Below are 119,770 nucleotides of genomic sequence, written 5' to 3' on the forward strand. Positions count from 1 at the left end.
TGGAGCAGCCTTTCCATGCATGGTATCGTGGCCAAGAGTAGCATTACAGGGGGCTCTCCCCCCACTCCAGAACTGCCTTCCAGGCTCCATCGTCATCCCAGCCATTCCAGAACAGACTTCCTACTTGCCGCCCCCTCTGCTCTAGAACCGCTGTCCGGAGCGCAGTGCTGCCGCTCGAGAACCGCCACCTGCTCACTGCGCTTTGCCCATGGCCACCGCCCATCAGTCTGTGGGAAAGCTTTGGCTAGACATCCCTGGTGTGCTGCAGGCGGCTAATGGGTCCAGATCCTCTAACCAACCTGGGCAGCCCCTGCCAGTCACATGGGGCCGATCAGCGTGGGAACACGGAGCCTGCACGCTCAGCCATGCTCTCGGGGGGGGGGGGGGGAGAACAGCTTTAAACAAGCAAACTCTGCAGGTGGCATCAAGGGCCTGGGTTTTCCAGGCTGGATCATTCCCAGCTGAACTTGGTGACTGAGCCCAAAGAGGTCACCTGGCAGGGAACAGAACCCAGCCCTTCTGAGTGTCACTCCAGGGTCTAGCCGCTGGGCCGCGCTGCCTCTCAGTTCCTATGGTTTTACAGCGTTCTAGAACAGGAAGAAATAGTCACAGAGCAGGAAGGAAGCGTGGTGCAGTGGGCAGAGACCCCACTCTCTGGTCCTGCCACTGGCTCCCTGTGTGATCTCGGGTAAGACTCAGCCTCTCTGTGCCTTGGTTTCCCATCTGTACCCTCCCAGGCCCGTTGTGAGGATAAATACATTAGCGACTGTGAGAGGCTCCGACACTACAGCAATGGAGGGACACACAAGCCCCTTAGAGCGTGTGTGGGATAATGACGCTGCGGGCGAACGAGAGGGGCTGAGCTCTGGAATAAACCGAGATGATGAAGCAGAGAGAGGGACAGGCATGGCAGGAGACGGTGATCTTGTGTGAGGGAGAGCAGGTCAGCAGCCATATGCAGAGGTGCGGCCTGTGGCGGGTGCGCGTCACACACCAAGAAGTGGGACTGGTCGCTGGCCACACATCGCCCGATGCCCTGGCAAGAGCGAGGAGGACGGGGATTGAGACTTGCTTCCACCCACCACAGAGGATACTTAGCTCTTAAGGTCACTCCTGCTGGAACAAAGCCGACAGAGCAACTATCCGTGATCACGCAGGAAGCAGCAAAAACCAGCTGGGTAACAGAGCTTGTCTTTGAATGGAGGTGGAGGGGACTGGGCCAGATTCATCCCTGGCGCAACGCCACTGACTTCAGTGGCGTCACGCCAGCGATGAGTTGGGCCCCCAGTCTCTAAACACAGAAGGCTGCCCAGTCAGGGTTTGGCTGGACTGTAAACCAGCACTGACGAAACACATCAGGCTCTGCAATACCAGGTGCAGGGAGCCGGCGAGTCGTGCACACTTGTGCCTTATGGGTCAGTCTTTCGAGGACTCAGTGCACCCACAGTGAGGGGGCTGCATTTCCCAAAGAGGCCAGCACAGCGGGTGCATGCTGGATGCTGGGCTCTTAAAACTTGAGTCCTTGTTGCCTAAATGGGAGTTGATCTCGCTGGAAAAGGGGGGTGCTACACCCCTCTGACAGTGCCATTTACACCCCCTTTACGTGCAAATGAGAATCACGCCCACTGCAGCCTAGTGATCACGGCTGGGTTTGCAGTGATTTCTGCTGAATCCTATCGTCATTTCTACTCCTGGCTCTGTGACTCACTCACTTTGACACCTTGGTCAAGGCAGCGTGCCGCCGCCTGCCTCAGTTTCCCCACCTGCAAGGTGAAGCTTGTGATATTGACCAACTGGACCTCCCATGGAGGGCTGTGCTTTGCAAGGCTAATTGTGTCTGTAGAATACAGCTGGTCAGGAATTTTGCAACAAGTTGTTTTCTTATCAATAGAAAAAGGGTCACCATCAAAACAAAATGTTTTGATATGATCAAAATGTTCTGATTGACTCAAACCGGGGGATAAGGAGGGTCCGTTTTTTGGTTCACAAATATTTTTGCGATTTCGACTTTTCATCCCAGTGTGAGACAGGGAAAAATGTCAAACTCTGGAATATATTCATGGGACAGGAAAACTGTTTCCCACCCAGCTCTAATGTAGAGCACTTTGGGATCCAGCAATGAGAGGCTCTCTATTAGTGGGTGCTAATTAGCGATCGATTATCCAGCCCTAATCCTCCTCTGTGGCCCATCGAGCGCAGGCAGCTTGACACACTGGCAGTAACAAAAGGGGCGACCTGATTATTTTTGTTTTAATAACCAAGCAGACTCGGTGCCGCTTTCTCATGGCCCCTGTTGACGTTCTGCGTCGGATGCTCTTGGGAAATGGAGTGTTGTCGCCAGCTGCCGCTGGGACTGGATTCCCCCCAGTCAGGAGCAACTCTGGGCTGACTCAGCAGCAGTGGAGCTTGTCAGAGAGTGAGCAGGGCTGGCCGTGAAGGGGAGACGTGGGAAATGTCTCCTGCTGGGATTCTCACCCTGCGGAGCCCCTCGGGGCTTTGGGGCATCTTAAGTCATAGCACATAATCCCTGTTGAGGAAACTTTGTGTTTCCCGCTTCGCTCTGCCAGCTGGAACATCCGCTCAGGCCAACGGTTGCTGCCACCTGACGCCTGCTTGGGAACCTGTGGGGAATGAGTTGGTGGGTTCTCAGTGCAGACCCCCAGTGGAACAGTCACCTCCTGCCCCTTGTCAGCAGTGTCAGCAGAGAGCGGACGAATGGAACAGACGATGGTGACCGACCTGCCCCTTCACCATTAGCGGGCGCCCCTCCAGGTCAGGGTTTTACAAAGGGCAGGGCGTGGGATGGAGGGGGCACCGGGACAGCACAAAGGAAGCCTGCGCCCGACCATGACAATTCACCAACGCTGGACTTGCTTAGGGCAGAGTCCTGAAGTCCTGGCTGAGGCAAACTCCCAGAGACTTCAGCAAGTGTGTGCCGGAGTCAGGACCTCAGGGTCTGGCCCTTCCGTTCTTTTATTTAATTATTGTCCCTGGAGACAAGCTGAAGGTATCTGCAGGGTGGGAGGGGCTCCAGCAACCACGAATGCCATGTGACAACGCTGAAGCACCACAAAATGAGTCACTTTCTGCCAACACTGAACAAGGAACTTTATTAGAATAAGGAAAACAGGCACAGTGGTTTGAGCATTGGCCTGCTAAACCCAGGGTTGAGAGTTCAATCCTTGAGGGAGCCACTTACAGATCTGGGGCAAAATCAGTACTTGGTCCTGCTAGTGAAGGCAGGGGGCTGGACTCAATGACCTTTTGGGGTCCCTTCCAGTGCTATGAGCTAGGTAAATCTCCACATATTTATTATCCCTTAAGCTGCTCTGCCTCTCCGCTTCACTGAAGAGTTTCTGCCTAGAATCTTTCCCACCACCCCCGGTTTCCTGCTACAGATTTAAAGAAACAGTACCCGATCGTCGCAACGAACAACCTCCACACACACACAGGGTCTGTCCAACTCTGCATTCTGCTAACCGTCGCCCCATGCTGGCGTGTCACTCGGAGGACATGATCTGCCCTGCCGCAGTGAAATCTACACCTGCCATTTGCTCTGACAGGACTAAGGCGACTTTCGGCAGTATATTTGTGAGGGGCAGTGGTACCTCTCGGCACGGCAGAGATAAAGATTTCCTCCCTCCCCTCACTGCATTCTCTTCTCCCAGGCCACTCAGCCTGGGCCTGGAGCAACCTCTGAGCGGTTCTTTGGAAAGCCAAAATGCTTCCTGTAGGACTCGCAAGCCAGGCACCGGGCCCCTCTGAAGCATATGGTTCCCATTACAAGCACTGCGCGGAGTGTTTACTGGTCGGATCATCGTGCCTTCGCGTCAGACTTTCCCAAGGGTAAAGCGCAGGGCAGGAAGGCTCCCTCGCGCTGCAGGTCCATGAGAAACAGCACCATGTGAAGGGCGCCTGGCCTCATTTGCTAACGTCCTTTGAGTGAATTTCCGGCCGGTGAAAGGTGCCAGGTATCCAAATCAACACGTGCTCTGCCAGAACAGGGGGATGATTTGCACTCAGTACCTTAGACACGGCTCTTCCCTCTGCACCAGGGAAGCATCTGTGAAAGAGCCCAGCCTGACGGCCCTTGGGGTTGATTCTCCTGGCTTAGCCATCGTGTGCAAGCAGTGACAGCGCACATTTCACGCACACATAGTCACTAGTGTGCCTCCGTCCACCTTCAGTTTCCATGGCCCATTCAGCCCTTGCCCTCTCTGCCAGCCAGGGCATCAGTTGGCACTAACTGAATTTTTTTGACATGTGGAGCTAATCTGAGACCCACCAAACTCACTGCACCGGGCAGAGGTGCCCCCGTTTCTATAGCAACAGTTTTGGGGCCTTGACCGGCCTGGGCTAGATCGGCAGCAGGCTTTCCACCCTGATCCCCGCAGGGCTGGGAGGCTGCACGAGCGCGAGCATCCACTTTGCTGGGTCCAGACGGGCTCACAGAGGGTGGGGGAAACACATCGGGGACCTAACTGAGTATCCGCAGGAGGGAGGTTTTCCTTCCGGCCCCGCCCATTAGTGCAAGCTAGGAGAGAGCCTGGGGCTGAGCACGCTCAGGGCTCACGTGCGAGCTCTCACTGGAAGCTTGGAGGGGCGGGCGGGCGGATAAGAGCAGCTGGAGCAGGTCACGGGAGGGCGGGGTTAGTCTGTGGCAGACTAGGAGCGCCCCCTAGCGCGCTCTGATCTGTACTGCATGTGAGACACTGGGAAACATATGGACCAGGAATGAATAGCACATGGGTGATTGTCCTCTAGAGCCAAGGCGGGGAGACAAAGGATGGCCCAGTGGTGCAGGCCCTTGCCAGGGACTGCAGAGGTGCAAGTGCAAGTTCAAGTCCCTGTGCTACCAGCTTTCCTGTGTGACCTTGGGCAAGTCACTTAGCCTTGCTATGCCCTGGCTCTGCATCTATAACATAGGAATATTAGCACTGCCCTACTTCACAGGGTGCTCAGATACTACAGTAATGGGGGCAGGTAAGTACCTTCCCTAGATGCTAACCCAGCAGCTACCATTGACTTCAGTTGGAGTTGCTCAGTGCCTTGCAGGATTGGGAGCAGCTGGGTGCAGATACAGAGCACCAAGCTCACAATTCTATCCCTTTTCCAGCCACATCTTGCTGCCGAGTTGCCTCTTGAAAGATTGCCCGTGGGAAGGAAATCTGCAGAGGAGCTGCTGAAGGATGCTGAAGAGAAATAAGTTTCTAGGAGAAACAGGGCTGCCTTTGTCAGGGGCACGAACCACTTTGGAACGGAGAGGAAAAAACCCTCCCACTCACCCCCAGAATTATCCTTGGAAGCAAAATGGGAGAGGCTGGAGCAGGTGTCTTTGGAAGGACACCAGGCAGATGGGAATGTTGAGATCCATAGCAACTGCCTTTCAACAGCGGGATCTCAAAGCACTGTACAAGCCCCTCAGCTCCCTGTCAGATGGGGTGGGAGGTGCTGAGTCTCCCCTACTTTATGGCCAGGGGAAACAGGCACAGCAGAGAGGTCAATTAGAAAACAAACGATTGTTATGATTTGTATTGCATTAGTGCCTCAGGTGCTGAGAAACGGGTAGGCAGAAGACAGTCCCCAGAGAGATCTGACAAGACAGTAGAAAAACTGGGGCAGGAAGAGGGCAGATGCGCTAGCACTAAAAGTGAACGTTTCCCAGAAGTCGTGTTGGGCTCCGCTCGCCCCGGGCCCAGCTGTGTTCAGTCGGCAGCATCCTGTGGGCACTGCAACAGAGGCGAGTCTTAAGGAGGCGTCTGGAGAAAGCGCTGCTGGCGGATTCCTGCAGTTGATGGGCGCAGAGTCAGCTGGACGCCAGTGGAATTGGAGGAGTGGTGCAGGGCAAAGGGTTCCCCTGCCTGACGCCGGAGAGCAGCAGCACCGTATCTGCCCTAACCCGTCAGGCCCAGCTCTCAGCAGAGCAAGCCCTGAGTTAGCACGCTGGCCATGATAGATGCCTCAAGAGCTGTGAGTTTGCACTGAATGCGAACGCCAGCCACCAGGAAAAGAGGTGCCCATAATCAGCACTGGAGGGATGGTTGGGACAGTCTGGTCACTGGTGGAAGCAGAGTTCCTTTGAGGAGATCTGGGACTTGCACATGAGACTGCAACGTGGTCATGACTGGGGCTAATTGACTCTCATGAAGAGAACAGTTAAGGGCCCTGTGGCTCGCTCCGTGCCATAAGGCCCAGATCCTCAAAGGTCTATAGGCTCTTAACGCCCATTGATTTCAGAGGGAGTTAGGCACGTAAATACCTAACTGGCTGGTAAAGGCGCTGGGCCACATCTGTTTATTGTTGTTACCGCTGGTCAGGTCGTGACTCTCCCTCCAATGTGGCAGAAGGATTTTCTACCCCCACGGCCAGGAATTTGGAGCAAAGAGGGGAACCCCTACTCCAGTTCCAGCCTTCTCGCCGGCAGGTCAGAGGTGCCGAGGGGTTTGGAGGCGAATCTTCTGCTGGAGTTGACACTTTCTGATGTCTGTCCGATAAGCATCTGGACTCTGGCATGTTCCTACCGGGGTGCCCCAGAGACAATCCCATAAACTCTAGACAGCTTTTGTCCCTTTTCACTCCTCCTTCCATCACCGTGTCTGGCCGAGGGGGGCTGCACACTGCTCCCTCTAGACCCACTGGCTCCCCAGAAAGTGGCCCAGGACTCCCTGTGCCCCTCAGGGGCTGAGGAGGCTGTCCATAATGGGCTCACTGGCTGATCCTGAGGGAGAAAGATTCCCCCCCGGAAGCAATCGCTTGCTAAAGCCTCCCAGCAGCCTTCAAGCGTCACTGCAGGGAAGCCATCTCCTTGGGAGGTTCCACACGCTATCAGAGCCGCGCTTGGGACCATTACCAGCCGGCTGCAGCCCGGCTGGGCCCAATCCTGAAAGCTGACACTGAAGTGAGTGGGAGTCGGGGGTGCTTTGCTCATCTCAGGATCAGGCCCTTGTTGTGTAGCTCAGCTAATTAGACACCAGCCAACCCATAGGAGCATTAGCTTTGCCATGCCGAAATACTGGTCCATTTGGTGTCCTGCTCCTGGCAACAGCCATTACCTGATGCTTCAGGGGTTGGAAAAAGCAATACACATAACGCAGCCAGACTGGCATACGTTGCTGTGTATGGGAGCACGGGATTCATTCCTGATCCCCACAGCTGCTCTCAGCTCATTCCCTGCCCCAGGCACTTTGAATACCACAGTGCTGCAAATTACACTGACCATAAAATCATTTCCCCCCCCCTTTTAGAATCTTCCAGTGGTTTCTGACTTCCAGTCATACTGGGGCGGAGAGTTCCACAGGTAGATGGTTAGAACTAGAGGGTCTGTAGGAGCTGGGTACAGGCAAATGGCTAAGACAGCAGGACAGACAAGGCATTGAGCGGTTAATTTGAGGCTCGTAGAGAGAACCATTCTGACATAGATCATAAAGTAGAATGTATTGGTTTTCTGGCATTGAAAAAAAAGCAGCTACCCCACTCTCCTAAGGTGCATTAGCAGAAGCCACTGGTCCATCCTGACAATGGTAACTAGATCTTAACAATGTTTTTGTCTGGGAATTTCCTTAGTTTTTTTGAATGTACCTAGAGATGCTCACATATGAACACACACTCAACACTTATGCTTTCTTCTGCTAGAAAGCCTATAAATAGACACAGGCTTGATTTGTCAGGCATGCTGAGCACCCACGAGTCCCATTAAAATCAATGGAATATCAGGGTGTTCAGCACATCAGAAAAAAAGCAAGATTTTCCATGGTGATTAGTGGTTTGGGATCCTTCATTTTTGGGGTGTCCAGCCTGAGACACCTTAAAGGGGCATAGTTTTCAGAACATGATAATCAAGCCTCTTCCTGGGTTTTGGGTTGGCCACACAAGCTAATGGCCCTTATAAAAACCATAACAAGGACCACGGTGGAGTTCTACTGCCTGAGAGTCCCCCTCCAAACACCAGGACTGGACATCTCTTTGGCTCCAGGCCACCTCTCCCTGCATTAGCCCTCTCAGAGTTCTTCAACTCCATCTCCAGGGTGGCTCAGTTCCATTCATCCAGGCTAGCGTGTCTCCCAAGAAATGCATGCAAGAACCCAGCCAGCCACTGATGGGAGTTCTTGGAGGGTCACAGTTTGCAGGGCTACGACTGTCGAACTGAGCCCTATCCCACACCTCGCCAGTACTGAATGGTACCAGTGCCGATGAGACCAAACACAAACCACTTGGGATTTCTGGATCAAGGTGATTTGGAGACTAAACATTAAAAAAAAAAGTAGGAGACATTAGAGGGTGTGGAAAGCCAGTCGTTCTGTCTTAATTAATCTGAAAACTGGCTTAATTCATCTGAAACTCCACTGTCCCCTTCAAATTTGCCGCTCTCTGCTTTTCTACTAAACTCTCTCTGCTTTGTGGTTCTCTCGCACTCTCAGCCAATGGGTCTGTGTTGCATCTACCAGTTGCATCCTGTCTAACATGCAGACGGAAGCACCCTCAGGGGCTGTCTTCTTGGTTTTTTGTTTGCATAGCAGCTAGCACAATGGGGACCCGATCCTTGATTGGGGTTAACAAGCCTACAAGTTTGGCCTACAAGTCACTTCCTGTCAGTTTCAACTGGACTAGGTTTTAAATGATCCATTCGAATCAAACGGGTCAGTGTGTCATCTCTCTGAGCTTCCGTTTCCCCCATCTGTAGCATGGGGACAATGATCCTGACCTCCTGGGAAAGCATTTTGAAATCTACAGATGCAAAGTGCTAGATAAGAGCAAGATTTTATTATTAAAACTCCTAGACCTGGAACAATCTCCCAAGGGAAGCCATGAAAGCCCCTCGCTCAAGAGGTTTAAAGCTGGACTGGATGAGACATTAGGAAATGCACTGTCAGGAATAATCCTGCATTAGCCAAGGGGGATAAACTAGCTGTGATCTAACAGCTCATCTTCCATCTCTGGTTTCTCTGATCACATTAAAAATGGACACACACCCCTCCAGCCCCTCCTTCGTGTGTATTGCAGCATGTGACAAAGAGCTGCTGAAGAGGTTACAGCCCAACCAAGGCTGGGAAATTCAAGGGAGGAAAAAACAACCATGCGGTGCAGACAGTGGGGGTGAGGAGGGCTGGCTGGAAAACAAGAAGTGGGGTGGTGGGGGAGAGCATGAGAAACACCTCAATAGCCCTGGGCTGTGGGAAAACCAGATTCAGTTCCCTGCTTCGAATTAGGGAGAGCAGGACCTTGAACTTGCATCTCCCCCGTCCCATAGGCATGTCCCTACCACGGAGCAGGGGACAGACCAGACAAGCCAGCCTGGACCCGCGGAACTGTCCATCACAACCGCTACATTGCCACCAAACGGTTCCATTTGACCCAAAAGGCATTTCTGAGGGACCACAAGTTAGAACCAAACTGTTCCCGCCGGCTTCAGGGCTGTGTCTTCAGCCCAGCATCGCCCCGGCCCGCTCGCTCTCGCTTCTGCTCATCTCCAGGCCAGCTCCTTGCCTGGCAAGGCTCGGAGAGGTGTCCCTCTCCCCAGAGGGCTACGGGTTCACGCCGCCTGGCCCCTGGCTGACCCCATGTCCTGGAGGGACCCCCCCGGCAGGGCTTAATGTGTAACGAAAGCGGTGCCCGGGCTCAAGCAATTGTTTTACTTTCATAACTGATGCGGCAAACCCAGAGGCGACCGGGCTCTGAACTGCCCCCCGGAGGCGACCGACGGGGCCCTGAACTGCCCGGCCCAGGGCTCAGCCCTGGCACAAATTAAGCTCTGGCCACTGGCCAAAAGCAGCCCCCCCCCCCAAGATGCTGGCCCCAATGGGGGAATCTAGCCCTCCTCCCACTGCCTCCTCGGAGAGCAAAAGTTGCAGGCGCCTCCCCCTGGCCTGTCTTATGACCCCCCCCTTCCCATAAATCGCGCTGGGCTGGAGCCCCCTCCCCCGCTGTGCAATGGTCCATGCGCCTCCTTCTCCCTGGCTCGTGTCTGCCTCTCTGTGCATCTCTCCATCCCTTCCCCCCACCGGGCATCCTTCTGCCCCTCCAGCCCGCTCCCGCGATGAGCAGCAGCCCCCATCACCCCCGCCCGCAGCCCGGTCTCCTCCGGCCGGCGGAGCTCGCGCGCCCGTTGCCTCCCGCAGCCCCGGGGACTCACCCTGTGCCCGGGCAGGGCTCCTCGCGGGGGCTGCAGAGCGGAGGGTCTGTGCGTCCCTCCGGCCCGGAACGGGGGCTTGGCTGGGTTTTTTCTGCCCAGACTCAGCCCTGGGAGCTGCTTCCTGCCAGCTCCCTCCAGCCGCCTCGCTGGTCCTTTTATCACAAGGCTGCAGCCTGTGATTGGCTCCTTGCTTTTCTCCTTTGTGTGAAGCAACCTATAACCCCCGCCTCCTCCGAGCCCCCTCGGTCTCCCTCCCGCCAGTCTCTCTCTGCCCCCAAATACAAATCCAAGTTGCTTTCCTGGCCTGTCCCAATGTGAGCAGATCTCTCCAGGGCACATGCCTCAGGTGCCTGCCTGCCCCTCTGGCAGTGCCAGGGCAAACCATCATTCCTCCTACGCTGCTGTCAAGCTGGGGCTGGTTCTCCAAACAGCCCCCATCCCACAAGACCCCCTTGCAAAGTTTTGGGGTTCGGGCTCAGCCATCCAGGGCCGGCTTTAAGCCGATGCCCCCGATTCCCCGGAATCGGGCCCTGTGCCTAAGAGGGCCCCGCTCCGGGGGTCTTCAGCAGCATTTTGGTGGCGGGGGGGGGGTCCTTTGGTGCCATGGAAAACCCAGAGCAGACCCTCCGCCGCCAAAGTGCTGCCAAAGCCCGGACCGCCGCCGGGTATTGGAATCGGGCACCGCAGGTCATAAAGCCGGACCTGCAGCCATCTATGGAGAGGGGGTCAGCAGTGTCCTTTGGCTAGAGACGCTCAGGCCCACTTAGCAACACTACAGTGGGGCAAGATTTTCTCTGCTCATGGCAGCCCCCCCACCCCCAGAGGTTCCCTCCTTCCCACAGCTCTGTTCCCAAGTTCCAGGGCTTGCTAAAATTGGGGGACTACAGGCTCAGCCGGGGGGTTGATGCATCCCTCCCCCTAAGGTTCACAGCTGACATGCTCCCTTCCTAAGAACCCGAGAAGGCATCCATCGAAGGTGCTTACTGCCGCCCACCTCTGCAGTGTCTGAGCACCTCACAGTCTTTACTTCATTCACCCTCACAACCTCCCTGTGAAGACAGGAAGCATTAATATCACCCCTCGACACTGAGAGACTAAGTGATTTGCCCAAAGACACCCAGAAAGTCTGTGACTACGCTGTGCTCAGCTCCAACAGCTCTTTTTAAATTCGCCCTTCGTTCACTTCTTTCCAGTGTCACACACCAACCTGTTGGGGAGTTTGCTCTGTAAATGTATTAAGAACCCCAGTAGCAAATTAGTGATAAAAACTAATCTGGTTTCACAGAATGGTCCCCAAAGGTGCCTACGTAGCAGTTACACTGATCGATCTCTACAAGGACACATACCTGTTAAGTACAGTTTGATGCCCTGCAGGAAGCCCTAGGTGTGTTTAGATGAAACATCCATCTGCAAATGCATCCAGGTGACCTAACAGGTGCAGAATTTGTCTACAGAACAAAATGCAAAAAACATTAATGAATTTCCAGAGGTGTTCAATGGGCTGGGATGTAAAAACAAAATAATACATCACACTGACACAGATACAGATCCCACCGTATGGCCTAAAAGACACGTATGACATAAAACCGCATCCTTTCCCCCCTGTGACTACAGGGGCATTAACAGGCCACTTCACCCTGTATGATCCCTCGAAATATGCATGAACAAGTTATGCTAAACAATCTGTTCCCCCTGTGAGTATGTTTCCCAGACCTGAAGATGAGCTCTGCATAAGCGCCTAAGTTTGTCTCTCTCGCCAACAGATGTTGGTCCAATAAAAGATATTACCTCATTCACCTTGTCTCTAGTCTCACCGAACAACACAGCAACAATAACACTGCGCACATAAAGTTCCATTATCACTGACACCGCTGAACTTGACTGGATGGTAAAATTAGATGTTGCTGAGCAAATACAGACACTAAATTACTTGGTTAAGAATATGATCACTATAATAAAGTCCCCACAGCCTAAGTTCAGAAATACTATGCATAATGCACAGTGCCCATCTGGGTAGTGAGACGTAAGAACAGAGTCGCAGATGCCCCATTATGTCATGAATGCTGCCATGAAAGAGAAGATATCAGAGTGTGAAATCTACAATGAACACAGGCAACACTGTGGAAAAGAACCACTGAAAGCACGTGAGATTCCTCGTTGCCCTTGGTCCAAAGCTGGTGCCGATCTATTGGAAAGAAACGGGAAAGATTCTCGTTAGGTCTCTTTCTAATGACTACTAGGCCCTTTTTTTAAAAAATGCAATTGAGCTGTTGCAAATCACACTGGGTAGCAATGTACCCTTTGCTCACCAGGGGATACTAGAAAATTCCCCACACTTCCCAAATGACTCAATTCAGCGATTCCCTTGGATAGACCAGTTCAGGTACAGCCGCACTGCACAGCCAAATGAGTTGGTGGGAAAGGGGGCTGAAATCCTGGCCTCATTGACGCCAATGGTAACACTCCTGTTGACTTTAATGGGGCCGGGATTTCATCCTTGAATTAAAAACCACCTCCAACCCTAGTGGATTCAAGGCATCTCTCTTTAGCATTGTTCAAATATCACAACACTCTCCATGATGTTTTATTGGGATCACAACTTCAGAAACTTATGGCCAGGACAAAACTCTTACTACCAACATCTAATATGCTTCTGGAGCCAAAGACAATCAGCCTGAAGTAGTTAGAAAAGAAACATATATATACCAGGAAACTAGAACAGAAGAAATACAACAATGCCAAGCCGAGTAAGTGAGAGAGGAGGTTGGATTTCAAACAGAAAAGTGTCTAGCAAGCCACAAAGGTCACAGCTATAGCATCCACCCACACCAAGGGATGTGTTAGATCTGCTGCTGAGGGAGAACCCTATAGGAAGAACCGAAAACACCTAAGCAAAACTCAGGAGACTGGCTCTATCCATGGTACTTAACTGACCCCTGTGACATTGCTACCCGAGCACCCCACAACCTTTAATATACCCGTGAGGTAGGGCAGTGCTGCTATCCCCACGGCACAGATGGGGAAGTGAGGCACAGAGAGTACGTCTACGCTGCATTGTAAACCTGGGTCTGTGGAACCTGGGCTTGTGGACTTGGTGTTTCTGAGCCCAGGCTTGAGCGTCCGCACTGCATTGTAAACCTGGGTCTCAAAGGCATGTAACACGCCCACACCGACATTCTGACTCAGGTCTGCAGCTTGACCTGCATCCACACTGCAAAATGACAGGGCTTGGATGTGTGTCCCAGGACCCATTCCCCCGGTGGGTCCTAGGACCCCGGTCCAGAGGGCTCGCTGAGCTAAGTCAGAAAGAGTTGTGTGTGGATGGTAGGGAAGGTTGGGGTCAAACCTGAGTCTGAGCCTTGGTTTACAAATGCAGTGTAGGCATACACGTGGTCACACAGATAGTCTATGACAGAGGGACCTGAATTAGATCTCCCAACCTGTCCCCCTGACCAAGGGGCCTTCCTTCCTCTCCTGGGTCTCTGGTTCTTGAGGACATCCAGAATGCCAGCAACTTTGCTCAGGTGCTTAGAGAGGGAGCACCCACACACCGGCTTCGAAAAACAGCCAAAGCAGCAAACACAGTCTCCAGGGCGTGGCCCCACCTCAGCGTGGGAACTGAGCGCAGCAGAAGGAACTGTTCTGAAGAGAAAGCAGCAGCTGTTTGATCGGAAAGCCACTGAGAGCCGTTACTGACAGACACCCAATACAAGGCAGAATAAGGAAGTTCCGGCACTGCCCTGTATCTTGTGCCATCGTTTGCACCAGAGCAAGGGAGGGTGTAAATTGTTACCCTTCTGTAGCATTTCGCACTCCCATTGTGCTGTGTAAGTGACAACACAAGGTGCAGGGCAATGAAGAATCAGGCCTCTTGGCTCCGGTACAGGAGACGTGTGTGTATTTGGTTGTGTTTTACTACTTGGCTAGGTCAATTTGTGGGCAGTGGTTTAGGTTTTGTGTTAGGAAGCTGGAAGAGTAGCCACTGGAGAGATACAGACCCCTGCCGTGTGCTAGGGGTGTACATCTTTGCACCTGGAGCCATCCTACATGACTGAGACATGGAAACAGATTAATCAATACAAATACCAGGCTCTTGTGCAGCATGTTTCATCAGATGATCTCAAAGCACTTTACAAAAGAGGCCAGGATCATCAGCACCATTTTACAGATGCACAGAGATGGGAAGGGACTTGCCCAAAGCCCCCTGGCAGGCCAAGGGCAGAGCGAGGACTAGAACCCAGATCTCCTGTATTACACTGCTAGGATCTCCTGTGTTACACTCCCACAAGGCTAGGAGCATTCCAAACAAGAGGACTCGCCTCTGCTCATTAATCTGATCTCTGGCTGAGTGACTGACTGCACAAAGGGCAGCATGGGTATGAGTTTATATCATCTGTTGGGGAAGGACCTTAACTAGAAAGTGGAGCAGCCCACCCCCTATGCTCTGCTCTGCTCCACACCTCTCTATGCCAGGACACCCTCCTTTTCCCACTGGTAAAGGAGTCGGACCAGAATAGCAGACGAAAGGCTCCAAATCAGGTGCATTGGCAGGAATTGGGGAGAAGGAGCCTTAGCTACCCAGCTAAGACAAAGGGGATTGAGTAGCCCTGCTGCATGTACAATAAAAGGCATTTGGCATCTCCCCCTCCTGTTACACGGGGCATCCTCTAGTGCTCGGTAACCTGGCATTTTTTCCCAGGCTGGATTCTCGTGCCCCATGGTAATTCATGGTTCCTGCCCTCCTCTTGCAGCCCCAGCCAGGCTCATTCTTCCAGCTCAGCCTCCACCACACCCAGCAAAGCTCCAGAATGATGCTCAGCTCTATTACTTGTTGCTATGGTGACGAGCAAGGCGCCAGCGCTGGTGCAGGCTGAACAGCAGAGCTAGGAGGAGGCTGGAGTGTGTGTGTGTGTGTGTGTGTGTGTAGGTGTAAATCACATCCCACGTTCACCTGCACACACTTCTGCCTTCCTGATACTGTCCTCCCCCAGCGACTTCCCCTCGCCAGCAGGCCGGACACCATAAACATCCACGCGATGGAAGTGGTACTGGTCAGAGAACTCTCCAGCCTGGTCAGAGCCAGCTCCATAGTCATCCTTCCGTATTGTGTGGCTTCCAGTAGAGACAAAGAACAGAGCCAGGACTCCTGGGTTCTAGTCCTGGCTCTACCACTGACTCCTTGGTGGGACCCTGTCATGTCTCTCTGTGCCTCAGTTTCAACATAAGAAAGGCCGTACCAGGTCAGACCAAAGGTCCATCTAGCCCAGTATCTGTCTACCGACAGTGGCCAATGCCAGGTGCCCCAGAGAGAGTGAACCTAACAGGCAATGATCAAGTGATCTCTCTCCTGCCATCCATCTCCATCCTCTGACGAACAGAGGCTAGGGACACCATTCTTATCCATCCTGGCTAATAGCCATTTATGGACTTAGCCACCATGAAAAACAGGAGTAGAACATAAAGGTAAATGAATGTTCATAAGGCCCTTGGGTGCAGAGGGTTACTACAGTTTGGATAGGCCTGGGCTGGATGGTACCATGTGCTTACGCTCTCATTGCTGTTATTGGCCAACAAGCATCCTGATCTCTACTCAAGCTGATGCAGCCACAGGGGAGGAGTGGGAACAAGGTAACCCAGGGGATGTGATCTTCTCTCTTGCTCCTTTGTACCAGTTTGTCCTATGACTGTCTCCTCCCCCTGTCCCCATCTGCTCGCCCCTGTGGCCATATTGGGGAAATCAGGCGGGCTTGGAGCAGCCACAGTTCCGCCCAGAGGTCAGAGAGAGATTTCATCAGGTTAACAGGTGTGTATGTAAACGGACCGGGGAGGGGGAGAGATTGTACAGGGGAGGCGGGAGAGTTGGATTGTGTCTCTCCCCTTTTTATTGTGGCCCCTTCAGAAGCTGGGTGGTGGGGTGAGCTTTTGAGGGGGTCGTACATACAGCTTCCAAGCAGAAATTACCAGCCCCTTGGCCACTCATTTTCATGTCCCCTCCTCTTCCCTGAGAGTTTGTGCTTGCGCATTTCTTTGCATGAATTTGTGTTGTTTAGTTTGGTGTATGAGTACGTGTGTGTGTATATTCACATACACACACCCACACACACACAAGAGTGAGAGAAGAAAATCTTGGCTGCCTAGCCCTGCTGTTTGCTTTCCCCAGCCCCACCGATGAGTCCTGTTGCTGCAGCACCCACGGAGGAAGCCATAGCTCAGGCAGGCTGCCAGCAGCAGGTGCAGCTCTCCTGGGAACAGCCATTATTAGAGGTTGCTTTTGGCAACCCCGTCCTTCAGACCCTCACTGAGACAATACGCACCCCCCACTCCCAAGCCAGGAGTGCCACAAACCAGAGCATCTGAGCAACATTGTCTGGTTTTGTTGCCCGTGGGGATTAATTATAGAACACGGACCTGCTTGATTATTACAGGAGGACAATAAAAGGAAGAATCAGGGAGTGACAGATGGTCCTGGGCAGCCCATTGTTTGATCAGAAACCTGCTCAATCCCTAAATAGCTAAAGCCTGTAACATCAGTTAGCAGGAACATGCTGCACCTTCTGAACCGTGACAAGGACAGATTCATACACATTTCATTACATCAAAACAAGGCCAGGAGGAAAGGATTCAATCTTGTTAAAAGAGAGGGGACTGAGACCAAGACTCAATGGGGAACCCAACAGAGTTTCCTAAAGAACCAAGTGTAAATCTGTCTGACAACAAAATGGAAAAGGATTCTGCGGTTCCTACAGAGATATGGGAGATGAGGTGATATCTTTTACTGGTCCAACCTCTGCGGGTGAAAGAGAAGCTTTCAGACTACACGGAGCTGTTCTTCAGGTCTGGGAAAGATACTCAAAGCGTCACAGCTAAATACAAAGTGGAACAGTTTGGCATAAGTCATGAACACATATTGTAAGAGACCATGCAAGATTCCTCTCTGTTATATATAAGTCCATGAACAGGGGTTACTCCAGAGGACGCCTGTGTAACTGACATTAGAATCTGGCCCTTTTTATAGCCCTTAGCGGGCATGATCCACATGACATGAGAAAAGTTCAGGAGGGTTCTGCTCAGATATTACCGTGGTGGGCCCGTATAAGTACCAGAGAGGGAGGTGCATCAGCTGAACTGAGTAAAAGCTCAGGACTGGAGTAGCCGAGGATGCTGTAGGTCAGAATGAGATGCCTGGGCAGAGGCCTGGGGACTGGAATAGCAATGGGTACTGCAGATAAGGACTGTGCCTTGGCAGAGCTGTGGTGGCTCTGGGACTAGAATAAGAGAGGTCGTTGCAGACCAGGATTGAGGTGCATTGGCAGAGCTGCATGAGGGCTGTTTATGGAGCACCTGACCACACACTGTCAAGCGAGTGTTTCCATTCTTTCCTGTACTGGGCACTAATATACCTTCAAACTAGGCATCCCCTCTAGGAATGAGAATCAACACGTCTAGGAATGAGAGATCCCACCTCTAGGAATGAGCTTCTGTCCTTTCTGCTGCCAACAGGACGTCTGGTACAATCTGGACATGTGTCTCATCTAGTGGCACTGAGACCACTTAGAGAGAAATTAATGCAACTGCTTTACAGCCTTAGCTAACAGGCAGCTGACTTTTAGCTCATGTGGCAGAGGCTCATGCACTAAGCTCCAGAGGTCCCAGGTTTGATCCTGCCCACCGCCGACGGGATCTGTCGACCTTACATCCACTCTTAGCAGAATGCACCACTTCATTTCACACAGGACACCAAAAAAAAAAGACTTTTGGTTACTCCTAGGGTGGCCAGATAGCACATGTGAAAAATCCAGATGTGGGGGAGTAATGGGGGGTGGGGTTGTAGGATCCTATATAAGATAAAGCCCCTAATATTGGGATGTTCCTGATAATATCAGGCGGTCTGGTCACCTTAGTTACTCCTGACCCAGAGACAAAGGGAACTCTAACCCACTCCTCTCCCAATTCCTTGAGCCAGCCAGGATCACCAATAAATCCCCTACCAAAGGCACTAAATCCTCTGTACTTGAGAATGGCACCCCATGCTGCCAGCCACCGCTCCTTGCTTGACCAATTCAAGAAGAGGAACCAAACAATTTGCATTGGTGAGGCTTTCCGCACACAGGAAGTGAGGCAAGGCACAGAGAAGAGCAGGGTGGGGGAGATGAGACACAGGTGCAGGGAGGAGGAATTAACCTCTCAGATGCTGCAGGCATAGAGATATACATGCCACCTCAGCATTCATTTGGCAGGCTGGAAAACAGCAGTGTTCTTAATATTCAGAAACAGCTGCCACTGACTCAGTGTAGCCTATAATAATCTCTTCTATTAGCACCTTTCGTCCAGGGATCGCAAAGAGCTTTACCAACAGACATGGAGATGGGAACGCAGGCACCTGTAGGCCGGGATGTGGCAGCTGTCTAACAGGACGCAGCAGGGGGCAGAATGTAATAGCCAGAGGTGGCACTTGGCCGGGACAGCCAGGCTAACACCCAGCACCGTACCTAGAAGTGCCTGGGATCTTTTGTGGCCACAAGTGGCCAGGAGCTCGGCTTTCCCCCATTCAGAAGAGAGCAGCCTTGGAACCGTGGAGGTGCTTTGCCTTCAGCACTGCCCCACAGGCAAGGAGGCCACCTCCTCATGGCACACACGGCTTGCACCAGCCACTCTCACCTGCGGGGGGGGGGGCATTTCCCAGCCTGGCCCCTTGGGCTAGTCTCATTAATGCCCCCAGGAGCCACAGTGCTACAGCCTGAATTAGAGCATCCATGGGGGGAGGGGGGGCTGCACCAGACCCACTCAGTGCTGGGAGGGGAAGTTGCCCCCTCTGGGGCAGCCCCTGGAAGGTGAAAGCTTCCTCTTTGGGGCCCCTGCTTTCCCCTCCCATCCTGGGGAGCTCCTGCCCCCTCCCCTCCCCGGGGCCCCTGCTGCCTCCTCCCATCCTGGGGAGCTCCCCGGGGCCCCTGCTTCCCCCTCCCATCCTGGGGAGCTCCTGCCCCCTCCCCTCCCTGGGGTCCCTGCTGCCCCCTCCCATCCTGGGGCCCCTGCTGCCCCCCCCATCCCGGGGAGCTCCCGGGGGCCCCTGCTTCCCCCTCCCATCCTGGGGAGCTCCTGCCCCCTCCCCTCACCGGGGCCCCTGCTTCCCCCTCCCATCCTGGGGAGCTCCTGCTTCCCTGCTTCCCCTCCCATCCCGGGAGCTCCCGGGCCCCTGCTGCCCTTCCCATCCTGGGGCTCCCGGGGCCCCTTCTTCCCCGTCCCATCCTGGGGAGCTCCTGGGGCGCTCCTGGGGCGCTCCTGCCCCCTCCCCTGGGCCCCTGCTGCCCCCTCCCTTCCCCTCCCCGGGACCCCTGCTGCCCCCCATCCTGGGGCGCTCCTGCCCCCCCCGGGGGGCCGCTCGCCCCCTCCCGGCCCTGCTCCCAGACACGGCGAGCGGGAGGTAGGGGTGCGATTCCTCCTCCCCGCCGCTAGGGGGCACCGCGCGGCGCCGCTGCCGGCCGCTCCCTTCCCTCCAGCCCGGCCCGTCTCGTTGGCGCCGGTGGGTCCCTCTCTCCGCTCCCCGGCCCGACCCGTCTCGTTGACGGCGGAAGATGGCGGAGGAGACCCCGGTCTGCAGCTTCCTGTTCAAGAAGCGGGGCCCGGCGGCCGGCAGGGGGCGGCGCAAACGCCCGGGCAGCGGCCAGGAGCAGGGTGAGGATGGGGGAGGGGGCTCGGCCCCGCTCCGGACCGTGCCATTGTCCGGCGCGCGGGGGGGTTTCCCGCTGTGCTATTATCACTGAGCGATTCCGGGCCATACCATTTATACCACGGGGGTGGGCGCCGGGCTGTCCCAATACCATGGGGGGGCGGGGTTGGTCTGTACCATTATCTTCGGGGAAGGTTTCTGGGCAGGCCCAATATAACGAGGGGAGGGGTTGTCCCATTAGCAGTGGGGAGGATTTCGGGACTGTTCCATTATCACTGGGGAAGGGGGTTGAGGGTTTCTGGGTGGTCCGAATATCATGGGGGGAGGGGTCTGGGCTGTGCCACTATCCTAGCGGGGGGGGGGAGGCCGGGCCGACTGGAGGGGTCTGGGGAGCCCCCGTGCTGGGCGTAACCCCAAGATGGGAGCTGAGGCAGCCTGACCCCGAGAGGGGCCCGGGTCCCCCTGCAGGCTGAGTGGCCCCCAAGAGCCCCGTGCCCAGGGCCTGGCCTGCGGGGAGTGCTCCTGGGGGTGAGGGAACGGGGCACCAGTGGGGCGGGGGGCTGAAGACCTGGCCTGGCTACGCCTGCCCCCCCACCCCCGGTTGATGGCCTCTTTTGCTCTGCAGGGAGCAGCAGCGATGAGGGGAGCACGGTGGTCAGGAAGGAGAGGCGGCGGGAAGCCCACAACCCCATGATCCAGAAGGTGACAGAGCCCCTTGCAGAGATGCCCAGCTCCACGCATTGTCCGGTCGCTGCATCCCACTCCACGTGTAACAGGCCTCTCCGTTGAGTGCGGGGCGGGATTGGTCCCACGTTCGGACCGAGGAAATCCGTGGGGGAGATCTGCAGAAGGCTCTGTGCACCGGCACCACGAGACTGCATCCTCGCCAAGCCGTGGCAGTGCCAGACACTCCTTTGGAGTGGATCCAGCCAGTTTATAAGATTGATCTGAGCCCGTGACAGATTCAGATTATGCAGAATTCAGATTCTCACTTAAAAAAAAAAACACCCTATGTTTCGAGCCCTTCTGGTTGTGGGAAAATCTTTTCAAACGTGAACAGACAGTAACTCATGCAGAATTGACTTCCGGAGTTTGCAGGCCTCTTTGGCCAATGCCCCACTTTGAGAGAGGTGAACTTTCCCTCTCCTCTCAAGGGCGTAATACCTTTTAAAGCCTAATGAGGACACCTAAAGGACCCAATTTTACAAATCTAGGTGTGCAAATGCATAGGTTAGGTAAATGCATATGAAAATGGCCAACAAGGGGCAGTAATTGGGGGATCTAAAAGTGCCCTGTGTGACTTTTACCCAGAGTGATGCAGTATGCCACAGTAACTTTAGTAACTGAAAATTTAGGCCAGGATGACACCAGTAGTCCTTTGCCAGTATAACTCTACTGGTTTACTATACCAGCAAAGGGCTTCTAGTTAGATGCAGTTTATATCAACACAGCTCGCTCTTTTACCAGTATAGCTTATTTCACCCCCACCCCAACTGAAAAAAGTTATACCAGCACCAATGCAGTTTGGTCTGTATATCAGCATCTACGCTAGGGCCCTCTGCCGGCACTGTTACAAGGGTCCGGGATCGCACCCTTGATTGACAGAAGCCTGGTGGCAGACGTCTGTAATGTACGTATAGCTTTAGTTATTGGCAATGGCTCGCTTGATCTTTCCTCCGACCTCCTATTGTTACCCATTGGAGATGTGCTGTAGATTGAGGGAAATGAATGGTTCTAATATTGCAGGCCCACAGATCCAAATTAAACCTCTTAACGCAAGAATTTAACTTTGTGGTGCCCCTCTCTTGGTCTAGGAGAAGCAAAGGTGTTTTGCTCCGCCCTCCTTCCAGCCCAGAGGTGGCTGCATTAACCCAGTGCTGTGTCTATATGGGCCCTGATTTCGACAGCTTCACTGGTTTGCCTTCCTGGGCTGCAGCACTAGCTCTTGCCAACATGTGCTGGGGAACGTGGCCGGGTGTTGTGCTCAGTTTGCTGGTGGTGGATCTTTCTCGGTTCTTCAGATATTTGCCCTCCCATCTTTCAGACCAGGAAAAGCGGTAAAGAGAAGACCGCGTATGGGGCAAGCAGCAGTGACGATGAGGAGAAGTCGCAAGGAATCGGGGTGGCTTACAAATCAACGAGATCAGCGGTAAGCACCGTGCAGCACGTGGCTTTAAAAGGGGCCAGAAGGGACAGTTAGATCACTTAGTCTGCACAACAGAGGCCAGAGAGCATGTTTGGTTGGTTTTATGATTGCGTCCCAGGATCAGGTTTTGTTTTTGAAACTCTTTCATGTCCATCTGGTGCTTTTCTCTCTCCCTAACGTCTCTCACCATAGTCTCTGAGTGCCTCCCAGTCTTTAATGGAGCTATGCTTACAACACTGCCATGAGGAAGAGCAGTGCTATTATCCCCATTGTACAGATGGACAGCTGAGGCACAAGGTGGCTAAGTGACTTGCCCATGGTCACACAGGAAGTCTGTGGTGGAGCAGGGAATTGAAGCCAGGTTTTCAATGTCCTAGGCCAGGGGTTGGCAACCTTTCAGAAGCGGTGTGCTGAGTCTTTATTTATTCACTCTAATTTAAGGTTTCGTGTGCCAGTAATACATTTTAACGTTTTTATAAGGGCTCTTTCTATAAGTCTATAGTATATAACTAAACTATTGTTGTATGTAAAGTAAATAAGGTTTTTAAAATGTTTAAGAAGCTTCATTTAAAATTAAATTAAAATGCAGAGCCCCCCGGACTGGTGGCCAGGACCAGGGTAATGCGAGTGCCACTGAAAACCAGCTCGTGTGCTGCCTTCGGCACCCGTGCCATAGGTTGCCTGCCCCTGTCCTAGGCTAACACCCCAACCAATGGAGCAAGGAACTCAAAGAACTTTACAAGGAGGTCATTAACTTTATCCCCATTCTGCTGATAGGGAAACTGAGGCACAGAGAGGCGGAATAACTTTCCTAGGGTCACACAGCAAGTCAGTGGCAGAGTGGGGAAACAGCACCCAGGAGTCCTGATGCTCAGTCCAATGCTCTAACCATGAAGTTACAAAAAGAGAGGTGTGTGTGTCTACAAATCCTTATTGGTGTAGAAATTTTGACTTGTCTTCCCAAATAAACATCACGAAAGGCCTTTTTGGTAGTAACATGTACTTTTCTGTGGTATTGGAAATCCGAACAGCATGGTTTAGTGCAGGAGAAGCAGCCACTGGCCTATCTAGTTTAACTGCCCTGAGCTGAACAAGAGTCTGAAAGGAACAGCCTGCACGTATGGGAAATCAATTGGATCTAGTTTAGCTAATGTGAGGAGGTGTTAGTAATGCAAACAGACTTTTTTCATGCTTGCCGTGTTGTGGTAGCTGCGTTGGTCCCAGGATATTAGAGAGACAAGGAGGGTGAGGTGAGAGCTTTCACTGGACCAGCTTCCATTGGTGAAAGTGACAGGCCTTCGAGCTACACAGAGCTCTTCTTCAGGGCAAGAAGCGGTCCAGATCTCGGCTTTGACATGCATTCCCGCCCACTCCCCCTCTCTGTGCCCCCATTTCCTCCTCTGTAAAACAGGCGTAGCGCTGAGCTGCCTCCCACAGGGGTTGCAAGGATCTATTAGTTCGTGTTTGTACAGGACCTTGTGACGAGCTCAGGGTTGCGATTATTATTCAGCACTTGGCTGTCAGGAAAAGGGCTGCTGCTGTCAGTTTCACACACACACACACCCCCCCATAGAAAGGAGGAGGTGCTGGAGAAGAATGTGGCTTTTCTGCTGGAAACTCCAGAGCTCAGTTTATTTGTAATCCGATGCCGTGACGCTCCCACCTGGATAGAATTGTACTTAAAGGGTTGATGAAGCCCAGTATTAAGAGAAATGTTTTCACAACATTTAAAAAAAACAATCTAAACCGAATAGATGTATTAACTAAATTAAATGGTAAACCTCCCACAGCTGGGTTAGAAACCCAGACACAACAGCCGTTGTAGGAAGCATGGTCTAGTGGTTAGGGCACTGAATTTAGAAACCTAGGTTGAATTCCTAGCTCTGCCATCGGCCTCCTTGGGCAACTTCCTGCAAAATAGGGGTAAATGCTTCCCTGTCATTGGGATTAAAATCCATGGATGAGTGCGAAGTGTGATAGAAGGACAGAGGTGTTAGAGAACCAGGAAGTGAAATGGGCAAAGTGACACCAACCTGGCTAGGTTCATTGTCAGGGTACCAGAGTGAAGTGCAACAAGCAACCAACTGGTATCAGCGGAAAGTGACTGTCCCCATTCCTCATTCATGCCTGCAGTGCCTGTCTGGTGATGTTGGTTGGCTGAGCCCCACCTTCTCCTTCTAATTTCTTCCTCTGCTGGGAGTTGATGGGTCCGGATGTTACTGATGGTGTCTGGCCAGGATCTGGAGAAATCCTTCTGAGGCAGCTATTAATGAAGGTCTGGAGTTCCATTCCTCCAGCGCTGTGCATTTATCCTGTGCTCCTGACTGCAGGATCTGAGCAGCTTTCTGCACCGTGGGAGTCGTCTCTTGATTGTGAATGGGGAAATGTGCTTCTTGCATTGCAGAAACCTGTAGGTCCGGAGGACATGGGAGCGACGGCCGTGTACGAGCTGGACACTGAGAAGGAGAGAGATGCCCAGGCCATCTTTGAGCGCAGCCAGAAAATCCAGGAGGTCAGTTGGCCGTGACCTGTAAAGCCAGAGCTCGGGGGGGCGGATGATATGTTTGTCTGTTTAGTCATGTGCTTTACCCCGTCTCCTTGTCCATCCCACCAGGAGGGTTTGCTGAGACCTGAGGGGCTGCTTCCTAGTTGAAATGTGTGGTGGGGGTGAGAGTAAAGGGTTAGTAGGGGAGAAGGGCCCGGGTTCGAATCGACCTGCTTAGTGCAAGCAGTCAGAAGCAGATTAGCCACGGATGCCTGGTCATTTACATGGGACCTGTGGTTGAGAGGTCTCAGCCTGGAACGAGGGATGCTGCAGATCAGGCCAAAGCAGCTTTGGCAGAACGGACTGGAATAACAGGGTTCTGCAGGTGTGCTGGCAGAGGGATGTGTGTGAACGTGTTGGTGGGGCAGGACTGAGATAGCACTGGGGGCTGCAGGTCGGGATTGAGGGGCACGGGCAGAGCTGGGTGTGGGGAGCCCAGATCTGGGATAGCAGGGGGCTGCAGTTTAGGATTGAGAGGCACAGGCAGAGCTGGGTGTGCGGAGCCCAGGGCTGGAATGGGGGTGGGGAGCTGCAGGTCTGGACTGAGGTGCATTGGCAGAGCTGTGGTGGGCAGCCAGTCCTGTTCCAGGCCTTTCTTCCAAGAGCACCAAATTCGCCCACTGATTTTGAAAAATGGAGGTGGGGGGAAGCTTTATTTTCCCTAAGTTTGACAAGCCAAATATAAATCCCTTTCCCTGGTTACAGTGGGCACCTTCTGGATTTTATGGCCATCCCTAGGGCTCTGGGAAGGGAGTGGAGGGGGGGGAGGATGGATAGCAGAGGAGGTTGGGGGCTGGCAGGGTCAGGAAGCAGATCTAGGGGACTGGGAGATGGAGCTTTCTTCCCGAACTGTTTTCTTGCTTTCCCTATGTAGGAGCTACGAGGGAAGGAGGATGATAAAATTTACCGGGGGATCAATAACTATCAGAAGTACGTGAAGCCCAAAGATATGTCGATGGGGAACGCCTCCTCAGGGATGGTCAGGTAGGTGCTGCTGAACCATGTTCTGTGACCCGATTTCTTTAGCTCGGTGAGCCATGGCTGTCTGGGCAGCGGGTGGAGAAGCTTGCAGCATGGGCAGCAGAAATGTGTCTGTTCTGGGCACAGAGCTTGAGTCTCCAGTGTTGCAGGCTGGCCCCTTTACCCTCCCTTGGAAGACTGATTCAAACCAGAACCTGCCTGTAGGCATCTCAGATGCACCCGTTCTAAGCATTCTTCCGCCCCTTTCAGGAAAGGCCCCATCCGAGCGCCGGAGCACCTGAGGGCCACCGTGCGGTGGGACTATCAGCCCGACATCTGTAAAGACTACAAGGAAACGGGCTTCTGCGGCTTTGGAGGTGAATGGCCCTTTCCCTTTCTGCAGCACCCATGTCCCATCCTGAGTTCCAAACTAACTAGCTGGCCCCAGGCACAAGTTCTCCAGACACTGTGCCAGAATCAACCCAGCCAAACGCTTGTAGAGGCCAACGGCAGCATTTAATGGCTAATGACCTGGACTTGCAGGTCCACGAGTAGAGGACCTCCCTGGATCTAAGCAGGACATTTCTGGAGGATGGCCACAGACTTCAGACCGCCTGACTCTGTTTATATAGTGCTGTAAATGCACAAGGTGCTGGGTCCAAGGCAATTGATTTCTATAACTTGAAATACAGTAATCACCTTGCTAGGTGGATCTCAGCCTGGTTCTAAGATAAAAGACATGCTGTAGAAAGAAGATGAACGTGTCCATTCAGTGGGTATTGTTGACCGGGGTGACTAAGGGAGCATGGGCGCGTGGTTACAGCTTTGGACTGGGAGTCGGAGATCTAGAGTCTACCACTCTACCAACTCTACCACTGAGTGTCCCTCTGTAACCTTGGGAAAGCCTCCCTCTGGCAGGGAAATAAGAGAGTATGTGAGGGGACGTGCTGCGCCCATTCCTTAGTGTTTGTGTGCCCCAAGACGGGGCGAGGGTTACATGTTGGATGTAACGCTCGGTGCTTGGGAGCTCCACTGATCAGATCGAGATGCAAGCTTGGTTCTGTCGTCTCCATGAGCCACGCCCCTGCATTAAACAGGAGTGGGGACTGCACTCTGGGGAGTTACCCCTCTTCTGGGCAAAGCATCCATGTATAAACCACGTGCGGAAGGCGGTAACTGAAGAGTGGGGGGAGGGAAGCTAACTCCTTGTCTGTTTGTCCTGCGGCAGACAGCTGTAAGTTCCTCCACGACCGCTCGGACTATAAACACGGCTGGCAGATTGAACGGGAACTGGACGAAGGACGCTACGGAGTCAACGGTACAATAGTCCTCTCCCTTCTCTCCCCCGATTCCGTTCTAATGAGGTCTTGCAGCATTGGTATTTTAGAATGGGCTAGTCTGAGGGCTCTCAGGTGATGAAGGGTAAAGGAGAAGTGACCAGTGGCTCCTTCCCTGTCTCAAATGACATGCTGAGTGGTGGGTCACAGGTAAGGACAGTTCTTCATTGCAGCGGGTCACAAAACAGCGGAACTCCCTGTTGCAGGATTGTAGAACCCAATCCTGCAGCTGGATTGCTATGTCCAGTAATTGCTGCTGTTGTGAGAACTAAGAAAGGACTGAACGACTCTGCTGCTTCAGGATGATGGCTGATCGCCACATGAATACTCCTTCCGTGAGCAGCATTGCGCAATGTGCCAGGTTCCTCTCCCGGGGGGTGGGGACAGAGGAATTAGGCTTGCTTTGAAGTATCAGGTATGCCCTAGTGCCAGAGGCAGACTGTGACCAAGAGGAATTAATGGCCTGATCTATGATAAATCCTGTGCTTTCTGAACACTTCACCCCAGGTAGTCTTACGCCTAAAAGGATATTGATCTGCTGTTGCTCATGGCCCAAGAGCGAGCGATCTCCCAGCTTGTGGAGTTGGGGTTGCTGTGACATCTCACTGCCTTCCAGCTGCACTTTCACATGTATTTCCCCATGGGAAACAGTGCTATTACTCGCCGCTACATAGCTCAGATGGTGGCAGTTGCTGCGTCTCACAGCCACAGGCTGGGTGGTGCTTGTGACCGGCCGCAGAAAATTCCAGGGGCCGTGTTACGTGTGAAGCGGTTGGGTTTGGTTCAGTGGCAGCTAGTCGGGGAGGAACACTAGGAAGGAGGCCTCGCTGGTGTCTGCTTATAGCAGTGAGTGGGCGAGGAAGAGGAACCTGCTCCTTGTGAGATGAGCAGCGAGCGTGTTCGCTCATTAGACCTAATTATATCTCATTCCCACGCCAGCTGCTGACATCAGAGACGCCTAGCTGCCAGAGCTGGGTTATTTCTGGCCACGGACCAAGCCCACCTGCTGTGTGCTTCCTGCGCTGGCGGTAGTTCGTGCTCCGGGCTGTGGCGGGCTGACCTGGATGCCCCCTTATCGCCTGACCATGGTTAATTGTTTTCTCTCCCGCAGACGAGGAAAACTATGAAGTGAGCAGCGGTGACGAGGACCTGCCCTTCAAGTGTTTCATCTGCAGAAGCTCCTTCAAGAACCCTGTGGTTACCAAGTAAGTAGCCGCCTCTGCTGCTGGGATGCGGACATGAGCATCTGGCTTTTGGATCAGTCTCACTGAGTCCATCCCTCACTCTCCATGGCCAGTGTTATTACCCACTTCACAGTGACGCTGCATCTGGGCCTTTCAGTTCCTAGCTGCCTGGACCCTTCCCTGGTGTTTTTCTAGCACCGTCCCTCCAAGGCTCCCAAAATGCATTCATTGTCCATTGTAAAGCATGGCTTTTATCACCAGCCTTGAGACTTTTCATCCCAATGCTTTACCGGTGCTTCATAAGCATCATTATCCCTACTGTACATATGGGGAAACTGAGGCAAAGGGACTCGCCCAAGGTCAAAGAGTGATTTGGTGGCAGAGCTGGAAATAGAATCCAAGCGTCGTGATGGGCATCCCACCCTACCATCCCGGCAGTGGTGAGCTGGGAGATCTTTGGGCCTGGATTGGGAGCCTCTCCTCTGATTTAACAACGTCCTGTTAGCATGGCCAGGGGTTTGGTCTCTGGAGCATCAGCCCGGCTTCCACGTAGGACTCCTGGGAACAGTTCAGTCATGCTCCCTGGCCTGGGATCTCTGCAGAAGCAGCGAACCCCGTTCCTGGGAGCAGGGGCAGCTTTCTTGGGTGTAGGGCCTTGCGCCTTGTTCTCATGCGGGAGGGCTGCAGCTGTTCCCAAGTCTCCGGGCTGTGGGATATTCCCTCTGCTGCATTTGTACTGTAACAACCCCACACAGGCCAGGCCTTGCCGTAATGCCCCTCGCAGGTGCCTGCTTGCTGCTATGGGGCAGGGAGAACGCTCGCTGCTCAGTTCCCCCACAGGTCTCAAGGGAGTGAGCAGAGCCAGAGCCCTCCTGTCTCCAGGTGCCTCCCAGAGATGGTGACTTTGGGTCTATCTCCTGTGGCCACAGTCCTTTGTGGGAGACTTAACCTGGCCCCCTTGTTCCCTCCTGGCAGGTGCAGACACTACTTCTGCGAGAGCTGCGCCCTGGAGCACTACCGCAAATCCAAGCGCTGCTACGTGTGCGACCAGCAAACCAGTGGTGTCTTCAACCCAGCCAAAGGTGCCTCACCCCTCCCACCCTCCTGGGATCACAGGCCTTTCTTTAGTGCCAGCCAGGGGTGGATGTTACTGCACTGGGTAGGGAGGGCCGTCTCCTCTCCAGGTGGCGTGGCTTGGCATAGCACAGCCTGGATCACTCACCTTGCTAAACAGATCGGAAAATACAGATGCCCTAGTGAGTTGGGCTAAAGCTCTGAGCTGGTCTCCAGCCTCCATCTCCTCGTAAGCGCCAAGAGCTGCACGTTTTTCCCCAGCGTGTAGCTGGCCAAGTGGGGCCAGACGGGGAGCTCAACAACAGAGAGGGCCTGGAAGATCTGATGGACCAGATCCAGTTTTCCTCTTCTGCCTTGGTGGGATGAACTGGGCGGGGGAGCAGCCAGGAAGTTAAGGGCAGGGCAGCAACCTGACAGGACACAGTAACCAAGAGCGTCCAGAGGGTCAGTGCAGCGCGTGCCTTTGGGTCCCATTGCGGCAGGAGGTGGTGGAACGTCCTAGAAATCAGGTTTCCCTCCGACTGCTGGGGATTAGCTCCCGCCTCTCGAGCCCTGCCTGAGCGATTGCAGCTGTCTGCCCAAGCCCTGCTCCCAGCTGGCATTGCGCTGGCTCATCCCGTGCCTGACACCTTACCGGATCCTTGCCTGAGTGCAGAGCTGCAGTTCCAGGGCTCATTTCAACCCAGCTGCACCAAACAGCCAACTCTACCCTCCATGGCTCCCTCTCGCTCTTAGCCGGCACTGAGAGCTGCTTACGGTCGTCCTGGGGAGCAGCAGCCCTGGTGAAGCACAGGGCCTGTTCAGAGCCTCACCCCTGCTCCTCTTTGTCTTTTTTGCAGAGCTAATGGCAAAGCTAGAAAAGCACAAGGGTGAGGAGTCGGATCCCTCGGAGCATGGAGATGAGCCACAGTAGCACAACTCTCTCCCCTGTTCTCCCTCCCACCCCCACCCCTAAGCTTTTGTAATATCCCAATAAACATTTATAGAAAAGACCTGTCCATTTTGGATTCTGCTTCTCGGAAACTGTCACAGGCAGGTGATTCGCCTGTTAACCCAACCAGCAAGGATCGCTAGGAAACCCCCTGCGCTGAGCTGCCAGACTAGCTCCTTTAGCTGTCAGCGCCCCAGCGGTTTCTAGCCTGTGAAAGTGGGAGACTAAGACGTGTCTCCCAGCCAGGCTAATGCACAACACAGCCTCCAGTCAGCTGCTAGAGAAAATGTGCCAGCAGAGCCCTTGCCGCAGTGCCAGGACGCAGGTGGCTCTTGAGAAGAATAACAGAGTGAGGCAACTTTCCTGTGCTAGGTGGTGGTGGTGGGCAGGCTGGGCTGTAGCATCCCCCCACCCTCCATGCCTGTAGGACCACAGTGAGGCTCCGTCACCTCCAGGCTGCAGCAAACAGCATTTTAAATCACACAAGGAGTCGTCCTAGTGAGACTCTCACTTTACAAGGAAGCCTTGGTTTGCCCAGTGAGCTTGAGCCACAGCTACGTTACTCGGGGGCTCTGCTCCCTGCCAAGCATGAACCCAGAGAAGCTTCTGCCCCAGCTGGTCCTAGTGAGGTTTATTTAAATGGTGATTCTGCTGGGGTGAGTGACAGCACAGGAGCTAGGAGTTCTTGAGCTATTTCAGAGCAGGGGGAGGAGGCTAAATATACCTAGTAGTGTAGGCTGAAGGATGGGAAGAATTTCACAACTGTGAAGGCGTTTCCCAGAGTTCACAATGAAACTTTCAAAAACCTCAACCCCTTGAAATGTCAGATGTTCCCCCCTTTCGGGCATCACCGTGAAGGATGGCTAAAGGATTTTACTTTGTCCATTTATCTTTCCCATCTTGCTTTTAAAAAAGGTGCCAGTCTCACATTTATTTAGTCACCCTGGTCTGCTTTGTGTGTAGCATTGATTGTGCCTGTTAGCAACCACCCCTCTGCTGTGTCATATCCTACAGGCTTTGCCCTGGGTGTACCTGTCTTTAAACCCTCCACAGCATGAGGGAGGGGATCAGTTTTCCACATCAACCTCACAACACTATGTGAAAACGTCCCAGCACTCCGCTCCTCATGTCCTAAGTGCCATGAAAAGGAGCTCAGGCTGGAGCCGCCTACTGAATTTTATGTGATTGCTTAGCTGTCTCCAGCCCCCTGTGCTACAATTTCTTTGAGCATTTAAAATCTAAACTAAATTACAAGAGTAAAAGGGCATCCGATCAATCTTCTTCAGCTAGACGGGCTGTCACCGCCACAACCCAACAGGAGAAACTTCAGCTCACAGCTCAGTTTGGGGAGCTTTATGCCTCTGAAAATAGGGGTTGGGGATCCTAAGGTTTTCACCTTGACCATGGCAGTGATGTGATATACAGTGAGGGAGGGTGAAGCAGGGTGGATTTGTCATGCACAAAGGATTATTTCTGGCATTTACTAAACTAAGCAGAGCAGTTTAATGGGTGTAATTTCCTGGAGCTCTTTTGTTTCCCTAGGTATCATCCCAGGCTGTTTCTACAGGTGGGTTGAAGAGCCCTTTCCCCCATCCTCCCTAAACCTGTTAAGAGTCTCAAGGCAGTGTCTTGATTTTCACTCTTCAAGACAGGCCCCCGATAATACAGTAACAAAGGTCCCACTGCTGGTCATTAGCTAGAAGATTTAGGTCTGCCTACTTCTGACAGCTACATCTGTACAAGGGCCATTCGCGTGGTGGGAAAACAGCCCTTTTAGTTTCACACGGCTTCCAATAAACCACTTCCCTTCCTACACTGTACTGTGACCCTGGCAGATGTCACAAGTTAAACTAGGCCAGTCCTTGAGGTTAGAGCTGCACTGATTTCCTCCGGTAGCAAGTGCTTCCAGGGACTCAGGCCACAGGCTGGTGTTAGAAAAGGAAGTGGCTGTGCTACTGAAGCGGCCTCGTTTCAGGCAACACTAAGCTGACATCTGGCCAAGGCTGTGGTCGGCCAGGTCCCACTGCACCCATTGCAGAAACGGGGGCTCTGGATTGTGTCCTGGGCCCGTTCCAATTCATGTAATGACATTCTGCCTCTAAACTCCCCGCCCCAGGGGGGTACTGTATGTGTTTCCTGTCCTTCACGCTGCTGTGGTGTTAAATGACTGCACTTCAGTGGTGGGCAAAGTTACCCTTTCCTCTTGATCCCGCAAAGGCGAGGGGTTTAGGATGTATAAAGCACCCAACAGAAGGTCCAAGCAAAAACGAGAATCTCGAGCTCTTTTGCAGCATTTCTCAGTACATCTCACAGCGCTTTGCAAAGGAAGGGCAGTGGCACAGGCCTCATTTTAACATTGTTGCCACGTACAGTGGCAATATCCGCCCACTGCATTTCATTACAAGTTGCTCCCTCAGACCAACACAATTCACAGATGAAGGCCAGAAGGGACCATTGTGATCATCTTGTGTGACGACCTGCATAACACAGGCCAAGTCAGGCTGGTCAAGGAGGAGAGGGACCCTTCACCATCTGCCAGAGCTAAGGAATTAAAAAGAACACTTCAGAAATACTTACATTTTTATTTGTTTTGGCAACAAAACTAGAGTAACAAACTTTATTCGGGTTCAAGTACAGCTTATAAACACAAAAAGGACCTGTTGCCAGCACCACTGTTCTCGGTCACCACCGGTACAGGACTGGATTCTCAGTGCTTCATTGAGAAGGAAGAGCTATGATGCTTAGAAAGGATGAACAAAAGGCCTTAAAATGCAGTCTGGAGAACCTGACCACCACAGGGAAGGGAGAGCTGCCACAGCAGCAGGGGGTCCGCCCATGGCAGGGCACAGAGTTGCACAGAAAGCAGCGCACAGAGAGAGCGAGCTCCAAACTTCCCTTCCCCCCCTCCCATGGTAGGTTCCCAGAAACAGAAGCTGGCCAGCATGTTTCATGCAGTGACATTAGCCTTGCTGCAGGATGGGACCAGCCAGATAAATGGGATTTGTTGTAAAATGTAGCATGGTGCAGTTTCAAAGACATTCAAAACTACATCTTACTTTTAAAAAATGCAGCTGGTGGCTGAGGTGGCTACATGAAGAGATAGGAGCGGCTGGTTAGTCCCAGAAGCCTGGGGTGCTCTGACCTGCACTTCAGGGCATTCAACACCACATGGCAAGAGTTTAAAAACCCCCACAAAGATCTACCCCGTCTCCTTGAAGAGACGAACGCAGCCTTGCAGAGGAATCTCCGAGCCTCTGAGCGCGGCTGGACTAGAAGGGGACACCTTTTTCCAGTGCTGTCTGGTCTTCCATTTTCCTCTCAATAAAGCAGCAGGCTAAATCTGTTATTGCCAAAAGAGTGAGAAGAAATGCCACAGTGGTAACCTGGCGGTCTAGAAGAGAATGTCCAAGTCTAAGAAGAGTTGCATTGCTTCTCCCCTCTCCTACGTTCGTCTCAAAGGCACCCTTGGAAAGGAACAAAACAAAGGGGCGATCTAAAGACACACAGAACCCTCTGAACTAGGGACATTAGAGAGCCAGTAACATGGGAAAAACGATGTGTATGAAGACCAACAAATTGGGACTGACTCAATTCTGGCGAGCAAAACTCCTAAGACAGCCTATAGCTGGTGCTCAACAGCAAGAGCTGGGAGGCTCCTGGCACCAAGCAGGAAACATTCGGCTTTTCCTACAAACAGATCCCTTTTTCCAGCTAGTTTGTGTCCAAGGGTGATTCCAGGCTCTACTCCTCAAGTAAACGACCAGGTGAAGTTCCTTACCCATAGTCATGTAAACTCTTCTGCATGTAACATTCATCGCGGCTTCATTTGAGAGGGGTCAATAAATTACTATGTCCAGAAAGCGCCTTCAAGGGCTTGAGAACCATATTATTTGCCACGTTGCTCTAGAATTCCCAGTCATCCACCTCTAGCTGTTCCAGACTGGATACCAGTCCAAAAATGCCACTGGGATCCTGTGGCCGCGTACCTTCGAAGTTGGTGATTGGTGTGACAGGGCGCAGTAGTTCTGGAAGTGCTTCGGACGCCCGACGTTTGATCTGGGGGCGGAGGGAGAGTTAGTTTTGGTTTGAGCTATTCTCACAGGCAAAGGTTTTGTGGCATTAGTACCATTCGCACCACGTGTATGACATCACAATACGGACTGGGCTAATAGCAGCAGCACAACATACCACCGGCCAGGGACGTCAGTCCGTCTAACCCAATCTTCTGTTGCCCGAGTTAGGAGCGCTGCAGGGTTTGGCACTGTGCCCTCTAAACTTGGTGATAAACCTCCTCAATCTTTTTCTAGTGACACCTCTCTGCCAATTCAGAAAGTGCTGATGGCACCACTAGGAGAGGCCGGGCAGAGTTTGGGGGAGGGCAAGATTTTTGGCACTGCTGCCAGAATACCCCCTCCTCCACTGACACCAGGACTTAATGAAATTGAAAAAAAAAATTAGGAGGGGGAGGGAGGAAAATTCAATGAGGTTTCTTTTGAGTTTGGATTATAACCGGAAAAAAAAGTTAAGATGATTTTGTGCAACTAGTAGGCTGTCCCCAAAGATACCCATGCAAGCCAAGCTCTTGGAAACTCAGCCCTCCCTGGCTATAGGCATTTAGCAAGAACCCCCAGTCTAAATGCTGCTTTCAGTGCTGAGCTATCCAGAGGGGAGTAGTTAACAGCAACATCCTCCCACCCCCATCCTCAGAACTCTGCTCCCCACAGCTGAGGAAAGGGCACAGGAAGGGGTTACCATGGGAAGGCCACAGCCCTCTACCGGAAGATTAAATGAACCACTTTACCTGCTTGAAAAAGGAATGATTCAGCAGGGTGCTTGCACTTGGCCTGTACAAAAGAGAATTAGAAGGGAACGAATCACCATACCAGAGTTGAGTGTGATTAGCGTAAAGGACACTGACCTAACAGCTCTCCTCTGGGTCTCTACAAGCTCTTTACAAACACTCACCCCCTGAGAGATATAGGTCAAGATGATTCTTATTTTACTGAGTGGGGAAACTGAGGCACAGACAGGGGATGAGACTTAACCAAGGTCACATAGCAAATGAGTGGTGAAGGTTGTAACAGAATCCTGGTCTCCCGACTCAGGGCTGTACCTCAGCCACGGGCTTCGCCCCTTTATACGCTGTAGCAACTTTTATCCTATAGGCATCCCCAGGGGGGTTGACAAAGGAAGGAGTTAAGCGCCTTTGCCATTAGAATCTGCTTCACAAGAGGCAAAGTTGTTGGCCAGTACGACCAGGTTATCCCCTAAAGATTTCTCAAACTGCCATGGGATCTGTAGCTCCTTTCTTAAGACAGCAGCATGATTGAAGATAGAGTAATCAATTAACTGAGAAGCCGTGTGATGCAGTTATCACAGGGACAATCACTGCCCTGTATACGCCTCTCCCCTGGACAGCGAAAGAAGCTGTACCCGAGGACACAGCAAAAACTTCTGATAGCCCAAATTATGAATAGTCTATTCCAGTTACAGAGAAGTTTACCACAGAGTGAGATGACACAGCACGGCCCTGGCTAACTAGAAAAGGAAATGCTGTTCTTGCTCTGTTCTCAGCTTTTATTCACTGAAGTCTCAAGATGAGCTCTCCTGGTTGGATAATGAAACTGTTTCTGGGACAACGTGGTCTAGTGAGAATGGGAGTTGCCAGTCCTGAGTTAGTTTCCCCAATATGTCACCGACTCAATGTGCAGCATTGGGCAAGACATTTAACTCCCTGCCTCAGTTTCTCCATCTGTAAAGTGAGGAAAACACCTCCCAAGAAGGTTGTGAGGCTTAATAACTGAACTTCTTTGGGTTCTCTGATGCAAGGTCCTATGAAAGTGCTACATATTCTTACCGCTTTCAGGCTATATATTTATAGGTATTCTGGACAGTGTTTTTGCAGTACATATGGGGCACCTCTTCACACAGCCATGCTTTTGATCGGAGATCACTGAACGAAACTCCAATACTGAGACCCAACTCAAAAGCCATGGTGAGGGATCAGGATTAAAACAATTTTTAAACCAGCCCCGAATGGTGTTTAGAGCAGATCCGTAACCAAGCATTCCCATCATGGCTGTACCTCAAGTCGGAGTTACGCTGCAGGCACTGCTCCACGAAGTGATGAAAGTGGGGTGAGAAAGTCCGATGGTAAGGGTGCAGCATTGCCTCCCCATTGGCTGCCCTCACGTTGCTAACTGCCATTCCTTCACCGATCCCGGAGTTAGCACACGAGCGGGAGGTTTTCATGGTCAGCTCCTCAGCAGGGATCGTGGTGGTGTCTAGCAGGCATGGAACAGTTCCGTTCAGCTTCTCCAACAGCATCTGAAATGGAAATGGATGAAAAGACGTCACATGCATGATACAGACTAGACACATTTAAGAGAGCAGGCAGGACTCACTACAACAAATGTATCTGAAGTTTAAATACTCTGCCGCAATCTTCAGTTGTGTCCTGCATGTGGTCCAGGGTCTGCCTGTGTTGTATTTTCATTCAGCACTGCTCTTGCTGCAGGACTTAGACACTAGTGTCCTCAGTTGCTGTTCTAACGTATATTGTATTACGTGAACTTCATGGGCCAAATTCCCGTCTCACACAGGGCCCGTTCGTGCACATTCCAGAGCGCTCTCGACTTGTCAGCAATTCACAGCATCAAGCCTGCTGCGTGGTTCCATGAAGTCAGAGCAGTCATACACACGTTACAATGCAGCATTTTGCCCCTTGCAGCGGTCATAATCGATGGCAAGTCTGTAGGTCTCCTAATCCAAGAGGCAGGCAAAGTTCTTAATTCTTTGTTATAACCTGGAATGATGCCACATCCAGTTTGTCAGGGCAAGGGCGGAGGTGGTTGTAGGGCACCTCTGCTTTCATATTAGATTCCCCTGGTTTGGGACAGTTGCTCTCCTGGAGCTCCTGTTGGATCCTGGTTCCCTCAGCAGCATTTAGTCTCCTTCATTCTTGCACCAAGGTTTCATGAAGTGGCTCAATGTGAAAGTTGATTTGGGTTAAAAAGCAGAAAGGGGAGAGTAGATCAGGAAGCAGCACGTCCAGGGCCCATTTACATAACAAACCTCCAATAACCCTACACTTATCTAGGAATGCACAGAACACTGCTTTCGGTTTGGGAGTGATTTTATAATCTGGACTGGACAGCAGAGCTCAGGAAGGGTGAATGCTCCAACTTGGCACAAGTGACACGTAGCAACCCATTTACCACTGCTCTCAGTAACCTGTGTGCAGAAGGTTGTTATAAAATGTTAATCAAGTTCTGTACCTGGACTTTTCAAGCAGTAGGATGGTACATTTCTAATCTGTCTTTCACGGTGTGCCTCAGAACCCTACTAGTGTTAAAATGTTTCCCTGGGAGAAAACAGAGGGTGACACCCAGATGCTCTGGTCAATCTGCAAACGAGCACTGACTTATTTTGAACTGAATGGACCTGCTCCTGCTTCCACTGAAACCAAGAAGAGATTTGATAGAGACCTCAATGGGAGCAGGATCTTGACTGGCATTGGAGGAGACTAACTGTAACCGTCTTCAATTCTCTGTCTACTGCACTGTTTGTAATATTAGATTCTCAGGTTTTATAGAAATCCATACAACGCGGAGAGAGGTATCCCTTCGAGTTATGGATTTGATTAAGATTAAAGGAATGGTTCTAGGAAAGCCCCAAGGAAAACAAGGAAGGTTTTATTACACATTAAAAAACTCCAAAAGGTGTCAAGTCAATCAATAATAATCTTACAACAGAGGCCTTCAGAAGAAACTCCATATTTTGGAACATTTAAAAGAAGACTGGAGACAGAGCACTAGAAAATTTACTGTAGGGAACAATTCTGCGCTGACGAGGAGATAACCTAATAGATCTTTTCCAGTGCTAATTTCTATGTATGCCTTTATGTACCTCTGAGATGCAGCCTCTGGTAGAGTGGAAGTCAGCAGTGGTTTAACAGGTAAGAAAGGAAAGAAGAGAGGCAAGGGGTATTAACAAAGAGCCATTAGAGATCATTCACGACCTCAAGAGGTCAGAATCTGTCACAGCTCATTACAAACACAGCTGCTGCCAGTAACTTGGTTCTTTGCATTTAGGTATTATTGACAGATACAGAATTCAATTTCCTAACTGCACAGCGTGCAGTTATAAGGTTGGGATGGAAGGAGAGCCCACGCAGCTTGTAAACCCTACCTGAGTAGCAGGCATGTCTTTGAACGGGACGTGTCCATTTGCCAGTTCACAGGCTGTTATCCCCACACTGTAAATGTCGGATTTTGCATCATAACCCTGGAGATTCTAGAACCAAAGAAGGGGATGGAGAGAATTAGCTATAAAGTCAGTGAAGTGTTACGCTTATCCTTGCGGGAATCTGATCAGGTACCTGAAGGGGAAGGACAAAGAAACTAAACAATTACACCAAAGTACCTCAGTGCCCACAACGGAGCATTTGTAGATGTTTCACACTACCAAGGCAACAAGGTTTGAGGTTGTCTGTTTTTAAAAGAAAATGTAGCTCTCTCAGTGTTGGTGATCAGTTTCTTTGGAAGGAGACTGCCCAGTGGTTAGGGCACTAGTCTGCAACTTGGGAGAGCCAAGTTTAGTTCCCTGCTCTTCCACTGACTTCCTGTGTGACCTTGGGCAAGTTACTTAATCTTTCAGTGCTTTAGCTCCCCATCTGTGAAATGGGGATAATAGAACTGCCCTACCTCACAAGGAGTTTGCAAAGACAATTAGACTGTGAGGTGCTTCGGCACTTGGTAATGGGGGCCGCATAAATACCCAAGATACATTCGTTTAGATACAGAAAGAGAATGACCGTTTCATGTAAACGGTAACTCAGAAACTATAATTTGGGGAGTGCTCCATCCAGTTCCCCTCCATTTCACACCACTACACAGACTCCCCTCTGGGCTCAGCCCCCGTACAGGCGCAAAACTCCATCACCTGCGCTCTAGTCCCGGCCTTTCTGAAGGCTTATTTTGCCCCCATTGATCACCCACTTCCCCCTTAGGCCGGGCTGATTACACTGCTGCTGTATTTACAGGAGAAAAGAGAGACAAGAACGAACGAAAATTCACCAGGAGGAAAAGTGATGCTAAAAGTCTCTATGGGTTTAACTTTTGGGAGCAACGCACAGCACAGCGGCTCTAAACAGTGCGCAGCCAGAAACCCAGAGAGCCATGGGAACAGACTGACACCACAAGGGAATGTGTATAACAAGATCAGAGACAAGCGTTATTATACTCATCAACATGCTACGGTGACAGCATGAGTGCTGTTAGCCAGGGCTCAGGGACAGACCTGGCATTCAAGATTCCACCCAGTTGAAAGGAGCCTGTTTTAGCAGCTCTCCTGCCACCCCAGGTGCCTAGCTGTGGGAGAGTAAACGGTCTTTCTCCCAGTTGCCATGGAGAGACCACTGAATACAATGTCCTGTGGCAGGGGTTCTCAACCTTTTTCTTTCTGAGGACCCCCCCAGCATGCTATAAAAACTCCACGGCCCACCTGTGCCACAACAGGCTTTCTGCATATAAAATCCAGAGCCGGCGTTCGGGGGTAGCAAGCAGGGCAACTTCCTGGGGACCCAAGGCACAGGGGCCCCCAAGTTAAGTTCGGGTTCCGCCTCGGGTGGCGGGACTCAGGACCCCAGACTTCAGCCCAACGTGGTGGGGCTCCGGCTTTCTTCCCTGGGCCACAGCGAGTCTAACACTAGCCCTGCTCGGCAGACCCCCTGAAACCTGCTCGGCAGACCCCCTGAAACCTGCTCATGGCCCCCTCCAGGGGGCCCCCGAGTCCTGGTTGAGAACCACTGCCCTACGGAATAAAAAGGTGCCTCTGTGGGCAACTCAGAAGGCTCCCGTTCAGTGTCATGGGGGCAGTACGGCTAACGGGCTGCGCTTGCCACCAGGATATGAAATGCCAAGTTGACATGAATGGGTGTCTGGAATGGGGGTCCAGAGCAGTATGACCCACTCAGGACAACAGGCAAGTTTTGCCATTAAAATGCCAAAGGCCCAATTCTCCTGCTTGCAGAATCAGAGTAGCTCCCATTGAAACCCATGGTGGGGGAGAATCAGGCTCCAATTCCAAGAACCACGATACAAGTTTTGTTACATGATCAGATGCTCTCCTCAGGCTACAAAATTAGCCTGAAAATAGTTCCTTGCTTCTTGGCAGGAAATCCCAGCAGCAGTGAAGGACATGGGGGGTCTCTGTCCACTAGTGAGAAAGTCAACAATGAGGAAGAAGAGGAGAGTGAGCCATGAAATGACAGTAGTTCTACACAATACCTGCTGCAAGACTTCAGGACTGAGCCATGGTAGGACCTTGATGCTATATTTGGGGAAGTCATGGACAACTCTGAGCCGCTGCCCGTGGTTGATCATGCTTAGGTTACTGCGCAGGCCTGAGAGGTACACCTTCCCATCCACAGAGATCAGGATGTGGCTGGCTTTCACACTCCTTAAAGCAAAGGGGACCAGAAGAAGGAAGTCAACACATGGTCAAGGATCATCTACCTTGTAAGGACATTAAATTCCTTACCAGCATCCATGTGAGAAGGTTATTCTATAGGGATTTAAGGAAGGCATATTCTGAAGCCTAGGCACATTGAGCATCCAGTGAAAACGTGTGACAGTGAGTTTCAATAGCCTAGAATAATCGGGTTTTGAAACTTACGTCCAAGTATGTGTGGCAGCCATGTTAGTGTTTATCAGGAAAAACATATATCTGATTAAAGGTCTGGAGGCACGGATTTAAGAGGAGAGATTAAAAGATAAATATCTGCTGCTTGGCGAGGTGATATTTGCATAAGCATAAATAAAGCCTCCTCTCTTAAAAAAAAAAAATGCAACTTTCTACCATTAATCTAAAAAACGCTAGGAGAGAGAACTAAAAGTGAAAGTACCTGGAAAGTATGAAACTGTAATTTATTGGCCATTCCACTGGATGAAGGAATAGGCTATCACCTCCCTAACATGACACTGGGACAGTACAGTGAACAATGACGGAAGAATGGGAATAATGCAACCTACTCATTCCCTTAGAGGCTGCGCTTGGATATTGTGTGATGTCATTACAACCACCATAAAATACAGATGGACCTGCTTCACTGAAGCCTCAACACGGAGGCGTAAACTACATCAGAAAGACCCCTCTGCACCCTAAGGATAGAAAAGAATATTCACCCACGGGAGGACAGATGGTTGCCTATCCACTGGAGGGGCAGCTTTAATTCTTATCTGGGGCTCCATGGAAGTTAGTATATCCCTTGAGTATGCCCTCTTCCCAGCTAGCCTTCCAACTTCCCTGGTAAAAAGGAAGATGCAGCTGTTTTCTGCCGTCACAACCTCCCTCCTCTCATCTTTCCACCTTGGGGACCTCGTGGAAGGGTTTACTTCAGCAAAAGCTTAATCTAGCTCCAAGTTACCAGTACACTTTGCCTCAGGAACACTCTGCAGTTTGCTTTTTTAAAGTACCACTTCTGTGGTAATGAGAAGTCCAGGGGAGTGCATGGACAATGAAGCTCTCTAGGGCAGCAGCAGGGAAAGCTCCCCTGCAAACCATATTCTTATTCCAAATCCCTTGAGATATCCAGATGGGACTAGGTGAATATTGTTTATAAGCATTTCCTACAGAAAGTGATAAAGAGAGCAATTTCCTTTTTACCTATGTACATAGCCCATATGGTGAATGTAGTCAAGAGCCTTCAGAACACCCTGGAGGATATAAGCAATAGCCAGTTCACTCATTCCATCCATGAAATGGGTACAGATCAAATCCTTCGCAGAACCTAAAGAGATGAAGAAACATGTTTTGACGGAGCAGGAAAAACAGAGGCCACTCACCTACATAAAGATGATTTCACAGAAGCTAAAGCAGCCTGGTCAGATACAAAAAACATTCTCCTCTCCACCTACCATAAGCCATGAAGGAGGTCACTACCCATAGCTCATTGTCCGCTATGAAGGTCGCTTTATATGGCACAATGTTGGGGTGGTTGAAGAGTTTGGACACATGAAGTTCACCCTAGAAGCAAAAGGATATTTTGAATCAATACAAAATAAATAAATACAAAACTCCAGATATGGTACAGAGGAAGGTTAAACTGGACAAAAGATAGCACTTTGAGGATTGTCTGCCAACACACTGACTTGAATCTTCTCTTCACCTGAGAAGTTCTTGTCTCTCCTTTTGCAGATAAAGAGGAAAGATATGACAGCTAAAATCCTCTCTCACCGGAGTTAGATTTTCCTGGCATGAAGTCTGTGCATAGGCAATAGTTGCTTAGCACTGAACTCAGGAGCTCCCATGTCTGGCAATCCCAACTTCCAGCATAAAGGAATAGTCATTTTACACAAATTCAAAGAACACACATACTAAACCCCCACCCCAAATATCTGTTCTGACAATCTCTGTGCAAGGGCTACTTGACTTGGTGTTTACATCATCATGTGTCAACATTAATACCTATTTGAATGAATTTACTGGAGAAGGATAAACAAATGATGGCATCAGAGTGCCTGTATTTGGAACTTGATATAATATTTCCTTGCACTAATCATCTTTTGAAACTGAGGAGCACATAGGAAGCAATTACAACAGTTTGATACAAAAAGATCATTTGGTTCTTCCTCTTCAAATGCAATGTATAATCCTGTAGAAGAGAATGGATTAGATACAAGTCTTGATTTTAACCAGAAGAACAATCCCCTTAGAACAGTGGTTCTCAGCCAGGGGTACGCAGAGGTCTTCCAGAGGGTACATCAACTCATCTAGATTTGCGTCTAGTTTTACAACAGGCTACATGAAAAGCACTAGCAAAGTCAGTACAAACTAAAATTTTATACAGACACTGACTTGTTTATACTGCTCGACATAGCATACTATATATATTCATTCCAACTGATTTATAATTATATGGTAAACATCAGAAGGTAAGAAATTGTTTAGTAACAGTGCACTGTGACACTTTTGTATTTTTAAGTCTGATTTTGTAAGCAAGTCGTTTCTAAGTCAGGTGAAACTTGGGGGCACGCAAGACAAATCAGACTCCTGAAAGAGGTAGAGTAGTCTGGATAGGTTGAAAGCCACTGCCTTAGAATAATACTCTGTTTTCATAGCAACTTCCACCTTGGATCTCAAAGTACTTTACAAACATGAATCACCTCACAACATGCTTGTGAGGTGGGCAAAGATCCCCATTTCACAGTTCAAAACACAGGCACAGAGAAGTGATTTGCTCATAACCAGACAGCAGCTGAGCTGATTCCAGAGAACCCAGAACACTAGAAACTCAGTCAAGTGTACTAATCCCTAGACACTCCACCATCAGCCAACTAACATTTACAAAACTATAACTCAGTCTGAAGGAGGATCTACTGCCAGCACCTTACAATGGTTTTTTAATTTGACCATTTCTTCATTAGGATAACTGGTCTTTGTGGGCCAGTATTGCAACTACTGTATTAAAATTGTACAGCATCCTAGATACTTAGCATTAAACAACCTGCAGCTGAGATCCTAGGAGTCATGGTCTTTCAATATATATGAAAGATGCTGTGCCCCATTCTAAAGATTGTAGCATCACCTGCAAGAATGTCACCATCTCATTGGTGCAGGCTTCCAGGTTAATCCTTCTGACTGTGACATACTCTCCTGATGGTTTATACCTGGCCAGGTTCACGGTCATGAGCTCCTCAAAGCCATGGCCTGAAAAGAGAGTGAAATTAACCCCATAAGCACGAATACAATTGACTGTGTGTTGTGGGAGAGCTTCCACCAACACTTCCTGCTTAGCAATTACCCTCATCCCATCTCTCACGTTAACTGTTGTGAATGGTCTTGTCTAATATAAACATTTGCCTGTTCTACATCACCTTCCAATTTAAAGCACTCTGCATACAAAACCAATTACTTAAAAACCTGCTGGGAGGTACCTCAGTAATATTCCTATTTTACAGATTTAGAAACTGAGGCACAGAGAGATGAAGTGACCTGCCAAGAGCCATACAGGGAGCTAATGGCAAAGCCAGGTATGAGACTCAGGAGTCCCAGCTGATACCCTCAACCTCAAAACCACGCCTCCTCTCATCTAGTATTTATCTTTTACTTTGATTGTAAGAGCTTCAGGACAAGAAACCCATCTTAATTTACATTTTTATACAACGATTTTACTACTACTAAAACAAAACAAGAAAGGATATTTTGCATTTTACATTTCAGAAAACCACCTCACAAGAAAAATTCAGTACCTTACAAAGGAAGAATTCACAAAGAATGAGAATTCGGTGTTTTTCTGGGAACATTACCTATTATGGTGAGCAACTCATAACAGCTGCTGTCTGGTAAAAAGCTGCTCATGGTGTCCCTTTTAGGGGAAGATGCTATCGACTCGGAGCTCGCATCATTGGTCTAGAAAAGCAAGATAAAAATCAGAAACGGATATTAATTACATCTAGTAGAGGGATCATCTGTTCCACATTATATTTTTGCACATGCTCATAATATCAGGACATATTTGAGTATAAAAGCTAGCTGTGTCTGCTGTAAATATCTTTAACACAAACTGAAACCCAGGAGATACCTCCTTCTGGAAAATCCAAACATCTGCTTTCTATGACATGTAAACAAACAAGGTAATTTACCACCTACTATAAACCAGAAGGTCTTTTTAAAAAAAAGATTTTAACAAAAACAATTACTGTTCCACATGACAACATTACTCCACCCCTTTGCAATAGCCAGCTTTCTCCCACTCTTTACAAACTTCTGCATCATAATCTGTTTGCTTGTGCAGGGGTGATAGACTTCAAGCCTGTCTATGGTGGGTGTTTTTGCACTCTGGCAAGCAGCTTTTCCTGGCTGAGGTTGCTACTTTTTATCCATTCATGCTCTTTCTGTGGCAAAGGCTGACAAAGTTGAACTTGTTTTGCTGCAGGGAGAAGAGATGAACCAACTAAGAAAAGCTCAAGATGCACAGATCAGACACACACGGAAAGACGCTCCAAACGGGAGCAAGAGTTTAGCCACAGCAAAGAGCTAGTACCAATTAACATAGGAGCAGCACTCCCATGTCTGCCAGCTTGCCTGAGAGAGGCTGCATCTTTTCACTACAACTAAGAGAGAGCTCCCTACTGTATCTACATGCACAAGCTGAAAAGACAAATGTTCTCTGTTCATGCTGACTCATGCTTACAAATGATTAAAAGCAAGCTGTGCAATTCAATACACAGGCATTACAGTCCAAGTTGCATTACAGGAGCCTGTCACAAAAACTGACAGATGATTTGATATGTGCAAAAAGAGGCCGCAATCTCAAGCAGCATTAGAAGCACAGTTGCATTTTAATTCTCCTCAGTCGAGGGTTTCAGAGGAGCAAGAAAAGTCTATATACAGTGTTCAGGCATGTTCTATTATTGCAGTGTATTTTGTCCTTCAGTTACGCTTATAGTTAGATGAGTGACACAGGGAGGCTCCAGATTTTTCTCTCTGCAGACAGACCGACCAAATCTGTTCATTTTATGTCAAGTTTGACTTCGCTGAATTTTTCCTAAACTGCCAGAAACACTAACTCCACCTGGGAGCTGGAAACCCAGGTGTGTCACAGATCACCAGCCATAAATATTCTACAATCAGACTTTCCTGACAATTCTGCTATTGATGCACACAGCAGGGGGGAACAAAACACACAACTCACTCTCCTGTAGCTGCAATGGAAGTGGAAACACACACTTTTTTCTGTCACTGAAAGGAGGTATAATGCAATGACAAAGAGCCATTAAGTGACAAGAGGCTATTCTAACCATGCCCACAGTATGGCTTGGTCTACACTACAAAGTGCTGCTGGCATAATTATGTCAGCTAGGAGTGTGAAAAAAAAAAATCATCTCACACCCTAGTCAATACAGCCATGCCGGCAAAACCCCTGCTGTAGATGCAATTACACTGGCTCAAGCATACTTTTGGTCAGCATAGCTAATTTCCTTTGGGGAAATGGTGCAGCTATGCTGGCAGAACTCCTTTGGCTGCTATATGCTGCATCTCCATTAGGAGGCTTTTGCCAGCATACTGTAGCTATTCTGACAAAAAGCTCCGTAATGTAGACAAGGCCTGTTTCTCCAACTGGGGTTTGTGGACCCCTTGGGGTCTGCACGGGTACTCCGGGGGTCCGCGGGCTCTGCTGATCAATTCCTCCCCACCCTCCCAGCACCTCCTGCACACCAGGAACAGCTGTTCAGGGTGTGCAGGAGGTGCTGGGTTGGAGCATGCTTGGGGGACGGGGGCGGAATCACATCCGGGGCCACAAGCCCCACTAATCAAATCCTCCCCATCTTTCCCAGTGCCTCCTGCACACCAGGGAACAGCTGTTCTGTGGAGTGCAGGAAGCGCTGGGAGGGAGGGGGAGGAGCAGAGACGGGGCGTGTTAAGGGGAGAGGGCGGAAAGAGGCAGGGAAGAGGAGGAGCAGGGGTGGAGCGGGAGTGAGAAGGAGTGGTGTGGGGGCAGGGCCTGGGGATGAGCGGGGGCCTTGGGGGTCTGCAAAAAAATTTAAATCAAAATGGGGGTCCTTGGGTTGCTAAAGTTTGAGAACCGCTGCTAAAATATATTCTGAACTCTTAAGTTCTAACTTATTTAAAACAAAAAACTTACTCCATCTCTAATTATTGTTTTTAAAGCATTCTCGATGCAAATATTAACTACTTGCTTCTTTAAGCAACAGCTGATAAGGACACTACCGAGACTATATGATGGGGGTTGGACTAGATGATGGGGGTTGGACTAGATGACCTCCTGAGGTCCCTTCCAACCCTGAGATTCTATGAAGTAACAAGGTCCTAGAAGCATCCTGAATCCACTGGTTCGAAGGACTGAAGGAAGGTTTTTTCAGCACCCCAACATTAAAAGCTGACACCACTTATGCATTAGAAAATGGAGTTCTCTTTAAAATGTTATGCATGAATTTGGCAAATGATTTTAATGTTATGAAACTGGATACGTAAACTTCCCAATTCCATCAACATACCTTACTTCTAACCTGCTGTGCCCTCTGTTATTCCAGTCCTGGCCCCACTTCCCACAGCTCTACGAGGCCTCATTACTGAGTGCAGCATTCTCTAATATTACAGTCCTGGACGCTGGTAATGCACCTCCATCCTGAGCCGCAGCTCCATCACCTGGAGACTCCCCCGCTCACAATTCTCATGTTCCAATGGGGGGGCTCTCTCCTAAGCAGATAGCTAGAACCTGTGGCAAACTGACTGAAGCTTTGGCAATATGGATAAATGTCCACTAGGAATTAGGTTTAGACCAAACTTATCTTCACTTGTAGCTTAACCCAGTTTTAGACTTGGGTCTTAAGCAGTCTTAAGAGAATCCGATTTGGCATAAAACTTGGCAGGGACAAACTAGAGACTAAGTGACAGCTTCTGAAACAATTATGCTGGCTAGCAAGGCAGAATCCCTAGAAAGTTGCAGGCAACAACACAGCTTTTGGCAAACTTCAACATTCTTTCTTTGATGATTATGTTAGTTACATGAACATATGATCCCAATTTTTCTACCACAATTAAAGTACTGGGAGCCAAGGAAACCAGCAGTTTACTCTTAAGCGGGAAGAGACAGTTTAGCAAAGGGTAAAAGTTTGCCAGAACTCTCCAGAGGCACTGAAGAGACATGAAAAAGAATGCATCTACTATGGACTCACTCATCTGTGTTTTGGCCACATGGCAATTCAATACATTTATATGGAAATGCACTCTTATTAGAGAAATGCTAAGGGCTCCAATTCTAATTTTAAGAACATGGGTGAACAGGCTGTATCTTATAAAACCTGCTGCAATGCATTCACAAGATGTAGGCTGATTGTACAGGTTATAAACCCTGTGTGAGATCAGACTCTGGGCCACTAGGTCAATATGAGATTATACTTCCAGCTGCTGATAATCTAACTGTTAAGAGGGGAAGCCACATAACAGGCAATTTCACACCTGCCATTCTAACAGGAAAAAAAAAAAATTGGGACTAAAATGTTTCAAAGGTTAAAGTCGTGTTTAAACCAAACCAGAACCAAACAGATTTGACACTTCAAATTAGAGTAAAGAGATCAGTGGTGGAAGTTTTCTTGATATCAGGAATCAGACGAAGAAAGAAAAAAGAAAAAAAAAAGAGAGAGAGAGAGAGAGATGGTAGTACGGTATTCAAGCTCTGCTCAAAATTCCAGAATGGCTGGTTGTTTCTGCTAAAATGATCCACAGTGAAACAGTCATATTAACAATGGCATTACTGGATATCAGAGTCAACACTCAACTTGAGAGGAAGGGGAGAGTATAAACCTCAGAGAGCTATTGTTTCAGTCAACCTACATACTCAAGACAACATTGTATCAAAAGGTCTGGAAGCTTAGTTTAAATTAAAAAAAAGCTTAAATGCTGAAGAAACTAATGGGACCACCAGAAAAATACTGGCACCACCTAATACTAGCTCGATCCATCACTTGCTTGGAACTTAAAACTGCACATCAATGAACAGGTCAAGAGTGACTGTCACTAACAGCAATTGAGGAATCTGAGTTGTTCAAATTATCTGCACGTTTTAAAATGTAAGCTACCTAGAGTTATCAAAATACAAGTTATTATTAGGGGCATTTAACCCTTAGATCATTTTAACCTTGAAAAATTAAAAGGGTATTCTTAAAATCTCTTATCCTCAGTATCCAGGGCAATCGGTGCTGAATTAATGCATCAAAATGATGGAAGATTTGCCCTATGTCAGGAATTGTAGAATCACAAAAGTTGGAGATGGGAAAGACCCATCAGATCAGTAAGTCCACTATCCTCGGCCATTGAAAGTTTGTTTCCTACCATAAATTAGCCTCAGTTCAGATAAAGCATCCAGTTTTCTATAAGTTTTCTACTTTTCTCCTGTATGGAACTGGGAGTCAATACTCCTGGGTTCTAATCCAAGCCTCTGTAATACAGATACACTATACCTCCCTTTTCCCATCTGTAAAATGGGGATAATGCCTACCCCAATGAGGGAGAGGACAAAGTTTAATTTTTGTAATAACCTCAGTGAAAGGCACTATATTTCAGCTCACGCAACTGAAGTACAAAGACATAAAAGCTAATCTTTGGTTCAGCCATGACTGGAATCTGGAATCCCAACAGTTCCAAATCTTTTGCTCTGGCCACTATGTCACACAACACTATCATTTGGCTGTGAATTGAAGGCTGCTACTCATTATTATTTCTAGAGTTCCATTAAATATTCCTACCAATTCTGACTTTAATGCCCAGTTCATTACATTTTCCATCATCTCCACTCACCCCTGTCAATGGCAGGACTGAAAGGAAAGAAACAGAGGCAGATGGAGGCCTGTGAAGCAGAAAGGCACCACCAAGGAGCTGAAAATTATTCTGCAGCAATGACAGCTGCTCTGAAACTGTGCATTACATAGGTGGTTTGCTTTAATACAATGCACTCGAAATTTAGCAGAAGCCAACAAAACAGATGCGAAATAAATCTAATACGTTATTTTTTATCTATGGTGCAGGCTGTTTCAACCAAAACAGAACACATCATCTGCTCCCCTTTAGAAATAATTCAGTACATTAGAGACCTTGATTCACCTCTCTGCAGATAAAAATTAAGTTTGAAAACTCTATGACTAATCACAGTATGCAGAAGAGGCTCTACTCAAAAGTTAAACACTATATGAGATTGAAAAACTAAAAAAAAGTTAAACTGAAATGTTATTTATGAAATATTGCAAAAAAGCTCCGAGAGTTTCACACAGGATAACTTTTGGTGTGCAGTTAAAAATCATGAAAGCTGTAAAATGAAGAAACGTGTGACTAGCTGCATGAAGTATGACATTCGTTAAGGGCTAGCATTTCAGGCCTTTTGGTTAGGTTTTAAATTGGACGTATGTTTAAGGAAATTAGTTTTTGAAAGATAATTGGACTGTCAATGCCATTAGGAAACCAGAGCTATGCAATGCCAGAAATGATTTGCATTTGCCAAATCAAACTCTGGTGGATTAGATTTTGGATTCAATGTCGGGTGGAAGATAGAAGGTTTTGTTTTGTTTTTTACTTCCCAAGTTTCTCTTGCTCACTTTTGACTCAAACTACGAGCATTTCCTTTCCCTGATTAAGTAACTATTGCCTTGTTTCTACAACCATCTAGGGGAATAAGATTTGTTTTAAATGAAAGAAAGTCAGCATCAATACTGCAAAGATGTCTAAAAGCCCAGGATAGCCTCCAATTTAGGCTATGTCTACCCTGTACACCACTAGTGCTTTAATCAGGACCATAAATATGACATGGATTACATGGATTCAAACTGTCCTGTTCTGGACTACACTATGTATTTTAGATGGGCATTCCATAGCTCTCTAGGGAATTAGTCCTCAAGCAGAAAATATTTCTCTAAGCAGATAGCAGCACCTGTTGAAGGCTCAAGACTGTTACCGCGGGCTCTGAAAAGAGTCAAACAGCTATGCCAATGGGTTTTCAGCAGGTGATGTCCCATTTGAAATTAAAGATTATCTAATTCTCAGTTTGATGCTAGGGTCTCTTTTGCAGCTGTGGCATAGGGAAGAGAAAGGAAATAAAATTATTCAAAAAAACTGGGCACTGGTTTTGAATGCCCAACCTGAGAATTTGGGCCCTGTTTTCAGAACCACTTTTGAAAACGTGAGCCTAAGGAATTAAATCTCAGATTTACAGCTAAAACGTCACATGCAACAGCTTCAAAACCACACACCAAAATCTCCTTCCCAGGGTGAAACTTGTTTTCACACATGTAAAGCTAAATATACAGATGAAGTATAAATAAGGTAGAAAGAAAATCAAACTTCCACAAGGAATATTCTCCATGCAATGGACCACAGCACCACAACCTGCAAAAATCACTTACTTTTCTCCGAGAGTCACCCGGAGGCTGCTCTGGAGTAAAGAAATTAATTGTTCACCATGTTTTCTTCAACAAACAAATACCCATTCAAAACATAGTTTGACTATATTTATGAAAAATAAATAAATTATATGCCCCCAAAGCATAGTTTAGGTACTGGACAAGTATAAGCATATATTCCCAGGCAAAATCTTTAACTTACAGTTAACATCACAACAGTAAGTAACAGACATTGGAAAACATATCAAGAAACCTAATTCTAAAAGTAAGAAGTTACACAGATTCAATTAGCCTTACCGTTCATACATTTACCAAGACAAACATAGGTTTGGGAGATTTGTTTTGTTTTTAGATTGTAAACTTAAACCCATTGTTTAAAAAGAAATAGATTAATACAGTTGATGGATTTAAATATTTGGAATAAACTGTTTTGGAAGTTTAATGAGGAATGCAACCCGTGTAGAAAGTGGCAGTTAAATTCTACATAATTCCAAGTTTCCCGAGGTAATATAAATCCACATTTCGACAAGGACACTTATAACAAGGTTTATGTGTAGCTAGAGGTTTAGATAAAATGGTCCATATTCAGCCCTGGTATAAGCAAGTACAATTCACATTGAAAATGAAACAGTGCTCTTAATATTGGGTTGAAGTTTGGTTTAACATCTTCACTTCAGAGCAAAGTTTCTAATCAGATTTGTACACTAAAACATGACAGATATTTTTAAATGTATTTTCTTCCTAGAAGTGCAGTTAAGTCAGAAGAGTCACTGCAAAAAGCACCACCCACATCAGGAGCAAAGAGATACAGCTACAGCTAGGTTTGAAAATGGTTCTGGTAGACCCATGCTTAAAACATGGAAACTGAAAACTGCTGCAGCTAAACTGTTTTCAGTGACTGGTTGTAGATCGGGATTAATTTAAAAAAACAGTGCTAGCCAAAATCATGCATAGTTTCTAAACATGGTAATAGTTTGTAACCATGGTGAGAATGGACATAGTGTAAAAAAGGTTTGATAGAAACCACATCTGAAATGGGGTTCAACATGACTACAAAGCCCAATGCGGAAGGGAAAATCTGCAGAATTTACAAATCAAATGGAAGATTTTGCTAACTACTAACTCCACCTGGGATCTAATCATCTAGCTAGCTTCCTTTACATCATCTGTCACAAAGATTCTGCCATCAGAATTTAGCTGACAATTTTGCTAATGATGAATGCAGCAGATTAAAATCCAGTTTACACTGTTGTCTCTACCCTGGAAAACTGAAGTGTTACTGTTTTACAACTTTTTTGCCAGTGAACTCAGTAGGCCCGAATCAAAGATACTCAAGGAGCAGATCTATTGTGTAAAGTGGCACCATATTTACATAGTTACTTTACTGACCACAGTTACACTTAAAGGCTTCTCTTCTATCAGCTTCAATACTGACTCAGCAACAAACATTTGGAAAATTTGCAGTTTCTGTAATTATCCTTTTCAAGTTCAAAATCTGTACTGAACAGAGAAAAAACTGGTTATTCAGGAAAGACCAGACTGCACTAATTTATTGCATTACAACGTTCTGAAGTTTGTACTACTACTGACTTTAAAATGAACTGCTGTACAAAATCTAAGTTTTTCCTTCTGAGTTTACTTTTGTTGGCCAATTTGAAGACAGTGTTATAAACCGATTTGTTCATTCATGTAGCACATTTACTTATACCAAACTGATGGGTGCTTTCAAGTTTAAAGTAAAAGATTTCTACTGAAGCGTCTAAAGAACAGAGTACTTACCTCCAAACAGTTCAAATTCTCTCAAGCCTTCTACAATGAACTTTTCGGACACCCACCGCTAGAGAAGAAAGTCCAAAGCCAATTAGTTATTTCCTCTAGATATATTCCACAGCTCATCCATTTTTATTTTATGTCAACCAAAACAGAATCATATAGATCACTCTGACCATTCTAACATGTATCTATCTCCTTTGCAATGAGGGGAAATGAACTAAAATTCATTCAGCAGCTGTAAATATTAACATTTAAACAGTAACAGACATACTGATAAACTGTTTTCTTTCATGTTCTGAAAGAAACTAAGTCAAACAAACAACGTTTAAAACTCAGAGCAGCCATAAAGGCTGCTAGTGACAGGATCACTATCCACTCAGTTCAACTTTTGATTCATATCAAGATAGATTAGATATTAGAAATAAACTAAAATCCTGGGGGCATGGACTATGTCATCGTAAGCTTGTGTAGTACTGAATACACTGTTAACACTCAGTAAACATTAGTGATTTTACTATTCATTTATTGGAAAAATCATGGTCAGCTTGCTGAAGCAATCAACAAGTTTACTTACATTTATGTTAATCTACCTCTATTTGAAGCAGGCTGGTATGAGAAAGAGTCCACATTTAATTGAAAAGAAGCCTGATTTCATTGTATCAGTATTTAGCACAATGTGAATGATGTTAAAATTTCAAAAGGGTCATTTTTACACCATTCACAGTGATCATGTCAGAGATTCTCTTCTGTCACACACACACTTTGCTGCTGTTTTTTGAGTCGTGTTGAGACTTATGAAAACACATTCTAATTTTAAGGGACACCAGGTTTCCAATCATATTTTAAATACATTTCCTTACCTGTGTTACTGCTGCTTTATATTAAAAAGCCTTTTTAAAGTGGATCCTTTGCACATTTTATTCTCAACAATGTATCATCACTACTTAGTTTACTTCCTGTTTAAGTGCTATACACAACAGTTTTGTTATGGATTTCCAGCATTTAAAAGGAACCATTAAAAAAAAAAACTTCATTTTAAGTTTAAAAGACACTAATATATACAAAATATAAATGAAACTTAACTAAATTGACAGTGTCTTTTAAAGACATTTCCTCCATCTCTTTTTCAAAGGTACCATCAACTCAGTTAAGTTTCGGCATTTGTTTTTTCTGCAATTTCTGTACATTATAAAACAATAAGTGATAAAATCATTTTGTACAATACATAAACAGAAAAAAGATGCGTTCAACAATTAGCGCTATCTAAAGAGAATGAACTCTGAGAAAAATGCACATTATAAGCATTTGGCAACACATTTAGCTCACAGATACATACCTTTTAAAAGTAACTCTCTTTCATAAATCAAAATAGTTGTATTTAATTAAAAATCTAGTTCTCCAGCAACAAGATCGAGTACTGTCCCAATCCTGCAACAACAACTGTGTGGAGCTCCAAGGAAGTCAATGGGACAAGCTCCACCCCACACAAGCTGCTGCAGAATCAGGGCTTATCTCCGTGTATATGGAAAGATTTACAAAACCAGTGCTTTTTTGGAATAACGCTAGAAGCTGTTCAACACTCACCCTAATTCGTTCTGGGTTACTTACAAGAAAAGACATGGATTCCAGATTTGTAATGCTACTCCAAGTTTGTGAAATTAACAATATCCTGAAAATGAGAGCAAGACAATTGTTTTAAGAAGGCAAAGCAAATGAGTTCTCTCCACTCTAAGAGTTTCCAGCAAATGAGTTACTGCTCTGTTTATCTTGTTTCATTCTATAAAGCATGTCTCCAGTTGCACACATCAATACCTAGGTAGCTCTATTGACTGCTGAAAGATTAAAGCACAAAGGTTTTGTATGAATTAACTTTAACAAGCTCTGCCATAATGACGACAAGTTTTGCAAGGTGAATTTTCCCAAACAGGTTCAGAAATATCTGAACAAGCCATTAAAAAAAAAAAAAAAACTTTAGAAAAGATATTTCACAGAGGTGGATATGCAGTACAATATTTGGTAGACTAGAAGTTCCACAGGGCAAGGACTCTTATCCTACATCTGTACTACAGCTGTGCAATAAAACAGATTACAGTTCTCTGGCAATTCAGAAAAATAGGGAAAATCATTTTTGGTCAAACAAAACATTTAGTTTTAATTTAAAAAAAATAAAATTAGAGGAAGTTTCTAAAAGAAAAGTCATTTTAAATAAAAAAACCAAAACATTTCATTTAAAAAACAAAAATTGAGAGATTTTTTTTTAAAGGCTTCCCACCTACCACCATCGAAACAAGTGAAATCCACATGAATTTGCAAAATGTTTCTATGTAGTCTGCATTTTTCGCCAGTTTTGTTTAAAGATTTCATTCAGCTCTAGCTGTACAGAACCTCGCATAACGGGGCCGCAGTGCTGTTCAGTTGTCTGTGTCCTACCATAATACAAATGTTTAATAATTTCCCGGAGAGAAAAGCAACAGAAAGGTACACAGCATGCTACACAGCTGTTAAGCAAGTGGCTGGGAATAGGAATATCTGAGTCCTAATTGCCCAAGGTAATGCACCAAATCAGTAGCAGAATTAGGACTCACTCACTTGCCCTGGCCCTCAGTTTTCCCATTAGTAAAATGGGGATAAAAACACTTACCCACCTTTGTAAGGCACCTCAGATGAAAGATGCTGTATAAGTATAAATTATCATTATCTTGCAGGGGATATGCAAAGGAAGCTTTATAAAATAGAACTGCTGCAGCGTTTCAGTTGGATCAGTGTGAGATGTCCAGAATACAGTATATATCATCCCCGCTGGCAGTTACAAGAAAAAACTCTGGCCACTCTCCAGTGGACAAAACCACACAAACTTACTTGATCGTAACATCGACTGCTCCAAGAGGGGAAAAAAAAAATAATCAAGTGAAATCCTTAAACATGACATCCATCACAATCTCTTCACCACCGAGAGGATAGCTCTATGCTCTCGGAAATCCAACCAGCAGACAAAGGGGGCGGCCATCATAGTGCTCAATCATGATGACTGCGCCAACCAACAGCTCTCAGACACCATCTACTATAAAGAACTCAAAAAAGATCCCACACCACAATTCACACAGGAATTTAAGGATATAATCAAATCCTACCCCCAAACAACTCCAAGAGAAACCCTACAACCTCATCCCCCACAAACTAACCCCAGGGACCTTCTACATGAGCCTCAAGATACACAAACAAGGGAACCTATGCAGACCTATCATATCTGGCTACGGCACGCTTACTGAAGGAATACCAGGACTCAAAGACCATCCTCAAACCACTCACCACACAAACAGCCAGTTTCCTCCAGGACACAACTGATTTCCTTCAGAAACTCTACAACATTAACACAATACTTGCCACCATAGATGTCACCTCCCTATAAACCAACATCCTTCACCATGATGGCGACGCTTGCCTGCCTTAAATTTCTAACAAGACAATGGACAATGCTCAGAAAGCCACCCCAGACACATAGCCAAACTCATCCATTTCATCCTCACCCATAACACCTTTACATTAACACTTTGGCAAAACCATGGAACAGCCGTGGATACTAGGATGGCTCCCCAGTATGCCAACCTCTCCCTGGGCCACATTGAGAAAGAAATTCTGGAAAAATGCACCGCAAAATTAATGATATATCCAATATACATTGATATTTCATCCTCTGGACAGATGGCCTAAACTCCCTCATAGATTTCTACCACCACTTCAACAACCAACACCCAACCATCAAACTCTCTAGAACACTTCCACGCCAGCATCAACTTTCTGAACACCACGATCACCTTCAATAATGGAAACCTACAGAAAACTGTATGCAAGACACCCACAGATCACCACACTCACCTCCACGGATTCAGTTATCAGCCAGGCGCCCAGATACCACAGAATATGCACCAAAGAGAAAATCCAAAATACATATCTTAACACACTGGTTCTCAACCAATGGTTCAGGGCCCCCTGTGGGGCCACGAGCAGGTTTCAGAGGGTCCACTACACAGGGCCTGCATTAGACTTGCTGGGGCCCGGGAAACTGCCCAGCTTGCTACCTTCTAATGCTGGCCCTGGCTTTTATATGCAGAAAAGTAGCTGTGGCACAGGTGGTCCATGGAGTTTTTTTGGCATGTTGGGGGGGGCCTCAGAAAGAAAAAGGTTGAGAACCTCTGCCTTAACACACTTAAAACAGCCTTCACTAAACAAGGACACTCCACCAAAGAAGCAGACGACATCATGGAATGGGTTGTCCAAATATCAGGGAGAACCTGATTCAAGCTCAGGGGGAAAAAACCTTCACTGATCAAATGCCCCTAGCTGTCATCTACCACCCAAGGCTAGAACCGATACAGGGCATCATCAAATAACTACAATGCATACTTGATGGAGACCACATCCTGCAAGAAATCTTTCCCAAACCCCCTTTTCTGGCCTTCAAACAACCTTGCCAAGCTCACCCATCAGAAGCAAGCTCCTCACAGATCAGAACACACCAATTCAAAACAGCACCAGACCCTGCCAGAACAACAGATGCAAAACCTACAGACATATCTTCACTGCTTTGATGATCAACCCCGCCTCGCCAAAACACACCTTTCAAGATCCATGAGTCCTACACAGGCCTATCACATGTGGTATACCTCATCCAGTGCATCAAATGCCCCAACAACGTGGGTGAAAAGAGACTTGCTCTCGAATGAACTTGCACAGAAAAATGATGAACGACAACAACACCCTATCACCCAGGGGCAAACACTTTTCATACCTGAAGAAGTGAGGTTTTTTTAACCCATGAAAGCTTATGCCCAAATAAATCTGTTAGTCTTTAAGGTGCCATCGGACTCGTTGTTGTTTTTGTGGATACAGACTAACACGGCGACCCCCTGATACTTTTCACAAAGTGATCATGCAATATCAGCTCTCTCAGTCCTTATCCTTTAAGGAAACCTGCGCTACACCGTCACAAGATGAGCCTGGGAACTTAAGTTCATAACTCTGCTGGACACTTACAAACCCTGGGCAGACCAGAAACATTGTTGTAATGGGCCATGAAACCAATCTGTAATAGGCTGTGCCGCCTACTAACCCTCCTTTGTCCTATAACTGCAAAGATGTTAATTACCCACTTCACTGGGAATCCCTTATGCTTAACAACCTGTCCCTCTTTGTATGTAGCTTAGACACTGTGGCTGCGTTTTCCAGACCTGAAGAAGAGCGCTGTAACGCTCAAAAGCTTGTTCCTTCCACCAACAGAAGTTGGTCCGATAGAAGATATGACCTCACCCGCCTTGTCTCTCTAGGATAGGAAGGGGACAGGCAGAAGCTTCCCTCAGTCAAAAAGCACAAGATGGGGTGAGCGGCCCAGGAGAGCCATGGATCACCCTGTACAACTCCGGGTCCCAGGCAGGGGGAGGAGCCCGGGGGGGGGGCAGCACTGAGCGGGAGCAGGAATGGGAAGAGGCAGCAGAGGTACCGGGGGCGGGGGGGCACCCAGCGCCCGGTGGGGGAGGAAAGAAAGGGCCTGGGGAAAGGGAGCACACAAGGGGGCTCAGGAGCACGCTGGGGGCGGGGAAAGGACCAGGGCACATAACAGGGGAAAGGGAAAGGACCGGGGCACACAACGGGGACTCGGAGCACGCTGGGGGCGGGGAAAGGACCGGGGCACACAACGGGGGGGAGGGGAGGAAAGGGACGCGGGGGCGGGGCACCCAGCGCGCGGAGGGGGCGGGCGGCGGTCCGGCGCGCCGGGAGCCCCCTGCCTCACTCACTCTCTCCTCCGGCTCCAGGCGCCGCTGCCGCTTCCCCGAATCCCCGGTTACCTGGCGAAGGGGGAGACGCTGCGTGCCTGACGGGATGACGTCACCGCGCTGCTGCGTGGCATGCGCACTGGGCCTCTGACCCAGTAAATGGGGGGAGACCGTCCCTGAGCCGGGCTCATGCCCCCCCCCCCCCACACACACACAGGGGATGGGGGGGAGGGGTGCACTCTCTGAACCAGCCACATAACTAACCCCCCCCCCGCCGTGGGGATAATGAGGGGGGGGCCGCAATCCTCGAGTCAGCCCTATGCCCCCCCCAACACACACACAGCGGGTAAATGGGGGGGGGTGCAGTCTCTGAGCTAGCCCCTCATGCCCACACCCACGCTGAATGGGGATGGGAGAACAAGTCCTCATTTAAGGGGGTGGAAAGAGAACCCCGGAGCTGGTTAAATAACTCCACCCCTGTCGGTGGCACTAGGCATAACCCTAGGTAACTGGCGGGGGGGAAGACCACGAGTGTGGATGAAGCCCCCCTGCTCTAGGCCTAAGTAAACCAAGCCCCCCCCCCCCCATGATGAACTTTAACTAACCTAAGTGGCTGCAAAACAGAATGTGTAACCGTTCAGTTATCAGTTGCAACACAGCTCAAACCGGTCTCAAGATAACTGCAGAAGGAAAAATCACTAACGAGCTGCAGCTGCCAAGGTTGATGTAACTGCTACAGGGGGAAGGGGGGGGGAGAGATCAGCTTGGGTATAAAAAAGGGGAAACTGCTTGTATCAGTGTGCTTGATTTGAGACATGTTAGCCTCCTTGCACCCGCTTTGAGATCTCAAACTTTGTCTGTTTCTCCACGCTGGTGTGTTCATTGGCACGAAGCACACCGGGCAACGAACCCTGTTGTTGCCCCCTCGGGCCCTCTGTGCCGGCAACACCCCCATCTCCACGCTCCCAGGGAGTGAATGGAAGTGACCCAGCTTTGCACCTATTTGTGGAATCCTTTAGGTGAAGCTCCGAGATCTGGCATTTTGCCTCAGAAAGATTGCAGGATTGTCCATCCTTTGAAACCACATAGTGCAGACACTGGAGGTTGAAAAGCCATCTCAGGCTTGGATGGATGGGATAATAAACTTCCTCTGCACACTTTTTTACAGTAGTCCAAAATAATGCAGTAACAGCAAAACTGTAATTTTTTCAGTATTACCAACTTTTCTTATAGCCCCAGCTTCTGGACCATATGGGAGAATATCAGTTTCTATTTAAATTAAATTTCCAGCCCAGCTGAGGGCAAAGAAAACAAAAAACTGGAAAATGTAAGTTCATTAAATCTACCTAAAAGCAAATAAAAAGACCCCCCAACCTGTATTTTTTAATCTTGTGATGTTCAAGCCAACCATGATTTTGGGTGGCCTGATGCATGCTTTTGAAGGCATGGGTTAGCAACACAGTTAAGACTATGACATCAGAGTATACTAGGAACTTTTATAAAAGAGATAGCAACAATTTACAAAATAGTGTTTGTGGATGTAAGTTTCAAAATAATATACAAAATATTCAAAATAATAATTTTGGATGAGAAAATGAGCCTTGGCCAGTTAGGATTATTAAAATCTCATACTTCAAAAGTACATAAATGAAAACTCCATGCTGTGGTCAAAATTCCAACTTGAGTAGTTATTTCCTATAGCAGTACCCTGGCAGTTTCTGATGTACAGTATTCAGTATTATTCCCTTTCCCTCAAAACTGTATTCTTGATGCTATGAGTTATTAAATACCTCAACAGCTGCCACATTCACTAGAGGGGACAGTATTATAGGACCAGGCAATGACCTTTTTACCGTTATAGCACCTTCCATTGAAGGATCTCAATGTATTTTACAAACATGAGGAGGAGGTAAGAATTAGCCCAATTTTACAAAGAGGTTAAATTTCTTATCCTCTTGGTCTAAATCCAGGACTCCTGCCTCCTAGTCCCCTTTCTTCAGCACAGGCTGAACCAGTAGTAAAGGTTGTAAAAGGCTGCCTGCAAACACCTTTTAGAGGAAAGATGTAGAGAAAATGCAACTGAGTGCAAACCAAAGCACTCAGAAAATAAAAACAGCAAGACACCAACCCACCTATGTGACTGTAGAGGTTTGTAATGCAGGAGAGCCCCTCTGTGATTCAAGAACTGTCAACTTACCGCAGCTCTCTCTTCCAGAAAGCCAGTAGGGCCACAGTACATGAAAGACATGCCCTCAACCCCTAGGTATGTCTACACAGCAATAAAAGACCTGCCGGACAGCCACAGCTGGCACAGGTCAGCTGACTCAGGCTCACAGGGCTCAAGTTCTGGGGCAGAAAAATCACCCCAACTTCCACCTTTGCAGGGTCCAAGAGTTTAGGCTCCAGTCCAAGCTCAAATACCCTTGCCAGTTTTTATGTTCCTCTGCTCCCGCCAGTTGTCTTGTCTCAAGACTAAACGTGACCCACTTTTTTTCCCCCCCAACCCTTTCCTCATAGATCAGGTATTCTAAACAGTTTATCCACATCTTTCCTAAAGTCTGGTGCCCATAAATGGGCACAGTACTCTTGCTGAGGCCTAACCAGTGCCAAATAGAACAGGACAATTATCTCCCATGTCTTACATACAACATTCCTGTTAATACACCCCAGAATGAGTATAGCCTTTTTCACAGCATCACATTATTGGCTATAACCCCCAGATCCTTTTCACCAGTACTACCACTCAGCCCATCTTGTAGTTGTGCATTTGATTTTTCCTCCCTAGGTGAAGTACTTTGTACTTGTCTTTACTGAATTTCATCCCAATTCTCCAACTTGTCAAGGTCATTTTGAATTCTAATCTTGTCGTCCACAGTGTTTGCAACCCCCAACTTGGTGTCATTTGCAAATTTTATCAGCCTACTATCCACTTTATTATCCAGGTCCTTAATGAAAGTACTGACTAGAACCACACCCAGGACTGCTAGCTCTGTTCTCCCAGTTTGACAGCAAAATATTGATAACTACTCCTTGAATACCATCTTCCACCCAGTTGTGCACCCACCTTATAGTCATTTCAGATAGCCCACACTGCCCTCGTTTACTTATGAGACTATTGAAATATACAAAAATATTTCAAGCAGGAAATTCAAATCCTCCAATTCTTTGTATTTACAAGAGTAGGCTGGTTTGCACTGAGACCAGCACATGGGGGTGTCTAATTTTAGACTTGTAATTCTTGGCTTCTTACAAGTTCCTAAAGCTCCTGATGTTTGAAAGGAGAACAGGAGACTTGAACCTGTATTTAGAGGGCAAGATACATTAAACTGTCCTGTGACTAGTATTACCTCCCAAAATATTAATACTGTTGTAGATTTACCCATGCCCTTATGATGCAAAGATGGGCTGTTGCCTAATGCTCTAAATTCTAGAATCTCATTTCCCCCCGCAAGGTCTCAGCGCTACCAAGTGGAAAGGGCTAGGACACTAGTATTTCATCTATAGCAAGCAAGGGGGTCCTGAAGTCACTCGAAACTTGCTTGATTTCTCCGTGTAAAAAGAATGGGTATTATATGGCAATTTCTATCCAGAATGCTAGATGGGCTTATATACTGAAAGCCGACCAAAAGATAATAGCTTCTCTTAGGAGACAGCACTCTTGATGACAACAAGTTGCTGGAGCAGAGTGGAAAAACAGAACTCTAATGAGCTGGTTCAATGTACATTTTTAAACATAATAGTAGTTCTCATAGAAGATACGAGGGTTTAATAGAGGCTATACTCAAAAGGCACAAGGAGTCCACCAAAGTAAAGAAGGCGGTTAGAATGTTTCAGTTATATTTTACTCTTTTCATAGATCGTTCGTATGAATGTTCATATTACAAAAATAGCTGCCATGGCCCAAAAGTGTATGGAACTTCAGCAACGCATTCTATTTACTCAAAAGAGCACAAACTAATACTTTCTTTAAAAAGAACGTTGTGAAGCTGTACAACTTGCACCCTCTCAAGCTAAATAGAGCGAAAAGAGTAAAATTACACAGAAATTTATGCTATTTTTGGCTTTAAATTACTTTTCACCAGCTGTTATAAAATGATTATATTTGTATGTCTATCACAATTACAGATTTTTGCATTCAAAACTGTGTAAAATGTCTCATGCTGTAACAAAGGCTTTTAGCACATGCTGTTTCAACAGCAGCTCATTGTTATTGCCTCAGAACGAAATTATATACTCAAAGCATCAAACAAGAAAATGCAAGAGAAAGACACACAGATTATTTCCCCAGAAAAACGACTGCATAAAGTAGGTTACAAAAAAAAACAATAAAATGCTTTCTAGGTAGGAAGCATCTATGAAATGCAGCGCTTAGACAGCAGTGTGCTTGTACAGTTGTGTCCATTTCTTCCCCCCTAACTCCACATGCATCTCTCCCCCCACCTGAAGCTTAAAATCCTGAAATAAATAACTATTTCAACAGATCAAAAAAGCTATATAACCTCTAAAAAATTTTTTTCCTTGCTTAGGGAAAAGAGAAGTTGCACAGATATTTAATTGCAAATCTAGCCTCTTGCTGAACATTAAATAGGCAGCAGCTGCCATCAAAATGAGGAAAATATTTAAGAGGCAACTTCGTACACTAAGAGTATTCAAACCTAGAGGAAGTTGCCAACTCACCATGCATTCGCTTCTGAAGAAGAAACAAAGTACAGAATTCACATTGTATTACGCTGTCAACATTCACAACTACAGATAAGAAACAGTGCTCATGTATGCCATTCCCTGATATCTAACCGACCGACAGCTTTTATCTTTATGCCAACCATAGCATAGATTGTGCAATACTGTTTCAGTGCCCTGTGTTTAAAAGTTATCTTTCTAAATTATACTGGTTTTAAATCCCTGAAATATCCATACCATATATGGAAGGCTCTAGGTTTTGCACCTTTACAAGCTTGATGCAGATATAGAAACACACCAATGTTTATCGTGCAATTTCACTAACATGGGGGAGGGCTATTTTCCTCCCCCTAAATTAAGTGGAAAAAATTACCTGTAACATTAAAAACCTAAATCAAAGCACTGATGTAAAGTTACTGGTAAAGATTAAAAGTTTTATAATCTTTTTTCATTTTAAAAATCACAAAAGGAGTTCAAGGGATGTTGCAAGTTTTTTGAGTTTTTTAAAGCATCAGAAGTAGCAAAATAATCCAACCATCTGGAAGAAAGCTGCAGAGACAAAACACCCTCTATACATATCTGTATGTTGTTGTAATACCCAAATTAATTGTTAAGTAGCGTGAATGCAAAGAGCATTTCTTTTAATGGCCAATAGTGTTTGAAGACGTGTAAGGTTATGAAATTAACTAGTTCTTTGTACCCTGTGAATTAAAAGTCTACACAGGGCACTGAGCTCAAGTTTCCCACAACGGTTTCACATGGCTTTCACTTTTATTTGCTTCATCTTCATCTGCTTCTTCTCAAGTTTTTTCTGCTCACGTCGCAAAGCAGCTTCCTGGAGGAAAGGATACAGAGAACTGAATGAACATCAGTACTCTCAATGAAAAAGCAAGCTGACAATTTGAGAAGGTCAGGATAACTCGGCTAATTAAGGTAGTGTTCAGGATGCAGTCTCCTCTAGACACACAGACTGGCAAACAATTAACAAATCAATACATAAGTGAAAACCAGCTCCACTTTATCTCAGATCTCCAGCAGGACAGAAGATAATACACTGCCATGCTTCTGGAATACCTACAAGTGAGGCTCGTAACGTATGGGAGACGCTTGCTGTTAGTTCTTTAGCTGTTCTGAAAAGCCATTATACCTCCAGCCGGCGCTGTTTCTCCGGATCTTCCTCATTCATAATTCGCTCCTTCTCTGCCCGTTTCTTCTCTTCCCGGCGGGACTGGGCAGCCTCCTGCCTTTGCACATGAGTCAATTTAAGGAAGTTCTCTTCTACTCTGGCCCTGTTCTTATCAGCTTTTTGTTTACCCTTTCCCCCAAGAGACAAAAATAAAAACAGTTAATACAGATAAATGATTGGCACTAAGGCAATGTTCCAACAAGCAAAAAGAGGGACAGTGTCTGGAATAGCTACAGACACTAAAAATAGCTCCTCTCAATATTTAAATGGCAGTTCTACTCTGAAAGAGTGATTCCACATGTATTGCTCCCAGATTAAACCTGTCTGGTTAACGCGTAAAAAGTGTGGTCCCCCCACCTTTCTCCAATATTGGTCAGCTATACAAACTCGGCCCAGGACCTAAGTATGAAACTGGATTCTTTCCTCATTATTTCAACAGCAGTAAAGGTTCTGCAAGTCAAGTGCACAGTCACACAAATACAGTCCCATTGCAGAGGTGTAATTGACTGGAACCTAGTTCTGTGGGCCTTATACAAGGAGGAAGAGAAGCCAGTTCACTCTCAGCTGTACTGGCTTTGCAGAGCTAACAAGCGTAAAAAGCCATTACAAAAATTGTGTTACTAAAGCAAGCAGGTCTGACTCATACATGCATGGAGCAGATTTGCTGCTGAATAAAATGGGGCTACTTATTTTTTGTGTTTTTTTTTTTTTTAATATAACAACTTTTCAGAGTGGAACCCCACATTAGTAAAATATGGACAAGTATATGGTCTCTTTTACTTCAAGAAAGCTTTAAAAAGTTTAAGAGGAATTTTCCTTACCAACATGCATCCTAGATATGGAGATTTATCATCTAAAGCCAATAAATGCAAGATCTTTATATACCACCTTTCATCTAATTACCTCTTAAAGTTATTTGCAAATACCCTTTCCTATGGCCTTTGTGTGCATTGGTTTTTGATCATCTGAACTCTTCACCTTCTCTTCAGACTGAACTACTTTTTTTTTGGCAGATACTCAACTGTACATAACTGTTGCTATCTCTAATCACCCCTCCCTTCCTCCCATCGCCAAGTAAGACTGTGGTTGTATCGGCTTCCTTGAGTGCAATAGTTTGAATGCTTTTCTTATGCAACAGGAAGCAAAGAATACCAAATCCAACTGATATTCCCCATATGATTTAAGGCAAGCAGAATGTAATCACCATAGACGTTACATTTGAATTTTAAGGCTCCTCACCTTACAAATCTCAAGGGGTAACCATGTTAGTCTGTATCCACAAAAACAACAAGGAGTCCGATGGCACCTTAAAGACTAACAAATTTATTTGGGCATAAGCTTTCGTGGGTAAAAAACCCACTTCTTCAGATGCACCTTCTTCACCTTACAAGTTACCATGGGACCTTTAACCATAAGTAGTTTTATATCTTATCTGACAGCAACACACAGGAGCACGTGACTTACTTCTCTGTTTAGACGGAACTTTTTCGCTTTGTCAATAGAATAAATAACCATGTTCATCAAAGGCAGCAAAGCCTCCATATCCTTTGGGGAAGTGTTGCCTGAACCAGGAACTGTAAAGCAAAGACATTTTCATCAGATTAATTCGGGAAACTGGAAAGGCTTTTGCTATTAATTAGAATGCCCTCTCCACATTGCTCAGCCTGCTTATAAAAGTCTGCAAAGAAAGATGCTCTAATCCTCCTTTCAAAAATGAGTTAATTAGCAGAAGTATTTGCTTTGGAGATTAAATTCAGATACTTCAGATGGCAGCAGGCACATTTCTCTCATACTAAACTTCCAGATTGATTAAGAATACAACCATGGTTTTATACTGGTATGAAATTCCTGCTTTGATCATTGCAAAATACAATTTAAAGGCCACATTTTGCCCTCTGATATGCCCACGGCTTCCTCTGTAGTCAATGGGAGGTTTGTATATGCATTTGAAGGGAAAATTTGGTCTTTGCTGAAAATAACTGGAGTCCCTGTAGGTTTGTTTTTAGTTTAAAGGGTGCTAAGCCTGGCAGCCCTGACAGCTTCTATTAGTCCAAAAAAACAAGCACAGCACAGACAGCAACAGGCATGACCATAAGCTGTCCCTCACTGTCCCAATGCTGACCTACTGGGATCACCATTAGGGATGACATTCAATTCTTGATTGTGGTGATGGCTTGTGGGATATGGACATCTACCCACAAAAAGTGGACAGAAAACAAATTCCTTCCCCCAATACCATAAAACTGCAATCAGACCAGAATGACTTTTGATCATTATTGACCTGGGCTGAATTTGAACTGGTAACCTAGAGAACCAAAGCTCCATTATCAATGCCATATACCACCCAGTCCTTTACTGTACATTATTGCATCCCTTTTACTTGTTACTCAGGAATCCTGTACCTTTATCTACTTGCATTTAAGTCACTAGAAATACTGTCTACGATCCCAAAAGTGGCATGGCTTGGACACAGTGATCAGACTGTTACCAGATATGTTATCAGAAACCTTTCCTTACCATTAAATGTAAACAATAGTGTCCTTTTAGTGTCGGGCAGTTTTAAAGGCTGACCCTCCCTGTCAGAAGAGAGGAAATAAAGGAGTAGTTGGAATAAGAGAACACAAAATAGGGACATAACATTGTACTGTGTATTTCTTAACACACACTAGACTACTGCAGAACTGACAGCCTCTTGCAAACAGCTGGTAGCATTTAAAAACAATATAACTGATATTCAATTATTTTTTCATTGACACAAAACAAGGTTTCAAACAACAGTTTCCCTTGAAGTGAATTTTTCCCCCCATCCAAAAGACATTCATAAAATAAGTCTTAACGTCTAAGTAGGTAGGCAGCACCACCCACTCAGTAACTGATGGAGGCAATCCAAGATCCAGTGCGCTACTGAGAAGATTCATACATTTGCTCCATTTCTGGGTTCTATGACTCATTTCACAATCTAACACAATGAGCGATATAAGTGCCAGAAAATTGGAAGTGAAAAACTCCTATAAAATCCAAGTCTTGTCTATCACATAATCACCCTCTCTTCATTCGAAGCGCCCTTTAAGGCCAGCTTCTCCAGCAAAATCCAAATGCCAATCCACCACAGAAAAATACTTCATTCCTGTATGGAATACTGTACCTCCAAAGGGCAGTCCATCTGTGTACTCCTCACCTCATGCGCAGTTGCCTTTTTGTGGTATCATCAGCCTAACTTTAGCTTGGTAGTCCCTGAGCACAGGGAGCTTGTCTTCATATTTATAGTGTACATACACCCCTTGACACTATGGAAACCAAGTCCCTAAATTTCTGCTGGACGCTGAGGCGCCTAGTGCTTTCAGTATTTTGCACACGTGCTGATTTATTCTCTTATTGCAATGTGGGAATGATATGGGCTTCATAAATATATAAATAAATTATTCACAGCATATCGGGCCCGTGTATTGGTGCAGCATTTGCTTCAGATTATTGGATATATTGTTAGCAGGTACCCCAAGTGACAGCACTTTGAAAAAGGAGGCCTGAAGCAATGAAAAAGTCAGCGAGTCTGTACTTCTACAACACAGGCGAGAACCAGGGAGGAAAGATGCAGCCAAGATAAGGAACCGAGGGCAGAACGGTAAAGACAGCTTCATGTGAGAAAGGGTAAGCGACCCTTGGTTTTCTTAGAATCGTCAACCTCAATTAAACAAAAAGATGCAATATCGTTTCTAGGATCCACAATGAATGCAAACCATGGTTTTCCAGCCACTGTGTACATGGTTTGTGATTGGTATTTCTAGGTTCTTCATCCTTACTTTACTGAGACCCTTTGCTGGCAGTTGGTCACTTCCCAGGCAGCAGTGCATGCTATACCTGGCAATTGTTAAACTGGGTGGAGCAGCCCAAGTTCCAATGAAGTCAGATCACACAACTGAATGGAGGGCAACAGACACCCGATCTTAGAAAACTAGCAAAGCATCTGAAAACGTTGGGAACTTCTGGTTACCTGCTTCATCGTTACTTCCTATTTCTATACATCTCCCCCAATGCAACAGGTAGCCTGCTAGAATACTCAGAGAAGTATGTCAGTCTATACACTGTCTGCTGCTCTGTTATAATAGCTATTAAAAGATGCTAGTTTCATACATACTCTTGCATAAGTTTTGGACCGGAGAACTGGTCTGAAAAATGGACGGACTCAATCTTGTCAGCATAGTGTGTGAGGAAATGTACCATCTGAAAAAGAAACAGAGATTAGTCTTTCATACAACCAATTCATCTCCAACCCGTCCCCTGAAATGGTTTGCTTATATTGTCTCTGCGTCCTGCTTTTTTGACAATTCTTGTGCTCAAGTTAACACCTTGATTTAGTGACTCTTGCTAGAGAAGAACTCCATGCAGACAAACTACATCCTCGTCCTGAGCGAATGTTAGCAACGCAAGGATGTAAGATGGAGAGTTCTCATTTGGGGCATGACATTTCATCCATTTATCAGCCACAACTTTGAAGGCGTATACTGAAGGTCTTTAACACTACACCACTTCGGCAATGCTGCTGTGCCTACGTCAGCACTGCAAAGGACAGCTTAAGTCCCAAGTTTACAATGGATACGCCAATATATGAAAGTTAATACAGATGCTTTCTCCATTAACAACTATCTATTTTCTGTCTCTTGCATTTGCTTTGGGAGCTTTATTTCTCAGGATTCTCTAAGGGAGAGAACGATGCGACATTCAATTCCCTGCTGTATCATCTGTGAAAGATTCCACACTGAACTCCAGCCTTAAAATGGCCAAGCCCATCAAGAAAATGCCTGAGAGTTTCTACTTGTTGTTTCAAAGTTACCTTTGTGTCCATCATTCCCTCTGTGATCTCTCCCATCTCTGACAGGATAGCCAGAGACTCTGGAAGCCCATACTTTGCCCCAGACTTGGGTTTGTCACTGCAGAACTCACTCTATTGGAAGGAGAAGAGAAAAAAAAAAGTGTGTCTTTTATTGGGTTTGAACAGTGCCTAGCAACAATGGGGATCCTGGCCAGTACTGAAATACAAATAAACATGATTTACTGTTTCTTAATTCCATCTGACTGAGGACAGACATTTTCAGCATGAAGTACACTCCCACAACACCGTTAACACCCCAGATACTAACATATATATTGTATTCTTAATTTAGTATCTTTTTTTAAGTTTTGAGAGGTTACTTGCAATTTATTTTTACAGATGAGATGAAAATTGACGGTAGGGACATGCTGACATGGATATATCAGGGAAACTAATGCATCTTACATTGGTTTTGGCAATATAGCAAAGTCTGTACAATGAAGTGCAGCAGCAAAACTGACCCACATCTTGCCAATTTCACTTTGCTGCTGCTGTTTGGGGAAAGTTACAAGCAGCAGCAGGGGCTCTAGAGTAGTCTACAGAGTTGGTCACATCAGGGAAGATTCTTTGAAAGTATCAAGACTTGAAAGTGGATTTTTTTTTTTTTAAGGAGGGGATGTTAGTGAAAATTTAAATTCTGCAGAAATTGACGGCTTAGGCACGCTGACTTGCCAGAGAAAGTTCCCCAGTCATCACTAGTGAGTAGATTTTTCAAAATCGGACAAAGTAATTGATGCTGGGTTAAGAGAAATCAAGCAAAAATTTAGAGCACCTGTCGACATAGCTAAAACTCAATTTCAAGAGACCCCTTGTAAAGGTGACAAAGAAGTTCCCTTTCCCTTCTGCTAAAATTGCAACACTTCAATCTCCCTGGACACTCAACAACAGACTTAAAAGTGGCAATTCTTCAACAAAAAAACTTCAAAAACAGACTCCAACAAGAAACTGCAGAACTGGAATTAATTTGCAAACTGGACACCATTAAATTAGGCCTGAATAAAGCCTGGGGGTGGATGGGTCACTACAAAAAGTAATTTTCCCTCTGCTGATACTCACACCTTCTTGTCAACTGTTGGAAATGCGCAACTTCCACCTTGATTGCATTGGCCTCATTATCACTACAAAAGTTATTTTCCCTCCCTTGATATTCACCCCTTCTTGTCAACTGTTAAGAATAGGCACTTCCACCTTAATTGAATTGGCCTCGTTAGCACTGATTCCCCTCCCTCCCCCTCAACTTGGTAAGGAAACTCCCATATTTTCATGTGCTATAATATATATTCTGCTTATGGTATTTTTCACTCCATGCATCTGATGAAGTTGTTACGCCCCAATAAATTTGTTAGTCTCTAAGGTGCCACAAGGAGGACTCCTCATTTTTGTCAATCCAGAAGCAAATCAGTGCCAGTTGCTTTAGGATGTGGATACTTGTCCACTGGGAACAGGACTGAGAATGCATTTCCCAAATTAATTCTTATAGGCCACTTAGCCTTCAGGTGGTAACAACTTTCAGTTATTCCAAACTGGCCCTGGACTTGAACAAGCAACCTAGAGATGAAAGCCTTTATACCCCATTCCCAATCGCCTGAACTATCCATTTACTTCCAACTTGAACACACACATACCAGGTCCTGCATTTCCTTCTGAAGTCGCACTAAGGCTTTTCTTGTTCCAACAGCAAACACATAGGTATCCATATCTTCATCATTCATTGTTACTTTTATTTGCTGAGAAAAAGAGAGACCAGTAGTGACTGCATTAATACTATTATTATTTGTATTATCATAGCACCTAGGAGCCATAATCACGGGCTAGGACCCCGACAATAGACTCCCCCAGCCATGGAGCACTTGCAATGGACAGATCCAACTCTTATTGTGGAACAAAATGTTTTCACTACAAAGTTAGCTGTACCTTTTCTTTTGAAATATCTAAAAGAAAATCTCAGTCCAGCTACTATATTCAGGTGTTATTTTAACAGGGATAAAGCTATTCTGTTTATCTCTGGACTTAATGGCTTTTCTCACTCCTAAAACCATATGGTAAGTGTCTAACAAAATTAGAACGCGGTGTTCCCCATCTCAGGGTTTATTGGCAATGGGCAACGTAGCAGAGCTTTAGGAGGATTCAGTTTGAGAGCATACTGGATAGCCAATAGCAGACTGTTTGCATGCATTTGCCACTTCTAAATGAGATAGAATAAAGAATACACCAACAATATAAAAAGTAAAATATAATAGGAAAGATATGAAAAAGTAAAACCTCATAAGTACTAGCAGAGCATTCCCCTTCCCCCCAATTTTTCCTTACAGCATGCCTAATGGATACTGTATGGATTCTGGCATTTATACTTTGACAGGGCATGTATATGGGTATATAGGCTCCCATTGTCCCTAACACTAATAGCTGCTAGACACCAATTAGCTTTACAAGATGCACAATACCGGGCAGATAACAGATTACCCAGTGTGATTAGGCTGCACTCATAAAAGGGTTCAAAAGACAGAACAATTGTTCAAGACTGCAAGTCACAAAAGCAAATTTTGTCAAGATGAAGTCGAAGTGTGACGGACTTGGTTCACAAAACCACACACACAGTAAAACCCAGAGAGACACAAACAATTCACCAGTCATCAGAAGTTTGGTGCATCATAAAAAAAAAAAGAGGAAGAACGTGAATGGTGTTTGCAGCTCATTTCACAGAGTTACTTTGTTTGAAGGAAGATGGAAGAAAGCTGCACTTCTCTCTGAAGCCACCATCTGGCTAGTTGTGGGAAAGACCAAAAGCCCAATGGAGTTGAAGGAATGCAACAGGAACTATGCACAGTAAATCTAAAGAACTGAGTGCATACCACTTGGTCACAGGCTGGCCTCATCATACGAGCAAGTACATTCAGAAGGTCTTGCCTCTTTAGAAACTGAAAGAGAGAATGTTTTAGTACAGTAGACAGTGCTGCAGTTTATGCATATTTAGCAATTTACTGGAGTGTAGTAGCATCTACAGGCAGGCTAAGGTCTTGTCTGCACACACAAAGATTCACTAGATTAACTTAAATATGCCTAGTTAAGCTGGTGCCACTTTGTGTGTTGACTGTTGGTTTAAAACTGGTTATATCCGTTTAGCCTGTGCCAGTTTAACTAATTGGTATAAAAATCACAGCTATAGTTAAACTGGCACCACTTTGTGCAGAGACCAGGTCTTAGAAACCGACAAAGCTTTCCATTCTGCGTTTGCTCCAGTGATCACAAAAAGGATGTATTTAGCACCACATATATGAATCAAATATTCAGCTTTTTTATATGGAAGACATCGGAGTTTCTTCATGTCTCATTGGAATCTGTTCCTATAATACTAAGAGCGCCTTCTGCTAAGATGGAAGTAAACGGACATGAAGATGAATAAATGTAGTTGTCAACATTGCGAAGGGACAGATAATTTGGGACTGGCTACACTGTAGCGTCTGATGGGAAGTTTGTGCAGATAGTAGTTAGAAGTTCAAAGGTTAAAAAAAAATAGGATTTTCAGCCTAAATGGTCATGACAGGCAAAGGCAATTAAAATGGAAAATTTTAAATATCCAGTTTACTTTTGACCATTTTATGCTATTTTTTTAGACCATTTTCATTCTCCAAGCTAAACGCAGATGCTGCAAACGCTTACTGCTGGAGCACAGCATGGTGCTTATTAGTCTCGTGGTTTCATTTTTTGGTTCTCATGAGCTAGGTCAAATCTGTAGTGTTCAGCTTGTAAGCACTGCAGGGAAATATTTACATCCAAGCACAAAAACTTTCCATTGAAATGGGGAGAGGGGGAAATCATGGAAATATTTCTATTGATCTTAGGTTGGATTGCTTTGCCAAGCTAATAAGAAAAAGACAAGTTCTCCCCGCTCCAGCTGACGAGCATTCCACTGGTTCAAAACCCAGGACTTGATACATTAAGTGAATAAAAAAAAGCACTACTAGACTGAAGGACCACTGACAGCTTTACAGTCCAATCTTTTATCCACCATCATGACCAGGAACAACTGCCCCACAGCACTGGACAGTGGGAGTTCTCCACTTTCCAGAAGTATGAAGTACTCATTGGTACTCTTCTCAGATCATGACAGATTGGATCTTAAAATGATAGTATAATAATAAAAGTGACTATGTAAAAACTGGCCACTACTTATTCAGCAAAACTGCTTCCTGTGTGTATTCGGAATCCAGTCCGCAGACCTGAATTATAAAAAGAAAAAGCCGTACCAAGGCCTCTAGCTACCCAACCTGGGGAGAGGGAGGGAGAGAGCACTTGGACAAAATTTGAACTTCCACATGTTAGTTAGTGGAACAATACTGCAAGATTCCCCCACCCTTACCTTTAGCTGGATAAGCATTCCCTCACAGCACACCCTGCCAGAGCACCATAAGTTGTATATGTGTTCGTTTTCTTGGTTGAGCTTCCCTGTGCTTGTGGCTTCTTTATTTGTGCCATCATCCCCTGAAAGTAAGACTATATTAGTTAAAGGAAGTGTGATCTAATGGTCGGTGACAAGTAGTGAAATGGCATCATTAGGATTAGAATTCAGGTATTCCTGGGTTATTCTATTGGACTACAGTGCCATCTTAATGTTCTCTTATGCAACTTATTCTACACCATTATGGTCGCTGCATTTAGATAGCATTTCAGCATTGGAGGGGTGGTGTATTACCTCAATGCATGCAGAACTGCCATTAATTTCAACAAGTGCTGCCAGAGAAAAGGTTATTCCTCTCCCCAGCCCATTCTCATCAGTAATATAAGCCAGTCACATTCAAAGCAGCGAATAGTTGGGCATAGCAACTGCAAAAACTTACCAACAAGGGCAAAGTTACTTTCCAGCAACTCCCTGTGACTGTTGAACCAGGCCTGAGCTAGCCGGTTGTTTTTATTCTTCCCAATGATGTAGTTCATGATGTATGCAAGAAGACCAGTTACCATTAAGATCTCCATGTAGTAACTCTCCCAACTGTTTTGAAGATGTGCAGGGACCTGTGGTGAGTGAATGAAGCAATTTTATTACTGGATGTAATGGATTCTGCACAATCATTTGTTTTGGAACGTGTAAGTTACCAGAGAAGCTTCATCCCTGAATGACAGCGATAAGCTTTGCTAAAGTTATGCTACAGAGTTGAGCCTAATTAGGGCCAACTTTGTTACTGACACATGGCTTATTTTGTACTAGCAGCAATCATGCTGGAAGATAGTTGATACAGTATTCTGTGACCTTAGGCTCCAAGCATTCACACTCTAAATACTACTGCAATAATATTTGTATAAAATATGCCTTGTGTTGTACCATACGAAAGCTAACCGCACTCTGGTTATTAATAGAATTGTAAAGTGCTATAATGTTATATGTGAAGTTACGAATTCCCTCTGTATGATGTTTCTAAAATGTGTTTGAACCAGACAAGTCTTGGGAATAGGTAAACAGATTTTTTTCCCCCAAGGGAAAAGCCTCAATCCAGGTGCAATCATAGACAATTGGCAATCACAGTCAAGTGACCCTCCATTGGCATACTGGAAGCTGAATGGGCAGATCAATTTACATTGCATAAAGTACCTCTGGGCAAGAAACCAGCATGGAAAGTTCTCCATCAGACTCCGTGGCACTTTTCCTCACAGGAGGGGCACTGAACTTTGAGAAGGATACATTTCAAAAGTCCACCGGACTATAAGAGAGAGGGGGGCAAAGAACCCCAAATTATCTTTCAACTCAGACGACAAAGGAATCGAGCACTCTATATTTTGTGGGAGATCCTGACCAAGGTGATGGTCAGCCATCTTGCTGGAAGGAAGTGTGGTAAAAACCTTACCTTGAACCAAGACTGTAGCCTGTTAAGTTTTAGTCATAGAAAGTGTTTTTACTTTTGTTTGTAACCATATCTGACATTATCCCTTATATCTGACCTCATGTAAAATCTCTCTCTGATTAAATAAACCTGTTTTACTTTTATTCTAAATCTATCGAGGACTATGTTTGATTTGAAGTGATTATTAACTCCAAGTAAAGCAACAAGCTGCTATGCTTTGGTCTCTTTAGAGGAGCAACGGACCTTATTATTCCTTTCAATATTCCAGAAGAGGGCTGGACATTTCTGGGCACACAGTTTGGGGATCATTTGGCTAGTAGTAATCAAAGCTAGTGAGACCAGAGCGTGACTTTGGTATAACAAGCAGGCTGCTGATATCAGAATTGCTGAACAAGAACTGCTCAACACACAGACACTCAGTGCATGCTTGTACACTGGCTGAAAGCGTCTAGACAGGGAGCTACAGAAGCAGACCATTTTAAGGCACGCAGGATTACAGGACAAGCAGTGACAACCTCTCACTAGTCTGAATTGCACCCTAGAACATAGCATATACCCAACACAGTTTATACTGACACAGGATCACTGACCAGTGTGGAGAAAAGATTTATTTTCCAAGAACCAGACTGTGCTAATGAATAATCTCCAGTGTAATCAGCCTAGCACCTCATCACGATTGTAACACTATTCTGTTCAGGTTCTTACACCATGCCCATCACTGCATTATCTGAGCACTACAAAAGGTGTGACTGAAAGATGCATTACAACCGTGTTGTAACCAACTTTTGAAAAAGTGTTTTGAGAACACAGTTAGGAGCCATAGTGCAAATAGTGACCAAAATTTGATAGGAAGATCCTGCTGTCTCTCTGTGGAGTTCTCTTTTTGAAGTCATTAGAGGCTGGTTATTAGTTTTACTGCCAAGATATTGCCCCTCAGAAAAAAGAGCTGATGAGGTATTTCCCACTGACACATTTGATTACAACATTTTAGAAAAATGTAACTCTGCCCTTTTTGTCTCTTAACTGCTTTGTAAAAGCTTCAGGTTTTTTTTGGCATCAATAGGACTAAATATTATATATTTCAAATCTGCGATGTTCAACCCCAGCTACACTTAAAACACCCAACAATTTAAATACAGTTGTTATAACCATCATTTTAACATGTTATTTTGTTGCCTGTGTAATCAAGATACACAAATGTGTTAGAGAATCATGTTTTAGCTGTAGTACACTAACTAAAACATGATTTGTTACTATGGTTATAGCATGTTTTCTCTCTCTAACGTAAGGATAAACCATATTCAAAGATGCTTTGGCCAAAACCCATGTTTAAAAATACTATTACTTTTGTTGCAGAGACATTTACTGATCATGGCATAATATTAAGGCAATCTGTGTTCCATGTGATAATAAACTATGACACCAATTCAGTTTGAGTCCACAAGAGTGGGACGTACTAGCAGTTTAACATAGTTGTTTACACATTAAGGAACAAGCCATGTATAGTTGAATACATCAGTTTCAAATGTCATATTACAAATCTGTGACAATCAGCACAATCCAGTGCATAAGAGCACTGGAATGGGACTCAGGAGACCTGATTCCAATTCTGCTACTAATCTGCTATGTGCTGTTGGACATGTCACGTCTCTGAGCAGTTTCCTTTCCCACCCTTTGTCTTGTCAACTCAGATTGTAATTTTTTCAGGACAAAAGACTACCTTTAATTATGTCTGTACAGCAGCTAGAACAAGAAGGCCTTGATCTCTGCAGAACCCTTTAGGGACTACCAGACTACAAATTAATCATAAAATGCTGAATGGAAAAACACTCCGACATGTATACCTACATCAACAATTGTTATGGGGTCTTTGCTTTTGCTGGGAGATGCATCTGTTTTTTCTTCATAGCCTTCAAATTCCTCATCATCATATGGCTCACTCTCAGTATCTCCTTCCTAAGGGATAAGAGCACAAGCAGCCTAAACATCTCAAGCCTGGTAAGCATGTGGCAAATACAACAGATGTGGGACATAAAATAAAGGGATATGCATCATCCCTCTAAAGCAGCCGTCTCTTTGACAATGTTACAGCTGAAATTTTAAAGTTAAGATCAATGTAAATTGCTGGGGTATTAGTGGGTTGTTGTTTTTTTAACTTGGAACATTTCTGCAATAAAATGTTTATGCACAATTTTATGAAGATTTGACAGCCATTTTCTTACATGCATAAAGTGCCTTTCAACCCCAAGGGTATCAAAGTGCTTTATTAACCAATACCCAAATGATTCTCAAAAGACTGTTTTATTTATCACTGAAATGCACCTACCTCTGCAGTGGATCACAGCAATCTCTCAACAGGACACAGCAAAGCATTACAAAGTTTATGATGGGAAGAGAAGATGACTACATGCAATTGAAACTGTATGGGACATTTACGGTGATTATATATTGCCTCCCAAGTTGGACCAGGATGCAAAAGTTAACATCTTTACTTCTACAGAAGTGCCATGGGATCTTTAATCAATGCAACTAGTTGGATCTCCATTTTACAATTCAATAGGAAGATGTTATATCCAGCAGCAGAGCTCTCCCTAGCACTACAATGGATTCACTACCGACTCTAAAGGAAGAGTACCACTGTCTGAATATCTTGGGTGCTCCTTCAAAATATTCCATCTAAATATTGACCCAGCCAGACCCCGCATAGCTTGGAAGATCTGATGGGATCACAGGATAAGTACTGCACTGCGGTATAGTACAAGAACAATTGTGGATCTTGGTTTGATAACTGAAAGGGCATTTCAAATGAGAGGCTAAGAGGGGCAACGGCATGAATTTGACATTACCTGTGCATCCGCATCATCAAAGTCCTCCTGATTTTCATCGTGACCTTCAAGCTCTACAGTGGCCTCCTCCTCATCATCTTCTGTGGTTATGATCCTCTGGGGAGATTCTGTGGTTAAATCTTCAGTAACATCTTCAAACTCAGCAAAGTCATTATCATCGTACTCCACAATGTCATCTCCGTCCTCAAATTCATCAAACTTGGCCAAAGAAAAGCCCCATGGGACGAACAAAACAGCAAGGAAGATCCACAAGCTCCTCATTGTCACTAAAAAAAATTCAAATACAAAACACTCAGGTTAGAAGGGGGGATTTATTTAGTTCGCTTAAGGTCCTAATACATTAAACCTCTGCCCAATTACGGGAATGCAGAAGGAGACTACAATTATAAGACATCATCTAATCAATTTCTGGGCTCAGGCTCCCTAAAAGGCAAAGTGGGGGGTGGATTGTGAAAATATATCTAATGATTAGCACAAGAGACAGAGACAGGACTCCTGGGTTCTTTCTCAGCTCTAACAAAGATTTGGGGACAAGTTACTTAGTTTACAGATGCGTGAACTGAGACTTAGAAAAGGTACCTCATATTATACTTACATCACATAAAGGCTTGTTTGTAAAATGCTTTGAGATCCTGGCATGAAATACACTATAGAATTGCCAAATCTTAAATTAAGAGGCTTCAGCCCCAAGAAAAGAGATACATTCTCATACTCCTATTCCTCCCCACAATTAAGAGGAGTTCTAGAGATTTTTTCCCCCAGTTTTTCTTAAAAAATAAATAATGCAATTCTTTCTCTACTCAAGTTTTCCAACATGCAACTCACACCTCTCAGGTTTGAGACAGGGGTCTTTTCAGTTCAGGACAAATGACACTGACATCCTAGTCCCTATATACTAAAGGAACTTAAATAGTATATATACAGTGGATCACATTAGCAACTTATCATGAGCCTGAAGGCTGCATCCAATTTGCATGGCATGTAGCAGACCCTCTCGCTTAATATGGAAGTGCAGACTGCAGAGATTCCCTCCCATACAATCATAGCAAGTAACTAGGACTGACAGATCATTGAATTCTGAGAAGTGCGGTCCCACAGACCAGTCTGACTACTCCTGCTAAAGTCTCACCAACTGTTCAAAGAGGAGGCTAAATTCCTTTTTACCTTCATATATACATATATACACACACACACACACACAGAGGTCCTCAGACAAAGGGTTGGATAATGGAATGCAGAATGTACAGGTGTCTGACCCATGTATGCATGCTTCTGGTTCCTTTATCAAGTGTTTGCTTAACACTCAACTATGGGTTCCCTCTCTGCGTTGGTACAGTGCATCATTTAAATACACACCTGATAAAGAAATAAAAACAGTTGCACAAACAAAGCCTAGCCAATTGAAAAGCATAGTCTGACCTTAATCAAGTCAGTTTGCTTACTAACAGTGGTGACTTATACTGAAAAACCTTCCTGAACCAGATTCCTGATCTAAAAGACACAGCAAGGGAATGCGTACATTAAAATTAAATAATAGCAAAATCAACAGACTATTGAAGCTACAGGTGGAGTATTTGCTACTGTTTATTTAGTAAATTTGCCTATCACCATGTCCTTGGGAACATATACAATATGTAAGTTGGATATCTATCACTTTACCCATGTCAGGATAAAAAGGTGGACTAAGTTATCAACTCTGTACTCCTAATAAGACTCTCTCTCCAACAGTATCACTCATCCAATGTCTGAGTGACCAATTCTCTCCAGTTTTTGTTCATTTTAAAGAACATAAGAGACTGCACCTGCAATGATTATTACCTATGTAGTCAGGTCACTAAATGGAAAAATTAGGTAGCAATAGCATCATCAATATCACAAAATACACTTGATCTAATCATTTGAAACAGCAAAGCAGCAATCATGTTCTGTTACTTTCAAAGAGCATATCCTCAATCATCTAAGTTGTGCGTTCAGGAATGGGTCCTGCTGAGCAGTTTCTGCTTTTATTCTGGACCCATTTGTTATGTGTTTAACAAAGAAAATTGGGAAAAGTATGGCTGTTTCACCGGGAGGCAGCGTGGGCCACTGAATAGGAGACTGGACTGGGACACAGGAAACTTGAGATTTGTTCCCAGATCTGCCACTAGCCTGTGGTGTGACCATGGACAAGTCACTTCACTTTCAGTTTCCCTGGTCTCCACTTTGTTTTGTCTACTGATCATAACCTCTAGCATAATGAGGTCTCAACTGGGGCCTCTAAGAGCAATATTAAGTCAACCGCAGCACTTCATAGACACTTGTGGAGGATTACCACCAAGTTTGATGGAAGCAAAGCTCATCTTTCTCATTCTCACTGTGGTGCTGACTTGAATGTTGACTTTTGTTTTAGTTACCTGAAACTAACATAAACCATTTTTGTTACCTTAATGTGATGTACCTTTGAGTACTACTTGCATGGCACCCAGAGCATCCAAAGTATCTTAGAGAGATAACAAATGAGTCCCTTTTTTGAAGGCCTTCCACTCTAGACAGACAGCCTAAATAAGAAGTGTACAAGGGTGTGCATGAGCAAGATACAATGCAGCTAGATAAAGCACTGAAGTTTAGAATATTCCTTAGGAGCTACACAAATTTTCTGTGAATTGAATGAAAATAGTGATACAGTACTACTTATGAAGAGAGAACTAGCATTATAAGGGTAAAAAGATCAACTCAGTCAGGCTGTATGATCAAAGGAACATCCCCCATCCCTCTGGAATAAGGAATTCTGAGACTATTAAATAATATCCAATTACCAAGTACCCTGCCACTTCTGTAAAGTCATATGAAAAATGGATTAGGACTGTGATTCCCAAGAGGTATCTAACTAACAGAGTTGGGTGTCACAGTGAATATATTTGCAGCAATGGAGGCCTAAGCACAAAACTGCTTGAAGCACCATACTTCATAGTGGATCCTGTGTGGCCACGACAATTCACGTGGTGCATAGTTTCCCCCTTCAGAGGAGGCAATTCACCAGCTGATCTGCCTCTGGTAGCAAGAACAGAGTTGGCAGTAACTCACAGCTTCCACAACTGAAAAATGACTCATAGCAATGCCCTGCCCCACAGGGCACAAAGCCACAGTGCTATCTGGAATTTAGGACCTTATATTATGGGGTGGCACTGTTTCTTGTAGGGAGCGGGAGTTTCCAGGATCTCATGACAAGTCCTTAGAGGCACACAGTCAAGGTTAGAGTACCTAAAATTAGCTGTGCCCTAGTTTTTGGGTGCACACCACACACTCTTCCACTCCAACCTGTCAGCTATGTTCTTGGGAGCAGGCAGGGTCCCGAGAGACATTGGTGGCTCACCCCAATGGAGCACATGCTCCACATGCCCAGGGCACACCCACCATGGCTCAGAACCCCAGTGCTCTTAAGGGGGGTGGGGTGTCACTGCCACACACGGCCCAGTGAGAGAAATTAGGAGTTTGGAAGTCAGCATCATTGGAAAGGGGGGAGAGAGAGATTTTGCCAGAGCAGTGTTTTTCAAACCATGGGTCGCAACCCAGTACTGGGTCATGGCATGTAAGGCACTGGGTCACCTTGCCCTGGTCAGCACCGCCAACTGGGATGTTAAAAATCCCATTGTCAGTGCTGCCCAGCTAAGGCAATCTAGTGCCTACCTTTTCCGACACCGCGCTGTACCCCGGAAGCGGCCAAAAGCGGGTCTGGCTTCTAAACAGGGGGGCCATGGGGCTCCATGAGCTGCCCCCACCCTGAGCACCGGCTCCGCCTTCCCATTGACTGGTTGGCGGTACCTGCAGGCAAGAGTTGCAAGAAACTGCTTGTGCGCCTCCACCTAGGAGCTGGACCTGTTGCTGGCTGCTTCCGGGGCATAGCGTGGTCCCCAGTGCCAGGACAGACAGGAAGCCTGCCTCTGCACCCCAGCTGCACCGCTGACCGGAAGCCGCTGGAAGTAACCTTGTGTCCCAACCCCCTGCCCCAGCCCTGAGCCCCCACTAAAACCGGAATCCCTTCCTGCACTCCAAGCCCCCCACCCCAAAGCCTGCACCCCCAGCCCAACCCCCTCCGTACCCCAACCCTCTGGCCCAGCCCTGACCCCCCCCAACACCCCACACTCCTCATCCCCAGCCCAACCCCCTCGCCCAGCCCTGACCCCTCCCACACACCCCACACTCCTCATCCCTGGCCCCACCCCAGAGCCTGCACCCCCAGCCCAACCCCCTCCGTACCCCAACCCTCTGGCCCAGCCCTGACCCCCAACACCCCAAACTCTTCATCCCCAGCCCAACCCCTCGCCCAGCCCTGACCCCTCCCAAACACCCCAAACTCCTCATCCCTGGCCCCACCCCAGAGCCTGCACCCCCAGCCCAACCCCCTCGCCCAGCCCTGACCCCCCCAACACCCCAAACTCCTCATCCCTGGCCCCAACCCAGAGCCTGCAGCCCCACCCCACCCCACCCCAACCCTCTGCCCCAGCCCTGAGCCCCTAAACCCGGCCCCCTCCTACACTCCAAACTCCTCATCCCCGGCCCCACCCCAGAGCCTGCACCCCAGCCCAACCCCATACCATACCCCAACCCTCTGGCCCAGCCCTGACCCCTGCAAACATCCCAAACTCATCCCCGGCCCCAGCCCAGAGCCCTGACCCCCACCTGCACCCCAACCCCCGGCCGTAGCCCAGAGCCCCCTCCCACCCCTCACCCCAGCCCAGAGCCCTGACCCCCTCCTGCACCCCAAAGCCCCCTCCCACACCCCGAACCCCTCCTCCCCAGCTCCGCTGGGTCGCGGGCATCAACCATTTTCTTCAGCTGGCTCCGCAGAAGAAAAGTTTGAGAACCGCTGCTCCGGGGGGTGAGAGAGGCGAGCGCAAGGTGGGGCCTGTCAACCCCGCCTCTCGGGGGAGCCCGAGCCAGGGAACGGCCGGGGGGTCCCCACAGGCCTGAGGCAAGTCCAAGGGGCTCCCCCCGCGGGGAGGGGGGTCGGAGCCGCTCCGGGGTCAACCCCCAGGGCCGCTTCCCAACGCGGGGAAGGGAGGGGGGCTCCCAGCCGGTCCCACGACCCGCCGCCTGTACCTGAGTCCGGCCGGCGCTCCCGCCCGCCACCTAGGCCCAGCCTCGCTGCGCTCAGCTCCCCCCGCAAGCTGCGCACCCTGCGCGCTTTGCGTAGGTGAGCGCAGGCGCAGTGCGAGCAGGGAGGCGGGGTTCCGGGTCTGCTGTCGCTCCCCGCCGGCCAGGCGGCCCGGGAGCAGCTGCCTCGAGCTGTGGGGGTGGCGGGGGTCTGCTCACACACTAACACGTGCGCTACAACCGGCCACCCTCTCGGGTTGCCAGGCAACGGCGCGGCAGCCCAGGCGGTCACGTCGCGGGCCCCTGACGTCAGCGCAAATGGCACTATGACGTCACGCCAAAGCAGGGCTGTGATGTAAGGGAATGCGGTGACGTCCCATCAGGAGGCTCCGCCACGGGATGGCCCAGCCATCTCAGGGTGCTGCATAGTCACGGGGCGCACTGTGGCGAGGTCACTTTGAAACATCACCAGGCTGCATGGGCGCAGCATCACAGCCTGGTGACATTTCATAGGCCCCAAACTGACTTTGTAGCGCGTGAACCCATTAAGAACATAAGGCCTGACATACCGGATGGGTCAGACCGTTGGTCCAGCTAGCCTGGTGTCTTGGCTCGGACATTGGCCAGTGTCAGATGCATCAGATGATATCAAACTGGGAGGGATTGCAACTGCTTTGGAGGACAGGGTCATAATTCAAAATGATCTGAACAAATTGGAGAAATGGTCTGAGGTTAACAGGATGAAGTTTAACAAAGACAAATGCAAAGTGCTCCACTTAGGAAGGAACAATCAGTTTCACACAGGAAGAGACTGTCTAGGAAGGAGTACGGCAGAAAGGGATCTAGGGGTTATAGCGGACCACAAGCTAAATATGAGTCAACAGTGTGATGCTGTTTCAAAAAAAGCAAACGTGATTCTGGGATACATTAACAGGTGTGTTGTGAGCAAGACACAAGAAGTCATTCTTCCGCTCTACTCTGCACTGGTCAGGCGGGCCTCAACTGGAGTATTGTGTCCAGTTCTGGGCACCGCATTTCAAGAAAGATGTGGAGAAATTGGAGAGGGGCCAGAGAAGAGCAACAAGGATGATTAAAGGTCTTGAGAACATGATCTATGAAGGAAGGCTGAAATAATTGGGGTTGTTTAGTTTGGAAAAGAGAAGACTGAGAGGGGACATGATAGCAGTTTTCAGGTATCTAAAAGGGTGTCATAAGGAGGAGGGAGAAAACTTGTTCACCTTAGCCTCTAAGGATAGAACAAGAAGCAATGGGCTTAAACTGCAGCAAGGGAGGTTTAGGTTGGACATTAGGAAAAAGTTCCTGTCAGGGTGGTTAAACACTGGAATAAATTGCCTAGGGAGGTTGTGGAATCTCCATCTCTGGAGTTATTTAAGAGTAGGTTAGATAAATGTCTATCAGGGATGGTCTAGACAGTATTTGGTCCTGCCATGAGGGCAGGGGACTGGACTCGATGACCTCTCGAGGTCCCTTCCAGTCCTAGAATCTATGAATCTATAACAGGGCAATTGCGTGTGATCCATCCCGTCATCCAGGATCAGCTTCTGGCAGTTGGAAGTTTAGGGACATCTGGAGCATGGGGTTGCGTCCCTGACCATTGATAATAATAATGGCTAATAGCCATTGATGAACCTATCTTCCATGAATGTATTTAATTCTTTTGTGAACCCAGTTATACTTTTGGCATTCATGACATCCCCTGGCAATGGGTTCCACAGGTTGATTGTGAGTTGTGTGAAGAAGTACTTCCTTTTGTTTGTTTTAAACCTGCTGCCTCATAATTTCATTAAGTGACCCCTTAGTTCTTGTGTTATGTGAAGGGGAAAGAACACTTCCCTATTCATTTCTCCATACCATTTATGATTCTATTGGCCTTTTATCGTAACCCCCCCATCAGTCATCTCTGAAGATCCTTGGGGGACCCCACTATTTACCTCTCTCTTCATTGTGAAAACTGACCCTTTATTTCCCTTATTGACCTTTGTTTCCTATCTCGTTACTAATTCCTGAGAGGACCTTCCCTCTTATCTCATAGAATCATAGGACTGAAAAGGGCCTTGAGAGGTCATCTAGTCCAGTCCCCTGCACTCATGGCAGGACTAAGTATTATCTAGAGCATTCCTGACAGGTGTTTGTCTAACCTGCTCTTAAAAATCTCCAATGATGGAGATTCCACAACCTCCCTAGGCAATTTATTCCAGTGCTTAACCACCCTGACAGTTAGGAAGTTTTTCCTAATGTCCAACCTAAACCTCCCTTGCTGCAATTTAAGCCCATTGCTTCTTGTCCTATCCTGAGAGGTTAAGAAAAATAATTTTTGTCCCTCCTCCTTGTAACAACCTTTTGACTCATGACTGCTTAGTTAGGCTTTCTGAAAGTCCAGACACACTATATCAACTGGATCACCCTTGTCCACATGCTTGTTGACTCCCTCATTGATCAGGGAATGTGATATATCCCCAAGGAGAAGTATGATGACACCCACCAGCAGCAAAGACAGGTGGTAGCCTTACCATGCAGAATCCTGCTCATCATTTATTAAAATCTCTGTTACATTTTCTGTTGAGCTTAATTAGGTAAAGTTTGTAAAAACACTTTGAAAATCTATAGGACAGCATAATAAATCACTATTATTTTAATCTGTTTTCACCAGTTTGTGTGGTACAGCCAGGCAGAATTTATTCCTGCAACATAATTGCTCCTCATCCCTCCTATTTTTGATCAGGAGTGTCTTTGTGTGTGTGTGTAGAGATCCTAATCTGACTATAACAGCTAGGGGTTATTTTTTATTATAATTAATTCATTATTTATTAATATTGTTGGCTTGCCCTGCAATAATCATATCAGTCCATAAAGGGAAGCTAATATTATTATTATTTAAGTCAAGGCTGAATGATAGAAAGTCTTGTGGGTTCTCCTACTCTCATTATTTAAAAAACAACAGTATTCAGTATTGCTTACCTGTCTAATATCATGAGTCAGGCATCAAAAATCAAGGTTTTTTTTTTAAATCGCTATTGTGTCTTTTTATTTGCCTTCTAGTTTTAAGTCTTTAGGGTTCACATTTCTTTGCAACCATGAGGGATAAGAACTTCTTTAAAACAAAAGGTGAGATTCTCACATATTTACAAAACAACAAGGAGTCCGGTGGCACCTTAAAGACTAACAGATTTATTTGTGCATAAGCTTTTGTGGGTAAAAAACCCACTTCTTCAGATGCATGGAGAAGTGGATTTTTTACGCACAAAAGCTTATGCCCAAATAAATCTGTTAGTTTTTAAGGTGCCACTGGACTCCTCTTTGTTTTTGTGGATCCCGAATAACACAGCTAACTCTCTGATACTTGGTCACATATTTATGTAAATTCAGGATCTGGGCCTGTGAGAAAAATGCCAACTCTCATGACACTCAAGATAAATTGAGATTTGGACGCACTAGATTACTGCCCTATTTTAGGCCAGGACAGTAAAGGCAGCAGCAAGCCTCCCAGCATGGGTCCACAGAGTCAGGCTCCTACTAGTGCTCCAAAAATAGCTGTATAGACAGTACTGTGAAGTTGTAGCTGAAGCTCAAGCTCTAAAGCCCACTCCCTTCCCTAGGCTGCAGAGCCAAAAAGGCCATGTCTACATAGCTATTTTAGCACAGTAGTCAACCTGGGCTAGGAGGCTCACTGGCACAGGCTCTGAAGTCTCTGTTTGAGACCAGACCCTGAGAGACATCTAGCTGCTGCAGAGATAAGGGGGAAGAGGTTAATGTTTGTGTCCCACATTCACCCTGATGGGGAGGTTTATAAGGACTATTATCTCCCTCCCACCCACCCCAAAGGGGGGTGGGGGGGCTATAGGGCTGCCTCAAAGTTCCTGCCTCAGTCCCGCTCATCCATGAGACTCTCTGGGTTTGTTTCAGGGCCTGTGCCTGCCTCCTCATCCGACCAAATAGAGCTGCGGTTCTCAAACTATTGTACTGGTGACCCCTTTCACATAGCAAGCCTCTGAGTGCGACCACTTTATAAATTACAAACACTGTTTAATATACTGTATTTAGCACCATTATCAATGCTGGAGGCAAAGCGGGGTTTGGGGTGGAGGCTGACAGCTCACAACCCCCCCCCCATGTAATAACCTTGTGACCCCGCCCCCCCCCCCCCAGGGGTCCCGACCCCCAGTTTGAGAATCCCTATAGAGTCTATGGGGGTTGGATGGGTCAACGGAGCCAGAGGTCACCTCTGCCCATCTGCTCCCGCAGCCTCAGCCGTGCCCAGTGCGCATGCCACGCAGCAGCGCGGTGACGTCATCCCGTCGCCCACGCACGTACGTTCCCCTCCCCCTCCCGGTAACGGGGGAAGAGGCGGCTGGAGCGAGCGGAGACCGAGCACCGAGTGAGTCGCGGGGAGGGGAGAGCCGAGGGGCGGCCACGCATCGCGTTTCCCCGCGGGGCCCGGTGAGCGGGGCCCGCTTCCGGCGGGTGGGGGACCGCGGCCTAGTGCGGCTGGCGGCGCCCTGGCCTGCCCCGGACAAAGGGCCCGCCCCCTGCTCGAGACTCCCCGCGTCCCTCAGCCTTGGCGCGCGGCGGGGGCCGCCTGCGGACCTCGCCCCCCTCAGCCCCCGGGAGCAGGGCCCCAAAATGAGGGGGCGGGGCCGCCCGCCCGAGCTACAGCGGCGCCCCCCTCCCCCCAGGGCAGCGCGGGTCTGACCCCCCCACACACACCGAGCTACAGCGGCGCCCCCCCCCGGCCAGTGCAGGTTCCCCCGATACTGAGCTACAGTGGTGCCCGCCTCTCCCCAGGGCAACATGGGTCTCACTCCCCCACACACCGAGCTACCGTGGCGCCCCTCTCCCCAGGGCAGCGCGGGTCTGACCCCACACACTGAGCTACAGCGCCCCCAACATGGGTCTCACCCCCCTACTTGAGCTAGGGTGATGTGGTTCTCATCCCCAGTCGAGCTAGGGTAGCCCCTGTCCCACCTAGAGTGGCAGGGATCTCACCCCCACACCGAGCTACAGCGGCCCCCCTTCCTCCAGGGCAGTATGTAACTCACACCAAATTGAGCTACAATGTCCCTCCTCCCCCCAGAGTAGCGTAGATCTGATCCTCAATGTCCAACCAACCCCATGCAGGGCAGCACGGTTGCTTGGGTGAGGGGGATGCAGGATATTCTCACTCACATGCCCCACAAGTTTGGATCATGGGGGAGAGAGGTGATGCATGTAGCTTTCCCCACTGTGGGAAAGGATGCTACAAGTGTAGTTTTGCTCTCTTCCCCCATTCCCCCCCCCCTTACCCACCCAGTACCTGACTGGGCGATCTTTAGTGGGGGAAGGTGGAGGGGTGCAGTGTGGTTCTCTTCTCTTTTTTGACACCATGCCCAATTGGGTGATTTCTGGGGGAAGGAGACTGAAGTGTGGTTTTCTTCTCTTTCCCCATATATACACCATCACTGACTGGGAGATGGGGAGAACAGGTGGGTGCAGTTTGTTGTGCTACTCCTTCCTCAAATTTAGGATGATTCATGAGAGGGAAGGCTGCAGTGTGCCTTCCTTCCTGTCTTTTCAAGGCAGAATGATCTGGCAGGGGATACTGCTGCAATCCCATTCTCCATCCACCCACCAAGTGGAGGATCTTCCACAAGGCAAAATGGTCTTGTGGAGTTAGGAGGCCATAGTGTCTGTCCCCTTCCCAATCCTCAAAGCATATAATCCCCTGGGGACGCAGTTTCAGCCTCTCTTCTCTTAACCAGTAAATTTCCTAAAGTGTGATGAACTGGGGGTGGGGAGACTGCTGTGGTGTTCCCTCTCTTAAAGGCAAGGTGGCCTCCAGAGAAGATGCGGTCCTCAGCATCTCTTTCCCCAAAATGTTGTTGATGGGGAAATCTGTACACACTTCTGTCCTTCTTTAGGGTTTTCTACTGCAGGTTATCACTGTGATGTCTGATCCCCATCCACATAAAAAAATCAATAGCAATAACAAAGACTTGAGTAGACTTCATAATCAAGTGTAGCAGATTGTTCTGCAAACACCAGACAGAGTGTGTTTCTGATTGTACTTGATATATGCTTTTTCAGTTTTCTTTTATTCACACAGTGAGAAAACATCCTTACAAACAGATTTAATAGTTTAAAAATATTACAATTCATCAAGTACAGCACAAGCAACAAAAGCCAAGTGTTCCACAATTCAGATGTTTGTCACATATCAGCAGGTTTGAAACTTGAGACGTGTGTTGGTGCAAGTGGGAAGAACAGATTATTGGAGTCAAGCCTCTACCATGGAGAGCAGAGGAATGATTTTTTCCAAAAATGACCTAGTGAACTCCATGTTCTAGACTTTTAGATTTGTTGAGCAGATTCTAAACTGGTAAATGCTTTGTGTAAGAAGTAGTATACAGAATTTACTCTCAGATTTGCCAGTTATTTCTCTTAGCTATGCACTTTAATTTCATTGAAGGAGTTCCAGTGAATGCAGAGAGTTGTCTAATAATACCGCTAAACTAGGAGCTCTCTGACTATAACACACTTGAAAGGGCTGTGCGTCATGCCCTTTTTTTGTTTTTTTTTGTGCCTTGTGACTTTAGTTGCCCAAGCATTGGGAAAATACTAAACTTCATGGAATCAGGGTCAAATCCTAGCAGCATCAACAACTGAGCCCTTCATCCTGCTGACATGGAAAAGTGAGTTCTGTGCAAACAGATTGGGTGGGAGTCTTTCAAATGTAACCTCAAGAACTGAGGTGCTGTCTACTCCGTGTGTATCTTAAATATCCTAAGCACACCTCTTAAGAAGTGAGGCTTGACTTTTTGTTCTTGACCAACATTTCCCCTCCCCCTATGGTTGTGTGGTTTGCTATGTGCTAATTGGATATTGCCCTCCTTTCTAAAGGTGGCTGGATTTCAGGTGTGCAGTATTTACAAAGCTATAAAACATTCAGGGATGGGACCGTATAGAAATGCAAAATATTTATTCAGTTGACCTTTCCACTTCTCCCACATAGGTTCTTGTGTTTAGGGTCCTCACCTTGGGTTTATTTGTCTATCTTGGATTGTAAAATCTACAGGGCAGGAATGTTTGTTAAGCATTGTGTTAACGGGTGATAGACTGTTTTATCCATAAACCTGGTAACATTACTTTTTGATTGATAGAACTTTTTGAGGGATGTAATATTTTGGACAGCAACCTGTTCATTTTTCTTTAATGCAAAGTGAATATATTAATATTTTCAGTAGAGGAACAAAACCCCAACTAGAATTTTGGCTATCTTCTCAAACATCCATCTCCAGATGACTTTAGGAAGTCCTGGTCAAAAGAATTTTGTGCCTTTTGTGTCTGGCAAACTATAACAGAGGGGATGTTAACTGATATATTCTGACCTTAACAGAGATATTGCTGACATCATGAACTGGAACAAAGGTGGACCTGGCACCAAAAGAGGCTTTGGTTTTGGAGGATTTGCCATAGCCCCTGGAAAGAAAGAAGAACCAAAACTCCCTTCACAGTCCCATAGTGCTTTTGGAACACCTGGCTCTTCAGCTGCGTTTGGGAAGTCAGCACCGCCTCAGCTCCCTTCTTTCTACAAAATTGGATCAAAGCGAGCAAACTTCGATGAGGAGAATGCGTAAGCTGTGCTACTTTTTTTTGTGTATCCTATTCTAGATTTGGTTGTTTTATAGAAATAGCTTAAACTCTCTGAGCCTGGGTTTTCTTCTCAGTGAAAGGGGACTAATACCCTTCTCTATGTCGTGGGAGTTGTTTGTGAAGCTTATTTTAATTATTTAGATTTAAAATAATAACAAGATACCTATTCAAGGACCTAGGCATCATAACACATCATTAGTGGATATAATAAAATCCCAGTACATTTTAAGTAATCATTTCAACATGAACTTAACCAGCCAGCCGCCTACAAAAACTCCTTTCCACCCTTTCCTCATTGTAGGAAGCATGCCCATAGCCTCCTCCAGAAGCCCAGTTGAACATGTCTTTTGCAGCATGTTCAAAAGGTCACCAAATTCAGGCTATTTTAGACCAACAGGGGGGCCAAGTTCCAAAGTCTTGGAGCTCCCATGTCCTGCCAACTGCCCCCCCTCTTTTATAATGAGGGGAATCCAGCTTGAGCATCCGTGCTGACTACAGCTGTGGCAGAATGGCATGAGGAGAGAGGTGATCCCTCCAGTAGGCCAGTCCCAGGCCATGTAGGGCTTTATAGGTCATAACCAGCACCCAACATTCCAGTCAGCCAGTGCAGTTCCTGCAGTGCTGCTATCGCATATTCCCAGCAAGATGCCCCATTCAGTAAGGAAGCCACTGCATTCTGCACCTACTGTAGTCTCTCAGTGGTTTTAAGGTGTGGCACCATGGTGAGCACTCGCAGTAGTCTAAATTTGAGGTAATAACAGCATAGATAACAGTGGCAAAGTCTCCATTCAGAATGAAAAGTCACAACCTCTTAGCCATATGCACATGGTGGTAAACTGACTGGAATACTTCTGGAATACGATTGTCAGATAGCAGCTGGGAGTCTGAAATCACCCCATGTTACAAACCCTAGCAAGATAACTCCCTCTGTCAAACGGTCTGAAGTTGCCTCTTCTATAAAGAGAGAGGATGGTCCATTCCTTAGGTGGCTAGTCTGGGACTTTGGAGACCTGGGTTCAATTCCCTGCTCTGCCACAGACTTCCTATGTGACCGTAGGCAAGCATTTAATCTCTATGCCTCAGTTTGTTGTCTGTAGAACGTATTTAAACATATTAAAAAAGATTGTGAGGCTGTCAGACACTACAGTGATTGATAGATGGATCTCCACTTGCTTCCCTCTGGCCCTATCTTGTTTGTGTTCAGTTTCAGTTAGCTCACTATCATCTATACTTCAGTCTCAGCTAGACACTGGCTGAGGCACTGACCAGCATCATCCAAGTCGAACAAGATACAGTTGGGTTTTTGCCAGCATCCTGAGAACATTGGCCTCCTTACTAACCCTTCTTACAGTCCCATAGACACATTGAGGAGGGTGAAAGAATAGTGCTCTGTAGCAGCACCTGACTCTGGAGAGGGCTTGGGAAGAGGAACAGTTGTCCACAACTGCCTGCCTTACTTCAGTTACTACCTTAATGCATTCGTACCTGTATCACACCTCAACGTCCTTTAATGGAAAAAACTAGATGAGTACAAAGTGTTGTTATTCACTCCAGTCAGTTATATAGAGACTCAAACCAATGGCTCTACAAACAAATAGACCCACTGCATGACTTGTTATAGCCATTACTGTGCTATAAACTACTCTCTCTTACTTGTCAGATACTTTGAGGATGAAGAGGAAGATTCCAGCAATGTGGATTTGCCATACATTCCTGCAGAGAATTCCCCCACTCGCCAGCAGTTTAATTCCAAATCAGGAGACTCTGACAGTGAAGATGATCCCTTGGAAGCATTCATGGCTGAAGTGGAGGCAAGCCCCAACTCATTAAGTCTTTATGAATTTAGGTGTTAACTCCTCTCCGGTCAAGAGCAGGAAACATAGATAAATATACAAAAGGTTAAGGGTTATATTAGTACTCTTCAGGGTGCTTTTTACAATAATATTGTTACATGTTGCCATGGATAAGGCCGAACTTGGTATATCGGAGTCCGTGTCTATTACCTTCATGAGAATTTAAAAAAAACAAAAAACAATGTGTGTAAAAGCCATTTAAGAGTGACTAAAGCCAAAAAAAAAAATTACCAAAAGAATCAGACATGTAAGTCTGGAAGGGAACTTGAGAGGACATCTAGTCCAGCCCACTGCACTGAGGAAGGTCAAAAGTATAGCTAGCATACCATCCCTGACAGGTGTTTGTTCAGCCTGTTCTTAGAAACTTCCAATGATGGGGATTCCACAACCTCCCTTGGAGGCCTATTTCAGAGATTAACTACCCTTATAGTTAGAACGTTTTTCCTAATATCTAACCTAAATCTCTCTTGCTGCAGATTAAGTGCATTACTTCTTGTCCTACCTTCAGTGGACATGGAGAACAGTTCATTTCTGTTCTCATTGTAACAGCCCTTAACATATATGAACACTGTTCTCAGGTCCCCCCATAATTTTATTTTCTAAGACTAAACATGCCCTGTTTTTTGAAACTTTCCTCATAGGTGAAGTTTTCTATACCTTTTATCATTTTTGTTGTGCTCTTCTGGATTCTCTCCAATTTGTCAATCTCTTTCCTGAAGTGTTGCACCAAGAACTGGTCACAGTACTCCAAATCACTCTTAATGATTTATGCCCTGGCATCAATTCTGCTAGATGCAATTATGTTTAAAGACAGTTGGTGCTAGCTGGGTTCTAGCACAGCTTTCCTGACCGATGTGTGGAGAAAACTCTTTTTAAGAACAGTGTTGGAAAACGTTGGCATAGGAACTCCCAAAGGATTAGTCAGTAGCATGATATGGTTAGCATAATAGGACATGGAATGAGAGACTGTTGAATCCCAAAAGTGCTATTCCTGCAGCATGATGGAATAACCAAGCTCTGATTACTTTGGTCCTATTACAATATGACTGACTTTTTTTCCCCCCTTCAGATTTATTATCATGTTTTGCAAGGTCATTCATCCCTTTGTATAAACAACATTGCAATAAGGAATTTTCCTTTCCAAGCTTTATCCTTGCTGTTATGTGATACAATTCTGTGTCCTCTTAGGATCAAGCAGCTCGAGACATGAAGAGACTTGAAGAGAAAGACAAGGAAAGAAAGAATACAAAGTAAGCTCTCTTCTGTATCTCTCAGATCCTGCCTTGTAAGAGTGTTTAGAGCATTTCAAGGCTTATAAAAACCATCTTCTCTATTTTACATTAAACTTAATTGGTTCTTTAGATCCATGTAATGTAAATATAGTAAATAACCAGAGCATAGAATCCCTTCCAGTGACTAAAGTTTTGTGCAGTAAAATAGCATCAGATGATAGATGAGCAGAATCCTTTGAGGCACCCCAAAACAAAATATACTGGAAGATTCACTTATAAGAAAACAAACCAGGCTTTTATTTTATTTGGGAAGGATCACCGACGACTTTCCTTCCCTCCCTGCACTCAAAGTCCCTACGCTGCAGCAACCATCTGTGCCCCTACACAAGCCAAGGAAAACTGGGTATAGCTCCCTACCGAGCCAGTCACTGCCGCCCTGAGCAATATCCAAAGGACATTGTTCCCAAGTGTGATTCAGGTACTCTTTGCCCAGCAATCCCAGGCCATGCAAACCTAGGGACTGAGGGATTAAACTGAGATCCCTGCATGGCAATGCATTGCATTGCTACCAGCTTGCCAGAATGGCCCAGACGAAGCTATTTGCTCCCCAGTGATTAGGAATGTTTGGTTTTGTCTAAAACCATATTTATTAGAATAGATGTCTCCTTTGAGATCATCTGGTGAAAGAACCATTACAGCACAGACAAATTTAGAAATAAACTAACAAAACCTTGCAATAGATAGTGAGATTCTTCCAAACCTAGTTCAGGGGTTAAGAGCAGTGCCACATGCTGCTCCCCACAGTTGAGATATTTTGAGCTCAGAAGCAGATTTACAAGGCGGAAGCTTGGCTGTCTGTCTTGATCAGGTGAAATAACTAGGTACCATTATCAGAGGGGTAGCCGTGTTAGTCTGGATCTGTAAAAGCAGCAAAGAGTCCTGTGGCACCTTATAGACTAACAGACATATTGGAGCATGAGCTTTTGTGGGTGAATACCCACTTCATCGGATGCATGTAGTGAAAATTGATACTTGCTGTGAACATCAAATGTGTTAATATAGTCTATATTGCATGGCGTTGATAGGCCTGAAGCGGAACACTGGATCCAAACCACCACCGACTTTGGGGAAGCTCTGAACTGGATTCAGACTTCCTGATTCCTGTCCCTCTCTAATTATGGGCCTGTAATAACATCTTTTGGTAATGCCAGGGACTTAAACCAAAATGCTCACTTTTCAAAAACTTTCACAGTAGAATCCACATCAAAGAATTCTTAATCTTCAGCCATGCTAGTTGAAGTAAAATGAAGCTTGTGCAGGTTTATGTATTATGAAAACTCCTGTGGGTTGGGATTATACACTGATTTAATTGCTGCTTGATATTGTTAGTGTTGTGTCTTCCACTAAAGTATGGAGCTCAGCACTAATCAAGTGACAATACAGAGCTGGGTATGTGGAACATTTGCAGGGAAGTTTGTTTCTCCGCTTGTTTTTCCAGGGGTATTCGAGATGACATTGAAGAGGAAGATGACCAAGTGAGTTCCTATGCAGTCTTTCTATCTATTTTATCCCCCCCAAATCGAACTACTTAGGTACAAGCAAAACTTGAATACCATTTGAAACAAACTTGGAAGTTCATCGAGAGAGTCTACTAGTTTCCCTGTTGTCCCTGCCTTTCCAGATGCTTTAGAAAAGAAATAAAGAATATTGGGAGAAAAATCTCACAGTTCCTTAACTTGTATGTGAGAGGATCTTTCAGCTGATATAGTTTAAAATACACACAGTTTTCAATACCCCTTGGCCTCATCTAAACTGGTTGTAGTAATATCTTTTATTTATATTGGTTCCACACCCTCCCTTCCCCCCTCCCCAAATAAGAGAAGAACAGAAAGGAAAAGAAATGGGAGGGAGAGGAAGGAAGGGAGGGCAGGGAAGGGAGGGGAGAGTGATGTCTCGGTTTCCATCTGTTAGGAATAAATGAAAGGTTTCTAGAAAGTTAGACCAAATCTTTTTAAATTTGTCTGAGATCTGTCTTCTCAGAAACGTTACCCACTCAACAGCTGCTAGGTCAGCCATGTTGCTGTAGCAAGCTTCTATCCCTGGAGGCAGTTTGTTCTTCCATTTAGATCATAGTCATCGAATACAGAGCGACAGTGGAACCATGGGAAGTCGCTCTGATGACTTGTCAGCCAAATTTTGTGGGCAGAGATCAGCTTTTACTCTGTATGCACAATTAGGGCCCCAATCCTGAATGAGGCAATACAATAAGGGCACGTCTACATGTACACTTACTGTGCGGCAAGCTGGAGTTTGAATCAGCAACACACTAGCATGCTGCTTACTAAGTCTCTGGGTGAACTCTGCTGCTATGTACTAAAAGTTCCCTAGTATGCTTTGCTGGCCACGTGGACACTTAGTGTGCAGCATGCTTGGACCACTGCAGTTTTACACCCTAGCTTGCCATGCAGTAAGTGTACTGGTAGACATGCCCTAACCCAGATAATAAATAAAAGAGACTTCATTTCAAAATGTACTTTATTCATTTATTTGACATGTAATCCTGATTATTTGATACTTTGTGATTTGTTAGTAACTATTCTTTTAGTTTCAGTAATGTAGGACCACACCAAAGTGCTCTAACTGTATACATTTGAGTGAAGCTAATTTATGCATGCAAATACCTGAGACTATGCAAATTATGTGCAGAGATGGTTAGTTAAGCAGCTAATTGGCTTGGTGAATGCACATGCAAAAGTTAGACAAGTGCAAACATTTGCACGCAGGTACATGCACTGGACTTTGGAAATCTGGCCCTGAGTCTTTGCTGAGAAGTCAGATGAGACACTCATTTCCCCGTGAGAATGTTTTGGTTTGCAGATTAACAGTGAGAGCTAAATGAGTCTCTACAATAGATGTGCACCTTTCTTAGATATCTAGGGTGGGATCTTCCAATGCCTTCAGTGAGTTCCAACTTGTGCCTCTCTTGAAGGGTTCTTTTGGAATTGTTTCTTTCTCACTGAAATGGGGTGTTGACTGTCCATTAGTATGTTGAAGCAAAACAACTTTTCCTCACTCAGAGGATGGTGGGAGGAGGTGTAAGATAAACATTTGAGGCATTTTAGGGGGCGTGTTTAAAAAAAATTGAACATACAGTGACTTTTTGTTCAAACGTCCATGTTTAAAAGGTGGCAGCATTTGTTCTGTAGTCTTTGTGGATGTAAGAATAGACCCTGCCATTTAATAAAGCATAACACATGACATTTCTTGGTACAAACATTTCTTAATCAGTCTTTTGAAGAAGAAAAAAGTTTTTAAAGCATTTTGTGGTACTAAGTGAACATTACAGCAGCTTTCTTCATTTCTTCTGATTCTTTCCTCTGGACTTTACTACTATTGCTGTTTACTAGAAGATCCTGTTCTAGTGAACATGTTGTCCTTCAATGGTAGGTGTTAAAGCGAGTGACCATCTAATATATGCACCAGTTAAGCAAAAATACAATAGTATTTCCCCCATTGTATTTGTGTGTGATTTTACTGATGTGTTTTGCTGCAGGAAGCTTATTTTCGCTACATGGCAGAAAACCCTACTGCTGGTGTGGTCCCAGAAGAGGAAGAGGATAACTTGGAATATGATAGTGATGGGAATCCAATTGCACCGTCCAAAAAAGTCATAGATCCTCTTCCACCTATTGATCATTCAGAGGTAGGGATGGAGTTTCTTCTACTGGGTTTTAACTTAAGGAATTTGTGTATTCCTCAGCCTAATGAGCCAGATTTGTGGAGCACCTCAACATAGCTACCTGATAGAAGGGTTTAAGTTATCTAACGGTTATTATAAAATTAATCTTGATCTGTTTGAGGAAATTGAGCAGAACAGAACTAGGGGGTTACAGGTGAAAGTTGTAAGGAAAAGAGTGGTAAGAAATTACAGTCATATTTTACAGAATGATGAATAAGTGTCAGGGATGTCCAGGGCAGTAGTGGAGTCAAGAACCGTGAATGAACTCAGTTAAAAATTGTTGACTATGTTGTCATCTCACCAGCTAGACTTCACTGTGTGACTAGAGCTACTCAGTGAAGTTTAGGTGGTATGAAGAAGGCTGCTGGAAAAAGCAAACTAGCTGTGAAACAAACTTCTCTTGTACAGCCAATGATAGTAGACAGCATTTCACTGCTGTGCCGCATAGTGTTCTCTTTATTGAAATTAATTCAAATAAACAACCATCCTCCCAGACCAGCTGTTGGCTAACTTCAGGGATGATTAAGACTTTGCTCAGAAAAGGACAAACCTTCTTGCCAAAATCCAGTGTACAGAATGGATTCCTGTCTCGTAGACTAACTGTGAGTAATTGAACCTGCAGATTGAATACCCTCCATTTGAGAAGAACTTCTACGAGGAGCACGAAGAAATCAGCAGCCTCACCCCACAGCAGATAGTGGAACTACGACATAAGCTGAATCTACGGGTAAGCTGGAAACAAGACCATACTCCCAGGACCCCTCACTTTCACCCCTTGGGATTACTTTAGTGGTTATTATGCCCAAGACTTTCACAAGAGACACTGATTTTGAGACCACTTGAGACACCCTAAAGGGGTCTGATTTTCAGAGAGCAGGTGCTCAGCGCTTCCTGAAAAAGAGGCCCTTTGAGGCATCTCATGTTGGACACCCCAAGACCACCCGTTACATTTGAAAATCTTGCCAATGTATTTCAAGTGCAGCTTACATTTCCTAAAGGGTTTGTATATACTCAACATAGGTACGGGACATGTCTGCAAATATGAGGAAAACTGTGTCCTTCATTTATATTAAACATGCTTGTCCATTTGTGTAGGCACATTATACAAAACCCATCTCATTTATCTAACAACATTAAAACTCTGTCTAACTCACTCAACCTATGCATAGAGGAATAAAGTAAAATGTATTCGTATATGCTTTCAGAAGTTCCACACTTTTTTAGTGGCATAGTTAAGTTTAGGGATGTTGCTTTGTGTTTATAAATCAGGGAGTTTAATAACTCTGGTTCCCAAGGAAGCAGTTTGCTTGCCATAGGAAAAAAACCAAAACCAGAAGTACTACAATCACATTCTCCTGAATTAGACTGAGGTATTGTACCGTGGAGAAATGAAACTATAGTAATGTTTGATAAGGGAATCAGACCTCTGTCATTTGTGCTTTATCCTGGGACACCTTTGGAAATCAGATGCTCCATGTCATTTATTTTGAGGTTTTTTTTTTTTTTTGTAATGGTAAAGTATTAAATACAATTGACCATTTCAAACCTAATTTAATTTATTGTTCAAACTCATTCCTTCATTATGCAATAACAGTTCTGTGTTGAATCCAGAGCAGTAATCTTTTTCATGCTGTATATGGCCAGTTCTGCAGTTTTTTATCCTCTGCAGTAAATAAAAAATAACTGAGATGATCTACCTCTGAGAGTCAGAATGCCTGGATATGAGTCCCAGCTAAATCACTGTGTGAGTTAGGCAGACTATTTAACTTCTCTTTCTCATTAGTTTCCCCATTTGTAAAAAAGTTATATTATCCAGCTACCACACAGGGGTTTGTGAGTCTCAAGGCTTGTCTATGCTGCCCCTCGGTTCTGGACTATGGGGCTGTGAATAGCAGCATACCACCAAAGTGCGCCGTAACTCCCCCAATGGACACTACCATGGACTACATTAATGAACACTTAGGAAGTCGTCTTGTTTCTCCTGCAACATCTACCTGGAAGAGTTACAAGACAAAACTTTGATTACGCTGTTATTCATGTTCCTGTAGTCTGAAATGCTCCAAACTTGTATCTTATGGCATTTACACTGCGTTAACCTTATTTCTGTCAAAATGAAAATGTGCCTTCTGATATAAAAATGTTATCTTAATTTTGTGTAAAGACTTCTCTGCTTTTCTCTTTCCAGTTCCAAGTTTTTATTTCATACTGTACATGTATCTTTTTATTTGTAGGTCTCTGGTGCGGCTCCCCCCAGACCTGGCAGTAGTTTTGCTCATTTCGGATTTGATGAACAGCTTATGCATCAAATTCGGAAATCTGAGTATACCCAGCCCACTCCTATACAGTGTCAGGTGAGTACTGTTACGTCTTATTCCTCTAGCATTAAAAGCAGAAGAGTTGTAGGTAAAAATGACCCTTAGTCCATATGCAGCTGTGAGCAATTGTGATTGCCTGTATTAAGCCACTCTGAAGAATAATTCGCGTACGTCCATGCAAATTATTTTAATCTTATTGTAAAAAATAGGTTTACCTGCTACTTTTTAAAATGTCAACTGTAAATAAAGTCCAGTCTCTTTTTTTTAATTGGCCCGCCCACTAGGATTTGTAGCAGGTGTGAGCCATTATCCTGTTTCTCGGGGGAATATATGGCACTGCTAGATGTTCGCTTTTTATATTTACTGTGTTGCTTTAAAAATAAGTGTTGCACAAAATGAACAAAGAACAGCACATTGAGAACCTTATACTAGGAAACAGTTCACACCTAGCTAGCATCATGAGTAGGATGGGTAGGCTAGATGGGAAGTGGTTTTTTGGTTTTGTTTTGGGGTTTTGGCTATTGGGATGTATTCCATTGCCTTAGTGAAGTGGGCCCACCTTTATTGCAGTGCATGTGCAAGGGGTTCTACTGCATACGTAGCCGGTTAGAACAGGAGAGCGAGGCTGTCTGTCAGTAGTGTAAGGTTATAGCCAACCTTGCTGTAGCTGCATTTTTTTTATATTTTTAGAAATGCAATAAATATATGGGATTTTTTTTAAAGTTATGTCTAACATTGATAAAATTCCTCACACTTTGCTGTGTTTAGGGGTTGATGTATGTGAGGTTAGTCTGTATTGTGGCGAATAAAAATATCTGCTGCTGAAAAATGCTGGATTGGCAGCACTTAGGGATAAAGTGAGTACATCACAGCTCAGTACTGATATAGTATGGTCAGGAGCAGTGAAAGTTTCTCTTCACCACCCCACCAGTGTGCCTACATCTGGACCAAGAGGGAGGGGACACCCCCTAGAGAGGGTTGTTCAGTCTCTTGACCCCTCTGCTAAGATTCAACAGGAATTTCAGTTGTTCTGTATATATATATTTATCCACTGAGTACTGTACTGAACCCTTGCCATTGATTTCACATAGGCCACAAAACAGCCCTGAAGTGCTAATAACTTCAGTCCTCTAACAAGTTCATCCAGACCTGAACTTGGCAACCTAGATATGGAAGTGTGTATAGCCTGTTACCAATCCCTTGTGCCATCTTGTCGTCCTGATTGTATGGGTTTTCAATCTCTTTGTTTTCTCAGTCTATTTATGTGTTAGCTGATGCATAGGTTTAGAATGTGTTTTTATTTTCAGGGTGTTCCGGTTGCATTAAGCGGCAGAGACATGATTGGCATAGCTAAGACTGGCAGTGGGAAAACCGCAGCCTTCATCTGGCCAATGTTGATCCACATCATGGATCAAAAGGAGTTGGAGCCAGGGGATGGTCCCATTGCAGTGATTGTGTGCCCAACCAGAGAGCTTTGCCAACAGGTAGGTACATAATATACATAGTATATTTGTTAGCACTGTTTCCTCATAGAACATGGCAGATCTCTGTGCAAGAGAAATTAGCAGATAAACTGCAATAATCTGTTGAAAAAGATGGAACTGTGGGTTAATGCCCTGGTTTATAATTTAAGATAATGCTCTACACTTGTAACTCCTTTCATCCTGGGATCTCAACCAACTTTATAGATATTAACTAATGATCTAATATGCCTATGAAGTGGGTTGGTATTACCCCCTTTTACAGAAGGGGAAACAAGTATAAAGAGGTAAAATGATTTGCTTGAGGTCACCCAAGTGAATGAAAGAGCTAGGACCAGAACGTGGGAATCTGGACTCCCCATTCCCATCTCTCATATCTAGACAGCACTCTTCTTGTCATGGAAATATTTGTTTGCATTATTTTGGAGTGAGTAGCCCCAGGAAGCAGCCGTCAAATCTATAAAAACTGTGTATGTTAATTACAGATTGGTACAATGCTGACCTATGCTGTATCCTATTGATACTGGACATGCCCTAATACTACTACTACTACTGTCATAATAACTAATAATAATGTCAGTTATGTTGTTCCTGAATGCTGAATATATAATATAGCAAAAGGACATTGCTGAGGTTAGTTAATGTTCGTAAAATGATTTGAAGTTGAAAAGTTCTGTATAAATGCTGTGGTCCAAATTCTGCAGCTAGATGCATGGATAGGTTTCCAAGTAAAGTTAATGGGAGCTTCACATATGTATTCCAGAGCAGAATTCAAGCTTGAGGATTTGTAATATGTTCCCTTGAGTTACATTAAGACCAAGTTTGAGATGGTGGGATTTAAGAATTAGTTGATTTTTCCAAGAGTGAGAGACCTTTTGTTTGAGTCTCTGATCTGAGCTGTGCTTTGCTTTGTTTGCAACTTTCAGATCCATGCTGAATGTAAACGTTTTGGTAAAGCGTATAACTTGCGCTCGGTAGCGGTGTATGGAGGAGGAAGTATGTGGGAACAAGCCAAAGCTCTACAGGAAGGGGCAGAGATAGTCGTCTGCACACCAGTAAGTATATTTTAACAATGATGGAATCTTTCTGTTTTGCCTGCACCGGAGCTTAGGATCCTGGCTTTCTTTTAAATTGAAATTGAGAGATTTTTTTTTTTTTTAAACCTGTTGATGGGGAACTCTTTCATTAACTATTCAAGCCCTGCAGCTTTCCTTACTACCAGCAGCTTAGGAGCTGCTATAACAAACATGCTGGAATCATTGCTGAATCTGGAAACTTTGAGAGGGGTAATCTCTAAATAGAAAAGATGAGAAAGAATAAGGTCAGATTGAGTCAGTACGAGGCATGCTTGGTACCAGCACTTGATTTCTTATCCTTGAGATTGTGATGAAAATCTTTTGAAAGTGACCCGCTCCAGTGCTGTGTTCCTGAATCAGCAGACAACATGCAACAATAATACTGAAAAGCATGAACAATCCATCATTACCTTGGTTGTGTGTTAACTCTGAAATCTAATGATAGTAATTTGAAGTTGCACCATTGTTAACTTGGATTCACTTGCGATCAATTAGAAACAGACAGCTATTTTGTAACTGTGGGCAGAACTTGAGCAGCGTACCCACCACATAGTTTACACTGATTCCTGCGAAGGAAGAAATTGGGAGGGGGGGCATATGTCTAAAATATTCAAAAGTCCAATGATTTCATTTTAATAATGAAGATCAGTATTAGTGAAATCTCTGGGTAAAATGAGAAAAGACAAGCTGAAGGAAATGCAAGTGATTATCTGTTATGGACAACCAGAGTGAAAACAATACATGAAAAATTTCTGGACCAATTATTGAGGAGAAGCATAGGGTATTTGACCCTCTGGTACTTTTAAGAGTGTGTTTGTGCAGATATCTATCTAATCAAATAAAACTACATGTCTACAATTTGAAAAGTAAGAAGAGTAGAAATGTACTCTACAGTGATCCAAGGTGTTATAACTTAAGTCTAAAGGGATGCAGCTAAGCAAAGGAAATTATGAGTGGAATATCAGGGAATATTTCCTAACTGGGAGATCTGTTAGATTGTGGAAGTGGTAGAAATCACTTTATTTGAGTCATTTAAAACTAGAGTGTGCAAAGTACTCAACTATACTGGAGGGAGCACTTTTATATTGCCCACCAAAGAGAACTATTTTTTTCCTCTCCCATTTTATTTCCATTACTTTGTTTGTATCCAAACAAAGCCTATTATGATCTTCTCACTGGTGTCAGTGAGTTCAAAAATGGGCCCATTTTCTCAAGGTTTCCTGAAGTCTTTCTTGCATATGCTTCAAATATTCACCTAATGTCCAAATTTGATGATGTCTGTTTCACTGTGCTGAGCCATCTGAACTCTTCTGTGTACAGCGGACACAGGTCATGGGTCAGTTCTGCAGGATCTGTTGCTAATATGTTCATTGTAATATATTTTAAAGCATGGATGTCTTATATTTCTTGGAATAGAGCAGGTTTTTCCCCCAGATGTCCGTTCTATTTGTCTCGCTCTCTCGCTCTCTCTCTCTCTCTCTCTCTCTCTCTCTCTATATATATATATATATATATATATATATTTATATATATATATATATATATATATATATAGTGCCAAGCCATTATGACACATTAGCCTAGGCAGTTGCTGTATATAGCTCTTCTCATGAAAAATGAATAATTTAGTGTTAGGCACATTTTAGGTAATACAGATTGTTACAACAATCATTCATTTTCAGAATGGAGATGGTTGCAGCCATAATCTTCACACTGCCACGTTGTGGCTTACTGACTTTCAACAAACAAGCTGCATTATTGCAACACAATTCTATAATTTAATGATTGTGTTGTAATGATTATCAAACTAATGGCCCGGAAGGAGTCTGTAAACCACTGGGCTTTGCCTCATCAGACAAGTAAGAATACAGTCATGAGTGTCCCCAAAGTAAAATTATATTTAAATATATCTCAAGTGAATATACAGGGCCCCAGCAAAATTTAATGGTCCAGGTTGCTATGCCTTTAAGATCTAAGAAAATTATGCTGGCATGTGTATAGTGACAAGATAGTGACAAGTTTAAAAACAGGGTTGCCTGTTGGATGTGGGGTCTCTAGTGCATGTTTCACTTCAAAATTGAATAAAACTAAGGCCTAACTAGGGGGGTCGTTCAGGGTGCACGAATAAGTACAGCGGAATAGTGAATAGTTGAGCTGACTACTATTGAACTACTACCGGCCCAGACGCCGGGCCGCGGGCGTGCGGCCGACTGTCGACTCCGCACCGCCTTTTGCAGTGGTGGAGAGAGGTGGATCGCGCGCGGCGCTTCAGAGTTATCGCTATCACAGATTATTAGACGCGATAGTTCACGAGAAGAAAGTCGAACTCACGCCGACCCCCGGCTGGTAAGTGTAGACTAGCCCTAAGAGTAGAGGTTCATTTTGTAGTGTTGGCCCTAAATGCTGGGATGGGAATTTCAGAGAATTTGGTGCCTAACTCTTAAGGCTCTTTTGAAAATCCCAGCCTTAAAACGTAGTCTACCAGGCACACTAACTGGATGCATTTGGAATCTTACTTCCACTGACCTGAAAATATAATTGATACAGAACTGCTGTTTGAACAGCAGTGATCTATTATAGACTGAAGCATTCAGACATTTTCTATTACAAGTCTCTTTTTTAGTAGCATGATGATTTATACCAGAGCAGTAGCCACTTGTTACACTTAAAGGCTTGTGGATTTTAATTTTTGTTTTCCGATAGGGTCGCTTGATTGATCATGTGAAGAAGAAAGCTACCAATCTTCAAAGAGTCTCTTATCTTGTGTTTGATGAAGCAGACAGAATGTTTGACATGGGTTTCGGTATGTATTGAATGAAAGCCTCCATACAGTATAAAGTGTAGTGGTACACAATTTTCAATCTGAATTGGCTGGCTGAAACTCTTGTAGCTTAACAGAACTTTGAAATCCATTGAGAAAAATCTGTATGGACAGAACCCTTGCTAGGTATGCATTTAAAGTGCATGACCTTTTAGCATTGATGAAAAGGGGCCAGGCAGGTCTAGCAAAATGAGAATGGGAATGGGATTCAGGAACTGGTAGGTTCTAATCCTGACTTTTACCTCTGACTTTCTGGGTGGCGTTGTGCCAGTCCCTTCACCCCTGTGCCTTAGTTCTGCATGTGTAAGTGGGGATGCTGTAGTAACACCTGCCTACTTCACTGAGATGTTACGTGCTTGATCAGTTAATATTTGTACAGTGCATAGAATATGTGTACAGCTCTGCGGTGTCATTAAAGAAGGCCCGTGCATTGACTTAGCATGGCTTTGACTCTCCAGTGGCGGAAGCAAACCAAAGCCGAGAGAGGCTTGCTAGTGTACTGTAGGAGGTGTAGGGACATGCAGATTAATTTGGAGCACAATTGAAGGGAGTTATGAAACAGCATTTTGGCAGCAAACAGATGCAGCCTGGAAGCAATAATAAAATTAGAGAACTCTTCAATCTGTTTAATTTAAATATGACATATGGGGCATAAAAATTGCTATGGAATTGCTGTCTGAGCTATTCTTCTGATTGTTGAGCAAATAAAGTTAGAGCATTTTGATAGCCTCAGATTTTTACTAATAACTGGTTGTGAGGTTGGGTTTTTTTGCTGGGTGAGTAAAATGGCATTAATTTTTTTCCGTGATAATCAACAAGGTAAAGAGCAGGCAAGGTTTTGTGCTTGTAAATTTCCATGACAATTGGGTAAGTATGAATTACCTTTTTTTTTTTGGTAAATGTGCAGACCCACTGGCCCTAGATAATTCTTCTTTGTTTTCTTTTTCTGTTGCAACTTCAAGCCCTTGCTTTGTTCCATGTAGTCAAAGATTATTGAACTCGAATCCTTACCTTCCCAAGCCAGTGCCTGTTGTTTTAAGGCCTTTCAGAGTTAGTGGCTGGAATTTGAGCACTACACACACTGTACCCTCATTTTTGGGGAGCAGCATTGCTTAGTCTGTATCTCAGGTTAGCTCCACACTCATGGCACTAACACTTAGGCTGGAAGTCAGTCAGCCCTCTCAGAAGCTGCAATGAGCGCTGTTTCACAACCAGAGGCATACAGAAAATTGATGCACTTTGCAGAGCAAAAGTATCTCTCAGCAGAGTAAATGGATTTTGGCAGTCTTCATCTGTTTCATCAGCTGGCCTGAAACACTTGCCTGTTGACGTCTCAGTTGGAGTAAGCTGGTTTCTAATAAACCAATGATTAGTGAGTCTGAACAGAAAGAACCTCTTCAGATTTTTATTTGCTAGGGCAAAAACAATTTATATATAAAGTACTATGGATCCTTTATTTTTTTTAAAATCCACGGAATACACAAAAATCTTGACTAGATTTCCTTTCACTCACTAATGAAATAGTGCTAGGTTTTGCATTATCTGATGTTTTTCTCTTTCCTTTCTCAGAATACCAAGTGAGATCAGTTGCCAGCCATGTGCGCCCTGACAGACAAAGTAAGTACAAGCATGTTTCACAACAAACTATCACAGGACAAAAGCTAGGAAGAGGCATTAATATTTAGTAGTTAGAGCAAGAGTCTTGGAGCCAGGACTCCTGGATTCTATTTCCAGCTTTTTCACTGACTCATTCTCTGACCTTAGATATGTCACTTGGGACAAGACTTTCAAGAGTTCAGCTCCAGTTGTTTTTGGTGGTGGTGAATATCTAGTTCAGAGGGGAGTTGATAGACAGACATAATATTTAATGTTCTGTGAGATCCTCTGATGGAAGCCGCCGTGGGAATACAATGCGGCGTTCCCATCTTTCCACATCTTGTTTTTGGATAACTGAATAAATGCTCTTATTCTAACCATTTTCCTGTGTATGTATTTAATGTATTCTGGTAAATTAATATAAGCCTGAGGTGTTTGTGCTAAGGGATTTGATGGAAATTTGCCTTAAACTTGGTAAAAGATTAAGTATAACTCAGAATCCCTAACACCTAGCACAGTTCTTATATTTCTGTTGTACAGAGCTTGTTAATAAGATCTATACAGAAGTGTTTTCATAGTACAGAAAGGGAGCGTACTCTTCAGAGAGTTCAAATAGACTTTTCCTTCCAGCTCTCTTGTTCAGTGCCACTTTTCGTAAAAAGATTGAGAAGTTGGCCAGAGATATCCTGATCGACCCGATTCGAGTGGTGCAGGGAGACATTGGAGAGGTAATCCTGCAACGTTGTTTCTGAAAGAGAATTCAAAGATGGTGGAGGAAACCATCTTACTCTGTTGTCTTATGTTATTTACATTAAAGCTTAGACTATAGCTGTGGTCACTGACTGCCAGGAGGAAACATTTTGCATTCTTGAACACGAGGTCTGAAAAAAATAAATAATGTAATTAAAAAAACTTGTTTATTCTAATTTTATGATAACTCAGAGACTTTAAGGCCAGAAGGGACCTCTAGTCTGACCACCTGCACGTCGCAGGCCACAGAACCTCACCCACCCACTCTTGTAGTAGGCCCATAACCTCTGGCTCAGTTACTGAAATCCTCAAATCTTGATCTAAAGACTTCAGGTTATAGCCATTTACTCCAGTTCAGACCAGTAAGTGACTCATGCTCCAGAGGAAGGCAAAAAATACCCAGGATCTCTGCCAGTCTGACCTGGGGGGGAATTCCTTCCTGACCCCAAATATGGTGATGAGTTAGATTCTGAGCATGTGGGCAAGACCCACCAGCCAGACACCTGGGAAAGAATTACCTGTAGTAATTCTCTGTAGAACTAAGCGTTCTCACTGTGATGGGAGCTTCTGTTAATGCCTGGAGCAACCCTGATACTAAGAAAATTGCTCTAGAGAAAAAATAACTCAGATAAATTACTAAGTTAAAGTCTTTCCCAGTTCTGCCATTACCTTCAATGTCTCAGGCCCTTAGTTCCTGGTGTAGCCTCTGATTGCCTGGAGAGTAACAGGTTACTAGCCTTGTTACTGAGTTAGAAAAGAGCTAGACCCCTTTATTTTAACTTAGAACTTTGTGAAATTTTGTTCTAATAAAAGTCTTTTTTTTTAAAAGTTTGTATATGTCTAATCCTGGCAACACAACACAAGTATATTTTCAGCACAGTGTATGGTAGTTCGGCGTTTCAGTTTCTGTTAGTCTGAGACTCGTATGGATGAATTCCTGTGTTTTGCCCTGAAAATGTAAAGGATCAATTAAACCTGTGCACAGGTTTTACAATCATAAGACTCCTCATGAAACTAGTAATATAACCAGCTTCCAGCTGGTTTATGTGGGGATTTTGGCTACTTACTCGCTTGGCAACAGCATATGTGTCAGCTAATTGTTCAAACGGGTGACAGGCATACATCTGCTTTGAAGAAATTTTGCAAGCAATATATGCAAATTGCTGAGATCTAACTGTACAGCAGGACATTTATAAGAGAATCCATCCCTACCGAAATCTGTACACATGCCTTCAAAAGACAACACATCCTGCCTTATTTGATTAATAAAGAAAATTAATGGGTGATTAAAGCCCCTGGGTTTTCAGCTTCCTTGACAAACATTCTGCCTTTGAGAAAAGGAACCTCTTTGCTAGCTCAGCCAGACAGGGCCGCTTCTGTTGCTGCAGGGCAATGCAGATATTCTGGGTTCTTTGGGCAAAATTATTAGACTATTTTGAAAACATCCTCCTCTTTGGGGCCACTTGTATCAGAACACATGCACACAGATCAAAAGAGCCATGTCCCCCACTCCTATTGGTTCATTGTAGAGTTTGTCCAGTGAACCCCACCAACACCATGATTTACCCTGGTTCAGATGAAATGTGTCAACTCCCAGAGGAGCCTTCTTCCTCGGATCCTGCACAAGGGATTTTTCTGACGAGTGCCCCTCTTTCATGTCCTGAGGCCTGATTATTCCCCTGCTCTCCGATCCTTGTCTTGCTTAATCTATCTATTTTAAATGGTCAATGTGGTACTGTAGAACATTAGAGGCATCCTGGCAAGGTCTGCGCTTTGCCTCTCCCACCCTGATGGTTCAGCCAGTCCCAGCCTTCTGTGCCCCATTGGGTCAGTGTATTCAGAGACAAGGCGAGGGAATAAATACAAATGAAGTTGAAACTTCTTCAAAAGGGGAACTTCACCCCATTTCATCCTACTCCTCCCCCTCGCCTCTACACTTCTGATTTGAATCCCTGTGCTGCATTCAGTGTCTGCCTTGTACTTGCTGTGCCATCCTTTACCACTCTAGGTTATAACTAAAGTCTTCTCATTCCTTCCAATAGGCAAATGAAGATGTTACCCAAATTGTGGAGATTCTCCCCTCCGGCCCTAGCAAGTGGAACTGGCTGACCAGGCACCTGGTGGAGTTCACTTCTTCTGGGAGTGTTCTTCTATTTGTCACCAAGAAAGCGAATGCAGAGGAGCTGGCCAATAACCTTAAGCAGGAGGATCATAACCTAGGGCTGCTTCACGGAGACATGGACCAGAGCGAAAGGAATAAAGTCATTTCAGACTTTAAGAAAAAGGGGATCCCAATTCTGGTTGCTACTGATGTGGCAGGTAGGGAACAAGTTTCTCATTAAAGTTAAGATATACAAGCTGGCAGCCTCAACAGAGGGGCTAGTGAATCAGCATAGAAACTAAACGCTGCCATGTGCACAATTGACCCTGGTGAGAGCAACGTGGGGGAAATGTGCATGGCAGCTGACTGACCATACTGCATCTAAACAAAAGACTTTTTTTCCAGTTTATTACCTAGTATCTTACACAAGATGGACATTTTAATATGATCACGTGAAAAATGAGCTAGCCAGAGTACTGCTGTTCTGTTTTTGCAGCAACTTTTGGTTTTTGTTCCCCATTTAATGAAAACAAAGCCTTTGGAGTGTTTTCTTACAAATGAATTGTGTTGTGGGGCGAAAGGGTGTCATCTAATAGCCCAGAGGTTAGGCTATTGGCTTGTGATGTGAGACACTCAGATTCCAGTCCTTGTTCTGCCTAATTCAGAGCAGAGATTTTCATCCCAGATCACTTCAAATCAGGCCGAGCTGGCACTTGAACCTGGGTCTCTCACATCTCCTGCATCCCAGACCTAACCCCCCAAACATTTTGACTTCACTGAAATTTCAGTTAGGCAAAAATATTCCAACCACCTCTACATACAAGTCCATGTGTGCTACCTGTTAGGCTTTCCCTATTGCTCTGTTTCAGGAGGTAGCTAAAGAGGGAATTTGGACTAGGCTGATGCCAGCAAGCTTTGGGTTCTGATCTACTGGCTTGTGTGACCGTGAGCAAGTCACTTCGCCTTTCTGTGCCTCAGTTTCTGCATCTATAAAATGGCTACTACCCACTTCATGGGATTGTAAGCTCTCTGAGAACGTCAGATGAAAGGGGATAGAGAAGTGCAAAGTATTAATACTAACTCTCACTCTCTCACACACTCACTCACTCACAGTCTTCACTGAGAGAGGCACAGCATCTTGCAATTATGTGCATTGCTGATGATGTCCCTTTTCCATGCATGAAAATGGAAGTAAACAAAAAGCAGCGGGGCTCGCTTCTATAGCCTTAGGAACAATAGTCAGATGTTTTTCAGAAGAACACTGTACTAGGAGAGGGGTCTTATTTTCAGTTCTAACAATACTAGACTATAGATCTGCTTGCCAGCTTCTCTTTAAAAAAAAGTTCACTGCTCCCTTATGAAGTATTGACTGTCTGGTAGCTTAAAATCAATTAGGGCATTGTATAATTTTCTAGGAGTGGAGAAACAGACATTTGAAACCTTCAGGAAAACAGCTTTTAGATCCTGGACTTTTGACTAAAACAAAGTGTTGTGTTTTATCTGCTGTATCCTCTAATAAGGCACTCTTCCCCACCCTTATAGGGGACATACTTGACTGAATGGATCTCTTCCATCTCTAATGTCCATGATCCTGTTAACCTGATGTGTAGGATGTGTGTTGCTGTCAGAGTGGATGTCATTAAACTTCAGCTAACTAGTGGTTTCCGCTATAACAGGGTTGGCTTAAATGGATTGTAGTCTAGTGCAAAGCTCTCTCTTGTTTGAGCTGTGTAAAGTGACCCAGGTCCATGTAGATGGGATTTGTTTGTGTTAATTCGAGAGAATCAGGCTGATCATCATATTGCTCTGTGTTACAGCTCGTGGTCTGGATATTCCTTCCATTAAGACTGTGGTCAATTACGATGTGGCCCGTGACATAGACACCCACACGCACAGAATTGGACGTACTGGCAGGGCTGGTGAGAAAGGAATAGCTTACACTTTACTGACTCCCAAGGATAGTAATTTTGCTGGTGACCTTGTCAGAAATATGGAAGGAGCCAATCAACATGTTTCAAAAGAACTCTTGGACCTTGCAATGCAGGTACAAACAAAAACATCTCTCTTGGCTAGCGGGAGCATCGTCATTCAGTGGGCATGGGGGAGATGAGTTCAGGAATGTAGTCCTAGCTCCGTCACAAACTTGCTGTATTACCTTTTGTCTCACTGTCTCAATTTCCCTACTGTAAATTGTAAAAATTGTACTTGTCCACCTTTCAGGGGTTTGTGAGGCCTAAAAAGACTGACAGTGCCAAGGAAGCCAGGACCTGCGGATTCCAGCTGAGCACTGCATGGGTTTAAAGAGGCTTATTACGATCAAATCCTCGCACGCTTTCTGTCTTTATGGCAGGCACCTAGAAAATGTGGCTTAATTGAGAGTTGTGCAAGGCAGCCATTGCAGAGACATCTGCTCTGTGAAATAGTTCTTACCTGTTCATGGTATCTGCTCAGCAACACTGTCTGTCCAAGCTATTCTGGCATTTCCACAGAAAGCATGCTTGATAGTCAGGGTTGTACCATTGCATTCTGGGATTCCTGAAGTACTTTTCCCATACTGCCCACCACATCTGCTGGGGCCTGTCCAGTGACTTTCAAAGAGGCGTAGGTTCCTGGGCTCACTTTTGAAATTGGGACTTAGGTCTTAAATCACTTAAGCACGTTTGAAAATTTTACCTTACTGGTTCCATCAGACCTGAGCAAACCAAGCCAGGCATTTGGCAGGTACAACCAATGCTCATAAAACCTTGGGACAGTGCTTGTGTGTAGACATAAAGCTTTGCAAACTCAAGGTGTTCCAAGTAACTGGGGCAGCACCTTTTTGCCTTCGATACCTTCGTTTCTGCTTAGCCTGTTGCTGGCGTGAATTGATAGGCTCAGTGGATCCTAACAGTGAAGTGTGGAAGGCCATAGACCTCCCATGGTGAAGGTCATTAGAGAATGTCTTTGTTCCTGTATTTTTACAGGAGAAAAAACAAACCGTGAACATGGCATAAGAGTTTAATAAAGAAAACCAGTGCTCACAAGATGCATAACATAGAGGAAGCCTCCAGTCACAAACAGGGCACAATGCCATCTCCAATTTAGTTTCAGTACAGCTGTTTCCCCTGTCCCGTCAGCTTGTGATAGGGTCTGTTTTGGGGCAGGAAATAGAGATGTTTTTCTTTGAATACGATCAAACTAAACCTTTCTCTATCCACACCTGCATTATTGAGCTATTTTTTTTTGCATTTCAAGGAGATATCTTTGTTTCATACAGAATGCCTGGTTCCGGAAATCCCGTTTCAAGGGAGGGAAAGGCAAGAAGCTGAACATTGGCGGTGGTGGCTTAGGATACCGCGAACGCCCTGGCCTGGGTTCAGATGGCTCTGTAAGTAGAGAACTTTAGGGGGCTATTTCTTATCATGAAAATCCAGGCTAACATTGGAGCGTAACTCCACAGGACCTGTACACAGGGTCCAGCCTATCCGGTTTCAGACTGTTGCGCAGCTCAGAATCTTTGAGATTCAAACGTAGCATAGAAAACACCTTGTACTTGCCTTGGTGGCTTTGTTTAGAGCCACAGAGTAGGTCGGAGAGGGACGTGATTCTAATTTGACTTGCCTTTTCCTGAAGTTGACATTCAGCACAAAACTTGTACCTTCTAACTGGTCCTGGGAGTGGTGATTGCTCCACAAGAACAGGATATAGTTGAGCCGAGAAGCTGTGCACAGGTTGGTTCCTGACTGCAAAAGATTTATGGGATTCCTTTAGACTGATTGGGAACAGTCATTAGAGCCCTATCTGTGCTAAAAAAAACTACTCATTGCTTCCCAGAGGGTCTGCAACAAGTGTAGTTGGGCTGGCACTGAGCACAGTTAAGCTTGAAAAGTATTGATGATGTACCTTGTGGAGCACCAGTACAATATCCAGGATCAAGGCCTGGTCAGCTAGTGAAGATTTTTATTTTTGTCCACTCTTCCAGCTAAATCATATTCAGCCCTGCTGCAGCTGTTGCTCAGGCATACATAATCCCAACTATACATATAAAACGATGGGGTCTAAATTAGCTGTTACCACTCAAGAAAGAGATCTTGGAGTCACTGTGGATAGTTCTCTGAAAATACCCACTCAATGTGCAGTGGCAGTTAAAAAAGCTAATGGACTGTTGGGAATCATCAAGAAAGGGATGGAAAGAAGACAGAGTACATCATTTTGCCTCTATATAAATTCATGGTACGCCCACATCTTGAATACTGCGTGCAGATTTGGTCGCCCCATCTCAAAAAAGATACTGTATATTGAAATTGGAAAAGGTTCTGAAAAGGGCAACAAAAATGATTGGGGTATGGAACAGCTTCCATATGAGGAAAAATTAAAAAGACTGGGACTTTTCAGCTTGGAAAAGAGATGACTAAGGGGGGATATGATTGAGGTCTATAAAATCATGACTGGTGTGGTGTGGAGAAAGTAAATAAGGAAGTGTTATTTACTCCTTCTCATAAAACAAGAACTAGGGGTCACAAAATGAAATTAATGGGCAGCAGGCTTCGAACAAACAAAAGACAGTCACACAACTACAGTCAACCTGTGGAACTCCGTGTCAGAGGATGTTGTGAAGGCCAAGACTATAACAAGGTTTAAAAAAGAACTAGATAAGTTCCTGGGTGATAGGTCCATCAATGGCTATTAGCCAGGATGGGCAGGGATGGTGTCCCTAGCCTTGGTTTTGCCAGAAGCAGGGAATGGGTGACAGGGGATGGATCACTTGATGATTGCCTGCTCTGTTCATTCCCTCTGGGGCACCTGGCACTGGCCACTGTCAGAAGACAGGATACTGGGCTAGATGGACCTTTGGTCTGACCCGGTATGGCCATTTTTAGGTTCTTATGGAAGCTTGTAGACAGGGTCCACGTGACAGGCAGGGACTGGTTTTCAGGAGACTCTTTGCTCTGGATTCATGCTCACCTCTCCAGGTGTGGAAATGAGAATATCCCACAAATGTCTGTTTACCTGAGTTAAGGGAAAACCTTCAGATAAAAATGTTCTTTTCTTTCCCTTCCCACTATTAACTCTTATTTCTGTATGGACAGCTTCATCTGGTGGTAATGTTGCCTAGAGGTTAGAGCAGGGGACTGGACTCCTGAGTTCTAATCTTGGCCATTTCCCCATCAGTAAAGTGGGAATGACCCTGCCTTTCATGGCTGTTAGGGAGACAACGTGGCTGAAGTAATATCTTTTATTGGAGCATCTTCTGTTGGTGAGAGAGCAGAAGTTGGTCCAATAAAAGATATTACCTCACCCCCCCATGTCTTTCTAATATACTGGCACCAACACAACTACACTGCAAACAATCTCAGGGCTGTTGAGAGACTTTGCGATCTTCAGGGGAAAGGCACTGTAGTGCAGAGTAGCATCCAGTCCCTGAGTTTGGAGGTAGGACGAGGTGAAAAGTGTGTAATTTAGAGAGAGAAGTTCAGCTTCCCTTTTGCTTTCTCCTCAGGACCGTGGGAGCAGCAGCAATGTGATGAGTAACTATGAGGCGTACAAGCCATCCACTGGGGCAATGGGAGACAGACTGTCTGCAATGAAAGCAGCATTTCAGGTTGGTTTGATCACTCGTGTTCCCTAGATCAAAAGAAGAGCTCATGAAGTAAACATTGGACTTTTTACTACTGATCAGAGACAAAGCTATGGGCTTAGTTTTCTGGAGGGGCAGAGACCCTGTTGACTTCAGTATGAGTTGGGTACTTAACACCTGAAAATCTTGCCTTTCTCTGGTTTTAATTCTGAGTGGATACGCTGGCCATCATGCACAGGACATGTATTCTGTTTGTTATTTGCACCACCTCTTCCTGGCTCTAGTTTCCCTGTGCAGTAAAACTGTGACGCTATCATGGATTGAGAGACTTCGCCAGCAACCTGTTCTGGAAACTTTAAAAATACACTTTTACAATTCAGTGCCTCTTGCCGCTTATTACTATTGTTTGTGTAGTGAAACCTTCCATTCCCTGCATTTTGTTCTGTGGTGTGGGTGCTCTACGCATCCCTTCAGGAACTATTCCTCAGTAGTACAATCCCGTGGTTTGATTGCTGTCAGGGAACTGGAGTCTTTGGCATATCGTCCACATATAACTAAATTCTTGGGAACACTCTCTGGCATCCTGTTGCAGTCCTGAGCAGAAGAGTTAATTTAGGGTTCTGAATGACAGGTTATACAGAGACTCTGTTCCCCAGTATCAGACATGTCCTCCATCATTAAAGGAGTCCCCTTTCTTTCCTGTCTTGTGTAGATTGCTTGGCACCAGTGCTGTACTGGGAGTTTGTAAGAGTTAGTGAGATACAGTCCCTTCGCTACAGAGTGTACAAACAAACTCCATAATAGAGAAGTCCCCTTCTTTAGCTCAATGTATATTTGTATGTACCGCCAGCAGGTGTGTGCTTTAATTCACTCTTGTTCAGAAGCACAAAACTAACGTTATCTCTCAAAGACCGGCTTCTTAGAGGAGCCCCTTTCACATAGGACATTCCCAGAGGTCATGCCAGAGCTATGTGTGCATTTGCGAGTTCTCCTGACACTGTGTATTGGCTAACACTCTTTTCTATTTCCTGCAGTCACAATACAAGAGCCACTTTGTTGCTGCCAGCTTAAACAACCAGAAAACTGGTAGCTCTGCTGCTGGGGCCAGTGGATGGACCAGCGCCGGGAGCTTGAATTCAGTACCAACAAATTCAGCACAGCAGAATGCTGCAAGTCCTGACAGTCCGATTGCCGCTGCTGCAGTAAAGGGAATCCCAGGCTTTACCAGTGCTGGGAACCTGAGCAGTGTACCTGGCTATCCAGGTGTTGGAATTCAGGGATACAATAGCACAAGTGCCAGCATCAACAGCAGAGAAGGTGGCAACGGCGGTGGCGGTGGTGGAGGTGGAGGAGGAGGAGGTGGTGGTGGCGGCGGTGGCGGCAGAGAACGATACAGTGACAACAGAAGCAATCGCCACAATGACAGTCCGGCGCGCCATGGAGATGGTAGTGGTCGCCACAGTGACAGTCAGCGCCATGGAGATGGTGGTGGTCGCCATAGCGATGGCTATCGCCAGGGAGACAACCGCCATGGGGACAGTCACCGCCACAATGAAAACCGCCACTCTAGTGGTGGAAGCAACAGTAGCCGACATGGTGACGGCCGCAATAACGGTGATGGCCGCAATATGGGTGATGGTAGAAACAACGAGAGCAGGATCAATGAGAACAAGAAAGATGGCAGCAACCGGGACAGCAAGACGGATGGTTTTGCTGTCCCCGAGCCCCCAAAGCGCAAGAAGAGCCGATGGGACAGTTAAAAGCTGATGCGTCGTAACCTGGGATCCACACAGGCAGTGATGTCTTTTTAAGGAAGATCTTGGGTTTTGATAACTGGTTATTGAGGAGAGGGGAAGGAAACATGCAAACTTCCCATGTGAGTCGGTGTTGGTACATTTGCAGACAGCTTCACTCTAATGACATGTAAACACAATGCTTCTGTGAGAGAGAAATCATTTTTATAGAGCTCCTGAGTTCTGCATTTAAAAATTCGTCCACTCAAGTGACTTTCTGCTGGATTTAAAAACAGATCTCGTTAGCAGGAAAGAGGCCGTTTGTTCCACACACAGAACATTCAGAAACTTGTCGTCCAGAAAAGTTTAAGGTAGTCTGTTTTCTTTAATCAATGTAGATGTTAAAAGCCAGTCCATCTAGAGATGCTCAGGACCCACCTGTTTAAGCATAATCTTTCAATGAGTTGCGTGATACCAAGGTCTCCGATCTATTCCTCCCCCATATTCTCTTCCAGCCCCCACATAATTTGGTCTCAAAATCACCCCCCTAGTTAAGAATGTATCCATGGCCAGATATAAAAGGTTAATTTCACCAAGCAGTTTAAGGGATTCTTGTCTGGTCCAATTTACCATAATTCTACACGTAATGTAGGACAGAATCCTTAGCCAGTTTGTAGCAAATGAACTGTTGCCTTTGCACCGGCTGGCTTTTATTTTTGAAAGATCCCACTTACGTAACAACCTTCCCTGCCTAGCGAGCGTGTATCTCTGTTGTGCCCGTTTGCTCACTGAGAGAGGGCTAATTGCTTTCTCAGAGAAAAGGGAAGCCCTTTGATATATGCCACTTTAATCATGGTCCAATGTCCCCTTATGAGACAAAACTAACCACAGGGAAGGGGAACTTGTTCTTAAATCCAGGGACCTGCTGCTGATAAGCCTCTAGGAAGAACCTATAGAAGTAAGTAGTAAAGTGGGGTGGCTCAAAAATCGCCCAGTATCGGAGACGTGTAGTAAAAATGTAAAATCTCGCTTGACTGATTTTAACTCTTAACTGCTGTCGTGTGTATTCCCTGGGTTCCCCCCCCCCTTTTTTTTTTAAATTTTTTTTGCCATAATGGTAGGAAAAAAAAAAACTTTTTGCTGAAACAGTTCTGTTCTCATCTCGATCTTGTTTCTACGAAGAGAAGTATCGGAAACTGTGTCAGGTTTTTGTGACATTGTGACGTTTTCTTTATCAGCTGTTCATTTACTTTCTGCTTGCTCTAGTAAATGTTTTATTATTGGGATACGTACCTAGCATGTGCCTTTTTTTTTTTGCTCTCCGACCCATCTGTTCCTCTTCAGCTGTTTTGGGATTTGGATAGAGACCTAGCAGAACTGCAGACTTTCTATACACCCTTTTCATCTAAATCCTAAAATGGATGAACTAGAGTGCCCGGCATTAAATGAAGATATTGATATATAATAGGCATTGCAGAAACTTGCTGGCATGAGGATAATCAATGGGACAGGGTAATACCAGGATACAAAATATATAGAAATGACAGAGTAGGTCACGCTGGTGAAAGACTGGCACTGTATAAAGCATAAGGTCAAATAAAGTCAAAATCCTAAATGAATCAAATTATTTCCCAGGTGTCTGGCTGGTGGGTCTCGCTCACATGCTCAGGGTCTAGCTGATCGCCGTATTTGGGTTGGGGAAGGAATTTTCCCCAAGGTCAGATTGGCAGAAACTGGGGCCAGGGGGTTGCCTTCCTCTGCAGCAGGGGGCATGGGTCAGGTTTAAACTAGTGTAAATGGTGGATTCTCTGTAACTAGAAGTCTTTAAATCATGACTTAAGGACTTCAGTAACTCAGCCAGCGGTTAGGGGTCTCTTACAGGAGTGGGTGGGTGAGGTTTTGTGGCCTGCAATGTGCAGGAGATCAGACTAGATGATCCCACTGGTCCTTTCTGACCTTAAAGTCTATGAGTCTATAAATTGTACCACAGTATTTCTATGTATAGAAATGTCATGCTTAAACAATAAGAGTATAGCAGTAGGAATATACTACCGATCACCTGACCAGGATGGTGATGGTGACTGTGAAATGCTCAGGGAGATTAGAGAGGCTACAAAGGCAGAAAACACAATAATTATAGGGGATTTCAACTAACCTCATATTGACTGCATGTCTGGAAGGGATGCAGGGATGCAGAGATAAAATTTCTTGACACCATTAATGACTGCTTCTTGGAGCAGCTTTTCTTGGAACCCATAAGGGGAGACAATGCTTGATTTAGTCCTAAGTGGAGCACAGGATCAGGTCCAGGAAGTGAATATAGTTGAGCCACTCAGTAATAGAAACCATAATGTAATTAAATTTAACATCCTTGTGGAGGGAAGAAAACAAGACCAAAAAAAATGCTACCATGGCTAAACAGCAGAGTAAACGCTGATTAGAGACAGAGGCATTCTTTAAAACTGGAAGTCAGAGCATACTGAGAAAAATATAGAGGAGCATAAACTCTGGCAAGTCAAGTATAAAAGTATAATAAGACAGACCAAGAAAGAATTTGAAAATCAATTACTGAAGGACATGAAAACTAACAGCAATTTTTTTTAAGACCATCAGAAGCAGGAAGCCTGGCAAACAGTCAGTGCGTCTGTGACGGGTTGGATCACAGAAACCTCCCTGGGAGCTGCCAGCTGATGTGCCAAAACTACCTCTGCTCCTGGTTTTCCTGCCAGCCCAGGACTCCAGCCCCCTGTCTTGCTGAGCCAGACGCTCCCGTCTGCTCCAACAAAGACCCAGGGTCTGAATTACTTGCCCCAAAATTGCAAGTTTACCTGAAAGCAGCTAACAGAAGTGTGCTTATCTTTAACACCCAGATGCCCAACTCCCAATGGGGTCTAAACCCAAATAAATCCGTTTTACCCTGTATAAAGCTTATGCAGGGTAAACTC

At 45.7% G+C, this 119,770-nt stretch overlaps 5 protein-coding genes across 26 annotated transcripts in view; 2 read left to right on the plus strand and 3 right to left on the minus strand.

The window, feature by feature from the left end:
* Nucleotides 1-10,280, minus strand: part of LIMD2 (LIM domain containing 2) — a 20,153-nt gene extending 9,873 nt beyond the window's left edge. Inside the window, exon 1 of one of the 2 annotated variants that reach the window (XM_039516760.1) lies at nucleotides 10,130-10,280. The gene's annotated coding sequence lies outside the window, so the exon portion shown is untranslated. Of the gene's footprint in view, nucleotides 192-10,129 lie in introns of those variants that run through there. The other variant, XM_039516761.1, reaches the window with a different exon arrangement.
* An 8,150-nt stretch (nucleotides 10,281-18,430) lies between these two features.
* Nucleotides 18,431-30,032, plus strand: LOC120392274 (E3 ubiquitin-protein ligase RNF113A-like). Of its 2 annotated transcripts, none has more exons than XM_039516967.1 (10): nucleotides 18,431-18,735; nucleotides 20,422-20,498; nucleotides 21,841-21,945; nucleotides 24,347-24,454; nucleotides 25,362-25,471; nucleotides 25,718-25,824; nucleotides 26,676-26,765; nucleotides 27,896-27,989; nucleotides 28,944-29,050; nucleotides 29,882-30,032. In XM_039516967.1, exons 1-10 carry the CDS (start codon nucleotides 18,522-18,524, stop codon nucleotides 29,953-29,955), a joined length of 1,086 nt encoding a protein of 361 aa, XP_039372901.1. In that variant the 5' UTR covers nucleotides 18,431-18,521; the 3' UTR covers nucleotides 29,956-30,032. The 2 variants fall into 2 exon arrangements, with proteins under 2 accessions (XP_039372901.1, XP_039372902.1); XM_039516968.1 differs by lacking the exon at nucleotides 18,431-18,735 and adding an exon at nucleotides 19,651-19,801.
* A 2,544-nt stretch (nucleotides 30,033-32,576) lies between these two features.
* Nucleotides 32,577-58,559, minus strand: STRADA (STE20 related adaptor alpha). 13 transcript variants are annotated; one of them, XM_039516537.1, is made up of 13 exons: nucleotides 58,454-58,559; nucleotides 54,270-54,330; nucleotides 52,668-52,725; nucleotides 50,892-50,920; nucleotides 44,283-44,385; nucleotides 43,562-43,683; nucleotides 41,892-42,000; nucleotides 41,641-41,764; nucleotides 40,263-40,434; nucleotides 38,164-38,268; nucleotides 36,059-36,300; nucleotides 34,775-34,817; nucleotides 32,577-34,029 (listed from the first exon to the last, which is right to left on the minus strand). In XM_039516537.1, exons 2-13 carry the CDS (start codon nucleotides 54,279-54,281, stop codon nucleotides 33,877-33,879), a joined length of 1,272 nt encoding a protein of 423 aa, XP_039372471.1. In that variant the 5' UTR covers nucleotides 54,282-54,330; nucleotides 58,454-58,559; the 3' UTR covers nucleotides 32,577-33,876. The 13 variants fall into 13 exon arrangements, with proteins under 13 accessions (XP_039372471.1, XP_039372478.1, XP_039372476.1 ...); XM_039516544.1 differs by lacking the exon at nucleotides 50,892-50,920 and adding an exon at nucleotides 52,278-52,383; XM_039516542.1 differs by lacking the exon at nucleotides 50,892-50,920 and adding an exon at nucleotides 52,278-52,388.
* Nucleotides 58,560-62,515: 3,956 nt separating this feature from the next.
* On the minus strand, nucleotides 62,516-83,119 carry CCDC47 (coiled-coil domain containing 47). Of its 4 annotated transcripts, none has more exons than XM_039516854.1 (14): nucleotides 82,931-83,119; nucleotides 80,289-80,388; nucleotides 77,852-78,117; nucleotides 76,854-76,961; nucleotides 74,007-74,181; nucleotides 73,529-73,650; nucleotides 72,021-72,086; nucleotides 70,794-70,895; nucleotides 69,130-69,240; nucleotides 68,434-68,519; nucleotides 66,816-66,874; nucleotides 65,763-65,872; nucleotides 64,260-64,427; nucleotides 62,516-63,947 (listed from the first exon to the last, which is right to left on the minus strand). In XM_039516854.1, the coding sequence occupies exons 2-14, from the start codon at nucleotides 80,305-80,307 to the stop codon at nucleotides 63,867-63,869; spliced, it is 1,473 nt and encodes a 490-aa protein (XP_039372788.1). In that variant the 5' UTR covers nucleotides 80,308-80,388; nucleotides 82,931-83,119; the 3' UTR covers nucleotides 62,516-63,866. The 4 variants fall into 4 exon arrangements, with proteins under 4 accessions (XP_039372788.1, XP_039372790.1, XP_039372789.1 ...); XM_039516856.1 differs by having other exon boundaries at nucleotides 80,274-80,388; XM_039516855.1 differs by lacking the exon at nucleotides 80,289-80,388.
* Nucleotides 83,120-87,199: 4,080 nt separating this feature from the next.
* DDX42 (DEAD-box helicase 42) lies at nucleotides 87,200-118,122 on the plus strand. Of its 5 annotated transcripts, XM_039516830.1 has the most exons (20): nucleotides 87,288-87,320; nucleotides 88,392-88,404; nucleotides 89,515-89,610; nucleotides 90,315-90,551; nucleotides 92,232-92,382; nucleotides 93,613-93,674; nucleotides 95,155-95,191; nucleotides 97,210-97,359; nucleotides 98,018-98,122; nucleotides 99,627-99,746; nucleotides 101,018-101,194; nucleotides 102,118-102,246; nucleotides 104,971-105,070; nucleotides 106,658-106,705; nucleotides 107,315-107,412; nucleotides 109,477-109,753; nucleotides 111,353-111,579; nucleotides 112,792-112,902; nucleotides 115,015-115,116; nucleotides 116,127-118,122. In XM_039516830.1, exons 3-20 carry the CDS (start codon nucleotides 89,603-89,605, stop codon nucleotides 116,850-116,852), a joined length of 2,865 nt encoding a protein of 954 aa, XP_039372764.1. In that variant the 5' UTR covers nucleotides 87,288-87,320; nucleotides 88,392-88,404; nucleotides 89,515-89,602; the 3' UTR covers nucleotides 116,853-118,122. The 5 variants fall into 5 exon arrangements, with proteins under 5 accessions (XP_039372763.1, XP_039372767.1, XP_039372764.1 ...); XM_039516829.1 differs by lacking the exon at nucleotides 88,392-88,404 and having other exon boundaries at nucleotides 87,200-87,320; XM_039516832.1 differs by lacking the exons at nucleotides 87,288-87,320; nucleotides 88,392-88,404 and adding an exon at nucleotides 87,324-87,382.
* Nucleotides 118,123-119,770: the final 1,648 nt, after the last annotated feature.

This window comes from Mauremys reevesii, linkage group 27, assembly GCF_016161935.1.
Source record: "Mauremys reevesii isolate NIE-2019 linkage group 27, ASM1616193v1, whole genome shotgun sequence".
NCBI classification, from domain to species: domain Eukaryota; kingdom Metazoa; phylum Chordata; order Testudines; family Geoemydidae; genus Mauremys; species Mauremys reevesii.

Excerpts from the sequence above, each read along its gene's own strand:
- LOC120392274 (XM_039516967.1), top strand. The coding sequence starts at position 18,522 with ATGTGGCAGCTGTCTAACAGGACGCAGCAGGGGGCAGAATGTAATAGC. Across the intron at positions 26,766-27,895 it reads AGGACGCTACGGAGTCAACG|ACGAGGAAAACTATGAAGTG; the intron begins GTACAATAGTCC and ends TCTCTCCCGCAG. Across the intron at positions 29,051-29,881 it reads TGTCTTCAACCCAGCCAAAG|AGCTAATGGCAAAGCTAGAA; the intron begins GTGCCTCACCCC and ends TCTTTTTTGCAG.
- STRADA (XM_039516535.1), bottom strand. The coding sequence starts at position 54,281 with ATGTCTTTTCTTGTAAGTAACCCAGAACGAATTAGG. Across the intron at positions 44,386-50,891 it reads CGGGTGACTCTCGGAGAAAA|ACCAATGATGCGAGCTCCGA; the intron begins GTAAGTGATTTT and ends TTGCTTTTCTAG. Across the intron at positions 34,030-34,774 it reads ATCATTCCTTTTTCAAGCAG|ATCAAACGTCGGGCGTCCGA; the intron begins GTAAAGTGGTTC and ends CTCCGCCCCCAG.
- CCDC47 (XM_039516853.1), bottom strand. The coding sequence starts at position 81,731 with ATGCCCCGGAAGCAGCCAGCAACAGGTCCAGCTCCTAGGTGGAGGCGC. Across the intron at positions 66,875-68,433 it reads GGTCCAAAACTTATGCAAGA|GGAGGGTCAGCCTTTAAAAC; the intron begins GTATGTATGAAA and ends CTCTTCTGACAG. Across the intron at positions 64,428-65,762 it reads AGTTCCGTCTAAACAGAGAA|GGTAAACAAAAAGCTGATAA; the intron begins GTAAGTCACGTG and ends CTTGGGGGAAAG.
- DDX42 (XM_039516829.1), top strand. Across the intron at positions 98,123-99,626 it reads GACATAAGCTGAATCTACGG|GTCTCTGGTGCGGCTCCCCC; the intron begins GTAAGCTGGAAA and ends TTTTATTTGTAG. Across the intron at positions 115,117-116,126 it reads CAATGAAAGCAGCATTTCAG|TCACAATACAAGAGCCACTT; the intron begins GTTGGTTTGATC and ends TATTTCCTGCAG.